A 141628-nucleotide genomic window follows, 5' to 3' on the forward strand; every position below is an offset into this window, starting at 1 on the left:
GGGAAGATTAGCAGAATAGAGTGTAAATATCACTTACTACTTTCTGCTGCTTCAAAAGATGACTTTACAGGAAGGAGAGGTAGGGGCAGACTCTTGTCAAAACTGAGACATCAACCAGTTTTTGTTCCCACTATAAAAACACAAAGCTTCTTCTGTGCTTCTTTTTCCAAGGTGAGATGTGTTTTGAAGCATTAGAAATCCGTTAGGTGTGTGTTCAAGCGCTGAGCTGAACATCAGCAGTGATTCTATGATTATACTGTAAGATATGTAGGGTTACAACATATTAATGTTGTATTATTAGCTAAATGTAGTGTAGTTTACACTGTTTCACACTACTAGAATTGTACAGTCAAGAACAGCAAAACATTGCAGCGTATTACACCTGAGAATCTGCACGTACAGCCCAGGTTGTGTTATTATAATATAGTTATGGCTGCAGCTAAGCTTTTAAGTGAGCATTAGGCTTAGTTCAGTGTATTTCCACTGTATTCAGAGCTGTCCATTGCTGTCCCTCCAGAGCAAGACACTGTAATGGACTGTAGGATTGGAATCCATGAGTATGGCTGTCTGAGGCATAGGGTAATGAGGGCATAGACACCCAAATGGCCAGTCAGTTTGACACGCACACGCTGGAATGCACGCCGCCATTTGTTAGTCTCTAGGTTGAGGTGTGGCCCTTGCTTTCTTCAGGCCACTAATAAGCTGTTAGCATGACAGATTGATACTAAAGCAGACACGGTGTGTGTCAGCGCTTGAATTATCACACACTTAGTGAAGCAGGGCTTAAGACACCCCCGCCTCCTCCTCCCCTCACACTTTAAAGCGCCTATGCTGCACAGAGATACTTCGCTAGTAGATTTTCGAACGGCTACATTTAGTGAATAACGGTGGAATGGAATAAATTGGATAGTCAGATACGAGATTGACATGTTGAACTTGGGAGAGAGTGTTATGCCTGGCTCGGTAGCAAAGGAGAGAGAGCCACATAGTAACACAGTAAATTTATTAAAGATGAGTCAAAATAAGCCAAACAGAACATGATTAGGTGTAAAGCTAAAACTACATGTTTATTAAACATAGGATGAACTGAACATAATGAAACCAAACCAAAGAAAACCAAGCTGGGTGACTTACAGGCACCAGCCTTCTAAGTGAAAGAAAGACATCTTGGGAGAAAACTAGCTTACATAAAGGAAGGTGTGCACAGCCTCCAAATGGTTTAGGGAGGAAGAGGGAAACAGAAAGCAGGCCTAAACTGTCTTCAGCCCAAAACTATCACAGGAGAAAAATGTAGTTAATTTTACATGTCTAATATATAGTATTTCTTTATTATTTATTCATATAATATTAACAAATGTACATAACTATTTATATCCAGTAATTACCAGTTAGGTATATTTTATTTTACTGGAGAATCTGCCCTAATGTCCAGAAAGTCACTCAGTCTGCTGCTCTATTCTTTCTAATGTGCAAATAGTAGTGATGTTTTACTATGAACTGAACTGTGGCAACTGAATCATGGGAGTTTGATACTAAAGTGTAGTGGTAACAACACCACTGTTGTTAGTGCTGCCTGATAAACCTGATATATTGAACTAATTATTCAAATAATTAGTTTTTTGGGATGGGAAAATTGCAAAATCAAAATATGTGCTTCCTCTACCGTCTGTTAAATAATCACTATTATCAATGAGAAATAGTTCTCTGAAATCAAGACAGTGATGGTAAGCTGACACTGTTTTCTTGGAGATGCCTGAACATCTATGTTTTGCCAGTGAAACACACCTTTCATAGTAATGACTGCGGCAATGACTGAAAATTGCCAAAGAAAGGTCATATTACTGTTGTGAGATGGGATTGGATTGGACCAAATATAGGACTGATTATAGGTTAATCCCACATTTATAATATCTGTTATGAAGAAAGAGACTTTAAAATAGGATACAGTTGACACCTGTCCAGCTGGAAAAGTGTCCCTGAGATCCCATTAATCCAAAAAGAATCACAGAAGCTCTTTATTCTCCTACACGTTAATCATTAAATATATGAAATTCTAAAACCCCCATTTGTCTCACTTGTCTCAGTGTTGTATCAGCCGCAGACTCACACTCTCTCCTGTCAGGTTCTTGAAGCAATCACAGCCATTTCCTCTGAAAATTTTCTTTTTCAGACTCTCTTTTTTAGCTCGTCATCTGTGACAGCCGTAATTCTTGGCTGACAAATTATCTCCATGGTTTATTTGTGCAGTAAAAACACTGAGATATGGTATAAACCCATTTTTAGATATCCTGAATTTACTTCCTCAGTGGCAGCTAAACGTCTCACAGAAGTCTACAGAAAATGGGCAAGACAAATTGAATTAGAAAGAGGTAAATGGTAGTTCCTAAGACTTGTCATGCCACATGATCAACCAGCATGCAAGTCATGATACACAGCGGTCCCCATTCACATTGCACTGGTTGAGATTCTGACATTTGTATCTGCAAAGAATGTGACGAATTGATCCAAATAATTAAAGATAATAATAACTTGATGTGCATTTGTAAGTTTAACACAAATGACCACTAGGTTTTAGCTAAAACGTTAATAATGTCATTGATAATTTACAATAATAAGGATGAGTATGTACACTACCAGTCAAAAGTTTGGACACGCCTTCTCATTCAATACTTCTTATGTATTTCTATTATGTTCTACACTGTAGATTAATACTGAAGATTAACACTTGTTTGTTTGCAGCATAATTCCATATGTGTTCTTTTATAGTTTTGATGTCTTCAGTATTAATCTACAATGTCGATAATAATTAAGTAAAAACCATTGAATGAAAAGGTGTGTCTAAACTTTTGATTGGTAATGTATATTCATTCCCTCTCCACTATATTATGCTGCAGTACTAGGATTTTATGATACTTCGTACCTCTACTCATCTACACTTCAGAGAGAATTTTCATAGATTATACTCACTACTTTTAAGGGAAAGATTTTACCATTAAATGTCTATTATTGTACATTAAAGAAACATTAACGCTTAAAATCAATTTTTCAGTTCCTGAAAAACTGATTTTTTTTCAGGACTTTTTCATCTTCTTTTCTCTCTCATTACCTGAAGCTATCTGGTACAAGTTTATAAGCCACTCATATTGGTTGGCAGCTTTTATTGTCCTATGTAGTCTTTGTAAAGAGTATAATATTACGTTTTAGGTAGTTAATTAAGCTGTTTATGTTGTCATATTTGTGTTTATTTCTGCAATATTAACTTGGTTGGTAATTGTATCTTTTGAGATCATTATAATAATCAAATAATGAGTCTATATTTTACATTTGTATGTTATTTACATAAAAAATGGTAAGGCGAAACTTTTTTTTTAACTATCAGCCTTTTAAAAGTTATTTTTACACTGAGAACACTTATACTCTGTAATTATACAGTGATTAAAGAGAGTTCACAATGTAAATATATTAAAATTGCTTTAAATTTGAATTTGCACCAAATATAGATAAGATAAAATTGTGGGAGGAAGGACAACAGAACCAAGGCTAATGAAGAATCCTTGTATAATTAGATGTTGGTAGTTTACGTAACTATATTAATATCAAATCCCACACAGTCAGACAGCGATGTAACATTAACAGTCTCGTATCACCAGTGGTCAGCAAACTCTGGTAACACAACCAAAAGAGCAAGAACAAGTAGCAATCATGCAGACAGTATGTGTAGCCATGACATAAGCAATGGTTGATCATATGAAATGACATCATTGTACCTCACTAGTGGTGCATTTCTGTCATTATACTTCCTCTAATGACTCGAGAAAGGTGAAAATCTTTTTTTTAAACATTGAGTTTCTGTAGAAATCATGCTGCTGTTTCAGCGCCTCCGTTTTTCTTTCTGTGTTTTGAAGCTATACGACGTACACTTAGGAGTAGTGGCAGATGTTGGTTGGGATACAACATGAAGACGAAGAGATAGGAGCTGTCATGGTCATTTGTCCTGGTTGTTCTTGCACTGTCTTAATGTGTACATGATCTGTCTCCCACCAGGGAAGAAAATGCACTGAGAACACTTTTTTGTGGCCCTTTTGTCCATTAACTATCCTGTAGTCATGCTTCTCTGCTCAGGCGTATTGAACTGCAGCACAGTCTGCTCCAAGCTATGCTGCTCTCTCTGTGTCTCTCTCTCTTTCTGTCTATATCTCTCTCTCTCTCTCTCTCTCTCTCCCGTTCCCTCCCTCAGCCTGTATGCAGTGGCTGCAAGAATGACTTGTCAAGCTTTTTCTTGGCTTTCTCCCTAAACTGTGTTTGCTTGTTTGATTTACTTGTCCTCTTCTCTCCCTCTTTCTTCCACACACTCACTTTCCATCTCACTCTCCCTTCCTCTGTTTTTTCCTTCTTGCTAACTTCCACTCTGCAATGGCTACATGCTCTCTCCTTCAACCTCTGTCTCCCCTCTGTCTTTTTTTTGCTCTTGAGTGCTTCGCTCTTTTTCTCTCTTGACTTGGCTGTTGCTTTTCCTCACTCTTCCTCTCTCGACTTGGCTGTTGCTCTTCCTCTCTCTTTCTCTATCTGCCTGTACCAGGAGCCATGGCTAATCATCTTATAACTAATGCTCTCCTTCGTCCCCATGGTACTAACAATCCTTATAACACTCTCCTGGGGGACTCGGCAGTCTATAACAACCCAGCCGTGGGCATGTACAACACCCAAGGTGTGCCTGATGTTCCTACTATGAACATACGACATTTAAAAAGTTAGCTTAGAGTTATTTCTTTGCCACATTAATTTTCTCTGCATGGTTATGTCTTTTTAAAATGTTTATGCAGCCTTATTATGGTTCCCAAGTGAGCAGATCAATCATATTAATATATGCATATACTATATACAGCACATACATACATATGTGTTTGTCTGTGTGTGTGTTACTGGTTGCAGATTCACTGATTTATAAGCTACTTGGGAGCCGTGAAATTTTTCTTTTTTTCTGTGTGAATGGTGTGTGTTATACAGTCTGTGATCCATTTTGAATGTCACTTTGCATGTATGCATGTATTGCTTGTGACGCTGCACGTGAACCATATATGTGCTATACTTTAAGTGTAATTTGTATGGTGTGTTGTAACGTTTTCTCTATTCAGTCGTAAAACACAAGACAGCAGACAGTTAATTGTAGAGCAGATTCAGATTTTGAGAATCTGACAGGTTTTTCTCAGTTTCTGTCATGCTTTTAGTTACTGCGCAAATGTTGATTTTGTAGTTGTTGAAATGTTATTCTCTGTGTATGAACTCACATCTCTGTCTCTTTTTCTCTCCTCTCCCTCATGCTGTCCATTAGCACCTTACCGAGACACAAGTATGTGCTCAATTAATGTTCAGCTACTTCTAAAACATGAAATTTATTTTTCTTTCTTTACATTTTACTCCATTCAATGCTAAAGTTTTTGCCCAGATTATCAGTCAGTTCATGTAATGGATTTTTTAAAAATTCTTTATCAAGGAACGCTATTTAAAAATTCTTTCCTGATGGCAATATATCTATTATAGTTAAAAACAAGAACCACCACTCATTTATTTGAAACATTGTGGATCAAATGTGTAAAATGACATTTGAGTTGACCTTAAAATGACTTGCAGTGTATTTACATTAAGTGCCACTTCAAAATATATTTTTCAAATTATTTTGCAGTGAAACTTTTCTTTTTTTTAATGTTGTAGTGCAGTAATTGAGGACAGACAGTACTTGTGAAGCTTCTCATAAATGAATTATTGTCACTTGAAGCATTTTTCCTTCCAAAAAAACCCCCAAAACATTGCTTTTTTTAAAATCCTCAATTCACAGCACACACAGTGATAGGAAATAATAATTAAAATCTTTCAAATGAAAAATCCACTTGAAATTTATTTAAGAATGCTAATAATTAGTACTTTTTATTATTTGTTCCTCAGAGGGCATCCTGAACAACGCAAGAGACTCCAGTGTTATGGATACGCTCCCTCTTAATGGTAACCATGCCAACAACTACAGCATGGCCAGCAGCGAGTACTTGAGCGACTGTGTCCAAATTCTGGATCGCAGCGGCGGCTACGGCACCCACAGCAACCACAAGGAGACCACCCTGGAGAAGAAGATCCTCAAGGAGCTCACCTCCAACTACATCCCGTCGTACCTCAACAATCATGAGAGAGCCACCACCGAGCGCAATCACAACCTGATGAACAAGCTGGTCAACAGCAGCATGGCCAACGGAGGTGACAGTGGTTACTTTTGCATCATTTAAGGTTTTCACAGGCGCATGTAAAGGCTCTTGGTTAACTTAGATAAGGACAAAAACTTAACAACAAACACAAGCTGTTGCCACGAATCTTCAAATTACCTACTCTCTCAGTGGCTAAGGCTATGCAAGCGGCTAGGGTAGAAGGCAGCCACAGACTTCCACGAATCAGAGTCTGGAACACAATAATTAATAATGCTTTACAAGATGGACCTTTGTGGGCAATAAAGGTGATAAAACAGTGAAAATGAAGTAAATGGAGATGTAACTGCAGAAGACAGACTGATAAATCTCAGTTGATCCCACATAAAGAGAGGAGAGTGTCTTAATTTAATCACTCCTATTTGTATTTTACATATTCAGTTATAGTAATCCTTATTAGTGAAGAAGCCTAGTTATGAATGACAGGTTACGTACTATCACATAATGGTAAAACAATTCCATTTAATGTATATTGGTTCCAAATATCGGCTGTCGTGTTTCTGGATAACCAATAATCGATATTACCCCCTTTAAATAGAAAATCAGTCGATCCCTAGGACTAAACTAACTAGAACTGAAAATTCTTGGCCCCGGACATCCTTGTAAAAAATAAACAGTGGATATAAACCTTTCTATTTGTTTTTGTGACTAGAGCAATTCTGTACAAGTAAAGGGGACACATTTGTAATGAAGGAATGTGTTAAATCTGCTGTAATACAATTTTTGGGACACCTGAAAGTAGCTTAAACAACATTTGTCAAAACAACAGTGGCATATTTCCACCTTCGATATGTAAAAATGACAAACGTGTCAGTGAACTGCCTCCTGTGTACACGTTCAGCACATACCTAGAAATAGCAGCATTTACTCGCCCATGTCTTTCCACTATTTTCACTAGCTTGTTGCTAACTTAGCATGCCTGCCATTAGGTGCTGGTCAGGTGTAGCATATGTGTAGCTTTTCTCCTGCAAACAGCCATCTGCTGACACTGGTGAGAGCGGTGAAGCAAAACGGTAATTTTGAGAAAACCCAAACGATTAGATCAAAGATGGCGACACATTTTGTAAAACTAGGGTGACCAGCGTCCAACAGAGTCAGGTGATAATGCTCTTTTGGCTCATCTCTTCAAGCTGTGCTTTTCTCCTTTCACATAGTAATTTGATTCACCGTTAATCTCCCAGTTTTTAAGCAAACCCCCTGTGGAAAATGAAATAACTTTTTCGACTAGATAACACTGAAGTCTCCGCTCACTACAGGGTGCTAAAACCCTCACCTTGTCGGCGCACTATCAGCAGCACCACTCCTTGTTCAAAATTACCTATCAGCAATTTGCCCCCACATGCTATATAATATGCTGTGTAATATTATTCCTGTCTGGTCCTTTCAGGGAGCCTGGCAGGTGGCAGCAGCAGCAGCAGCAGCAGTGGAGTCGGTGGGTGTGTGGGCAGCAGTAAAGAGGACAACAGTCCCATGGTGCTGGACAACCCTGCAGCCTTCCCCCATGAGGAAAACCTGGGCTTGGAGATTATTCGAGAGGAGTCCAACGCGCCTCTCCTGCCCCCGCGACCTCCTCCGCCAGACAGCCACCCACCGCCGCCGCCTCCTCCTCACAGCTTCTCCCGGCCGCGTCGCATACCCCAGGAGACGAGCGAGAGCTTCTTTCCCCTGCTGACTAATGAGCACACTGACGAGCACACGCATTCACCCAACCACAGAGACTCACTCTACACCAGCATGCCAGTGCTGACGGACCTCCCAGATGCGCAGATGAACGGTTTAACAGACGGAGAGGAAGACAGCTCCGGGGAGCTGCAGCCCTGTAAGAGTGCCACCGCTCCAGAGCTGGATGACGTCTATTATAAGAGCATGCCAAACTTGGGCTCCAGGAATCACCTTCACGAGCTGCAGAGCTACTACCACATGGGCCGTGGTGGCAGCGATGGATACATGGTGTCCGGGAGCAAGGAGGAGTCTGATTCGTCGCCCGAGGAGCCGCCTGTAGACCCTTCTCACCTTGTCACCAGTCTATAGAGCCAATCGAGACTTCTATCCCTCCCCGGCCCACTTTCACACATTCAACCTTCCAGTGAAGACATTCTGTGTTGTTGACTGACAGACCGAGCTGGCCCGCCCCTGGATTGATGTACTGTGTGTGACATTAACTTTGGTTCACAGGTGAAATGAAAGCAGGGACTGAATGTATTGGCGTAAACGGTGCAGACTGAGAGGGCGGTACCGAAAGACACTTTGTGAACATCGCACATGAGTGGAACGTGAAACCTGGAATGAAAACAAAGGGGAGGGATTCTGTAATTTTACTGTACCTGTTACTTTAATTTGGAAACTTGGAGTGACCGTAGCCCTACAAGTTTCCCAATATGGACCTCTAGCAGATCATAGCATATAGTCTCCACTACCACCCCTACAGGGGCACAGTGGCCCCCAGCCCTGGTTAACGGAGCTGCCTGTCTGTTTGTCTGTATGTCTGTCTCTCTGTCTAACTCTTAAAGACACGTACTGGGATGATGTTTCCACCTTTCCAAAGGGTACAGCAGGATAATGAACTCTGGTGTTCACAACAAAAACTGGCCCCAAAGAGGCACCACTACCTGCCAATCAAGTGAAGGATGTATGATATATACCCTCACTACCGATCATCCAAAAAACTGTTTTATTTGGAAAACTGAACTGTAACCATATCACGCTGATGTTCTCAATTCTCTACCTGTTCGTATCTGCTAAACTGGAGTTGTGTCTGGGCTGGTGTAACATTCCTGCAAGTTGTAGTGACTGCGGCTACTGTGTATTTCACTGAAAACAAAGAAGGAAGATCATATTACAACAGACTGAAATGAAAAAAAAAATCAAAAAAACGAATGGGTTCCGTTTCTTCTTCTTTCTTCTGTAAAAGTTTTCAGTTATCAAAGGATTATGAAGAAATCACAAACTGTTTCTATGTATTGTACAGAATACAGATACAGATAAAAATGTTGCATATGACCAAGTCTTTTATTTTTTAATTTTGAGTTGCAAACCTTTGTCTGTGGAACTGTTCTGAAATGTCATGACATGTTCTGGTCACTTGTAGGCCACAGAATGAGCAAGGAACAATCTTTCATGTCACTCTTTCGTAAATACAGAGACAGTTAAGCACTCCTTAATTCATATACCGTACTCACACTTCATCCTGGTCCTTTTATAGCAACACCACTGTCACTTACATTTTACAAATCAGTTCTTACTATATACTTTACCACAGTGTAGATTTCAAAATAAAAGGAAAATGAAGTGGTTAAGTGATGAAGGAGATAATTACTGTGGAAATACTTTGTTTTACTGTTTGCTGGAAGTGGGTCTTATATCATTTGGACCCAAGGGTGAAAAAAAAAAGATAATAGATTTATGGAGAAACACAAGAATGGTTTATGAATCATGTCCTCTCTATTGCCAAATATTCTGTCTATTGACGTTACCTTGCTGTGCTGGTTGAGATCTTATTGTACAGAAAAAGAAGGATGAGAATAATAAATGTCACTCTCTGAAGTGAAAAGAAGAGGAAATGTCCTCTGTTTGAAAAAAAGGGTGTCTCTCACCTGCCATGATCCCACCATATATGTGTACTGAAGATGTGAAAACTCTGCACACAACAGCACTGTCCAATTGTGGAAAGCCAATGTTTACTTATTTAGGAGGGAAAATTCATAAGTGTATGACGTGTAGCTTGCACATGTAACCCACAAACCACCCCTCCATGTCCCCAAGAGAGAAATTATTTATTTATCTGTTTATTGGTTTAAAGACAGCAAAACAAGCTTAGAGGAAAGAAAGCTGGCTTTAGGCAGGAGTAAATAGTGGCACTGGGTTTGTTTTTTTTGTTTCTTTTTTTAAATTATTATGATCATGATTATTATTACAATATTACTGCTAATTATTTATTCTTTTTGTATGGGTTCCAAGTTGAATGATCTCATAACTAATATTTGTTGTAACAGTGAAAGTTGTTTGCCAACAAATAAATTACTGACATAGCTTTGTGGTTTTCTGCCTCTTGAGTGTTTTCGGTTGTTATATTGAAATTAAATACAAACACACAGTTAAGCCTGCCAGTGTTTTCACCTCAAACATGTTTTTCTGGTCATTTTGGGAGACTATAGTGAGGCTATAGACCAGGGGTAGCCAATATGGTGCCCGTGGGTGCCTGGTTGCCCGCAGAGACCATGTGAGTTGCCCACACGTTCTAAAAATAACACTAGTACCTTTCCTTATAAAAAATTATAGTTGCTGTTCTTTTTAAATCAAAAATACTTACATTAATGCAGATTTTAAATTACAATATTTATTAGATATATTTTTTTTTTTTTTTTAAAACAAAAATGTCTTCGGTGTAAATGAACTTTGACATTGTCCGAGTCGGAGTTCACTGCGCATGTCAAACCATCACGTCACTCTGCTGAAGCTTCTGGACGCAGACACTTTGGGAAGCTAGATGTGGTTTTTACCCCCAAAACATGACAGAGAAGTGAAAGAGAAAACACTGTTTTCACGATGACTGGGAGAAAGAGTTCTTTTTCACGACAGTGAAAGATAAATGTGTGTGTCCTATTTGCGGTGCGACTATTGTGACGGCAAAGGGGCACAATGTGGAGAGACGCTACTTTACCCGCAGCAAAGCTTCCATGCTAACTAGCCACCTGGTAGCGCACATAGACTGTATGCGCACTACGGACAGAAAAAGCCGGGACTTAAAGGCAGCTTTGACATGTACTACGGGGCGAAAAGTTTCTTTGTGGAGAAAAATGTACCATTAGAAAAGCTTGTTTCAGTGATGACAGATGGGGCTCCTCCATGACGGGTCGCCATGCAGGCTTCACTGTACGATGCAGAGGTGATCCAGACTTCCCAACATTCCTACATTACCACTGCAGCATTCACCAGCAGGACATATGTATGTACAAAAGTGGCCGGATTTGATCATGTGATGACTCCTGTCATAAAGATCATAAATGGCTCCAAAGCCAAACAACCAGGACATTGAAGGTGCTGCTGGAGGAGCTGTCAGCTGAACATGGTGACCTGTTACTACACACAGAAACCCCATGGATCAGCAGGGGAACAGTTTTGCAGCGTTTTTTGTCACTGTTGGCTGAAATCAAAGAGTTCATGCAATCCAAAGGGGAAGACACCTTGCTGCTTGAGGACACTGAGTGGATTCTTGCCTTTGCATTTTTAACGGACATCACTGGGAAACTGAACCATCTGACCTGTGAGCTGCAAGGTAAAGGTAAGACATGATAAGCTCTGCAATGCCAGGCTTCCCACTAACACACATTTACAGACAAAGAAAGAGGTAACATGTTGTCATTCAGAACACTGTGCCATTACACAAAAATGTGAAAAATAATTAGTTGAAAACATGTAATGATTTGTTGTTATGATCTGTTAAAAATGTTGCAATGCTGGTGAAAAATGCTGGTGATTAGTACTAATGTGATAGGATTCATTTCAAAATGTGAAAGAGTTGATTTTTTTCTTACATAACTGATAATTTGTACAAACATGGGACAGAGTTCATGAATTGTTCATGTTACAAAGGTGGTAGTTTGCACAAGTGAAGCATGATTTGATGACAGTTAATGATTTCCTAAAAATGTTAGAAGTGATAATTTGCACAGAAATTTAACTGGTGTGATTTTGAACAAAATGCTGCAAATATGCTGATTCATACAAAACTGCCAAGAAAGATATTTACCAAAGTTTCAGAGATGGGATACCTCTGACTTTTAAATATTGGAACAGATTTCCATATATGTGTGTGTGTGTGTGTGTGTGTGTGTGTGTGTGTGTGTGTGTGTGTGTGTGTGTGTGTGTGTGTGTGTGTGTGTGTGTGTGTGTGTGTGTGTGTGTGTGTGTGTGTTTCCTACCATCATTGTTGTGGAAATCATTGTTAATAATTATTGCAAGGAATAATTAACATAAATGTGATCAGACAGTCTTTTTACATATTATTTTCATTATTATTATTGTTTAAAGATGATGGAGCAAGTTTGCTATTGAGGAAGTTTGTATCAAAGAAGTTGCCCTTCGTACTACTCAGTACCCTTGAAGTTGCTCTCAGGTTCAAAGAGGTTGGTGACTCCTGCTATAGACATTTTTGCTACAGGGATTTGTGTTTGGTTCTGCGCTCAATTCCTGTCTTTTTTCGGAGAATATGTCAAAACAGCTTCTGTGTTTTGAGTGTCTTAGCAGAATGTGTGGGAAGGCAAAAAGTCAATAGAGTTATGTTAAGACATTATTTTTGGAAGGATTTTGACTGACAGATATACAGCATAGGAATGCATCAGTTCCCCTTTGTATTAAGAGTAACTTTTGATCTTCTAACATCCATTCACCTATAAAGGTCTTCAAAGGTCAGGGGGTGAGAAAAATTGGCTTCACTGAGCTCAGTCACTGGTTTGGTGGGTGTGGAAAAGATGTGTGTTAGCGTAAGCAAACAGTTTTTAATCCTTGGATATGTGCTTTAAGATCCTTCAACTAAAACGATGTCATATTTGCAGATGTAATATCCACTTGAATGACACAACAGAAGGATACTAGAAAGGAACACGCATGCATTTGGTCTCAAATTATGTGATGCTGTTTGTTTACCTGCACACCTGTCTGTCACAAGATCTGGTTTTTAAGTATGACCAGTCCCTTTTCTCAAATCACCTAAAGGAACGTGAGGATATTGGTTTGTATTGCTGGTTCGGCAAACAATAGACAGTATTCATAGATGGGAGGCTGGTGTTGAGTTTATCTTTGCACTTGCAAGTTAAGATAGCTGGTGTGTTAAGCACATGGCCAAGAGTGGGAGTTGGGATCAGCAAGAATTGAGGAAATTTGGAAGCAAATAAATGAACAGCACTGGTCAAAAAGCTATATTATCAATATGTGGTTTATCCTTTACAGGGATGTTTATCCCAGCTGACACTGAACGAGAGGCAGGTTACACACCAGACAGGTCACCAAGGTGCATGGTAAGATCATGACCTTACAATATTATGGTAAGAAACCCTACACTACCCATCAGTAGGAAACAAAAATTGTATTTTAACCAGAAGAGACTTCCAACAGAACCAGATGTGGGAGGCAGTTTAGCTGGACCCACTGGGGTTAGTGAGAAAAGATGAGCAAAGGATCCATTCAGATCACTTGGAGATCATGATTGTCCTTGATGTAGAAGCTTCAGCTGATCAGTGTCCTCAAGAAGAAGACAATACAGGTATCTTTCTGTGTCTGAAGGAGTTACACAGCATGTTCAGACTGGACGATGTGGTTCCAGCATCTAACATCAACATTTTACTCGGAATCCACACTGACAGTGAAGCGTTACTCAAACAATCTGTTCAATCCGCTCCAACTTATACTTGGCATCACTGTTCTCAGTTGCCTGTCAGCATCACAGAGCAGCAAAAAGGGGAATGGGTGCAAAAAGTCACTTCAGCGGGGTGACTAAAAGCACCAATTTACTGAAAAAAGATTCCTGTAGGCTCAGTAGAAGAATAAATCAGCGATGCTTTTATGTGTGGTTTGATTGATTTTCTTCTTAGCCTCTACAGGAGGTAGGGGAAAGTGTAACCAGAACACCCACGGTGACACCAGGAGGCTGGCCAATCATTATAGATGTCATTAAAAAGTTTATGGAGGTTTGTGTATTTTAAAAAGCTGCATGTGAAAGCTCTCTGTGTGAAATAGACTTTTAGGGTGGTCCGTGTTCTGAAGACAGTACCTGTCCAATTAAGGCCCAGAGGAGCTGAGGGACAGACATGAGATGAGACCACCTGGACTCTCCTACCTTGTTAAGACTTTAGGCGAGACACAGCAGAAGATGATCTGTAGATTTTTATCTAGCTGTTGGCTAAGATGGTCAACACCTGCTTCCAAAATTGCAGCAGCTGGTCTGCCTACCAAAACTCTGCCCAAAGGTGCAGTGTATGGTGCTGCTAACAACAGTTAAGCAGTCAGTCTTTTCTGCACTCTGAAAGCATATTTCTACACATAAAAGACAACCCAATCAGAAAACACTTGCTTATCTTTTTCCAACCACTGTACCCTGGCTTATCATCCAGGCCTGAGTAATAGATTTAGAGTGTCACACAGTCTATGTCTCTACCAACAGCTCTTGCTTATCATTCTTAATGAGCCATGTTTCTCTTCCATGTGGTGTTTTCCTTCTACATTTACACAGTTATGCTTGTTGTAGTGTACATGCTGACACCTCCTTATCTGTGCTGAGTGTTGCCCAGCGATAGCAATTTTTAATGATTCCTCTGGTCGGTTGTGTTAAGCCCGACATGAGCGGCGACTAGTCACCTTTTCCAGTCAGTTTTGTCTCTGGAGGACAAGGTTGTGAAGCTTTTACATCCTCCAGTTTGGCAAGAAGTGTCTTCCAAGATGGCTGATATTTTAGAAGAATCTTGATTTAACTAGCACTACCCATAAACAGCAGTCTTTGTGGACCGAAAAGTGTGCATATAGGGTATAATTATGAATAGCCCAGTTTTCAGTGACCTAAAGGCCCACTTCTCTACATAAATCTTTTTTTTTAGAAGCACACACAAGTTTCTCTCTTTTGGAACAAGATCTCTCAGTCTGAAGCTTCTAAACCTAAATATATATCTAAGTAAGGTGGAGACCAGTAGTGGACTGTCAGGACCAGCAAGGCCTTCTCTTCAGAATCACTGACTTACTTTTAAATATTTTCCCATTAATATTTTCATTATTCCCAGTAGTCTATTTTCTGGGATGTGGTGCTTCCACCAGTGTATGTTTATAGTACAGCTTTTACCCAGTCATATTTCAGCCATTGTGTTGCCAGGATCAAAGAAATCTGCCTGAAGCCTTCAGAACCAAAAGTTCAGCCACCTGTAGCTTAAAATACATTGCAATAAAACTGTTGCTTTAACCAATCAGATTTCGAGTTGGTGACCTTAGGGCCACCTAGCAGGTGTACAATAACATCTGCCTTTTCATATCTTCTGATTGGATGGTCAGAGAGCTTAGCCAAAGCGAGCGATTCCTACCTGTAGCTACCTACACAAGCCAAAACTTTATCATGAAATTATTACGTTTACGGAAAAGGTTTAGGTTTTTATATATATATATATATATATATATATATATATATATATACATATACATATACATATACATATATATATATATATATATATATATATATATATATATATATATATATATATATATATATATATATATATATGGTAATGAAATGGCATTCATCTTGCTATTACCATACATCATCTCATGTGTCATCAGTCAGAGTAAAAGTCGTTAAACCTTTATCCATTGGGAAATAGCACAGTTGTGCTTCCTGACACAAGGTTTGTAAATTGGGAGATTTCTTCGGCTTTATGCCAGATGGTTCGTCTGCTACCCAAACCCTACATACCTTTTAACTACATGGAGAACATCAGATAATTTACATGACACTAATGATGTTCAAAGTTCTTTCCATCCACTAGTATCCCTTTTTATTTATTAATATAACAATTAAGACTCCAGTCTAAACTGTCGACACGGGTTTAGCTGTGTCTAGAGTACTAATAAGGAAGGTGTTCATGAGTCAGTATTTTTAAATACATTTTGTGAAACTGTGGCAAGGCTGCCACATTACAAGAACAACAAACAAGAAGAACCATAGCAACATTGCAACCTACAGCCAGTATATCACTTCAGCTTGCTTTTCATAGCTGTACAGTATATTTTGGGATCTGAATTAAACTGAATACTGATAATGAAAAAGAGACAATTTATGTGCAGATTTTTTTGATCATAACACAAGCCAGACAGTTAATATCAGTGGTTGACCTACGATGAATTTCCATTATGTGTGGTGAAAAGAAAATGAAAAATGTGTTTGGCCTAGGATCAATATCAAAAGCTTAATGAAATGGCCATACGCCCTTTTATTTGCAGCAGTACCACCACAAATGTTTCTTGTCACTCAGTTGTGTATAATCTCTGCACAGAATCTGTGTATTATTGAAGACTTTCGCCATGTTTTATCTACCTTGATCTTAGATTCGGTTTATGGAAAGAGAATAAAAGAAAATAATAGAGCAACATGAGAAAATAATAAGAAAAAGGCAGGGAGACAGATGAGAATGGACTAAAAATGAATAATGGTGTGAGGAAAGGTGTTAAAAGAAGCAAGGAAAGAAGTAGATTTTTTTATGAATGTATTTTAGTTTTCTTTAAAACTAACTGGAGCCACCTAACACTCGCATTCCTCCTGTTCTTCCCCCCTGTTCCTCCCCCTGCTCCTTCTTTCCTTTGCCAGCAGCAGGCTGATTAAACGAGCGTTGGGCTATGTGGGTCATATCTCTGCTGGAGTGCTCTGATCGGTTAGTGCTGCCTGGCTGTGTTATCTTCCTGCGCTCTCTGTTTCCCTCCTTCAAGGGAAGGTATTCAGTATGTCTTACAAGGTGACATGTCTCTCAGACTCAGCTCACAGACCAAAGGCAGACGACTGCGAGGATGAGCAGTATAAATTAAAGGCAATCAGTCTCTTTATTGTGTTTGTTTATGATTAATTAATGATTTTACCAAGTTGCAGGAATCTAAATATGGCAACTGTAACGCACGGATTACTAAAACCTAAACAGAACAGTGATGAATTATTCCTTGAAAGATACTCATCGCTTAAAATAGTGCTGAAAAAGCACAGATTTGGAAATATTCTTTCATTCTTTCAGACTATGCTCAGACGTAGCAATATGAAAATTCAAATTAAGCAAGCCAGGATGTCAAAGAACGCAATTAGTGGCTCACAGACTATTTAAGACAATTCATCAGTTACTGAGGGATAATTTTGGCTATAGGATTTTTACAAATAACTCAACATCCAATTTCTTGTTGCTTGAGTTGAGATTTAATCACATCTCACAGTCCTCATCAGTGGATTCATATCATATGACGCTTAAATTAGGCCTGCTTTGGAGCAAAGGTTGATTGATTGGTTTGGTTTTATAGCTGATCAGTGTGCTCTTTTCTCCCAGTGAGTCTCCAAATACTTTGTGACGGATGTAACCCGGTATCCCCGCGTTAGCCGTGAATGTGAATGAATGGCATGGCAACAAGCCGCCCCCATTGTGAAACTGGTAGTACATTGTGGTGTCTGTTAATTAAGGCAACTATGACATTTAAAGCGGAATCTGGATTTGATTAAATGCGGAAAATCAGCCCATCCATATACAGTATGACATTTCAATATTTCCATCCCATTTCCTTCTTCTGCACTGCTAAGCGCTATAAAGCTCAGGAGGCATATTTCCAAGCCGTCCTGGAATCTAGTGTAGGTTCTGATGGAACACATGATCTGGTGTTGAGGAATTCCTGGGATGTCGCTGGAATTTCCTCTATTAAACTACACAATTTTCATTGTATCTTCCGGAGATCCCATCGATCATTATGTGGCCATTTCTTAGTTTATTAGGGGTTTGCTGTGAGAGAAAGCTAATTAGTCCATCTCTGAGGCACATCATGCTAGCTTCTGAATCACTAGCCTTGCCTTGACCTCTGGAAACACATCAAAACGCACAGGGCTCAGTCTACTGACCCGTGCTAGCGTGTCTACACATCGCGATGCCTATGCCAACTGTTCTGCTACCGCTGTTCAGCCCTCATGTAGCAGCGTATGCACCCTTGATCACCGTCTCCTCACCTCAATTTTCCGTGAGAGTGCTCAGTGGGAGAAAAACACTTAACAGGTACACACAGGCCACCCTGAATAATTCACTTTAATTGGCAAAAAGGGAAAACGACAAGCCTTAGCTGAAGAGTGACAGAGGGTGAGCTACAGAGTGGGAAGAATGGGGGAGAGTGGCCATCCATCCACCGGCTTTTCGAGGTCACATACACCCCCATGCATGTTTAATTGGCTTTGGGATGACATGGTGTTTCTGCTGCCTCTGCTGTGAGTCAGACTCACTATGCCGTTTTCTGGAGCGCGCCTTTTCACAGAGGCTCAGCAATGGAGGGACTATTTTGGGAACACATTAGGAGTCCAGAAAACAGTGACATTTAGACTATCTCTGGGACGGCTGGGAAAAGGGAGAGGGCTAGTCACTAGTGTATATGACAGATAGACATTGGGTTGCTGCCAGCATGTTTTTGTGGAGAGCCAGTACAGTAGGCCAGAGCCATGTCAAATTACTTGCTCAAAAGGGATTCATTTGCTTCTTTTTAAATTCACATTTCACAGGCAAAAGGGCTGATTGAAGTGATAGAATGTCCCGAATGTGCAAATCGCACATAATTCTAACTGTGCAAAAGAGAAAAAAGAAGCTGAAATAAGGAAACACTTTCAATTAATAATACAGTATGGTCGCACAGGAGGGAAAGGCAGTGCAAATGAAATGATGCACTGTCAACCCTCATGACACTCATGAACACTTTCCTGTAGCAAGGTATTGTAGTGCATTTTAAATTTAGACTGTGCACTTTCTGTTCTCATAATGACACGCTGCCTTTCTCTCTGACAAACTATATCTCACTATATCTTTGTGATCAAAGATAAAACCAAAGAATAAAAAAAAAAAAAACTTGTGATAAGAGTGAAGCCTTGCAGCTTCCTGTGACTCATTTGTACCTCGTTTTCTTGGTGAGGAGTTGAATGAAAAGTGCTGCTGCTGGTCTCAGCCATCTCACAGAACTGCATGGAGAGCAGTTTGTCATGCATCGCAGAGTAACTCTATCAATAGATTATGAATTTTATAGTAATTAATTAAAAATACTGCTGTTTTAAGGAAAATTAAAAGCACGTCCTTGAGCACTATTGCTATTTAGTTTAGCATTTAAACTCCTTCGTGGACATATGGTGCTAATTTAGGAAAATTAACTTATTGAAAGCAATGCACTGAGTTAGTAATTTACTGACCAGTTCCACTAGATTTGCAGGCTAGAAACCAGCCTCTTCCCTGCCTCATCATATTACCGTGACCTAAACGAGAAACCTGAGTGTTGTTTCCTTTCTCAATTTATTTCCTCTGGATGCTAAATGGAATTATTCTGCCTGGCTATGGTGCCTTTTTCACCTCGCTCTTGAGCTCATAATAAAATTAAATTACAGACAATACAGTATGTATCAATTAAACTGCAATCCTAGGTAATTGCATGTGTTACCAAGTTACAAGTGTTAGGTCTAGTGTAGTTCATTAAAACTGTAAATGAAATTTTCCACGAGACAGAAAAGTAGCCCCGCTGTTACCATGAAAACATAATGGGACAAGCTGTGCACAAACAAATAATTATAAAAGGTTATTTGTGTTGCAAAATAGAAGGGAGAAACAAAGCAAGAGGAAGCATGTTTCTGTCCTTCCGTTCTCTATTGTAGTGCGAAGAAACAGCATGCGCAGGAGTCTCACACTGTTACCAAGATAACCTCATCTTTTACGTTTATTTTCTCCCCTCAGTTTGCTTTATCTTTCACTGTCTGAATGTGGAAATCTTTGAAATTGAATTTGCTGTCTTTAGTGTTCGATAGTCAGTGTATTTCATTGCAAAACTCCACCTTTACCTCTTCTTCTTTAATTTACATTTGGTTTGTTTGTTGCTATTGTTATTTCTTATCAAGCTCATGAGGGACTCATCTTTGACTCTTACTATTAGTAAATTGCAGACACACACACACACACACACACACACACACACACACACAGAGAGAGAGAGAGTCGCTTCTGTCACTCCAAAGACATTACATTCATTTAAACTGATTTCCTGGAGACTTTCCCTAACCTCGCCCTTAAACGCTGCTTACCTAACCTTAATCCATGAACCACATTTTCACTGTCAAATTTCATGATCTACATTCCTATGTCTTGCTTTTTGTCGCCAAGTCAAATCCTCACAATGTTGAATACATCAACAGATTTATGTCGTCACAGATCTACAATGCATGCACACGATTACGCAAATACACGCCAACTGTTGTGAAGTAAATTCAGATTTTGTTCATTTTATTGCAGCAGCTTGAGAAGTGGACATTCAAAGACCATAAGCCTCTCTGTCAAACTTAACTTTCTTCACAGCATTGTTGCAAAGCTCAGAAAGAAATATAAAAGAATAATCAGAGCAAGAAACAAATATATGCTATAAAACTGATGTTGGAAGCATTTGACAAATGATAATTCAATGTTTTCAACAACTCATTTTTATGACATGAGTCATAAAAATTCACCCACCGCTGGTTTTTATTTTAACCACTAGGAACCTGATTGTGAATCCTGTTTGTGTATCCTCAGCGCTGTTTTCCCATCACGTTCACTAAGGTATACCACATTAAGCAAAGTAGCAGCATGACTCTCTGACTTGTTAGCGCGTTTTTGAAAATAATTGGAATGTAGGGCATATCTCCAATAGAGCAGGCACAAGTAGCTTCTGACTGCAGCAAATACATTTTTCAGTTCAGACTTTTCATGGGCTACAACAGTGATGAAGAAAAGGAGAAAAAAAAATCAATTGCTGATGTTTTCTTTTGCAAAATCTGCAGAAATACAGATAGAAACAAAGAAATAACGAGATGAAACAAAGCTACCTAGCATGAAGAAGAGAAAGACAACGTGTGACTGACATGCAGGTGCAGAAAGCTCGAGACGAACGGGAGGGAAGAAGAGTTTCCTCTTTGCTTTAACTCCACAGAAAAGCACAACGAAGCCGGGTGTATCCCAGGGGCCCTGTCTCCCCTTTTCTTCTGATTGGTAATGAGGCACAGCTGCCTTGCAGTGGGCCCAGCAGGCCGGGCCTTGATTGCTGCTGCTCACTTAAGCAGTCAAAATGTGGCAAAGGCTACTGGATTGCGATTCTAGTTGAAGAATGGCTGACTTTTGGAAGTGAGGAGATCCCAATCTTAGCTATTATGATTCAAAACAGTGTTCTCAGCTCTGCTAAATATGGTCCACAAGCAGTTCTGGCTTGCTTATTATGTTTTCATTGGCAGTGTGAGTGGTGTTTTTTTTGTTTGTTTGTTTTGTGTTTTTTTTGCAAGTGCTGTAAATGGGCCTGTGCTGTCTGCATAATGTTTTTTGGATCAAAAATAGAAAGTTGCACTGATGCAAGCCTGAAAATTGAGCAAAGCACTTGTAATTGCATGTTAGATTTGCACCTGATTTGTACATGAATATGAAACAACGGATCATGCTTTTGCTCAGAGTGGCTCTTCTAAGGTGGTATGCATGCCATTATCTTTGAATGATATGAAGCTCCTCATCATATCCTCTTAATTTGCTCACCACAACAAGTGAAATTCAAAATCCTTTGGTGTGTGGTGGCAGAAGCTGACTCACTACCAAAGCTGCCTGTCTTACTTTTTTCCATCCTTCTGGCATGAAAAACTTATTACTTCTTATCATCATGCACAAGTCAACATGGCTAAGATCGTAAGAGGCGAACAGAAAACAATGACCACCAGTCATGTGGTTGGGATGGAGCGAACGGAGGATGAATGTGATTGTTTTTATTTGTTTTCTACTTGGCCCCTCCTCCTCACATCTGTCAGCTTGACTGTCTGGGGGTGGCAGTTTACCTCAGTATATTTGGATTCTCAGGCTGTTGTTGTTTGGATATGAATCATGAATCCTTTTCTCATTCCCTTCAGGAGATGCTGGGTGCCAGTTGCTATGGCTACAGTACATCGCGGCTCAGAGAGACACCTTGTGAGATAAATTTGACCAAGGAGACTTATTTCTTTTGTCCGTCTTTCACTCTTATACTGACGCTGTTGTAGTTCTATAGCCATTTGTGAATAAAACCTCTTTTAATTATGCTGAAGATAAGACATAAGAGGTTTTATTGTCATCGTACAACTGTTGCCACATGTTGATGGTTCAAGTGCAAGATAAAGTACGTTGTATTTTTAAGCTTTTTTTCCCCCTATTTCTGTGTCCTATTAAAATCTGTGGTAGAAGTTTGGTTAAACATTTAAGAAAGTATTTTACAAAATGAGAGCATGTCAGTATGTATTTTTACACTGAATGAGAGAGAACTCTCTTTATAAATGCAGCACCATGGCTGAATCTCATACCACGGTCATATTTCACGTGATTTATGTGAGGTATAGTTAGCTCACATAAATCGGCAGATGCAGGAATCTTGAGCACCTACACGAAACTCCTGAAAACAAAAGGTTTGGCTCAGTAGTTTCGGCACAGTTGACGCTTGTGCAGTGTGTGGGTTGAATATTGGGTGCAAACATTTACAGGCTCATATCTCCATCCTGCATGTACCTGCCTGTCATTATTTGCATACATCATAGATATTTGCATAGAGTCAGTGGGTGAGCCGAGTTGGTACAGTAGATTATTGACAATAACCAATATGTATTTTGTGTGAGAAGGGGCTCAGTAAATGCTGGAGTTTACTTAAGAAATTGCAGAAGCATCATCAAACATTCAGTTTGATTAAATTTCAGCTAGCATGATTATCTACTTTAATGGATGTGCCTGATTGAAAGACTGTTAATTAATTTTCACGGAGGCTATGTGCAAAAAAAAACAACTTACAACACAAATAACACAAGCAGCACATGTACCCACACACATGTGGGCACTATACATCTCTCGCTGCTCCAAAAAGGGTTTCCGATTAGCAAAAACCTGGCATGGTGTGCAAAAAAATTGAAGTAAAGTGCATTTTGATTGGCTGCTTGTTGCTTTCTGAAATGCCTCTGTCAGAACTAAATGCCCTGAGCCCTCCCTCAGCGAACAGGACAACACATTTGTCAGTGAACTGAAACAGCTCATCTAAATTTAAAATGTAATTTAAGAACCATTCAAATGTATAAGCCGCAATGCACCTTGCAATATTAACAATTTACCAACACGCTCACAGCGTGAATGCCGGTCACCTGGGAAGATGTGTGTGTCTGCGGTGGGGGGGTTATATTGTGTACGGCAATACATCCATATTTGTGTGTGTTTTGATGAACTGAAGCCCTTTATTCTGCACTTGTTTAACATCCTCCAAAAAGAGTGGCCAAAATCAAACACCCAGATACTACTTGACTGATATTCAACCTTCACAGACAGAGAAAGGATTAAAAACCGGGCTGTTTGCTGTATCTGCTGCCTCTTTTCAAATCACTGACGCAAGAAGTACGCTCTCATATGACAGAGAGGGTGGAGGAGGAGGGGGGGGGGCATATATATGTGTTGTGTGCAGGAATGGAGGTCCTTGTACTGTTATGTTCAAACAGAGGTTTCCACGGCAACCACATGCACCATTACTCCCCTTATCAAAACTCAGGGATGAAGCGCCTCAATTACTCCTTATTCTGCTGCACACACACAGACGTACGCGCACACTTGCGTACTTGAGCCTCACATCTGCAAGGGTATCTCAACCTTTGATTGAGGATCCCTTTGTACAAATGGTGCCATTGTATGTCGAGAGACAACATGGGTGAGTTGCTCTCTTGACTCTTTGAAAAGAGGCTCTCGAGGAAGGATGGCAATGGTGGATTTATTAGAAAACAATGTTGCAAGAAGCAAAGAGAGAGAGCCTTTCTAGAAGAGGGCAAGAGCTCAACCTTTCAATACAAGCATCAACCTTATCACATTAGTATTAAATATGCATTCATATCAGCTAAGAACTGAGACTATGACTTGAGATCGGCTCCAAATGAGCTTGGCAAATTAACAATGCTTTATTTGAATTTTCATTTCCAGTTTGGAAATTGTTGGTGGAAGGCATGTAAAACAAAGCTGTATTGATAGAAGATTTGACCTAAAAACAGGAAAGAATATAGAAGAGAATATGCTTTAGTTACTTCTGGGCTGAAAAATTTCAATTCTTTATTATCAGGGTGTCCCACTAACTCCAATAAAAGCCTCCAGTTACAGGACTAGGAAGTAGCAAAAGACACCATATTTCTCCTGTGTTCTCTTCATCGACTCCCAGTCAAACTGAGAATAGACTTAAAAATTCTTCTTTTTACTCACAAAGCCCTTAATGACTAAACTCCATCATATTCTGAAGACCTCTTTGTACCATATCATCCCAGTAGTAGTAAATGTAGCATGAAGGCTTGAGCTTCTCTCCTGGGGAACCAGCTCACAGTCGGGTTTTTTTAGGCAGACTCCTTACTCGTATTAAGATTAGGCTTCAGACTTTCCTTTTTGTCAAACCTTTTAGTTTACCAACCAGATCAAGATGTTCTTGTGCTGCAAATACATGAGCCAGACGTGGCCGTTGAACAGGCCGAAGGCGTCTGACACCATGTATTCCCTTAGAGCACCTTCTCTTTTTGCATTCTTCATATGGGACGGAAAAAAAAGTAACGTTGGTTTAGCACCGTTGGTCAGAGGTCTGTAGGTGTAAAGCAGGAAGCCCTCCACAATAAGGATGTGAATCTCCTCCTCCTTGTGGTCAGACTTCGGAACAATCTCTGTATCCAGGGTATTATTAAAGTCAAGAGACTTCTCAAACTTCACCAGGTTCTCCAGCCATGCATAGATCGTGCTCATCATGGCGTCCATGTCCAGAGCACTAATGACATCGTACTGCTTAAAGCCATCTTCACCAACTTCAATCTGATCTTGGGGCTTGAAGAAGTCATACTGATGGACCACACAGCAGTTGGGCAGGTTCTTGATCAGATGCTACTAATGATTTTTTTCGTTTGTTTTTTATTTTTTTAGTGGATTAATATGACAGTTTTTTTTTCTTGACTAATTTTTTAGTTGTTTGGTCTATAAAATGTCAGATAATGGTAAGAAAATATATGTAAATCAGTGTTTACCAAAGCCCAAGATGATCCTCAGATGTTTTGTTTTGTCCACAACCCAAAGATATTCAGTTTACTGCCCTGGAGCAGGAAAGAAGCCAGAAAATATTCTACTTTAGAAGCTGGAATCAGAGGATGTAGACTTTTTTTCATTAGTTATTTTCTTAGTTTTGTAGTTGCCAACTAATTAATTACTCATTGAAGCGCCGTTATAGTTCTGGCTAGATCAGGTTACACTGAACCATCCCTTAGTATGATGCTGTTGGCCCAAACCTGCTGTGGGACAATGATGGACTAAAAGCATCTTTCCTCTTCTTTCTTTCACTCTTCATTCATTTATATGCCAGAATTCCATGTCATTAATTTAGTGCCCTCTCTCTTTCTGTACCTTTCTCTTAAACTGGATGTTTCAAATCTTTGACTACTGCCCTCACCAACCCACCAAATTGCTGTCTGTTGTTGCTCATCTCGTATGAGTCTTGTTCTACTGCAGACTTTTTCATGTGAAAAGGGAGTTTTTCCCTTCTCGCTGTCACAAAGTGCTCCAGGGGAAATGATTCTTTTCTCTTGTAAGCCTGAGACGACTTAGGTTATGATTTGGTGCTATATTAAAAATCAATGAAATTTAATTCAGCTGAATATTTACGTTGAGTTTTTTAAAATTACAAGCAAAAATCCTTGATTCTGTCCTTTCTATTTAAGGCTTTCAGAGGCTTACAGCCAGGAAGTACACAAAAGGGAAGTGTAGCATTAGTTTAAGCAGAGTTCTGAGGGTGTCTTTGCATCAGCAGCCTCACATCACTGCTTTATTGACACATCATATGTTTGTAGGCAGTGGACCACATTTACATCATATCATAGTATTCAAATAAATGTCTTAGACAGCTTTTTAAAAATGTCTCTACTACACTATTTCCCTAATACCAACATTTTGATACTCAATGTGCCTGTAAAAGCGGGGTAACTATGTTCAAAGAGTTTTTTATCCTATTCTCTCTAGAAGGCTTGTGCCTTACCTCTGGACTAGATACATCTATAAGATATATCTCTGTAGATTCTAAGTCATCTAGGCCGTGGTTATCATGGGAGCTTCAATAAAAGCAACTGGACTTCTATTTTAGGTTCTTGAAGACGTTTGATCTTCTGTGGAGCTGCCAGGTCGGGGGTGACTCAAGATGCTAATAATGGTGAAATTCTCTGTGGAAAGAACTCAGCACTGCTGCATTCGACTGCATGTACAGTACACATCTGAGTATCAGTCACTAAGAACTGAAGAAGCCTCTCGGATGAGAGGTGAGACATCTTCAAGAACCAAAACGAGAAGTCCAGTTGCTTTCTACTGAAGCTCACGACATCCAGAGGAGACATCCAGCCTGTGTCATGCTTCCATTAAGACAACCTCAAGAAATGGCAGTTTTACAAGATCCTTGACAACTTTTACAATCAGAATATAGTGAGAAGATGTGTGGTGGGAATGCTGTAACATTGGGCTTCAGTTAAAACTCTAAACCACAATAAGCCAATGCAATTTTGCTATTGGATTTAATTCCAAGTTCATTAGAAAAGATGACAGCATTTGAGCAGAGGCACAGCAGAAGTAGCAGCAGGTAGAAAGTCACAGGTCAGTGGAGCTAAAGTTGAACACATATTGTGCAAAGAAATTATATTAAAAACATTGGGGGAAAAAGCCATTTATTGCAACTGTTAGCTAGGTCAGTGATTCTAATCCTAAGCATCCATCCATTATCTATACACCGGTGATTCCTCATTAGAGTCATGGGGAGGCCTATCCCAGCTGACTTAGGGCGAAAGCAGGGGACACCTGGACAGGTTACCAGTCTATCACAGTGCTACATATACAGACAAAAAACAAGCACACATTCACACCTATGGACAATATAGAGTCACCAGTTAACCTGAGCAGGTTTTGGGGCTTTGGGAGGAAGCCAGAAAACCCGGAGAAAACTGGAGAAAACCCACACATGTACAGGGAGAACATGCAAACTCCATGCAGAAAGATCCCAAGAAGGCGAACTGGGGATCTTCTAGCTGCAATGCCAAAGTGCTAACCACCAAGTCACTGTGCGGTCCCACTTATGCTTAGCAGTATTTGTCAAATTCAAACAATATTTCCTTATGATCTGCTGTCTGTTCTGTGTCCACTGGAAAAACAGTCTGGTGCTGTACACAGGCCTGGTGTACATAGGAAACAAATGGCCTTGAATAGATCCACAAAACGCTACTCCTGTATGTCCTCTGAACTCAAGCTCATGCATGTTCATGCTTGTGTGCAGGACAGGGGGGGAAAGAGACGGTAAATCTACACATGGTAACTATATAAATATACTAACTAGCTGCATATCAACGCTCCTTCTCTAGAATTCCAGATTCCACCTTTAACCCTGCCAGCATGGCATGTTTTTCTTCTGCTGCCGGTCATATTTTGGCAAGAAGGTTTCATTTGTGTTGACAGGTATGAACATCTTCCAGTCTGGATTTTATGTTCTACTCTCGCAAGTGCTTTGTAGGAGTCTTGATAAAAAATAAGACACATCCCCAAAGAGAGAAAACATACAGATCTAATGCAACAACAATGCATTTTTTAATGTGTTCAACTATAATTTTAAAAACTGCAGCCTTGGGCAGATACACTGTATCAGTCAGAGTTCTGTGCAAGAGGTAGTTGGGTTGCATTACTTAATACAATAATATCATTATTGCTAGCAATGTATATTTTAGACTTTAGAGTCAGTTCTGATCAAATTATTATATGTGAAGTGCTGCTTTCTCAATTATTACTTAACACTGGACGATATGTAATGATTTTTTAAATTTTTTTTAAAAAGAACCCATGCCCTTTCTGTTAAGGCCAAATGCTTATTTTGATTTTGAATATATTTAAGCCAACAGCTGTCTTTTTTTTTTTTTTTTTTTTTTTTTACATTAGTATGTAAATGCACATAAATGTGAAATCCCAACTGTTTGATCACATACCAGTACTTGTTTCTTTCTCTCCACAGGCCAAATGTTGCCAGAGACAAAGGCTGTGTCTGCATCAAATGAAGGCCATGTGAATCATCTCCCATCAGTCAAAGCAATTCAAGGTGATATACATGCATGCTATCATTGTTGACCCAAGCTGTTCATTTCGCATTCATATGCAAAGCAAAGTCTGACAAAAACATTATTCATGTTCTGATCAGCTTTGTAGAGACTGCATGTCTGAGAGGTGCTTCTAATGAAGATCTTTATATTGTTTTCAGATTTTTCTATGAGGCGCTGGAATGAAAAGATCACAAAATAATCATCTAGAAAACAATTTATGGTAAAGTAAGATATAAGACAAAAAATGAAGTCATATAAAAGATAATAATCAAAATGCAGAAAAAATTGCAGGTTCGAAAAACAACATAAACCTGTTTATGATGTCTTGCACACCACACAAACTATTCACAAAAAGGTAAAAGCTGCACCCTCATTGAAATAAGAGCCCTCTGTTGTCCACGAGGATTTGGAATCACTCAGTCTTGGTCCAGACAGCAGCTTGGTAAGATCATGACTCCTCTTCTGCTGGTCCATCTGCAAGAGGAGCAGCTTTGAGGCTGAATTCTTCATCTGAGCCCAAACTCTCAAAACTCCAACTGTACCAGGAACTTGCACAGCGACACAAATAAATCAGCTGCTAATTAAGCAATTTACCATCTATCTTGGTGTAATAATATACTGAATGTGTTGAATTCAATAGGAAACTAATGTTCCTATATTGTTAGCTCAGCCACTGGGATGTGGTTAGAGTCACAAAGTTAGACTTTTTATTTCTAAATACACTAGTTAAGGAAATAAGGACCAACAATCCAGCTAAAATATAACCAGGAAACAGTGAAACCATCTTTCTAAGAACTCCTGCTGTTACTTTGAGGATGAGAGGATGAGAACGCTATGATGCCACACAGGCTGCTGGCAATGGCCATTAAAATCTAATAAAATACTTTCTCTGCTTTTTGAATCAGAGGAAAAACATCTCGTAGATTGTGAAGAAGTATCAGTGATCCTAAAAGACAGTAATCTCAGACTCACAAACACCTTGACCATGCCTGCATTTAATGCCACTTTCAGTTTTTGTGGAGACACCACATGTAAAGTTCGTCCCAAATGTTGAGCTAAAAATAATAGTTATATCCATCTCAGCTCTGTGCTACAGAGACACACTTCTCTCTTTTTGTCATTTTCTGCACAAGCAACCACGTGCATCCCACAATTCTATGAAAAGACTGGACTGGTCCGTAGTGGCTCTAACCCTCAGCTGTCATTTTACTAGCTTCACTTGTTTTATCTGTGGTTCTTGTCAGCCTGCGTCTCAAAAGACCCTCCTCAGAAGCAGAGGGTTCCAGGATGAACAAGACAATCCTTGTGTGCATTAGCTTTAAAGGAAATATGTGTAAAGTCCAAATTCTCACATTCTTGCCACTATAAAGATTCCAATTCCAGGTCTGTGCAGCCCATTTGGGAAAAAAAATAAATAACTCCTACAGTGCCTCCTGTAATTCCTATACTTTGCAAGGCTTTAAAAAAGCATCCAAATTGGTGCTTTGTAAATTATTTACTTAGCGGTTTAGTTTGAGTTTAGTTTTCTGGCGAGATAGTGTATGCTTCTAAAACTGTTTCATTCCTGAAACATTCCTCAGTCGGCCTTCAAAGGGCCTGACATTGTAGGCAAACTAGAAAAAAGGCTTCATTCCACCCATGCGTTTCCTAAATTTAGATTAAGTCTTGGGTCATTGTCTCTCAGAAGCGTATGATGTCTGACCACGTAGAAAATCAGATGTGTTTATTCCACATGCCACACTGGAAGATGAAATGCAAGCCTAAATGGGAGAGAGCAGTATCATTTAAAAAAAAAAAGGGGGGGGGGGGGGGTTAGTGGTGCACATTTTCAGAAAACCTCTCCAGGGAGAAATTGATTGGGTTGTACACACGAGATTGCCACAAATAGCTGAGTATAACAATGAAAAAAGAGGGCTAGAAAGAGGAATAAAAAAACACAGATCCATCCGGCCCACCGGATGACCCTGACTGGCCCGTATGAGGTCACTGGAAAATATTAAAAGTCAGTGCAAATATATATCATCACAATACATGCAAGCAATACGCCTGCACTGCTTTTATTTTGAAAGATCTGCTAAGTTAACGTTTTTTCGCGCGTTACTTAGCATAAGGTTTATGCTCTGATTGGTTTGTTGGTCAGCTTCAGCTCGGGAAGATGTCAGCTAACGGCAAAAAAAGAAAGATTGATTCCGAATGCAGAGTTTTTAACAAAGCATGGACTTCCAAGTATTTCTTCACTGAAGTCATTGGTAAATCTGTGTGTCTAGTTTGTGGCGAACAGATCGCGGTCCTCAAGGATTATAATCTGAATGGACATTACGAGACCAAACATGCAGAGAAGTACAAACTTTTGACTGATGCAGAGCGGGGAGGATGTCTGAAGGTTTGCTAGCTAAACTGCTAAAGCAGCAATGACTTTGTTTTACCAAAGCTCACATCAAGGGATGCAGCAGTCAAGACGAGTTTTCTAATATCCTACAAAATCGCCAAAAGCAGTAAACCATTCTCTGATGGAGAGTTTATAAAAGAATGGTGGACTCTGCAGCGTTTATATGCCCGGAGAAGAAAGGAGCGTTCGTTAATGTGACCCTTAGGAGGCGAACCGTAACGAGGCGGGTGGAGAGCAGCGCCGAGAATCTGGAGCTTCAGCTGCACAACAAAGTGGACGATTTTGATGTTTTCTCGTTGGCTCTGGATGAGAGCTGTGATGTCCGTGACACAGCCCAGTTACTCATCTTTGTACGTGGACTAACAAAAACCTTTGAGATGACGGAGGAGCTGGCAGCTCTGCAGCCAATGAAGGGAACCATGACGGTTCACTGAGGTAAATACATGCATGAACAAGCTGGGGCTAAAATGGGAGAATTTGGTTGGTGTTACAACTGATGGCTGTCCAAATTTGACAGGGAAAAATGTTGGACTTTTGAAACGGATGCAAGATAAAGTGACTGAAATAAACCCAGAACAGAAACTGATATTTTTGCATTGTATTATACATCAGGAGGTGTTGTGTAAGTCAGTGCTAAAAATCAACCATGTGACTGATGTTGTAACTAAAGTAGTTAACTTCATCAGGGCAAGAGCATTGAATTACAGACAGCTTGTTGTCTTTTTGGAGGAGATGATAGTGAACATGGTGACCTTGGTTACCAGACAGCTGTCAGGTGGATCAGCCTGGACAAGGTGCTTAAACGAGTTTGGGATCTGAGAGCAGAGATTCAAGAGTTGGGCATTGTACATCATTGTGTTGTGTAATTTACTGTTTTTATTGAGATATATTGAACATTGCTGTAAGAGTAGTGGGTAGCTGTTGTCTTTCTTTATGCTTCACAGTCATCTTAATGTAGATTTAGAAAAACTGACAACACCTCATAGCGTTCATGATGAGCAAAAACTGACATGATAAGGCAAGTTTCAAATCTTTGCCAGCTGATGGTCACATTGTTGTAGAATAAATTCTGAGTGATGGCTTACTTACTTTGTAAAAACAGTGACTGCTGAAAAGTAATTAAAGCACTTGGAAAATCTGTTTCACATTTTAAGTATGTCTTTATGATAGTAAATATCTACAACTCAATACGCAGCAGTCATAGTTTAAATGAAAAAACAAAGTCTTTCATTAAATAGTTGTGTTCTGTGTTCCACATTTTCATTATATCATTGTATTGTTTCATTTACTGTTTTTATTGAGATATATATTGAGCAGAGCTTTTAAGTGTACTGGTCCGGCCCTTAACAACCGTCAAAGTTTCTCATGTGGCCCCGTATGAAAATTAATTGCCCACCCCTGGTCTAAACGGTGGGTCACTGGGACACCATCTATCCAACGTATGAAAGGTTTTGGATGCTATCCTTCTATTCGACGTGCAGAACTCCGGGTAGAACACATGTCAAACTTAAGCCCCATCGGTCTTGCAACATACAGACACTCCGGCAATGATTAACTATAGATCTTTCAGCTTTGGTGTGCAAACATGGAATGAAATGAGGGGTACTTTTACAGTAATTACTTAGACTCAACTGTTGCTGTCACTATTGGCTTAAAAACTCAGCAGCCAGTCGAAATTTCAGCTCTGCCCTCAAACACTCTTATCTACATTGATCAAGAAAGCAGGTAACAGTTTACTGTGATAACCAAGTTGCTGTCAGTATGACTAATAAAGTTAACTCCTCAATGTTTTCCATCAGTAAGCTAATGAAATGTCTCATTTGACATTGCATCACAAGGAATTTCAATGCCACATTCAAGTAGTTCTCGTAGAATAGATAAAAAGAGCTGCAACATGCTCATTGCTTCACATTGTTGAGCATATTTATATGCAGAATATCTTCCTCACATCAGGATACAACTAGGATCTTCACATATCTTTCCTAGTTCATCGAAAACAGGAATGGAATTACCAAACAGCAGCACGCTTCTTACCTAAATATGGGATGGTGGATCACAGTGGCTCTGTTGTTTCTCGGAGGGGTTTAATACGCTCCTGCTAATTCTTACTAAGCAGGGAGCAGTCATTTTGTTTTGGGGGATTAACTCACTCAGCAGAATTATTGTCGCTGCTCAGATTAATTGAGAGCTCCTTCAAACAGTAGAGGCTTTTCTGTCCAATCTATCTCTAAAACCATTTGCAAAATATTATTTGACATAAGAATCTCTGACTGAAATATGGTGTAGCTCAGTTTAAATAGTGCACTGAAGTCATGCTCACGTCAGCAGATCAACTTCAGTCGACGCACATCATTGGCTCGCTAATGCGTCCACCTGGTCGACTTTGATTGGATGAGATCATATCATCCAAACAAGTGTCTTAAGCAGCCTTTATAAACTCTTCTGTTGCTGTGCTGATTCTCTAATGTCAGCACTGATTGCTATGCAAGTCCCCCCACAACCCCAAGTCCTCGTCATGTCATTAAAGCTCTTGTATTATCTTGCTAAGCTCATGTTTGTGTATACGTTATGGTGCATTCTAAATGTTTGGGGGATTAGCTCTCTCAGCAGAATTCAGATTTATTGAGAGCTCACTTAAACCGCTGTCTTTTCCTTCTAACCTGACTGGATAACCATTTACAATAACTTTAGTGTCTCTGACTGAAACCTAAAGATACAGCTTATTAACTGCAATTGAATCTATATACTGTTCATTTATCTAGCGTGGGTGAATTAATAAAGAATTTTTCCCCTTTGAAATTAATTTCCTTAATCAGTGAATATGATAATGAAGCACATGGTAGTTGTTATATTTTGCACAGATATATATGTATAACTTTTTCTTATAATGTTATAATTAAAAAAGATTAGATCTAAATTAGAACTAAAAAAAACTTGCAAACTTCTGTACTTTATTCTATTCTATTCTATTTCCATCTAAACTCATGTTTGGGAAAATACAAGAATGAAAACAAGCTGTTAAAGACACAAAAATAAGAAAAAACAAGCTGACACAGTAGGGAAAATACAAGGGTCAAAGTGTTTACTTTCAGGTCATATGAACTCAAACAGGCACACTGGAGGAGACACAAACCACAGTTCAAGTCCACTCAGGCGTTATACAAACAAAATGTGTAGAATATCAAGATTTTTACAGCATTATTACATATAAATATCAGGTTGTATGGGGTTCTACCTGCAGATATCAGATAGAAAGAAATAAAACTACATAACTCTAAAACTGACTAGACTTTTCTTGGCTGTTTCTCATCAGAACAGTTCCAATAGTTCACTCTCTCTTTAAAATCCTTCTATCAGTGATGCAGAACTAATGTCAGTACTACAGTCCTGCTTTTTTATTCCACACCAACACAACAGAACAATTTCATTAAACAGATGAACTTAATTCAGATGTTTATTATCATCTCAGTTCAAATGAAATTTTAAAAAAATGCTTGTCTTCTGCCTTCCTCTTCCTCAGTGACCCAGATGTGTGGCATAGCATAGAAGAATCTGAATTTGATGATTCGGGAAACCTGAATGTAAAGAGCTAAATTTTCAGGGAGGATCAAATATGGTTTCAGATCGACCTACTAACCAGACACACTTGTTCTCATGTTTGTTGGACAGGGAGGTGAGATACTTTGTTGTATTTTGGTTTGCTGTTCTGTTAGGTTTTGTGGGATTATGTATCTTCACTCAACTCCTCAGATCTGGAAATCTGTTATAAACCAATCTAGCTAATATCAGACCTATCAATCTGTTCCTGAGACCTTCTGGGACCTCAAGAAGATGTTTCACGTTCATGATGAGCCTCAGCCGCGCATAGAGGAAGCACAACACATACAAATAAAGAACACACCGGACTGTGGTTATTTGTTTCTACAGAACACGTTCTAGAAAGATTCTTCACAGTTCGCCTTTCAACATACATGAAAGTGGAGATCTTCACTTCTTCATGGTTTGAGAAACTGATTCCTGTGGACAACAATGTTCTGGTGAACTTTAAAACATTTTTCTCACACAAGTGCATGCTTCCATAAAATGGAAAGTTGTTCCTATAGATTTTACATTTGATCAAACTAGAGCAGATGCTTTGATTGTGGAATCATGTTTTTGCCATCTCAGGAATATTTTTTAACCCTGAAGTATGTGAATTTGCATCATACCACTTTCATTCAGACTGCAGCCCAGATAGCATATGCATTCCCCCAATGGCAGTTTGTGCATATTCAGTAAGTACCTCGGAACCTTTTGCAAGCACTGGTGTCTCATAGGACCAGTCAGACTGGGAACTAAACTATTCTATTATATATCTGTTATTGTTATTATATATCTGTTCTATGTGTAATAGACAAATTAACAATCTCCACTTAATTAAGCGTCAGCTGGAAAGCAAAAACACAAATCATTGTAAATAAGTTCAGGCGTCAAGGAGTTAAAACACGGCGTAATTTAACTTTTAAAGACACTGAGGTCATTTTACCTGTTTTTATTTCTTCTTGCTTTTATTACTGTAACAGTTTTTTTTTTTTTTTTTAAAAACTTCGTGACATTTTAGAATTCAACTGCCAGACTTTTAACAAGAACCAAGAAGCCTCGTTACACTGGCTCCCAGTATGTTCAGGGAAAGAGTTGAAGAATTACTGGTCTCTTTAAAAGCACTTAATGGCCTCTTTCCTCATTATAATTCTAACCTTTGAGTATCATATGTCTCTTCTTAAGATATATGTTTGCTAGTGTCCTTTACTGACTACATTTGAGTTTATTTTCTTTGAACTGTCTTCTATGTTGGTCAATAATGATTTTATCTATTGTTTTTTTTAAGCACCATGTTGTTTGTATTTGTCTTTTAATTTCTGATGATTTTATGACTTGTCTGTTTTATTTTGCTCCCTTGTGAAGCACTTTGCAACCTGGATTTGAAAAATTCCCCATAAATGTTTAGTACCTGAACACAGGTGGCACTAGTACTGGAAAATGAAAGTATATTATTAAGGAATACAAACTATTTATTGTTCATTCTCATTATTTTAGATGCTCTGTGTAGCAGATAGCAGATTAGAACGAACATTTGTGGGGTGACTGTGCATCAGTCTAAATACACTAAAGGCAAATGCTGAATATAATTCCTGTCAAGTCTGACTTTTTTATGAACAAAACCATCTGTTGTATTTGAGAAAATGAAACATTAATTAATAAAGCTGTTCCCATTAAATAAACCCGTTGAGGAGTTCATCGGGCTGCAACCAGATGTGAAATATCTGGACAGGTGAGTCCACCACTTCAGTTTATTCAAACTGTTCACCACCCTAATGAGGATTAAGAGGTGTATAGATGATGGATGGATATTTGTGTTCTTTTTAGGAGTCTCCCAGCTGGAGCCCAGACCTGGAGGAAGCTGTAACATCATCTCTTCTCCTACTCCCTCTCCCTCTAAAACCTCTCTCTCCTTCTCTCTACCTCTTCTGTCCCTTTCAACCCGGCCGGCCAGCAGCAGATGGGTCCCCCCATATGAGCCGGGTTCTGCTCATGGTTTCTTCCTGTTAAAAAGGAGTTTTTACCTTGCCACTGTCGCCTTAAGGCTTGCTCTGGGGGTTCAGGCCATATGGGTTCTGTAAAGCATTGGAGACAATCTGAATTGTAATTGGCACTATATAAATAAAACTGGACTGAATTGAGATAAATCTACTTATTATTGTTTCTTGAATAAATGTATAAAAATCTGACATCAAGATGTGTTAATGTATCCATGAAACCAGCCTGATAACCTCTATTCTGTGTCACTGACAAACAAGAACAGCTGAAATACAGGAGTGTGTAGTTTGTGATATAGACAGCTACCTGGGGACTGAACTATGAAGAGAGTTTAACAAACCCAGGAACTGTGTCATTATCTGGCTTCACTGTCTGGATATTTTACAAGAAAACAGGTTGTTCAGTTCTTGATGTTTATATATGTGTTGATCTGTTATCTGGAACAAAACCTTCCCCGGAGCAGGTGAGGAGTTTAGCATCAGTTGCCATGGTGATGTACCTGGTTAGTCCTCTAGTAAGACTGTTTGTCTGAGTGTTTGTCTATTTTTCAGCAGCCAGATGATGGATCTTTGTGATTGGTCATCTACTGACAACTCTGTTTCACCTGCACAGCGAGCAGATGAAGCAGCACGAGTCACGTTGAAAACTAGAATAAATGGTTACACTTGATTTCGTTGTTGTTTCTACTTCATGTCATGTCTCTGCTTCAAGCATATTAATAAACAATTTTAAATGAGAAGGAAATAACCTGTAAAAATGTGCAGAATTACACAGAAAACAGAGTGACTCAGTAAGATGATCAGCGGAGAGTCGCTGACTTCCAGGTTTCTTACTACAGAACAGCTTCAGTGCTTCGACCACAAATCAACACTGTCCATCCACTCACTGCTTCAAGGACCTACAAACGTGATACACACCTGCTTACATATTATTTTATTATTTGAACCTGATAATCACACAACTTTAAAGTTAACTGTGAAATGTGAGACTGTGTCCTCAGCAAAGTAAGGTGATCATCCCACTTTCAATTCAGATCAGTTCACTTCATTTAATATACACCCACTGGCCACTTTATTAGGTCCACCTTGCTAGTGAAAGGTTGGACCCCCTTTTGCCTTCAGAACTGTCTTAGTTCTTCCTGGCATACTTTCAACAAGGTGTTGGAAATGTTCCTCAGAGATTTTGGTCCATATTAACATGATAGCATCACACAGTTGCTGCAGATTTGTGGGCTGCACATCCATGATGCTAATCTCCCGTTCCACCACATCCCAAAGGTTATATTGGATTGAGATCTGGTGACTGCAGAGGCCATTGGAGTACAGTGAACTCAGTCATGTTGAAGAAACCAGTTTGAGATGATCTGAGCTTTGTGACATGGTGCATTATCCTGCTGGAAGTAGCCATCAGAAGACGGTCCACAGTAGTTATAAAGTGATGGAGATGGTTAGCAACAATACTCAGGTAGGCTGTGGTATTTAAATGATGCTCATTTGGTACTAAGGGGTCCAAAGTGTGCCAAGAAAATATCCTCCACACCATTACACCACAAGCAGCCTTAACCCTTGATACAATGCAGGATGGATCCATGCATGTTTACACCAAATTCTGACCCTACATCTACACGTCGAAGCTGAAATGGAGACTCATCTGACCAGGCAACATTTTTCCAATCTTCTTGTGTCAAATATTGGTGAGCCTGTGTGAATTCTAGCCTGAGTTTCCTGTTCTTAGCTGACAGGAGTGGCACCTGGTGTGGTCTTCTGCTGCTGTAGCCCATCTTCTTTAAGGCTGGCCGTGTTGTGTGTTCAGAGATGGCATTCTGCATTAACAGATTGTAACCAGTGGTTATTTAAGTTACTGTTGCCTTTTGATCATCTCCAACCAGTCTGCCCATTCTCCTCTGACCTCTCACATCAACAAGGCATTTTCAACCACACAACTGCCGCTTATTGGATATTTTCTCTTTTTTGGACCATTCTCTGTAAACCCTAGAGATGGTTGTGTGTGAAAATCCCAGTAGATCAATGGTTTGTGAAATACCCAGACCAGCCCGTCTGACACCAACAACTATTCCACATGCAAAGTCACTTAAATCCCCTTTCTTCCGCATTCTGATGCTTGGTTTGAACTTCAGCAAGCTGTCTTGACCACGTCTACATGCCTAAACGCATTGAGTTGTGGCCATGTGATTGGCTGATTAGCTATTTGTGTTAACGACCAATTGAACACGTGTACCTAATGAAGTGGCCGGTGAGTGTATGTACACACACACACACGCACACGCACGCACGCGCGCAAGACCCTCATCCATACCTGCTGATCCAATCATAGGCCCTGGTGGATAGACAGCCATCTCAGCTCATCAGGTCAGGGGGAGCAGACTGCTGGGTTCAGAACCGACGTCCTGATTTCAGACTGCTGAACTGAATACCAATAGTCATCCTATTAGAGCTCCTGTCACTACTGTTCCTGTCCTCTTACTTGGGCTGAATAACAAGAAGGAAACAAGTACTCTGACATAACCGTGGTCTATTTATGGTTTCAGTAGATGTGAGTGAGAGTAAATTCATCCACAATATAATTCTGTCGAATATGCAGCACTGCTGGGTTCTTTATGCTCTCACTGTCAGATCTGTTTTTGACTTTTAGGTTGATAGATAGATGAACATAAATGCTGCCTCTGTGATCTCTCCGTGTTCTTCTATTGTTACAACTTCATGTTTTGTCTAATTTCCTTTTTACAACTTGTGATTCTGCTGTTGTTTGGTAGATGATCAGGTGGGTCTCTCTTTTAATTACCTACTCTCCTGTGGATTCTTCCATTTTTAGTCATCCTGGGCACAGAAGTGTAAGTATATCAATAAACTTGACTGTTGCTTAGTCAGTTAACCACTTTTGTGCAGCATGAAGTATCTAAACTAGCATTTCATTAAAATCCCACATAAACTTGCACAAATCATCCATGGTGTCCAGATGATGAAGCGTACTGACTTGGGTGACCCACTGACTTTTCCACCAGTGCCAATATGATGCTGACATTTCTCAGTATTAGTAAAATGTCTTGTCTGTTAGCTGGACTTCATGAACTCAGTTGCACCCAGAGGGCTGATTTCCTCGAGTTCAACCAGCACGGTCACATTTTCACTTCTATTTTGAGAATATTACATAGACGATGCACGATGCACAGACATTCACATCCCTGGAAGGAAGAACTGTAATCACAATGGTGGTCATACTGTCAAAAGTTCTATTCTACCACTTTAAGACTAAATGAATGCAAAATTGATATTCCCACCAAACTCTTTGTGATACTTTGTGAATCATGTTTTTTGCAGATGTTAGCATTATAACGAGCTAAATCACAATAGTAAACATAGCTCAAATTAGCTCATTTGCCTCAAAGTACTGCTTGGCTAATTAAAGCCTCGCAGAACCACTAGTACAGTAGACTCTGTAGGAACCACAATATTTCATCTGAAGTGCCTTTCAGATGGTCGAATAGCTTTGGAAAATCCTCCTTGTAAACGTGTGTGCAGAAGGCGAGCTTCAGACTTGTTTTTCTTTCTTTACACAGCTATTTCTGTCTCTTCTCGTGACCGACTCAGCGCCACTCTGTGAATGTCTTTTATGAGGATATGAGAGCAGATGATATGTCCAAACAACATGTCTCCAACCTCTTCATAATGGTGAGTTTTTCTCGCTTCCCTCCTTTGGACACATTTGATTTACAATGTCAGATAAAAAATAATGAACCCCTTCTTACAAGTATTTCCTGGCCCTCGTCTTGTTGGTCTACCAAACATTACTTATAACACTGTATGTAGCCCTTTCACTTGGTATTACGCCATATTTCTCCTCATGTGCGATATCTTATTTCTGGGGAGGTTTTTCTTGTCTTCATAGAAAGCAGAACTTCACTAGTGTGGGTGTGAGAAGCCTGTTGAGGTATCATAGATCATATAAGGATATACGAATAAACCTGACTGGATTGTAGAAGTCAATGGACAACAACAATGACTGCAAACAAAGCTCACTGTTGAAGTGTGTGTGTAGTAGAACTATCGGTCCATCCGTGATTGTCGATCACCTTCCTGCTTTTGTGTTTAATGAGCTGGCGTAGGAGGACAGTTGCCTTGAGGGAAGGTCTAACAAAAACAATCAATAAAGCACAGTGATCGAACTGTGTGACCTGCTGACCCAATGGCATCGTTGACCTACCTTTGAAGATCGACAATTCTACAAAGTGGCCCTTTTTCCACACAAGGATCATTTAGGTAGAATAGCAACACTCAAGGATGTCTTCAGTGTGTTTCTGTTCAGACCTTCAAAAAGAAGTGAAGCACCAATGAATTACATTTACAGTAGTATAGTAGCAAATATTACAGTAATGCACTGTATGAAGAAACATACATTTAGAAACCGTCTCTATCACATACAAACGCTCACTTGAGCACAGTCGCATATACGCACCCACAACACAAACACACCCACAAAAACTAGTGTCACCACGTAATCTACAGATTGACTGATGGCTCACAGATCTGCTGTGCTCAGCTTAAAATATTTATCATGCATTCTTGTGGTCTCTCATCTTCTGCCACATGTTCATCGACCCAATACCCCCACTGATATTTGTGTGTGTGTGTGTGTGTGTGTGTGTGTGTGTGTGTGTGTGTGTGTGTGTGTGTGTGTGTCTCAGTCTCACCTTTTGTCATCGTGCTCTAATGGTTACTAAAGTCCAGGTAAAGCAGTAAAATCACATAAAACTGTTAATGAAGCACCCAGCCAACTCTGCATTATTAAAAAAGTTTTTTTTTAATGTGATAATAATAAGCAGCAGCACTGGTTGCAAGGTTTGTATTTTAGGCAGAAGATGAGATGACTCTTGAATCTATATCAATTCCTACTTTAAGTCTCTGGCATCTTTTTTGTTTATGTCTGACTCACTGCATTTTGTGGGTAAATATGTGTGTCACACTCAGTTGTAAATGTAAACATTTGGATAAAAGCTCTGTGGGTATATTTCGTGTGAGATCATGAGTCAAATATAGACTTTTTGCTAAATGAGGTCTCATCTCCCCGGTGGGACAGTTTTATGTGGCCTGCAGCCAGAGCTCACTTTCAGTCTGGCCGAATTGAGTGAAGGAAACAAACTGCTGCTGGCTGTTTCAGAATTTTTCCAGTTGTTTACAGATCAGTAAAAAAGATCAGAAACGTGCCCCAAAATCTTCTGTTTGTTTTGCATGCGATAGTTTAAAGTTGTCATTCTGTTAGAGCTGAAGCAGTGCGGTCGATCTCAGACCACCCAATGTGCTGTCAGTGTTCCTGTGTATTTTTAGTCAGTAATCGCATATTTTTGGGGGTCGTTGTGCAGGTTATTTGACAAATGTTTATTGGTAAACACTGTTAAAATGTATATTCAGTTAAGGAAGTTAGTTTTAAACCAGTTTACAGTTTTGGCAAGGGGATTTTCCTTTCTGCTGATATTATTTGACAAGTTTAGTAGCTCATGAGTCAAAGTAATCACTAACATCGTTGTATTTACTCGTACGGCTCTTGATGTGTAAAAACACACTGGCAATATATATTTTCTTCTTTTATCTTAGAAATGCACGGAACGTGATTGTGGAGGTCATTTATACTGCAATGCTGAATTTGTGACTGGAAGATACACATTTAAAAAGCACATTCTACATTTGTGACAAAAGTCTGGACAAAGCGAAGGAAGCAAACAAAAACTGTTTCCCATCTCACTTGTCTGTTACTGACCAGAGAAAAGAGAAAGACAGGACTATTTTTACATTGAGAATTGAGTAGGCAGTCAAGACAAAGGTGACTCATGAGATCGAGGTGAAACTCATGAGGCCAATCAAAAAAGAAGGGAAACAGACAGGGAGGAAATGAGAACACAAGCAACACAGGATGAAAGGGAATTTCAATTTGAGGGAATTTGAGCAGATTTGTAAGTGAACTGGTGTGATTGGTGCATAGAGAAAGATACAGGAGCTTCACAAATCTGCACATTCTGAAAGGAAGAAAATGTGTAGAGTTGCATCTAGGTCATTTTAAGGTAGGAATTTTAAAAAGCTTGTAAATATTAACATTTGATACACAGAGTTGAGTTAGCGGTTTAATCAATGACTCAAGGAGACATGAATTATTTCTTAATTTTGTTGCTGTTAATTCATTTTGCTTTCCCTGAACATATCCTGTCTGTGTACGCACAGGTGAAGAATGAAAAGTTATATATCAATAAAGAAACACTTGCAGAAAAAATAAGCAAAATGAATGTATCAAAGCCAAAGGAGGAAAAATGCACACTTTAACATGGGAGTGTTTTTCATAGACAGAATAATAATAAACATGTCACCTTCAACCCAAAACCTGCTGTGTATGAGCGAACGTGTTTGGTGTATTTGAAACTGTTTTCATCTCCCCGCACGGCGAATGTGTAGTTCTCCGACTTACATAAGTTCTGCGACATACAGAAGTGCACGTGTGTGTATGTGCATGTCGTATGCACACAGCATGTGGGTGTTTCGGTGGGTTTGCTTCAGTGCCAGCTTTAGGGGCTCCATGCTGATGGAGGCCTGTGGGTCCAACATCTGCTCACTGCTGGTGGGAGACGGGCAGAAAAACCCTCGGTCTTAAGCCCATTTCTCTCATCTTCTACCCACTCACACCATGGCACTTCCTATCTTTTTATCCCCTGTATTTCCAGATCCCTTCTTCAATGCTTCATCCAGCACTGTCCCGTATGTTCTCGTCTCTTCTTTATCTCCCCGTCAACCGTGAGCTCATATGCAGAGAACTGTTCAGACATATTTTCTACCAAAGCTATAGAAAAAAGGAGATTGGAACATGGCATTAAAAAAAAAAAAAACTACACTGCTTCAGGAATTACAGAGAGCAGGTGACCTAACAAATTGAAAATAAGAAGCTGCGGATTTGCTTTAATAGCTCCAAATTCTCTATGAATATTAAATAGATTCCTTGGAGTGTACATTGAAAGAGCTATTTCAGTGTAAATTGTGCCAAAGTAGTTTTCGAGATTCTTCAGTCAAAAGAAACTCCAGTAATATTACTACAGGAAATTCCAGGATTCCTTAGCAATGGCACATATGGGACAAGCTGAAAGCCGATGAAGAGAACTGCTTGCACATGTATCACTCGAACATTGTCAGGAGGCCCCAGGTAGTTATGAAGTGATAAGTATGCGGTGACTAAATGCTTGATATTGTAAGAGATCCTTCACACCACCTTTTGCACTTTCTGTCTGGGAGACACAGCACAGTAATAAGTGCCATTTGCACTTCAGAGGAAGTAAAAAGCAGCAAAAACAGTGACTTTACACAACCAAAAAGTTTCTGAGGGAGAATATTTACTGTTGATGGTCATTATAAATGTGAGATTTAAAGTTTCCTGAAGGATTATCTTAAACACAACATGTTTGGAAAGTCATTTGAAAATCAATTCACAGTTTGGAAATCACATGGAGTTTGGCAGTAGCTTTGAGCCTCTTTGAGCTCTGAGTGCTCCAGTGTCCATCTGGCCACTCATCAGCTGGCCGAGACTTTCCTTATTTAAAAAAAAAAACTTGACCAATCCTACCACATGTAGTATATTTAATGTCAATTACTTATTTTATCTGCATTTCCTGGCAGTGTGTTGTCTCCGAATCACGCCTCCACTGATCTCAACTCCTTGTAATGATATGTTCCACTTCATATTTTGTTATTTTCGCTTAAATGATATGACCTTGGATGACAGAGCCTCTTATCAAAGACATGCCAAGTTAAAACTGGCAAGCTTGATTTGTCACTGGTACCACATGCCTAAAGGGATATTTTTCTAAAATAACCAGTCTGCTCTGACCACTTATTCAATCTTAACCTCTTATGCAGTGAGTGGAAATAGCTATCATTTTAACAATATGTATATGCTGTTAAAAAGTTAGGGGCATTAATTAGCTCTTGGATTATTTTTGTAGCTATTGATTTTTAGGAAAATTATACCCAAGCAGCAGCTCAAACACAACAGACCTATAGCTCATTGCTCTGCCTTTTTCACATATAGGATGAGTAGGCTAACTGTCCAGGTGGCCATTACATTATAAATCCCTCCTGAATTCAGATTTTTGGCAACAACAGACCTGCCCACATATTCATTTTATGTCACACTTTAAGTTGGAAAGTCCACTAACAAACACAAAACAACACTTCATGTTTGAAAAAGTCGCACCTACAGATGCCAATGATCCCAGCAGGAACACATGCGTTTTAATAGATTAACATTTGATGTCTACTGATAAAGAAATAAAACTAAGATTCACTTCTGCCACCTGCTGTTCTCATCAGAAGTACCAGGAATTGCGTTCAGTATTACCGGCACCAAAAGTATGCCAACGTCCTCCAAATTTATGAACAAAGTACTAGCAGTGTATGTCAATTTGTCAGTGCTCTCTAGAAGGACACAGAGAAAAGGCCCTTGAAAGTCATACAAATGACTGTAAAATCAGTGGTACACTTCAGGTTTGGTAAAGTTTAAGCACAGAAACAAGATTATATTTATGCACAGCTGGGTGATATTGTTAAAAAGTTTCTAATGATAAAACTTTTTATATTGGTGGAAATCGATCATTATTGATCATTATCTAAAGACTAGGAGAAAAAAAATCTTTAATTTGAATTTCACCCATTTTCATTGAACTTACCCATTTTACCCTGCATAAATAAATTCATGTATACATATTAAAAGAAATAAAGAAAAAGGAATGAAGTCACAGAGAGAACAATGGATGATGAAGAGGCTCCATTATCAGGGAATATGATAGTCTGTTTATGAGCAGGGAGGAAGCAAGCCTGGGGTTTGTTCCTGCAATTAAACTCCCATTTTCATTATGTGCTTTCATGTTATCTGATGCATTTAGGTGAAACCTGAACAATTTTCTCATTGCTATTGATGAAGTATCTATTGCTTTCATTTCATCTCCCAGGCCAAGGTCTAGAACAATATCACAACAGTAATTCTGAGTATAAATTTCTGCGCAGTTTTGGTTAGGGAACTTTTGTTGCTATGGTTGCAATATTGATTATAATAAAGTGTAAATGTTGGTAGGAAACTGGAAACAGTGATCTCCTATAATAAAGTCAAGCATCTTCCTCCATTGCCGGAGATGAATAACATCAATGATTCCTACGATCATTAGAGGACTTTGTCACAACATGTTGTGTTTATAGATCCACTGAAACACCTCATATTGTGTTTCTGTGGAGGATAGTTCCAAATTTAACATTTTTGTCATAGACTCTGACAAGAGGTCTTTAGCTCTGATTTCCAGCATTGATTATGGATGCGGTTACAGGTGAAGTGAAGCAATGCTTTTCCTGGATATGAAGTTCTACTATGGAGTTTAAGGCCCGGTCACATCAGCATTTAATAAAGTCTAACTAAATTTTTCCAGCAGTGTTATGTCATTTCAGTAGAATCACCACGATCAGTGGATTCACTCAGAAGGTTGACGTGAGGTGAACTTTAATTTTAAAATGCACACTATTTACCAAGAGAAACCTGACAGTGTTGGCTTCTAAAGGAATAAACAGTCCGAGAGTGAAAAATAGAAAAAACATAGATGTAGAGTCGAAACAAAAGAAGCTAATGAAGCTTAACTACAAATAAGGAAAACAATCATAGTTTATTTAGTCTCTGCATTGAATTAAGGTGCATGGTTGGTGTTAATGAGAACATACTTCTCCTAATTAAGCATTCTTACTTATTGTCATGGATGGATGTGTATATATATATACATATGTGTGTGTGTGTGTGTGTGTGTGTGTGTGTGTGTGTGTGTGTGAATCCATTCAATTTAGAAACTATCGCAGCTTCTGTATTTTTTTTTTTTTTTACCTACAGAGCATATACAGTATACTAGAGACTCCCTTTGTTATGTTGGCTGACTTCCTGCTGGCTTTGTACCATAGTTTATTAGTAATTTATGAGTATATTTAAAACAAATTTTAAATATACACTGCCATTCAGAAGTTTTGGGTCACTTATGTCCCCCCCCTTTTTTTTTTTAACAGAAAAGCATTTTTTTCAATGAAGTTAACATTAAATTAATCAGAAATACAGTCTAGACATTGTTAATGTGGTAAATGACTATTCTAGCTGGAAACAGCTGATTTTTAATGGAATATCTCCATAGGGAAACAGAGGAACATTTCCAGCAACCATCACTCCTATGTTCTAATGCTACATTGTGTTAGCTAATGGTGTTGAAAGGCTAATTGATGATTAGAAAACCTTTGTGCAATTATGTTAGAACATGAATAAAAATGTGAGTTTTCATGGAAAACATGAAATTGCTTGGGTGACCCCAAACTTTTGAACAGTAGTGTAATTATGATGTTAATAATTTCAAAATAATAACTAAAATTATTTTTAGAATAACAATGGGAATTTTGTTCTTTTAAATAACAGCAATCTGTAAAATAATGACTTAGGAGCATTTAATTATGCTAAAATGATGAGATTTCATGGTCAAGAAATGTAAAAATGCATATTGTGTATTACCATATGGATGTTTTCTGTGGATATAATTTCCAGTATTATTCTTTTTTAACGTACTTAACATATTACTCGAAAATCAGTAAAAAAAAAAAAAAATCTAAATAAATAAACCAAAAACAAAATGCTACTTAGAATCAAAACACGCTAAATAGTATTTATAGTGTCTTATTAATGGAACAACACAATTTATAGATTGTGCTCCAGCTGACTTAAATTTTACTGAAGCTAATGCATCAAATTTGGATCATATAAAGAGTCATTCAGGGCTGTTTATGTAAAATCAAGAATGATATTCACCTTTTGCAGTCATTGTGTATGAGAACGCCTTCCCGGTCACGACGTCAACAGGCCACGAGCGCCACATATTTTGCATGAGCATGGAATGAAAATGGAATACAAATATGCCTCACTCGAATTTACATGATAATGTGAAAACGGGGGTCATGAAATAATACCACACATCATCATACCATTGTTTTAAGACACTATGTTATTAATGTCTAAATGTACGTCTAATGAAGCATAAACTCTGTAGCATTATAAACACACTCAGAAAATTCCGTATAACATACACAGATGGCTTTGTGCAAATGTGTCTCTCGTGCTTTCCATCCCTCCTGCCTCTGTTTCTCACTCAAGCTCTACCTCCTCTTTTCCTCTTGCTCCATCTTTTCTATCCATCCCTCTTAGACACCCACATAGTGCCACACTCTCCCTCCCACCGTGAGCTATCTGTACTACAGCACATAAATTTACTGCATAGTTAAAGAGAGAAGGAGGGATGACACAACCCAGAGAGAGACAGAGAGAGAGAGAGAATGCAGGTAAGGAGGACTGAACGCCTACAGTACATGCACACAGAAAAGCTCCAGCACAGGCTGAGATATTGACACCCACATCCCATCTGTCACATGAGAACCTTACACCGAAAATGACATTTTTCTCTTGATATGACACTTCTCCTAATCCTTTGGAGGGAAAGTTTTGTTACACCGTGACCGCATGCAACCAACAGCTACCTGTATGCTCCACAAAGACTACAACCAAATTCATGCTGCAGCCTCGGGGGTCACAGGTTGGTATATTTTTAGTACAGGAGAAAAAACAACAACATGCGAAACCTATAATTTCCCTTGTATAGAGTACTATAGTTTAAATGTAAATTCAAATACGACCACATGAGGAACCCTTACAGATGGCCTCAAGTGTTTCATTAAACTTAAATCCGCTGGTCTGATTCGGCTGCCTGAGAAATCCTCAAGTTCAGACAGCTGGTCTAAAAGAGGATGAAATGAATCTTAATATGCATGTAAATTTGTCACCATTACGTAACCTGGTCTTCTTTTCCTCTCTGCTTTTTTTTCTTTCTTTCTTGTTTGTGTGCTGAGGCTAATCTTGTGTTGTAGTACACCACCTCCAGAATCATAAAAAAAAACAAAAAACATGCACAACATGGATCACATCCCAGTGAGCAGGTAGGTGACAAATAAAATGTCAACAACCACTAAAAATGACTCTTCAACAGCAATCGTCTTAATAGTGCTAATCAGCCAACAAAAATTGACAAAATATTACAATAACAAGACCACTTAAAACACAAACACAGAATTGGAAAGAAAGAATTTTAAAACACCTAACCAAAGGAAACATGATGATACCACCAGCATTCAGAAAACTTGAATTCCAGGCTTAATCTGTTTGGAAGTTCATGTCAATTAAACAGCTTTTTTTTTTTTTTTTTTTTTTTTTTTTTAATAAAAAAACAAAAAACAACCCAAACCTTATTCTTAAGTATTTGTTAGGAGTGCCACAAGTCAGCCAGAGTGGTGAAGAAGCAGATGGTAATAATATGTGATTTTCCATTTCAAAAAAGAGCTTTTGCTGCTGCCACACACCACCCCCCATTAGAAAACCCTGGTGCAGTTATGTTAGCATGTGAATAAAAGCGTGAGTTTTCATGGAAAACATGAAATTGACTGGGTGAGCCCAAACTTTTGAACGGTCGTACATATAAAGGTAGATCTTTAAACTGTGGGGAATTTAACTTTCATTTGGGAAATTTTGTAGGACGAAGCTATTTTTAGGTTTGGATTAGCAACTTCCACTTCGAAAAACATCCTGAAATTCAGTCTATCTATGCACAACTGAACAACCTTTTAGCTCTATAGATAAGAGACACTTGAGGATGAGGAGATGTATTGCATTTCAGAATTCCTTAACCACCATGCCAGAGTGAGATTTGACTAAAAAACAAACAAACAAACAAAGAAAAAAGCACTACACAACTGTTCAAAAGTTTGGGGTCACTCAGGCAATTTCATGTTTTCCATGAAAACTCACACTTTTATTCATGTGCTAACATAACTGCACAAGAGTTTTCTAATCATGAATTAGCTTTTCAACACCATTAGCTAACACAATGTAGCATTGGAACACAGGAGTGATGGTTGCTGGAAATGTTCCTCTGTACCTCTATGGAGATATTCCATTAAAAATCAACAGTTTCCAGCTAGAATAGTCATTTACCACATTAACAATGTCTAGACTGGATTTCTGTTTAATTTAATGTTATCTTCATTGAAAAAAAAAAAGCTTTCAAAATGAGAACATTTCAAAGTGACCCCAGACTTTTGAATGGTAGTGTACATTTTTACTGTAACCAAATCAAAACCGTGAATTAGAAAGTAAATAACAGCCTCATAATGATGAGTCCATAGACACTGATGTTACTGAAACTCTTAAAAATTCTCAACACCTCCAAATTAGATGCAACCGAACTGAAGCAAAAAACAAAAATTACTACACTGATTTTAGTCACAGTCAAGTCAAACTTATTTCTAAAAGGCCAATTCACTGACTGTGCCACAGTCGGCGACCTTCTAAAAATAGTGTTAGAGTGCGTTTTAATAACATTGAAGCAGCAGAGGAGCCTTCAGGAGGGAAAGTTTCAAGTTAGGGTGAAAGTAAAGGTCTGGCAAATGGCACACATGATTAATGTAAATCTCCAGGAAATAACTAAGTCTATGATGGGAACACAACTAGATCACTGCAATTTTCTCTGCCTCACTCATGCTGCTCGAAATCACTTGAAATGCAACAATCAGAACTAGCTACATTTCAAAGGACTTCAAGCTGCCCAAAATGACTTCAAATGGAGCAAACAGAACTGGCTGCTGGTGCCATGCTATGCCTGTCCATGCATCTCTCCACTATAACAGCTTCCCATAACAGTTCAGTACATGTAGGACAATGCATTACATTCCCCCAGTTTCATTTTTTGCCACAACATCTGGAATCATCTTCCCAAATCTAACAAATTTACTAAATCTTTTGATTTCTTTTAAAGCAGCTTCTAAAACCCATCTTTACAGGCAAGTTCTTACAGACCTCTATCTCTGTCTTATACTTTGGTTTGTTTTGGTCCATTTCTCACTGTGGTGAGTTTCATATTATAATTTATTCTTACTTCACTTGTTTATCCATTTATGTGTTTTTGTGTGAAACTTGGTGTTTGAAAAAGTGATAAAACTTTGCTTACAGTACTTACTTGTTTACAACTTCAGTCCCCCATGTAGAAAGTGGAGGGAGTTTAACTAGACTTGGGGGTGTTTGATACAAAGAGGAGTAGTGGGAGTGGAGGGAGCTGTGAAGAATGATGGAGGGAAAAAGAGAAGCAGAAGCATCCACGCCACACCTCATTAGAGTTCTGGAGGAGAGGAAGGGAAAGACAGTAAAAACACAATAAGGCATATTAGAGTTTTGACAAATTATGTATCTGCATACATATATGTGAGTGTGTTATTTGACAAAGAAACCATTTTGGCAAAAATGGCTTCTTTGCAAGTAGATGGAGCGCTTTCCAGCTATTACTTGTGGCTCAAGTCCTTCCATGACAACAGAACTGAATAATATTGTTGACTCACTTGCGCTCAGCTTATTGAATTTGGATATGTTTTGCATATTGTAACACACACACACACACACACACACACACACACACACACACACACACACACACACACACACACACACACACACACACACACACACACACACACACACACACACACACACACACACACACACACACACACATTGTGTTCTGCACAAGGAATGACTGTCATGATGTTGTATTGTTATGTCATTTTACTGCCCCTGTACACTTTGTGCTCATGCATATCATGTGTGTTCATGTGAACCACATCCCACTTTGTGACGGCTGATGTTCAAAGTATAACAACGCAGCTTTGGAAGCCTTTCTGTTTGTCAAGAGCCACTTCTTCACCTCAAACCAAGACACAATGAGAGGCATATTTGCATCACTGAGTGCCTTCTGGAATGTACAAAAATCAACATAATCCAGTTCCGTGTTTGTGCAAGTGTGCATGAGTCTATCTGAATGAATGTGTGTATTCGCTTGCACATTAAGTGGGATTCACCGAGTGTTGTTTCCCCTGACAAATCCCCTCAGTCGACACTTTTATTTCACTCCTTCCTTGGTCTCGCATGCACACACACACACACACACACACACACACACACACACACACACACACACACACACACACACTCAATTGCATGCGCTCACAAATGAGCTCAAACACACACAGCGTGGCGATAGTTGACTCACTGATCGTCCCTGCTCTTTTGTTCCTGATACACCTGCTCAGTTTACCACCTCCCACACTCATGCATGCACCGACATACACTCACACACACAACCTGGTAAACAGTCATAGCACCTCCAAACAGCTCGAGCAACCCAGAACTTCGCTCCCTTGACAGCAGCAGTGGGGGAGCGAAATAGAAAGAGAGACTGAATGAAAGTGAGAAAGAAGTGAGACCACAAAAAGCTTTGCTGTTCCTCTTTTCTTCCCTTTTCCGCCTCCTCTCCCCTCCTTTCCTCCTCACTATTCCCACCTACTTTTATTTCTTCCTGCCTTCACATCTCGTCTTCTTTATTCCTGAACATCCTATTTTCAGCTCTTCTTATGGCCTTTTTTCAGCTTTACCTTTTTCCCGCTCATTCTCCATACATCGGGTTTCTATTTGTCTTCAGGTAGTAACACATTCCCTCATGACAGAGCTTCTGTTTGCCTCTGGATCTTGAGAGCTCATGCCAAATTTAGCTATTTCTCCCTCCATTTCTCAGGATAATAGGACCAACATGAACACACAGAGAGAACCTTGCAACAGTGAGGTGTCATCCATTCTGCATTTGCTGCTGTGGCCTTCTACTTGATAATACGCACGTGTGTGTGTGTGTGTGTGTGTGTGTGTGTGTGTGTGTGTGTGTGTGTGTGTGTGTGTGTGTGTGTGCGTAGCCACTCCAGTGCACATGCTAGCCCGTCCGTTCGCTTCGTTGGTTGCCAAACATTTAGATTTGCTCTCTGAGCACAGACGTTTTCCCCTGCCAGAACAGTTTGTCCCAGTTTCCTACTGACGAACTCTTTCAGAATTTGGGAAATGTGTTTGTGTGTGTTCTGTGTGTTATGTGTTGTGTGTGTGTGTGTGTGTGTGTGTGTGTGTGTGAGTGTTTTCTTTTTCTTTTTTACATTATATAATCACATTATATATCACAAAATCAAATTTTTAATATAAAAATAATTACTATATTCGCTACAGTATCATAAGAAAGCAAAGAAAATAACTTAATAAATACACTGAATAATTTAAGACCAATTCAAGAAGTTAAGTGAAGGATACATGGAAGTCAAAAAAAATCACTATGTCCAGGAATTACAATTTTTCATTGTGGGTTTTCCTTTGCCCAGACAACTTGGTACAATTTCCCAGAAAGGAAGAAATTGAAGTAATAATTCAGAGGATAGACTAAATCCTCTATGATTTTGTCTGTCATTTGTGCAACTTCTTTGTCACTGTAACTTGATAATGGAAGTTGTTTACGGCCTGATATTGTCTGACTATTCTGCAGAGTTTGGTCATCTCTTTAGCAGTAGGTCTCAGAATATTGCTTGTAAGAACACTTTCTCCCTATGTGTAGATGGATGTACAATGAAATGATTGTGTGATTCAGGTCCTCTGCCCACAGGGGATCAGAAGTATGAGGCTCCACTCGCCTATAGATTAAAAAAAAAGAGCCAAACTCTCAAAACTACTCAACATAAGAGCTTCTCAGCGACCGTGGTTTCAGGGCTGTCTGCAAGGCTTGTGATTATGATAGGCTTCAGTCCATACAAATCCCATCTTCTGACACTCCATCTCTTTATCTCACTCTCACACACTTCTCCACCTCACAGGATTGCGTTGGTTTACTCTCAACATCTGTCTGTTTCAAGTCATCTGCACAGGAGACGCCTCTAACCAGTGATGGACATTAATGCAATCACGCTATTTTTTTCTTCTCAGTTAAACAACAGGATAACAAATTAATATTTTCACTCCCACTGAACTAAAACCTGTCTGGATGTAATGCATCAAGAAGAATATCACCGATAAATATTACAGAAATCCAGTCTAGACCATGCTGGAGCCCTTGAGGTTGAAAATGCTTAGCATTTAATTGCAACATACACAGTTCAAATCCCTTTTGTTTTTCGACTCATTCAAGACAACACACTTAAGAAAAGCAAACAAGCAATTTGTTGACTCACCGCATGAGAAAACGATTCAGATCCCAAGCGGTGGCAAAGTGTGTAATGATTTTATGGAATGGCAGTGAGAATTCCTCGACCCCATGAGAAACAGGTTAAGATCAGCTCTCAAAAGGTAGAGCAGCATCAACAGAGAGAAGATCGATGTCTTGTGCCAGGCTGCACAGTGGAATGAGTGCTGCTCATGTCTACGCTGGCTGGTGGCAGGTGGCTGGTACGACTTTTAGAGTTCAGGATAAGACAAAGCAACATTGGGACACAGTAAAGGCAAAGTAGTCTATTGAAGCTGTATATCTATTTAATACTTGTTGCTCACCAATTGCAAACAACTCAGAAATTCTCAATACCTTTTTCAGTAAGCATTGATTGCTTTTTCATTTTTGCCTTCAAACATTCGTTTGATGTTGTAACAAGCCTCCCTTGAAGTCCCGGCAGCAATAACTAATGCACTCTCAGCCACTTCATACTGACTGGTCACAAGAAGTCCGCCCACAGAATCGCAGCAATGCAATGACTGTCCCTGAACTGCTAGATGTGCACATAGTTGCCTTTATATCTGCTTTGATCAGGTGTCCATCTGCCGTCTCATTTGTGCAGCAACGGCAATTAAGGAAACATAAATAGTGTGTAAATGATTACACTTGTGTACTTTCGATATTCATTTTTCACCTTCCATTGCTGCTTACAACAACTCAGGGTCACAGAAGGTCTGGTTGTATGCCTTCAGACAGAAAAAAATGAATTTCCCCTTGTGAAACAACAAAGTATTTCTATTGTTTTCTAGACTGTGGGAGGTCACCAGAACATGAAAGCTGAGTGTGATGTCTACACTTGCAGCCATCCAACCGTACATTTCTGTAACCCCATTAACCACTTTAGTTCAAATTCTGACACTCATATTGTACACACAAAACCACATAAATAACACATAATTTATCATTTCAAATACCACACTCACATTTTATTTAGCTTTTCTTGAAGTACTTAACTTCTATTTGTAGTGTGCATGTTTAGTTAACATTTGTAAATTCAACATGTTTTTTTTTTTTTTCCAAGTTGTACTTTCTTAATCTTTTTAATACTGGTGCTGGGGCATCCAGTCCTCAGCTGCTGTACTCATCTGTATGGCTGTGGACAAGAGAAGGCTTCAGAGGAGTACCAGGCTTTTATACTAGAGCTGCCAATCAGGCCACGCCAAGTGCTTATTTGACTTAAATATTACATTATTCATTTGACTTGTGGTGGGTATTTAGAGATATTTTTATATATATAAAAACAAATAGTACAAATAAATAAGAAGCACTTTCCTTTCAAAAGTTTGGGGTCACTTAGAAATGTCCTTATTTCTGAAAGAAAAGCAGTTTTGTTTTCAATGAAGATAACAAAATTAAAATAGAGAAAACAGAAGTTGGAAAAAAAATGTAGCGCTGGAATGCAGCTCGATGAGGAACTCACAATTCTGAAGTGCTTGAGATATATTATTGAAGGCTAACTGAAGGAGTGAAAGTGTTGTATAGAAAACATACTTATATTACTGATGGAGATGTGAAAGCACGTCAGTAATACTACTGATGATGTCACACCTTACTGGCAGTGCCATGCTGGGTCAGAGACCTGACCACCAGTCCTCCCTTTGAATCATCCTCCACCAGGCAAAGGCCAAGACCTACATGATCCTGGAGGGAGAAAGAAGGGACAATGTGAGCAGACAACAAATTGAAACTTCAAACTCTTACTTAGTGATGCCAACTGAGTTGAGTTATATACTCTGTAATACACACTACCATTCAAAGGTTTGGGGTCACTTAAAAATGTCCTTATTTTTAAAAGGAAAGCATTTTTTTTCAATGAAGTTAACATTAAATTAATCAGAAATCCAGTCTAGACATTGTTAATGTGGTAAATGACTATTCTAGCTGGAAACAGCTGATTTTTTAATGGAATATCAACATAGGGGTACAGAGGCCCATTTCCAGCAACCATCACTCCTGTTTTCTAGTGCTACATTGTTTTAGCCAATTGTGTTGTCATCAATATCTTCACAATATTTTTTATTGCCACCCTCAGCAGGACAATGCACCCCGACACACTGCAAAAACTGCTCAGGAGTGACCCGGGGAACACCACAGAGCTAAGCTGTTCACCACTCCCCAGATCCATGTAATGTGCCAGGATAAGCCTGATCTAGGTAGGTCTCACCCTGCAACCCACAGAATTCACTGCCACCATCCCAGTGCCTCAGGACATCCCCAGAGGTCCTGTGTCCATGCCCCACTGGGTCAGAGGAGTTTTAGCAGCATAAAGGGGACCAACACAATATTAGGCAGGTGGTCAGAATGTTATGCCTGATTGGTGTATAATTCACCTTTGTTCATTGTTTGTCAGGCCAGTTATGAGTTTTGTTTAATCAGTGCAGTTGGTTAGTTGGTTGTTTGCATTATTTTGTTAATATAGCCTAAGTTCTGTTGATTTGATCTCTTTTATGGGCCGAGAATTTAGTATTTGCTTTGCAGCTGGTTCCCTCACACTGGATATTTAGCTTGTGCCATGACATCAAATCAGATGTATTTAGAAGTATACAGTGAGTTTCACAGTGTTAACAATTTTCAAACATTTACTCAAAATAAAAATGAACAATCAGACAGCGCTCTATCAGTTGTCTCCTGCATCGACTGCACTTATCTTGGCTGGCAACCTCTTAACACAGCACAAACTGTTGTTATTGGAGCAGACGATTTCATGGAAAACACTCACTCTTGACTATAATTTCTGCATCTGTAACACAACACATAAACACTGTATCTGAACCCTCATTATATACTGATTACATCTATATGTCTTTAGCTCTTGAAAGCTTTCAAAGCAGATCACTTTGTTGTATATTATTTACCCTTTTACACATTGAGGAAAAGTTCAGTAACAGTGAGTCAGCCTGGCAAGAAAGATCAGACAAGGACAAATATTTGACTCTTGCTTCAGGCACTTAACCAGTCTGGTTTAGAAATGCATTTTAGAGCATAATGTTAGTCCCCCCCTGAGTGTTTTCATAGGTATTTATAGCTATTTTTGATAATGTCATGACCGCATTGCCATTACATATGTGTTATCGAAAAGCAACAAGCAAAATTCGCTGAAAGTAGAGGCAAGGCAAAACAAAACAAACAGCAACAACAAAAAAAAAAACTTTTCTTTGCAGCTGCAGGAAGCACCAAAATGTAAAGTGGCAATGACTGTAAGAGGGAGATGCTTCATTAAAACTATCCTAATACCAGAAACCTTGTAAACAACCTGACACTTCTCGATAAAGAAGCAGCGCTCCGAAGAAGTTTCTCTCACCTTTACTGTGTGATGTACTTTCTCAAACTCAAAAAAACTAGGTTTGATTTAGTCGGAAATGAGACGATGAAAATGTCACAAAGTGACACAAAATACACACCGTACGCACACAGACGTGATAAAAACTCAATTGGCTGATATTCTTATTAGGCGGACTATGTGTGCCTCTCTCTGTTGGATTCTTTTGTTCAATATCCAGCCTCACTTAGCGCAACTGAACCATCTTGTGGGTGTCGGATTGTAACCATGGGGACGAACTTGATTGACCCCATCAAAAGGAGCCCTTACCTTAGTCAGCTGAGTCCAGCTGGCAAAGGATAACAACATCAGCTGTCCCAATCCCCTCAACACACATCCAAATCCATGTGCCCTCAAAAACACACAATGATAAATTGCGTATGAGGAAAAATGGGAGGGGGGGAGAAGACGGCTATGTGTGTGTATTCGTCCTCCATAGCTCCCAACATCCCTGCACCTGACCTTCAGTGTTATTAAGGAGCCTCCTTTATTCCTGACACTCTCACAGCTCTTCCCTGAAGAAAGCAATTCATCCATTTTCCAATAACTTACCACCCAAGGCAATTATGTCTGTTTTTCTGCCACCTCCCTGCTTCTCAATAAAGTGCTCATAAATGGGGAGGGCAAAGATGTGAATCAAGGAAGTGATTTTGAAAAGATTGCCGAGTGTGTGAGGAAATGAGACGCTGAGTGTGTGTGTGTGTGTGTGTGTGTGTGTGTGTGTGTGTGTGTGTGTGTGTGTGTGCAAGGGAGAGAGGGTAGGAGATGGTTGCGTTAAGAGATGCATGAAGATAGCAAAAGTGAAAGTGATATTAAAAAGCCTGAGTTCTAAGGAGAGAATGAGTGCAGGCGGGATGGCAGAAGTTTTGAATTTGACATATCTGAAGCAGAGAGGCTATGTTCAGCTCAGATGGGTTCATACATTGCACAGGCACAGAGAAAGAGGAAAATGGGAGAGAAAAAATCATACCGACCATTAGATCACCTACATGATACTGGTGGTGGTTTACCAATTAATTAAAGTGTATTTGTTTTTTATTTAATTAGTCATTGTAACAATAATTTGAGCATGTTTAGAGAATTAACTATGAAATAATGTGCTGTAGACCGACACTTTATTGACAGTTGATTAAATTTTTACTGGCCACAAATGATTGAATCCATTGCTAGCTGGATTAGCATTTCTGAGAATATATGATGTGTAGAATTTCCATGATTCCATACACCGGATATATATAAACATGATGCAAGCTGTCTACATTTAAAATTCTTATCTGAGGCATATTTGGAGGATGTGTCTCAGCAGACATCCATCCATCCATTATTTATACACCGCTTGATCTTCATTAGGGTCATGAGGGGCTGGAGTCTATCTCAGCTGATTTAGGGTGAAGGTAGGGGACATCCTGGACAGGTCACCAGTCAATCACATAACTACACATAGAGACACTCACATTCACACCTACGGACATGAATGAACAATTAACCTCAGCATATTTCTTTTTGGACTGTGTGTCCGGAGTACCTGGAGAAAACCCACACATACACAGGGAGAACATACAAACTCAATGCAGGAAGATCCCAGCCTTCCCGGGATGCGAACCGGGGCTCTTCTAGCTGCAAGGCGACAGCAGACATTATTTGTAAAAGTAACTACTCATCATTTTATTCATTTATTCTTAAACAGTGCATCATTAAGAGCTACAAATGCAATACATCAATTAAGTAGTCAAGAAAAAGGCTCATTTGGCCCTCATTGCATTGCCTCACAGTAATGAGCTGCAGAGGCTGAATGGTAGTAAATGAGTAAACTATGAGACCCTCGCTCAGGTGCCGGCACAAACACAGAGATACACATCCACAGGTTGTTTGTCAGTGTTTCAGACATTCTGTGTTCTCTCAGTTACCAGAAAAACTGGGAAATCCTGCTCAGCGCCCCGTCTGATAACAGCATGTTGTGACAAAGACACAATAAGAGGCCTGTCAGCTGTGTGTCAGATAGCCAAGGTTGATTCCATTCAATGCAATTTAATATATCTTTAATGTCCCTCGGGCACAATTTGTATGATGGTTTAATTGTGTGGGTGAAATAATTATAGACTTTTTCAGTGCTTAGTTATACTTGATTAATGAATTGATACAAGTTAATAAGTGATTAATTATATTTGCATTTAAATTGTGCAATTAAAATCAATTTGTAGAAATAAAAAAAAACATTTTAGGCTTTTAAATCTTATATTCATTGGTTCAGTTTATCAATGTATTTACACAATACCCAACAAGTCATTCATATCATGCTTTTCCATTTTATCAGCACTTTAATATATGAAGACAAAGTGATAAATGATATCCGAAAAATGGGACGAAAAAGATATTACTATACTCCATCTGCAATGAGCATTTAAAAGCTGAACACAAATACTTAATTAAAGACTTATGCACATTGTAATGTGGCTCTAAGCTGGTATAAATGTTTATTTGTCAACAACTGCATGTCCTTCTCTGTACACTGAAAATCACTGAATTGAAAGCTGATACAGTTTGGGTCAATATCACAGACCTAATACCAGATTAGTTTAAATAATTCATTATTTTGACACAGTCATAAAGATTTGTTTTGTTTTGAGTTTTTCTGATATATATTCCTCCAAGCAATATTTGGTTGGGAAATGTTCTTCAAATATTGCATGTAGGGAAGTGGTTGTGTTTGTTTTTGGGAAAAAAGGCAGATCAATTTTTACCAAACTAAAGAAAAAAACCAAACTATTTTTGTGGGTAGGGGACATTCCCTGCAGGTTTTCCTGAAGGTTACAATTTAATAGATAGAACAGTTGGGTTGTTTACGCAAACTAAAATATTTATGTTAAACACAGAATAAACTCATCACGTTCATGTTTGACCTTAAAACTGTCAGAAATTGTTCAGCTGTACAAAATAATGTGCACATGACATTTAAGACTCCAACATATTATTAATAACCTTTATTAAATGATGACATTTCTACTTTAAAGCTAAAAAGCTTTTTTAAGAGATGAAGTAGATTGTAACAGTATATATGGCAGCAATACAAGATTTTAGTTTCAGATCAAAAACATCAGTCATAGCTGGTTTTCCTCTCATGGACAGCCTTGGCCTTGACTAACATTAACTTGGTATCATTAAACAATCTTTAGGGGTTGAAAAACTTTGCAGAGACTGAAGGATCCAAACGGTATCAACTCATCAGCACACATGTCTATTTAGTTGCACTCTTTACATCTCTTTTTTAAAATAATGTAAATATACTAATCAGTAACACCATCATGTCCCTCACTGCTACCACCAATGAATGAGCATCAGAATAGTGCTAAAACTGAGCTGCCCATGTCTCACAGCTGGTTTCACCTCCTTTGCTGACAGTTGTGCGGCTTGTTTTGCACTCTGGAAAGGCTAATAAGAATAATAATAATAATACCGACAACTGAGATGTGACTCCTGCCTACACCACACACTCAGGGAAAATGACATGTAGAGAACAAGAGAGGGAAAATTATTTGTGGTGTTAATTTCGGAACAGCAGTGAGGAAGGATTTTTGAGCGGATGAGTGCAGTGTGAGGCACACAAGGACTGATTTTAGTTCCGCCAGTTGTTTTATTAGCATCTCGTATGCAACAGCAACACACTTCAACTAAAGACATCTTAGCATAAAGCAGATTCTCGTTAGTTGCCGATGCACTGGATGCAGAGTATCACATTTGGAGCTTCATACACATGTAGCATTCGGCTGCACAAACATTCATGCACATTTTGGAAGTGAAGAGACTCACAGTCAAAGAAATTCTCAAACAAGTAGTTTGATGCAACTTTCTTTTTCCTTTTTTTCCTGTCTGCTTCTCTCTCTCTCACACACACACACACACACACACACACACACACACACACACACACACACACACACACACCACTTTCATGTTCCCTCCATGGTCTCATCCGCCGACACCAAAGTGACTGGTGATTGCAGGGACTTGGCTGGATTGATATTTTAGATCCTCTGTGTAACCACATGTGTGTGTATATGTGTGTCTTTCTTGTCTGTGTGCTGATGTGGCTTCACAGAAAAAAAGCTGTCTGTCTGTCTGTCTGTCTGTCTGTCTGTCTGTCTGTCTGTCTGTCTATCTATCTATCTATCTATCTATCTATCTATCTATCTATCTATCCCCAGATCAAATACTCAGCAGTGAATGAGTAGTTATTGCAGTGTCTTCTCAAGGCTCTTTGGCTGCATGTGCTTAACGTGCTGCTGCAGCTTCAATAAAAAGGGATGAAGGGGAGAGTGGGAGGAGGGAGAACACTGGACAAAGGCAATCATCTCCTCATAATAACTATTAAATCTCACCCAAAATGGAGTTTGATCCTCCACATTCAGCCTCCAAGGCCGAGAGCACCGACTTTATGATGATTGTCTTCATTATGCAACAGCATGCGCTGTGCTCTCATCACCTTCCTCCTGGTAATCTAAATACTGCAGGCTTTAGTCATCTCTCTCCACCCCTGATGCAATTAACATATTTACATCACATACATAACTTAAAGTTCCACTAAATCAATACCTTTTTAGCAATTCTAGCTGTCTCCACTGGTGAGGAGACTGTTTCTACTTTTCTCGCAGTGGACCAAATGAGGCTTGTTTGTAATGTTAAGGCTGCCACTCATGGGGACACACATAATTTTTACCTCTTCCTTTATTTAGCCTCCCTAAAGCTAAATGTTTAAGGTTTCCAGCCCACAAACTCTTGCCACCCTTGCTTCTTGCAGCAGCTGTTGCATACTACGTGCCCAACAGCAAATAACAAAGTTAGCAACCTGTTATGAGAGCACCGAGCAAGCTACAGAAGCATATAGTATATTTTTTCTCAGAAGTAGTAGATGGGAACAGCTAATAGGATACTGAATATCAGACTTCACATTTGTCAGGCGGACAGAAAAATGGCTCCAAATGAGCGCTAATGCTGCTCGCATGCCATAACAACTTTATAAGGTAATAATGTCAAATTGTGTTTATAGCTTGTTCTGCTACCCCCATTTGGCTGAGAAAATCAATCAGTGCGGCCATAAAAAGACAACAAGTAATCTATGATGAATGTATAACGAAAAAAGAGCAGACAACACAACAAACAAGAGGGCATGAGACAATACCAACATAAAGAGTCCAATAAAAGACATCCAGAAAGTGTACTATTGGCCTTGACAGAAGTATTTGTTTTTCCCTTTTTGTAAGATATATATCCAATAATATAATATTGTCCCTTTAGAAGGAATACCTCAGTTGTAGAGGACTGAGCACTGTACCATCCAGATCTACTATATTCAGATCATAAGGTAATCAAACCCTCCTGATTGCTATTTGACAAAGCTTGTGATGATCTGCAACTGATGATAGAAATGTGTGCACAGCAAACCAAAAGGGGGATTTCAGTGGCAGTAAATTACTAAATATATTTTCTGTGACTCAGAACGAAAAAAACCCCAAAGAATGCAAACAAATGTGTTACACTTGGTGGTTGGTAAAAGGACTTGCAGCATGCACAAAAAAAAATAAAAAATAAAAAAAAATATATAAAAAATCTCCTGGGCCACCCATGAGTGTTTATTCCAAAATAAGAATATGGGCTGCAATGTGAATTTTGGACATAGATGTTTGTCTTTTTGTGCCATGAGTAAAATTGTTTCCCATTACACTCTTAAACAGAGAGACACTGGGAGGAATATGAATCTGTCTCTTCTACAGTTTTCTAAAAGGATGGTCTTTTTAACATAACATCAGGCTAGCCTGTTTAGCTGCCCTGTTTGCCTCATTAGTGGAGATGATAAGAGGGGAAATATGTGAAGTATTGTATCAAATTATACTTCATTATTCAATTGATTTTCCATTTTGGTCCTGGGAAATACTTATGAAACGGGAAGAGGCACACACACACAGACACACACGCACACAGATATACATATACACATGCAAGAACGTACACAATCACTCTTAGTGTTCCCACGACATCTGTTACAACACAGTCCACTTGGTTGAGTAGAAAAGCCACAATGATCCACCCTAGAACATAAGAGGAATTCACAAAAACATGGTGGAGATTTTGGCTCACAACAGGAATAGATGAAGTGGATACGAGTGGCTTTAGTGAAACTGTGCCATTTTTGTTGTTTTATTAAAAGGTGATGAGCAGCACTATTAATGTAGTAACACCATGGTAGATTCACTCAGCTTACTTAATACCTAATTCTGTCACCCATGAGTAAACTCCTATATTTTCCCTTATAGTCAGCAAACCCAGCAGCCAATTTCTATACACAGTTTGTATCATCCAGTTCCAAGCCCATTAATTCCTATATCGGACACATACATCTGTAAAAACTGCAATACATTGCCTCATTTTAAAAAATGAACAAGAAAACAAGAGTAAAAACACACAGTGTTCAATATGCTGTACCACTGTAATGATGGAACATGTCACCAGATGCAAAGATGTTTCCAGAAGGTTCGGACAACAGCGAAGCAGCCAGCTGGATTAAGAAGCGTCCAGTTTATTGTTTTTCCCCATTTACTCCTTTTCTTTTGTGACATGTCAAATCATCTGTGGCACAGAAGTGTAACATACAGTGTGTCCGGTTTTGATTACACGAGTTTTATTTGCTACCACACTCAGTTCATTGTTGGTCTTTTCATTAATTTCTTGACAAGAAGTAAAATATCAAAACACCAGCCTTTCTCGAAAGAATAAGGGCGACGCATTTACATGATTTCTTCAGTTGAGCTGATTTGCTTTTAATCTGCACATATAAACTGTTAGCACCTAAACTGTTTCTTTGGTTATGTAGCAACATAACTCCAAAGGCACTTTATTCCCCTGCTAAACCTAGAAGTTGTGGTGTCTCTCATACTACTCTAATCTCTGATACTCCCACTGTGGTGGGAGTTTTGTTGCTGTAATAATGACAGTATTTTGCAGTTTGTGAGAATTCAAACACCATCATTATGGGTTCAGCCCATGAGTAATACAACCCACCGTGTTCTGATTGTCATAGAAACTGCTTTGTAAACTGCACATTGGCTTTATTTGTGCGACCCCCTACTATCTGTACTACCACCACTCCCAGTCCCCCACAGAGTTTGACTCTAAAAGCTGTAAATATGCACCTTTTTTATCAGGATGTACCGATAAAATATACTGCAGAGGCTTTGGAAGCATTTGAATTGTTTTTTCATAATGCGTTGTAAATTATACCTTAAAAACAGACCTCGGGTGCTTCTCAGTTTGAGACAGAGTTTGATCTGCTGCATGACTAAAATCATTCTATTATTCAGGCGAAAATTTTGTGAAAGCTGTATTTTAGTGTGCTGGCTAAAGGGAAAATCAATCCTGTATTGTACCTGTAATTCTGGACAGCTTAATGAGAGTAACACAAACAACTCTCTCTCTCTCTCAGACAGATACTGACAAGAAAGTCAGAGGAAGAAACAAAAATGAGAAAAGAAGGGAAGAGCAGAGAAGTAATACATCAAGCAAGCAGCATCATGAAGCAATGCTTGACACATGCAATACGTTTTCCTGTTTCTCATTGGCAATGATGGTCAACAATTCTCCGGCAAGGGATGTGGCTCTGCTAATTGTGTGTGTGTGTGTGTGTTCCTGTGTTTGTTAATGCCATAAGGAATAAAATAGGACCGACTGGTGACAGACTGTAGGCGGACAATGCTTGCCTCGATCCAGCACCATGGAACACTCATTTTTGTTTTCACCCACATTAGTCACATGGGTAAGGAATAAATTTGACTCCAGACATAAATGGGAATTTATGAAGCTTAGCCGGGCTTGTCAATTGTTGATGAGTTTGACAATGTTTAATATAAGTGCCAACTAATTATTTCATAGCAGAGTCACTTCTTCTTCACAAAACCTTGAAAAATCTAGACATGGTAGCGCAACACTATAAGAAAAACTGGGGATGAATTCATTTAACAAAGCAACACTTGACAGCCTGACAGAATACTGTTGTGACTTTCTTATTTATAACTTGAGGAGCTGTTTATGAATCTAAATCAAGACTTAACTGTAAACCACTTGGGGAAAATATATGAAAGTCTATTTTGAAATTTTGTGGTAAGCGGATGTTGTTTTGAAGATGTTGTTTGTGAACCGCACTGTACTGCGGACGACGGTATTAAAGATGCAATAAGAGAATAGAGAATGGCGTGCAGAAGAGAGAGCCGCACGCAAACACAAAGCAGACATGTGCACGCCACTTTCCTGTCCGCACACGTGCACAAACATCAGTGGAGATGATACGTTTGAAGGGCTTAATAGTGCAGATTATCATGGCACACACACACAGACGCACATAACGTGGGCACACATTGCGGGCCGCTCCTCAGGAGTTGGCCCTTCTGTGACATTTGGAAAGGGCATGAGGAGCATCACTCACACACACACACACATATATCCACAGCTTTGACCTCCACGCCGTCAGGTGTCAGCATGGCCCCCCCACACAGAGGCTCAATACTCAGATTAACATCAGGAATCAGGATTAGCTGGCCCCTGCAGGGTTTGGACAGCACACACTCGTTTCACCTGGCTGTCCTATAGCCCCTGGGCGCCACCCACACAACCACACAGCACACTAACACAGACGTGCATCTGGTGGCAGGCAGCACATGCAGACGTACGGTACACGCTCATGCTTGGACAGAGGAAGAGTTATTGTTTGGCATTTGCTGATGAAGGTTAATATAAAAACTGCCTCAGCAAAAAAAAGGTAATGTAGTCGCTGAAGGTTCTCACGAGTGTAATAACAGAGACGTGTGTGTTTTACAGAGGAAACATTGAAAAGGGGAGTCTTTAACCCCTTGGTGTATATTCATTAAACCCACCCCCCTCCTTTCCATTTAATATAAACAGCAGAATAACGCAATAATGCTGTTCATTATGTAGCTTTCATAAGACTATAACCCCATTCTGGGGCAATATTTCTGCTACAAGGTACAGAATAGTTGAAAAACTGCCTCGGCAACAAAACTCAGCCCCATCCTTGTGTGTCTGTGCAGTCTTACATAACGATGCCTCACCAGCCACCTCACAGCAAGTGAGCTTGTTCAAAATCGTTATGAGGCATCTCTGCAGTCTTTCAAATTGTCAGATTTAGCAAAGGATTACCTGGCATGACCGGTGCACTTCTCAGCAGTCCGTCAAAATCAGCCTATTGATTTCTCTGATGCAAGGTTTGAGGAAAGGGCAAGCTAAAAAGTGTCTGAACAAAGCCACACACTACTGGCCTGGTTTAGAGCATGACAGCATGTCAGACCTCTATGTCTCCTCTATTAGAGATGCTTTGTCCCATGATCTTCTCTATTTATATTTAACAAGGAAATGTGGATGCCTCTGCGGCCACAGTGAGCTTTTCATTCGGAGAGGTTAGCAGATGAGCTGCAGCTCTGAAACAGGGGTCAATACAGGAGGTTTGGCTGTTTTTATCTCTGCTGTCTGTCTGAGAGGCTGCAGCTCTTCTGCTTCGATGAGTCACTCACTGGGCTGCAGCAGAAAATAGTGCTGTTCTACTGCCACCTTGTGGGTGCTGTAATTGTAGCGTTGGAGTCCAACACACCCCCCTTTTTTTTCTGAGAAATTTATCTGATGACAGTGACACAGCACTTGACACTTGCACTTTTTCCAAGGGTAAGATGTTCTCTAACAGCTACCAGTTTAAAATGAGCTGACAGTCATCTATTAGGACATGAAATCTGATCATTTGTTCACAAAATGAACACACAGCATCCCACTGCATCAAATTTCATCCATTTTAATATAAATACGAACGAGCTTTTTTGCTTTATTTACCATTTCGTAAGATTCAAATTATATGTTTATTGTAATACAATGTAACTTACAGTATGTGGTAAGAAAAATCTTGGCACATACATTTCTGTTCTTTCGTTTGTCTGGAGCTGTTTTTCCTGGTTAGATTTTTAGTTCCAGTTAAGGTAAATCTGTGCCTTCAGTTTTTTGTACAGTGTGGGGGAGACTCCCTCCTGTTTTACTGTGACAAAGCCACTGTAAGCACAGCACCATCCGTACAGATATGATTTTCAGGGTTCAGAGGGGAAGAAGTTGACTACGAGCCAGGCCTTATCTACCGGCATCAATGTAAGACCTCACTAATGCCTTTGCAGCTTAATGGGAGCAAATCCCTGCAGTCGCATAGTGGAAAACCTTCACAGCAGAGCAGAGGCTTTTGGAGCAACACTTTTATACTCATGGCTTTGGAAGATGTTGAAGAATGTGGGTTTATTGTTTGTATGTCCACATATTTTGTTCAGGTGTCCATGTGTGTTTATTTTACAGCAAGATACTGGTCTGGTTGGTATTTGTATTTTGGTCATGACTTCGTCCATCACTGTAATTTGAATTACACAGCAAGCCAAGAACAAGCGCTGCAAATTAGCGCCACCTACATGACTAATACTGCATATGAATTGAATTTCTTCCTTTCTTTCCTAAGCAGTATTTGTTTGTCTGTATTGTCACTATTAAAGCAACAAATACGCAAATATGCCATAACCCTTGCTTCAGTTCAGTTCAATTTATCCATTATCTATACACCGCTTAATCTTTCCTCATTAGGGGTTGTGGGGGGCTGGAGTCTATCCCAGCTGACTTAGGACGAAGGCAGGGGACAGGGCTCCATATACAGACAAACAATCACACTCGCATTCACACCTACGGACAATTCAGAGTCACCAGTTAACCTCAGCATGTTTTGGACTGTGGGAGGAAGCCGGAGAACCTGGAGAAAACCCACACATGCACAGGGAGAACATGCAGACTCCATGCAGAAAGATCCCGGGAAGGCCGGGACGCGAACCAGGGATCTTCTAGCTGCAAGTGCTAACCACCAAGCCACTGTGCAGCCAACGGTTCAATTCAGTTTAATTTAATTCAACCTCATTCAATTTAGTTCAATTCAGTTCAGTTTATTTCAGTTCAAGATCAGTTCAGTTAAATTAAATCCAGTTCAGCTTTATCTATACGTGCCAGTTCACAGCATGTGTCATCTCAAGGCACTTCAAATAGTCAGTGAAGAATTTAAAAAATATATACAGAGAAGCCCACCAAATCCAAATTTTCCTGCAAATTTCCTTTGAGCAAACACTTGTCAATAGTAGGAAGGAAAAAAACGACAATTAAAAACAAAAAAAACACTCTGGCAGAACACGGTTCAGGGAGTGCGACCATCTGCCTCGACCTGTTGGGGTGAATGTAAGGAAGACTTCCTTCCTAGTTCCTTCCTCACTGCTGAAAAAAAACAACACCTACTTCCCATGTTCTTTACATGATATTCTCTCACACTCATGGGTACAGATTACATACATCTACAGTCATTTTACAGTGGTGCAGAGTTCCTGTGTGCTGCATTTCCCTCTTTTTATCGCTGGATTTTTCAGGGTCCAACAACAGTTCGACCCAGACACCTGAGAATGCAGAGCTGACAAATGTGAGAACGACACATAGAGAAAGAAAATGAAAGAAACAGTGTGTATGCGTGAGTGTGTGTGTGTGTGTGTGTGTGTGTGTGTGTGTGTGTGTGTGTGTGTGTGTGCGCGCGCGTGCATGTGTGTGTGTCAGAGAGCTTCCTTGTGTGTACATGAGGTACTTTCAATTCAGAGGCTGTGACATCGAACTGTCAGTGAAGCCCAGAAGTGCTGACAGGTAGAACACACGCACACACATAATTCAAGTACACATACACACACACATGCAAACACACACACACAATTCAGGTACACACACACACACACACACACACAGACACACGCACTGACTTTCTCATAGTGTTGTAATTGAAAGCTGTCACTTTGAGATTTTCTCCTCCACAGGGATTTGCACTTGGCTACGGTTCCAGGACTTCACTCGTCTCGTCTCTTTGATATTACTCCTCACCTCCCGACTCTCTCTCTCTCTGTCTCTCTTTCTGCTACTGTAACACATAATACACGTCCCCCCTCCCCTCTCTGCTACCCTCACCTGTGCACACACACACACACACACACACACCACACACACCTCCCTATAAATCTTGAACAATTTCAGCTTTGAAAAACAGCTAAATACAGAACCTCTTAATAAAGACAGCATGGCGAGTCCTGAAATGATTCTAATTCAGTCTCCAGTTCGGTTCACTCTAGATTGACTGCATCAGTGTAATTGGTCATCATTTCCTTGATTCGCCCAAGTAGTTGTGGCTTAAAAGTGACTGCAGCTGAAGTAATGTGTGGTCAACTCAGAGCAATTGATGTTTGTGACTCACTGTGCTCGAACATCTAAATCCCATCCCTCACTCTTCCATTCTCCCTCTGCTATGACAAAACAGTGTAATCCATTAATTATGGATTAGGGCTTAAATTAGGTTAGCACATATTTAATCATTCATGTGGACTCACTTCTTTGACTAGCCTACTAAATCATTAATTAGGAGTTTTGGAGATGCTAATTTGTTCTATGATCTGCACGAACGTCTGAAAGTTGAGTGAACTGATGTACCTTCACATAAATACGCTTTTTTCCATTGTTAGTAGTCAAGGACTGAAAATCCTTTTTGGAATAATAAAACCTCAACCAAGGACATCCACTCTCCCACATACATAAACACACCCAAGATCATACTGAGATTTTTTTTAATATCGCCATCTCAGGCTTTTGATATTAAGGGACAGGAGCAGATGGAGGATAAGATATAAGCCAAAAGCTTTGGCTGGAAATGCCCAGCTAATGTACACAAACTTCCACACACACCTCAAATTTCATATCCATTTATAGGATTACATACTTTACACAGCAATGTGTTGTGCAGAGTATGAAAAATTCTGAGTTTAAAAGGAAAACAATGGGGTAAACATCAAAAAATCATTCTGATGAGTGGGTCAGAGCTGCTGCTCATTTTACATACATCCTTATAATAATAATAATAATAATAATAATAATAATAATAATAATAATAATAATAATAATAATAATAATAATAATAATAATAATAATAATAATAATAAAAAAGTTAAGATAATAAAGCACACATATGGACAATAAAGTCAATCTGAGTTTCAGTATTGGACATTTAGTTTTACTGTGTGGTGTAACAAGCAGCACAAGTACAGTATCTGCATATGAATGGATAATTCACCACAAACTAGAAAATTGTTCATTTTTCACTATTTTTATTCCATTTATTGTTTTATTTTGATCATGTGCTGTCATGAAAAGAACCACATGAAAACATTTTGCCCATCACAGGTCTTCAAGTCCAATTATCAACTTTTAGTATAAGTGGTAACATTCACAGCAGTGTTGCTTATTTCACATCAGAAATTTCTCTATTTCCTTCTTTTATCTGTGTTTTTATTTCAAAGCGTGTTTCAATCAAATCTGATCAAACTACCCACGCAGTGCTGATGCAGCAGATACACTTTTTTAGAGCAATAAAATGCTGTCAACAAATACTTAAGATCTGAAACCAAGTTTTAATCTGACAGACCACCAAACATGACGCACACACACTGAAATACTGCAGTTTGATGTGTTTTGCCTCTCAAAGCAAATGAATGCACAAAGAAAAACACTTTGACAGTATGTTCAAGCCAATCAAAAATGAAAGGAAAGTTATAAAACACTTTTCATTAACATCTAAGAAGCTAGAAGATTGAAACAAGTCTCTGCCTAATTCCTGAATAAAACAAGGAATCATCCTTTACTTTATATCCTGAGCCTGAGTCTTTGTGCAAAAGCATATGCATGTGAAGCAACTGAGTATCAATTTGGGGGGGAAAAGGCATCTTCTATTCCCCTCCCTGAGCTCTTGCTGAGCGCAATGGTCTGGCTCTATTTTGTGGCTTATAATCCACACTCTGCTGCTCCTGAGTGCTTAGCTCTCTTATTTTCTTTGGTGACCTGGTTATACTGCAGCCTTATCTCACCTCTTCTCTCAACTGATTACCCAGTGGTGGAGTCCCATTCCCTGCTCAGTCAGCAAAGTCTGGCTTCAGTTGGATGAACTGATGTACTCAGTTTTAAAAAAATAAAAAAATAAATAAAAAATATATATAAAATATATGTATATATATATATATATATATATATATATATATATATATATATATATATATATATATATATATATATATATATATATATATATATATATATATATCTGTAGTGTGGCCTTTAGAAACTTAAACCAACTGCAGCCTCTCATACAGCTCATCTCCAGATGCAATGAGCAGTGACAAGTAAGGCTAAATCGTGTTTATTGATCAATGTGTAAGACATATTGTAGCTCCAAAGGTGCACTGTAGGCACATAATAATAATTGGTAGTTTTCTTTGAAAGGATACCAGAGGACATCAGTGGGATTAAAATGCTGCAATGGTCTCTTCAGCACCAAAAACTGCTGTATGATTTGCTTTCATGCATTAATCCCTGGGGCATTACAAGGCCACAGCGGCTGTTGTAGAACAGTGCAATCACTGCAATCTGCAACTTTCCACACAATCACACATCAGATATCCTGTTGGAAGTTCATCTGAAACACATCTTTTATAGCTTTTGATACACACTTATGCACTTGAAATGTCTTTGTCTTGATGGTTTTGCACTTTTTCAGTATTGCAGCTTGGTCCAGAAGAAGCTCTAATATTAATAGACAGAAAATAAACAACTTCAAAATGGGAATTTGTAAATATCTATCACGCAGAAATAGTGAAACACTAATCAGTGTAGCAGCACATTAACATTTTTTGTTTGTTTTGTTCATCACCTTCACGTTTTCTGTCTATCTTGTCCCTGAACTGATGAAAAGCTGCACACAATTTTATTAGTACAAGAAGCAAGAGATGATTTACTACAATAATAAACCTTAAAAGCCTTTAAGCCTTTTAAGCCTTTAAAAAAAGTTCCATCAGATCTTTTCAGGAAAATTTGCAAGAGGGGGAAACATTAGAGAAATGTATATATGTGCAGTAGCTTAAGAAAGCCACTAATTGGCAATGTCGTGCCATTTACTTTCTGGAGATAATCCTAATGTTAACTATTTTTTATGGACAGAAAGTGTAATAATCAGAGGTGCAGTAATTTAAGAACTATATTCAGCGCTACAGTGAAGAAAACGTATTCTTAATAAATGCTCTCAAAATAGAAAAAAAAATAAAAGGTCTGGATTTCTTGCATTTTCTGTATAACCCCAAGCTAAAGCGCATTTTAATATTCTGAATGGAGTATCCTTGAACATAATATCTTTATAATTTAGGCTGGCATTTACATGTTTTGTAAAAATAACATTCATCATTTGTATTCATTTGCTTTGTTTATTCAGTGTGTGTCACCGATTGTATTTTTTGGGGAACAAACATAAAAAAAATTTTAAAAAGCCACTAAATGAATGCACTAACATAGTTCTAAATCTGCCTCCTCATTCATTATGCTTTCTTCGGTGGTTGTTAACTTTATACTTACACTCACTGGGTAAATTAACCCACTTTTCCTTGCAGATCACTTGAAGTTGTGGGATATTTTTAGGCTGTCTTCCAGGCACAGCGGGTTCATACTCTACTCACAGATTTTCAATGAGGTTCAAGTCAGGGACTGTGGGGTTCTTTGTGGAAGCTCCAGATTGTGTTTATTCAAGTAGTTCATGGTGGACCATGAGGTTTGCTTTGGATCATTATCAGAAGTCAGCCTTTATGCTGCTGCAGTGTCTTGACAGACTGCATTTGCATCCAGAATTCTCTGATATTTAAGTGAATCCTATGGTTTTCTTTTTATCCATGCAATATTTCCTGTGCCACTCGTTCCAGAAGCAAAATATAGATTACACTCCATGGTTTTTTCTCCAAATATAGCTTGGCAGTTGTGACCAAAGAGCTGAAACGCTTGTTTAAAAATTACTCTGGCTTATCCAGGTTTTGCTTCATATCTTTCGCAGTTTTTTGTGATGATTTCCATATGGCAAATCTTTTGTGCAGACCCTGTCACTGAAGCAACGCTGCATCACTGTCTGTGTGCTTGTGTCAACTAAACCTATGTGGTCTTGGTCTTCCATATTTTAATCTTAACTGCTATTTTTAGGACATTTCACAAGGCAAAAAACTGTTAACTGGAAGAACTTTGATATCTTTCTATATCCTTACCCTGCTTTGTATGTACAAGAGTAGTCTTTATTTATTGAGTGCTTTTCAAAATCCAAATACAACGTGCTTCACAAGACAGCAAAAATAAAACCAACTTGAATTAAAACACGTTAAAACACAACATAGTGTAGAAACCAACATAATGTTAGAAAAGGCAAACATTTTATATTGATTACTGAAAGGTATAAAAGACAGTTAAAAGGAAATTTAAACCAGGAAAGGCTCTCTGATAAAAATATAATCTAAAAAGATCCCTCAAAGAGAACACTGACTTACCCAACCTTATTTCCTTGGGGGGCCCAGAGTACAAAAAGCTCTGTTAGCTCCTTTAATTTTCAATCAGATACCTGGAATGGACTAAAGGCCTCTGTCTGAGGATCTCACAGTGCATACTGGTACACACAGTCTTAAAAGATCAGAAATATAGGCAAGCATCATCTATTTTGTTTTTCAGATGCTCCGTCAGTTGCTCAGAGGGATCCGTGGTTGTTAAATGTTACCACAACATTTGAATAGTCAGAAAATGCATCCAGCTCTTCCAATTTTCAGTTACAATTTTTGAAATCTGTTTTACGTGTCCTAAAGAAGCAATTGAGGGACTGACAAGAAGGTGGCTCGAACTTTCCTCAAGCCACAATTACTGTTATTGTTTTCTTTTTTCTTGTCCATTAAATACAAATTAAATTAAGCAACATTTGAACAAAGACACATCTTTTCACTCAAAAAGCACACATATTCTTTTATGTATTTTCTAATATTTAGAGTGCCATAAACGCTTTTCCTTTAAAATGTATCGCTGGTATAATGCGCATGCTCAGTGTTGTCTGTGATTATTGGTTTACGTGATGACGTCTTCCAAGGATTCGCTGTCGTACCAGAAAAATCGAACAAGAAACGGAAGCGCAGCATGAGAAAAAAATGATATGAAGTTAGTTAGCTAACGTTAACTTATATTGTCATTTAAGTAACAAGGCAAAAACTGAGGCTTGCTGAAGTACGCATTCTGTTTTGCATCCGTCGTACTTAGTTAGTCCTCTTGGACTAACCTGTCACTTTCTCCGAGACAGAACAGGAACCAAGTGTCAGGTAACGTTCACTAAGATAACGTTAATGCTAAGGCTAGGTTAACTACTAAGTGTCAGACTGGGTCGTTTCGTTTCTTTATTCATTTTGTTGTCCAGAGTAGCACTGAATTCAGTAAATTACATCGGTTGTCGCTATCTCTGGACTGATATTATCACAACCGAGCCACAATGCTAGGCTAACTTAGAACCATACAGACTAACTAGCGCTAGCTATTTATAACGTGACTGGAAAACTGGCTAATGCTAGCCTTCAGGTACCTTTTACATTTTTGTGAGTGTAGCTCGTTACCTTTTCCTCTGTAGTGCTAGTCCACTGTACATTGGTACAGGGGCTCTGTTCTGCTCAGTCGTGTGTCTTTCCAGCTTATTTGTTAGATTTTGCTGGGATCGGTACAACTACTGTGAAGTGGTACACAGAGAGAGAAGCCCTCATTCGTAATTTAAATAGATTGTTTTCTGGGCAAGCCTTGAATACCAAACGCAAAGCAGGTAACTACCCCGGAACCCTTGGCCCCCAAGGGCCCCCAGGGGCCCCCGAAAGGCACATGGAGTGCCAGTGGACCCTGCTGTGTAAATGAACCCTTTGTTAAAGTCGATGCCTTTTATTATTTTAGTTGACATTTTGCTGGTGCTGATACATGTACTGGTTGGCCTTTGGCTGTGTATGTCAACTGTAGAGCTGCCTTATCCACTGTGTTCAATATACTTGATTTAAATAGACAATAGAAAATAAAAACAAAAAACGTAGGTGGTTTCAATAAGGATTCAGCTGCACAGTTTTTTGTCCACTGCCCCCAAACTAGTTAATTCAAACGTGCAACAGTGCAATGTGTCTGTAAAGATATATTAACAGTCTGATTCTTTCCAATCTGCTCGATGCAGAATGAAAAGTATTGTGTTAGGGTGAAATGTCTGCCTTTGAAACAAGATTTAGTTTAGAAAGGTACAGCAACCTCCAGTGAATTATTTGAACAATTAAAATCACAAATATTTAAATCCAAAAGGAACTGTGTTGAATTTTCTTTTCTATAGACTTATTCTGATTGTTCCTGATTTGTGGTACATTTTGGACCCAGGATGGATCCAGCTCTGCTGAGGGAGAGGGAGCTGTTCAAGAAAAGGGCTCTTTCCACTCCAGCTGTCGAGAAAAGACAGGCTGCATCAGACTCTGGATCACACAAGAAGAAGAAGCCCAAAGTAGACAAAGAGAGCTCTTCGGGGTCCAAACACAGCACCGGTAGGTGAAGCATATTTTCTTAGTATAAATTATCTTTGGTGGGTTATGTATGGCACCCATCACTGCTGGACTTTTCGGTCTTAACAGCGATGTGTCTATTCAAGTATATTGACAACAAATAATTCGAGAGAGTACAGAACTAATTCTGCAGCTACTCAGTCTGCAGTTTAATAGAGTGCATGGGCATGGATTGGCAAGAGCAGAATCTGGTATGAGTGAGCAATCCTGAGCCTGTGCATTCTTGTTTCTAAGTCTTCTCTCTCAATTTTCCCCAGCTATTTTGGCAGCTAATGAGAAACCTGAGATCACAAGACTGCTTACCAACCATTTTTAATTAGCAAGCTGCAACAGGATTATTAAAGTTAATCTACCTGGTTAGAAATTCTAAAAATAGCATGTATACCTTCTCCCTTATTGAAGAATGTCTAATCTGTGAATATGGAAATATTTTCCTTTTGAAGGCTTGAACTAGTGGATACAAGATGTCTCCTGCATCAGTGTATGACAAATCTCACTGTTTGTGCAATACAAATGTGGGTTGCTTATTGAGCTAGGATTACTTCCACAATTCTTGTGATTTCACAAATCTGGCTTTAAACTACATGTGTTAAACTGAGATTTTAGGTGAGTTCAGGGAAACTTTCCACTTTCAGCTCAAGAATTTAGAAATAGTGTTTCAGGGCCAAACTCTGAACAACACCACTGATTAGCCAAAACATTAGGACCATCCCTGACTAATACTGTATACTTTAGGTACTTGATGTGCCACCAAACCTAACCCTAACCCTCTAACATGACAGATCATGGGCTCTATTAGACCTCTGGTGTGCCATGTGGTGTCTGGCACCAAGATGTTAGCAGAGCACATCCATTTGTCTTTCCTTGGAAGTAAATGCTCATCAGTGCTGGAAACACCCCACAGGCGTTACCATGCCGAATGTTTTAGCCTAGTTGTGTGTCCATAATAATTTTGGCTTTGTCAAAGTCACTAAGGTCTTCATATCTGTCAATTTCTTTTGGATCTTAAGTGTTCATGATTTTTCACTGTAAAGGTCAAACGTCCAAGAGACCTTTTGAGTGTAGAGGGGCTTTAAATATAGTTGACAATCAACATTACTCTGCTATATATGTTTAAAAAAACTAGGGTAAAAACTACTGTCCCAGCCTTTATTTTGTAAGTAGAAGGGAGTATCCCATGGGATGACCCTTCACTTCCAGGTCAAATTGAACATATGATGCTCTGCCTCCAAAAATGAGTGCTAGCATCTGTCATCATTACAAGCTTTTTAATCCTCACTGCTCACTCAAATGCAGTCACACTGCTCCTCATGCATTTTCAAATGATCTGTTAGACTCCTAAATTTGTTTTCCCTCATGAACAAATCTAATTCTGTGCTCACAAAGCCGTGCCTTGACTTGCCGAATGAATGGTGCTTAGGATTTGTTTTCTCAAAACATGTTTCTGTGAATATTAATAGGGCTGCTACAGATCATTTTGTTACGACAATGTGCCGGCTCAGGTAATACCACTCACTGATAATTACAGTTTTTCGAGATTGCACAAATATTGTTAGGAAAATATGACTAGGCTCTTTCAAATGAGATTTACTTCTGATATCACACACAACTATGTTTTATTTTGATATATGTTATTTTTGTATGTAAACTGTCCTGTCTTTTAGCAGAAAAAAACATACATAATTCAGTGACAATTTATTAGGCATTTTGTGGTAAGGCATATGAAATTATACATTGTGCTCAACATGACATAAATTACATCACTGTGCAGCAACCAAACTTGTCAGAAGATAATGTTGCAATGCTAAACATGTTGACAACAATGGCATACAGTTTACTGAAGAACAGGGAAACACAGTCTTGGTTCAAAGCAATGATGATATCCACCTAAGATTGATCAGTTTAAACCAGCATATTCAAGTCCTTAGATTTAGACAGTATTTTCATATATACAGCATGTCTAATAAAAGCTTGTTTGACTCTAGTAGGGCAAACGTATGTGTTGTACTCACAGGACAGTTGTCATTGAACAAGAATGCTTGTTTTTTAATTTGCTGATATTGGTCAGAATTGTGTTTTTGTTTTTTGTTTTTTTTTGTCATGTTGCCATGTTCTGGCCATGCAACGTCATATAACAAAACAAAGCAAGAAATGCCCGCTTAGTGTGGCACATTCTTTCACAGCTTTCATTTTAAAGCATTGAAAATGTGAGTTTTCCAGCCACACAGTTTGTCGTATTTCTACTCGGCTGCTCTTTTTTTCTTCTAGCGGTATTTCTGGTGTAAACTATTACTTTTAGGGTGAGCTGTAGATGTGTGAAGATTCCCTCTTAACTGAAATGAAAAGCTAATTAGACTCACTCCAAGCCAGTGTCCTTTTCCTTTTTCACATCGTTCTCTTACCATAATGTCTCTTCTCTCAACATCCTCCTAACTGTGAGCAATTGAACCACTTTTAGTCATTTTCTTGAGGTCTTTTTTCTTTTTTTTAAGGGAATCAGGGGCAGCATTGTAGCATTGCGGATTCAGCAATGAACCCCGAATTCCTGATTTGCAACTTCTTCATCCCTTGCTGCCCCTATACCACCTCAGTGTGGGATTCTGGCTCCTTGCAAATGCTGGTCATAATGAGCTTGCTGCAGCTTCCTGGCCCTTCTTCCTGTAGCTGGTGGTGCGTCTTCCCTTTGGCACAGCAGCCACAGTCGAGCAGTTCATATAGCACGGCCAAGGCTGCCAGGGACAGGACAGTGAGGATGAAAAGCAGAAGGATGACAAAACACGCCACATTCCAGCCATCATGGAAGGGGTAGGCTTCCCGAACCTGCAGGGAGACACGGGACAGAGGGACGGCCTCAGGGTGCCCTGGGAGACTGCTTGGGTGTATAGTGGTCGTGATGTTGGCCATGATTTCTGGAATAAACAGGAAGAAAGACAACATTTTTAATGGCTATGATTGTGTTCGGTTCTGAGATTCACTGCAGATCACATTAGAAAGTGAAATGGATGGTTTAAAAAATGTGTGGTCATGGTGAGAGACTGAGTAAAAACTTAACGTAATGAATCAAATGCTCTTTAGGACATCATTTGCTTCCAGTACTTGTAAATAATTAAAACAAAACCAGAAAGCACACAACCAACTAACAGCTGTTAGGAAAAGGCATAGCCTCTCCAAAGAGCACAGACGCAGAGGGAAACCCATTTCCTCTCATAAAAGCATCAGCACTTCTCATCGGTAATTTGCTGTAATGTGATTATTGTTATACTACATGATTACCAGTCAAAGAGTTTGACATGAAGGTAAAGATGAATTGCAGTGTCAGTATATACACAAAACAGACCCGAGCCTGCATCTGTCATTACAGAAAGCATTCTTACTTAAATGAGACGACAAAGTGCTGTTGGAGCAAAAGGTTATATTACAAAAGAGCAGAAACCCTACTGAGACCATCTGCTCAGAACAAAAATAGATTGAAAAGCCTGGTAATAAAAAAAGGGACAGATACACAGTGAAATGTAGTGTCTACACTTGCTTTGCGACACTGGCCATAACACTTTACACAAATGTTTCATCTAAGGAAGTGCAGCGTAATAAGAAAGTTAAAGATGTTCTTCTATGCGCACATTGTCGGACCACTTGTCTCTCCTTGGCTTTCCTTTCACATTGTCAGCCAACGCCTACCATTGCAAGTCCTCAGGGAACAGTACACCAATATCTCTGCCCACACACACATACACACATGTGCACATACATGCTTTAAAAGCCCACTTGTATGCGCACACATTTATGTACCACATACTGAGATCCAGGGAGCTGACCCAGTTTACTTGAGTGGACACCAGAAACAAGTTGAGGAAGAGGAGCACACTTAACCAATCCTGTTAGGTTATTTTTTCTGTTTATTTCTCCAAAGATTTTTACATGATAACTGGGCTTATTGTGTGAAAAACAAATGCTTCTATATATGTAGGATAGATTTGTGTCATCTTAGTATGACCTGTATGTGTGAGTGTGTGTTTTAGCATGCTTAGAGATAGGTGAGTGCTTCTTTTGTCAATCTTAGTTTTCTGTGTTGCCTGAAACTGCAGTGTGAAAAGTTGTAGTGATTTCAGTTGACTTGTCTTCAGTTGTTGGTATTCTAAGTTGTCCTAATAAGCTGAAACCTACATCAATTAAGAATGCAAGTATAAATGGTATTTCTGTGTGGTTAAATTTATAGATGCATTTACTGGACATAGACTTTCTAGGCATGGTTACCTTTTCTTCCTCAGTTTCTTTTAGACAAAGTATGAAATGCTTTTTTTCACATTGCACTCACTTGGATGAATTTTTTATGAAAGTGTATGGGTGTGTAGCAACAGTCTGTCAAAAAAAATATTTATGTTCAAATTTTCCTGCACTGACTACATATTTGCGCGATGATGGTATGATTTAACAGTTGAGATAAGACACAAAAATATTGACTGTCAAGGGGTCTCACACAATTGGTTCTATTTTTTACTGTGAGCTAGGTATTGATTTGGTAGCAGACTGAAACACATCAGTTTACAGTATTTTTTGGTGGATTTGCTTTACTTTTGTCAGTTGAAGCAACTTGACATCCTCTTATCACAGACCCAGCTCATAATATCAATTTCACTTCAACTCATTGCCATGACAACAACCTCTTTTGCTAATTTGTCTCGCCTCCTCGCCCCGAGGTCTCTCTTTGTTTTGGAAGAGCAGTCACACACAGGGACAGATTGGCTCCCTGCAGCATCTGTTATCTCACCCCAAATGAGCCCCACCCCAGCAGGGTGTTGAAGGTGTTGTAGGGCTACGTATTGCTCTCTGCACAGTGGATATATTTCTCTCTCTCTCTCTCTCTCTCTCTCTCTCTCACACACACACACACACACACACACACACACACACACACACACACCAAAGACACACTCCTAATGCCTCTGGCCGGCTCCTCACAGCTGTCTGTCCCTCATTGATTTGTCTTCAGAGCTGCAGTTTGAGCCGAACCACACATTTGCACAAACCCAGACATGATGCTCTTAGAGTTTCTGTTGCTTGGTATTCAAGTGGGAAGTGTGCAGACAGACAGACCCATATTTATTTAATCCACTGCGTGCTTGCACATCCTTGGCCTTGATATTACAGCTGCCGCCTAATGATCTTAGCTTAGTCATTGGTATAGTTCAAATTACATTTTCCATAGATACTTGCTAGACATGGTGATTTGTAATTTCACATTTCTGTAAAGCAGATGGAATTGTATTTCTGAATAGATGCTGCATTTAAGATGTGTAATTTACCCCGTATATGCTGGAGCACTGTCAACATCCCCTCATAGTCACAGCTTCACAGTGAAACCAAAAGTAGCCTGTAGCTGAGATTCATACTGTGGATTGTTATGATCTGTTGATGTTAAACACGTCATTATTCAGATAATCCTTTTCTAAAAGTAAATGTGCAGACTCACCTGTATGTCAGGCTCAGTGTGTAGAAGATGCACTCTATTTTTTTTTTTTTTTTGGTGCTCCACCTATCTCCCGGTCTTCCACTCTCTTCCCTCCTCCACGTTCACTCCTCGACCTGTTTTCCTCCTGAGCACTCTCATGCACGTTCAGCCGCCGCTCGTGCACTCGCCGTCTTCATCCGCCACTCCTTGCAGCTCTTCATGTCTCAGCTGAGCGGCGGCAGGCTTCTCTCCGTCATTGGCTCTCCTCCTTTAGTCCTGCCTCTGCACCATTCGTTAACCGGCCTGTCACAGTTTCAGCGTCCTGCCCACTTTGCAGCTCACAGCAACAGAAGCTCCCACCCACACCATGAATCATTCATGAATCAGTGTCCATTTTCAGCTTCGATTGGTGAGTGCTGAGTCCAGACCTCAGACCGTTTCCAGGCGGGAGCAGCATTTTTGGATTCCGCCAGAGAATAGGATACATTTGTTCCTGTACTGTAGTATGTTCACTATTCAAAAAATATTCTTGTGCCACATTGTTGCACAGAATGACATGTCCTGTCATTACCATAACCACATCAACATAGCCACTGTAGAAGATTTTGAGTCAAACCCCCCCCACACACACGTCCTGCTGCTGTAAATACCCACTGGTTTAGCAAATGTGTCTTAATTTGCAACTGGAAGCAGTCCCTCCAAAATATCTTATTTATCTGAGTCAAAGTTGCTTAAAAACAACAACAAAAGGACACACTAATTTAGTAAAATATGTACCTTTCATTTTAAAAGCCATCTTCAGTAGAAACAAATGAGATGTACAAGGAAATATAGAATGATCAACAAATGCATAGTTTGTTTTGGTCTTTTTACTAGATATAATAATACATCCGGTAATTTCTTTTGCCCAATTAAGTAAAGACAAGTGAACTTACAAAGCAATAAGTGATTTGAAAGATTTACACAAGCTGGCATTAAAATCACAGGGATGATTTTACAGCCATTTTAAATGAAGGCTTTTGTAAACCTGCAGCTTAGTCCCCTGGTGTCAGTCTTTACAATAAATACTGTGGCATTAAATCATTTTCTTATACTTTCTCTCTCCACAGAATCCAGCAATGGAAACTTCAACATCAAGGCAAGCTCTGGGTACAAGTTTGGCTGCCTGGCCAAGATAGTCAATTACATGAAGGTAACTGTCTGAAGATATTTTGTGTTTTAAGATGGGAACTTTCTCTAGAAATGTAGAGGTGATTGTACTAATGTTTAAAGGTTTTGCATCTGCAAACAGAAACTGGTTTAGAAAATGGTGTGTTTAAGTCTATAGGGTACTTTTCCCTCTTTATTTTAAATTGGTTTAATCTTTTAAAATGGCATCCAGTCACTTATTAGATTTTAAGCTTGTCATCATCATGTCCATTGTAGCTCTTTAAGACTTGACTTGCTCTCTGTTGTATCAGCCAAGTTGAGTCACTTGTGTCCGCAGTGTAACATTTGGTCCTCAGTTTTTCTTTTGCTATGTAAACAGCTTCTTTCTAACGCTGTGGCTCTACTAAGAGCTTGCCAGGTCCTGTCACACTAGCTTTCTGACTCATCCCTTTCAGCAGAGTTCATACTCACCTCGACAGATTTTCTTTGAATGTGTGGATTTTCTGCGCCATCTGTTGAACGCACCCTTTCAAACTGTACAAAATTCCCTGGCAGTTGCATGTCGAGCACTAAATTGCTGTAGACATTTGGCTTAAACCCTGTCAGTGGTGTTGGACAAACAGTTGCTTCCATGATAAAATAAGCACGATGAAAACTTTTTATGCTTTTGTTGACTATGTTTTTTTTTTCTTTTATGTAAATCTGTGTGCTTTTTTGTTCTTAACAATCAGACAAGGCATCAGAACGGTGACACACACTTCCTGACCTTAGATGAAATTCTGGATGAGACCAAACTACTTGACATCAGCATGAAACAGAAGCAGTGGCTCATGACTGAGGTGTGTCCATGATTTTTTTAGCACCATATATTTATTGTGTGTTGTCGGTACTACACTTTCTCTTGTCCTCTGTCATTTCAGAGAACTCTCTCACCTAATATCCACTATTTGTTTTGTCCTCACTGCCATCCATCAGCTGATGACTTGCAACAGTAATTGTTATCCACATACACATCCTGTATGTCGCAAAAGAATGAAACCGCTGAGTAGCAACTGAGTGATTATGCTGATATCACACATCATATAACATTAAATACCTTGTTGAAGATGTTATTTAAGTCAAAAACTACATTACTAGAAGAAAAATTAGAGCAGCTGTAGCTGAATAATGGGTTGATTGTATGTGATAGTATATTATTTCTTCAAATTTTACAGATAATTTCAAAACAAAATATACATTTTCATCCTATGTAGTTTTTTTTTTTTAAATAGGTGGAATGTATGAAATAAAGTGAATACTTTTGCACATCTCCCACTATTAATCTAATCTACTGTTTTACCTCTACGTGACAATCTCAGGCCTTAGTCAGCAACCCAAAAATTGAGGTCCGTGATGGGACATACGGCTTCAAACCTAAGTACAACCTCAAGGACAAGAAAGCCTTACTGAGGCTGCTGGACAAACACGACCAGCTGGGTCTGGGAGGTGTGCTGCTAGATGATGTAGAGGAGGGCCTGCCCAACTCAGCCAAGGCTATCAAGGTAACATGAATATAGATTATGCCAAAGCATATGCATGTCTGCAGAAAAGATCCACCCTTGTGATGAGCGTACTCTGCTATGGTTAAACAGTGACAACATCAAAATGGCTTCTTGTATCACCATTTACAGGCTTTGGGAGATCAGATCATCTTTGTAACTAGGCCAGACAAGAAAAAGATCCTATTCTATAATGACAAGCACTGCCAGTTTGCGGTAGACGAAGGTGAGTATTAGTCAGTCTTGCCTGTCATTTGGGATATGGCTCATTGTTTCTGTCTATGTGCTGGTGTCTGTCTTGGCTGTCTTTTCATCCTTAACAGTCTCTTTGTATTCTATACATTCAGCCGCTTTGATTTTGACGTCAAATAGTTGTCATAAAAACAATACAAATCACCAAACTTTAACAAAGCTTTGGTTATGTAGTTGTATATGTTTTAACAGATGTTCTGAAAAAAACAAGCGTTCTAAATCTGGAGGTGGGGTGATTGGACACAGACATGTCTTGCCACGTGTCACATAGAAATAATGGAAAGCCAATTTTGGTCTGAGTGCATCATAGGACTTGTGTCACAATGAAAAGGAAGGTCAGACTGATTTTCAATAAGTACAGTCTTTGCACACCCACTGAGACTCCAGTACCGACTTTTAAGTTCCATTCATGACAACATCCCAGTTGCGGCTGCAACAGAAAAACTGATATATCTGAGTTCATCTAGCATAAAATTAGCACATTTATGGTGACCTTGATTTCTCTTTCCGTGCATTCATTAGTGTTCATTTAGTTCATTTATTGCTGCTGATAGAATATCAGTGTGTTCTACTTTAAAATGCTTTTGATTTTAGCAATTACATCCAGGCCTTGGCTTTGTTTCGTTTGTTATTTTATACGTTTGGTGCCACTCGAGTACCTGCCTCTTTAATCAGTGTACTTTTTCAATTGCAGAATTTCAGAAGCTGTGGAGGAGTGTTCCAGTTGACTCCATAGATGAAGAGAAGATTGAGGAGTATCTGAAAAAGCAAGGCATCTCCTCCATGCAAGAAACGGGACCAAAAAAAGTGGTCAGTGTCTCTTTTTGTATATCATTTCCTTGATTTTTGTCTGTCAAATTCAAATAAACCTGATTCATTTCACTAGAAATAAAAGCTTAAGCACTCAGTAATGGCATTTGTACTTAATCAAGCTTCTTAATCAGTGCTGATTTTGTTTCTGTGTTCCCCGCAGTTACCAGTTCAAAAGAGAAAGAAGCAAGGCGGGCAGAGGAAGAGACACTTCAAGACCCACAACAACCATTTGGCTGGAGTACTGGAGGACTATTCCGATGGGGTTCCTGTAAAGAAGTGAAATCTTTCCTCTCACTTGATTCTGTAATCTGTAAATGGCTAGAGATGGAGACCTTGGCCTCACTACAAAACAGACTTTTCATGGTTGTCTGTAATGTCAAACAAACTAGCTTATTTTCCTTACTTTATGCTCCTTGCAGTGATCAGTGGTCTTGCATTACAGTGACTCAATAGCTACTGTGTTTTGGAATCCTTTTCAGTTTATTGATCGGTTGTAATTGAAGGACACTGGAAGAAAAGAGTACCGATATCATTAAGGACAAAGAATGCCCTTACCAAAACTGCAACTTTCAAAGGTAGCACCATGACCTGTTAAAATGTCAGAGGCTGAAATGTGTAAATACTTTTTTCATTATTTTATTTAGTGTAACATAAAAGTGTGTGGATGGTTTTATTTGAATGGGTAGCAGTTCTCATCTGATGGTAACCTTCCATCCTTTGAATAGGAAGTACAAAAAAAACAGCCTTGTGTTGTGCAGTGCATCACACTGAAGTCTCATCCAGCATGAAAAATTTTCAACTTTATTACTTGTGGAATTTCAAAAATATTTAAATGCTTCTACTTTGCAGAACCCTGGTATAGTGGTTTAAAATACTAGAATTTTTTGAACTTATTTTAATAAATTGCATTGTTACACAATACTGCCTCAATTCTATTTGGTCATTTTACCCGTCAACATTTAGCATTTCTATGTAGTGTATAAAATTTACACTTAGAATCAGTGTAAATACTTAAAATGTTTTAATTAACGTTCAGTTTTTATAATGTGGCTATTGGTATTATTATTATTATTATTATTATTAATAATAATAATAATAATAATAATAATAATAATAATAAAATTTAAAGTCTCGTGATGAAAGTACTGGTAACTGCTGTGGTTAGAAGTTAGTACATCAAATACACTTGCAGCACTTTAATGTATTTAATCATAGAAAACAGTACTTCAGCACAGCAAAATAAAGATGAAGTGCTTAATCTGCTGTTGTAGTTTAGAGTATAAAATATCAGTAAGTGAATAAAACATTTACTGATTGGTTAGACTCATATAATTATATATATTCATGCTTTCTTCCAGCAAAATCTATTGAAACACAGCTTTGCTAGCCATTTACAATTCAACTTAAAAAGTCTGTAGTTAAGTTTTAGCTAGCAGCATGGCCTGCTTTAACAGTTTTCTTCAAATGGTGGTAGTTTGGCAAAATCTTCATCAGAAAGTCGAGCTGAAGAGTCTGGGGCTGGAATGATAACAAACAGACACATAAACAAAATGCATAAAAGGGATGTATTTCACAATGCTTTCAATATTAAAGACCTCATTTTGACACCAAAAGCAAAATCACATTCAAGGTTCACTAAAACGTGTGACTACAATGTTTATTTTCCCTTTTCTTTCCAGGACAGGTCGTCTTTAGCCAGTGTAAATGCACTAGTCACATATAGTACTATATTTATCAGAATGAGAGTTTTGGCACCTGTTGAAATTATTATGAAATGAACAGTATGTTTCGATTTAGATCCCATATAGAAGAGGTGAATGCATTAGCTCTAAAACCTGTACAATCACTTTGCAGTCTACTAAAACATCACCATCAACTTCAGTCTCTAGTTACCAGAGATAAATCGAAACCTCTCTGAAATAGTTGGATGTCAAATTTTCAATGCTAATCACAAGCCTGGGGTGCTTGTTACACCCCAAATGATGCCCAGTTATGTATCAATACCTGTGGCCTCTCTGTCTGAACCCGCCTCATACATCCAGAGCCATAGATGACTGTGTTCTCAGGTATGACCTCACAGGTGTTGACCTGACAGAAGGCTCCAATAATACAGCCACTGGTGAGGATCACATTTCTGCCAACGTCGGCTAGACAGCAAAGAAGAGGATATTAAATACAGTGAATGACGTCACATAAATTATATATTTGTTCATCTCTGCAGGTCCCATCGCTACATGATCGCACACTAAACACCGAACAATGATGCAAACGTCTCACCTTTAGATTCTATCACATTGTTGTCACCAATTTTGAGTGCCTGTGATACTGTTTGTCATCTGTTAAGGCAACACCATTGTAGTAGCTTTGATTATTAAAAAAAAATGACTACAATTCAAAGTCACTTGTGGACAAAGATTTGACAGGCTGGTCAAAAGGATACCACAGCCAACTTCAAATACATTGTTGATACCAATGGTCATCGTCTTTGGTTCCACTTCAGAATCTGGTGTGATATTTTCCGGGTAACTGTGGGGCAGAACAAATAAACCTGCGGGCATTGATTCAAGTAAAGCTGGTTCCAAAACACAGGCAGGCAACATGCAAAGATGGGTAAAACTGTGAAATGCAGGTTACATTTAAGCACCAGGAATCTTGACTGACCTGTTAATGATGAGGGCTTGCTCCTCGATCAGATTGCCCTCTCCAATCACAATGGGTCCTGCCTCTGCAATGATACGAGCTTTTGGATGGACCACTGTCCTGGGGCCTGAGTAAACAAAATACAGGACGTATCACGCCTACAGTAAATCTATCACAGCTATGATCCGCTTTGAGAAACATAAAAGCAGGACTTCTTAACTCCGGGGCGCTTACTAGTCATTGAATAAATGCAAAAACATCTTACCAATTGTAACATCTCCTCTGATTTCACTTTCAACACAAACTACTGCTCCAGTGGCTATTTTGACGCTATGAAAAAACAGAAAAGGCGAGGATAAAGTGTTAGAAAATGCTAGCTAACGCCGCTAGCTACTTTGCTAAGCCTTTTTAAGTTAGTACATTACTACTTCTATTTTTATTTTATTATTCTTCTGTCTATTTCGTCACAAGTTTTATGCTATCACTATTTAAGTAAGCAACCAATCGTTAAATAGAAGAAAGTATTATATTACCTTTTCTGGGCATTTTGTTTGTCTGCCATTGTGAGAGATGAAGTCCGACGGGAGTCGCCGTTGATTTAATCGGTCATCGATTTAGAATCCTTGTTGTTTTATGCATATGCGCATGCGCCATTTGAACAAAAAAACCCGTGCCGAATTATCTGTTAGGAAACAGGAGTGAGAGTTATGAATACATTAATTTTGAAAAGGTTCTGTACTATGAGAAATTATGAGGGACGCCTTTAAGCAATAAACAAGTCTGAATTCTCTGATTCTAGCTTGTTATATTTTTATATTTTGTGTTTTCTTTACTCATCTGTGTCATTAAACTGAATATCTTTGGGTGGCGGACAACGCAAGCTATTTAAGAAGAGCATTTTGTTGATTTTCTGGCATTTTAAAGTCCAAACAACCAGCTGAATAATCCAGAAAATAAGTGACACATTATTCCACAATGAAAATAATAATAATAATAATAATAATAATAATAATAATAATAATAATAATAATAATAATAATAATAATAATAATAATATTATTATATATATATTATTATTAATAATAATAATAATAATAATAATAATAATAATAATATTATTATTATTATTATTATTATTATTATTATTATTATTATTATTATTATTATTATTATTATTATTATTATTATTATTATTATTGAATTGCCCCTCAGGGATAAATAAAGTTCTTGTATTGTAAAATATTGGTTACGGACTAGATAAGTTATATTGTGTATAACTGTGTTTGTGACAAATAAAGGTTTTGAATCCTGAAGATAATATTACCGTACTGTTTTGTTATGTTTAGGTTGTTTGTGTTTGAGTAGTATTCTTGTTAAGAAAGATGGATTCCATTTAAAAAAATAAAGAAAATGATCTATTTTGCAGTTATCCCTTAAATGGTCCTTTGAAGCTATGTCAACCTCTATAAACAACTGGATTTGTTGCAATCCAGCACACTAAACACGTAATATAACACACATAAGACACAAGGGCAACAGTGGGAAACAGTTTTTGGTAGACAATCCCTTTTTGGCACCGCACCTGACCACATAACTGAGACCTACACTAACTTTCAAAAGTTTGGGGTCACCCAGGCAATTTCATGTTTTCCATGAAAACTCATACTTTTATTCATGTGCTAACATAATTGCATAAGGGTTTTCAAATCATCAATTAGCCTTTCAACACCATTAGCTAACACAATGTAGCATTAGAACACAGGAGTGATGGTTGCTGGAAATGTTCCTCTGTACCCCTATGTAGATATTCCTTTCAAAATCAGCCGTTTCCAGCTAGAACAGTCATTTACCATATTAACAATGTCTAGATTGTATTTCTGATTAATTTATTATTATCTGCATTGGAAAAAATGATTCTCTTTCCAAAATAAGGACATTTCTAAGTGACCCCAAACTTTTGAATGGTGGTGTATATTACATGTGCAACACAAAGTGTAGACAACTTAAAAATAAGTTTAAGGATACAAAGGCCGTTTTCAGACATGCATCTCTTTGGTTATTAAACTGAACGAGGAACATGAACTAAATAGTGACTTATGTCTGAATGACAGAAAGCCATCACTTTAACTGATAAAGGAAGCCACTCATGTTCCATAAGCCATGCCTGAAAAGGGATAAAGACCTAGGATGTGTGTCTCAGTCAAAATAAACTGGATTTTTACAAAGGAATCTACTAATTTAACTCATGTCTCGCACATGGTAGCTGGAACTACTCTAATGGTCCTTTTATCTCACAAGTGGTGGCGATCCACACAGGTAGCGTTCATAGTACAGGTACTTTGTCCCTTCTCGCTCCCACTACAATGTCAAAACAAGCCAGGGTCGGAAGTTGGACCGACTATGGCAAAAAGGAAACCAAAGAAAAACATAGAACACACAACTTCAGATGGAGGGCTGAATAAGTTGACAAGTCAGGAAGAAACTACACAACAAGAGGAAAATAATATGGTTCCCCTCGCTGCTGCTGCTTTGGTCGTCGCCGTTTTTGTGGTGCCTCTGACAGCCGAAGTATCCGCATGTAAGTGCACAGGATCTGAAGTTAAAAGAGCAGGACATTGATTTGTGGCTTGGCTAGCAACCCAGCTAGTTAGCTAGCTAAAGTAGCAGGTTTTACACGAGTCTCTTCATTTGTTTAAATTACATTTCTGCGATGATACCGACTTTCGACAGTCAACTAATTTTTCTTTTACTTCGGCTAACGTTGTTTCAAATAATTAACTATTAAGGTCTCAAATCTGTTAGCTCACGGCTAACTATACATTAACACCAGCTGAAGGAAAATTGTCCAAGAGTGAGCTCCAGTCGTTTGAACTTCCCTCCTGGGGGTATTTTACGGATTAATTGGGCATGTGACCACTTGGCTCTGCAGCCATAACTTCAGCCATCTCACATGCTTTCCCCCTCCAGACGGTAGCGTTAGCTTGCTGGATGTAGCTTGCAGTTAAAGTGGGCTTGTAGCCACCACACACTGGTATGGATTACGCTCCGTGTTCGTAGCGATAGCAGTAAAAACGTAGACTCAAGGTAAGCTAAAAGCTGGTAGCCTCTTTCTGCAAGTTTTAAAAATGCTAACCCTTCACGGTATGATTATCTTCGCCTTATATAACATGCTAACATGCAGTCAGGAAAGGTGGGAGTTTTATGCGCATGTGCACTTTATTAAAATTATAACTAGTCTAATAGCAAACACAGTGTTCTGATGATTTAAATTAAGTTTTTAAAAAAATGTCTCTTCAGTGAACAGTGGCTTTACAGCTGGGTGGGGTCAGCTGCAGTAAGCTGTAGGCTGCAACTTTACCACCGTTTTGCCTTTTTTGCAGAAAAAAAATGCTTGTTAATGAATTTAATCTGATCTGCACAATATCTACTGTTATTTCTTGCTCCAGCTGTCTTCAGTCATCATAAGCACTTAGCTCTGAAGATGGATGAAGCACTTCTGACAGTCAAGAATGACCTGGACACTGAGGTGGTGGTGTCCTGGATGTCACAGCGCTGCTATCAGGTAGCCTCACGCTTACCAATTATTCTCCTCCACTTGATTCTGTGGCTGTTTGACTCGCTTCAGACAAGAATGATGATAATGTTCTGATCTGGGCCTTTGTTTCTTTGTGATAGTGTTTGTACCAGCAGCTAGGGGTGGTACCTGCAGGACCCAGTCCTGGCCAGCCCAGTTCAGTGGACTTTATTGTAGGTACACAGCATGAAATTACACTACAGCTCAACAGCACTCTCGTCAGCATGGAGCTCTGCAAGTAAGTTAAGAATACAGTCATATTTCACAGTACATCAGGAGTGAGTATTTGCTAACTTAATGTAAACGTCTTATTGACATTTTGCAGATTGAATGTAAATGAGATTTAGGTGTGTGACAGCTTAGCTAATCTCACCTATGCTTTTTTTTATGCCCCTAAACGAAAGTTCATGTAGTGGGATTGGCAAGAAGTGGATTTGAAAACATGAACAACCATTTAAGAGCCGTGATTCCTTTTTTTGTCACTTTTCTCAAAATAACATTATATTTCTTCACCACATTGCTCATACATATATTTTTAAAAAGGTCTATGAAGTTCTTTAGGTCAGCACGTATTCCTGAATATGATATACAGCACACAAATTACTTAACGCAGCCTGTGAAGGTCTTTATAATCCCACACAGTTTAACTTCACAGTTGAGATGGTGTGAGGTATCTTTAAAGGTTATTTGAAGATATTTAGCGTATGAGTTTGCAAAATCATAGAAGACATAAACATCACATGTCATCACTGAATGAAAATTAGCTCATGTCCAAATAAAGATCAATGGAATGACTATGGGTACTTTGGCTCATTAGCTGCTGGCTTGTTGTTTTTATTATCCAGGGTTCCATTCCACTTTGGGGAGCATGGGAACTACTCTCTGTGGATGCAAAACCTGAACAACTCCTCAGAAGTCAAATGCTCTGTTTCGACAGATGCAGACCCCGTGAACAGCTACATACGTGAGTCTCACACACACAAACACACCCATGAGCTTCTGCGATGTGAACACGTCAAGTGGTTCAATGCTATACTCGATCTGCATGCTACGTATGAGTAATATCCTACTCTCCCCACACAGCGATCTTGGTTGCTTTTCTTATCTTTGCTGGACTGGGGTTGGTATTTGCAGCTGGTAGGAAAATATTAGGGTAAGCTCATTTAATTGCTTTCTTCTTCTGTGTTCAGTAAATTCTTAAGAAGAAAAATGATTATCCTGATACTGATTAGAAAATCTGCACTGTCTTATCTGCACATACAACCAATGCCACGTTTACATATGATAGATTAAATTATTGGCAGCCTGACCTTATTAGACTAAAAGCATTTTGGTAAAGCATTTTTGAAAAGTTGTGGCATTAACTTGTGTAAATCTCTGCCAAGCTCTATTCATCCTAAACTGTTTGATTATTGCTTGTCTAGACTTGGAGCAGTGAGGAGTCTCGTCCTCCGAATTGGTGGATCCATGGAGACAGAGAGACTCATCAACTCTGTGAGTTTTTCTACGTCAGGAGTTCTTACATTCACACTGTTATTGCAGGAACTTGTTAAGTCATGATAGTATTTTAATGACAGCAAAATTAGAAAACAAACAGTGTATTTTTTTCAGTTTCACTAATATATGTTGTGGAGCTGTTCGGAAATTTGATTTTAGAAATGTGACACAGGTGTTATTAGAATATATGAAACGGTGGTTATATGCTTTCAATTGAATAATGTTCATGTGTAGCCGTATTTTCACCATCCAGGAACTGGGCTCTCCTCGGATGGTGCCACCAGTTACAGACAACATCCTCCCTCCGCCACCCAGCCCCAGCAAGAGGCTTCGATCTCTGGACACGTTTAGAGGGTAGGCTCTATCCCCTCCCTTACCTCTGCAGCTCGACTTGCTCAGTAAGAGATATGAACTTATTTACCACATGGTCTTATTTGTCATCATGCTGTATTGTGAGACTGTCATTACAGTATTGTAGTGGGACATTTTAGTAGTTGACATTAGAATTATCTCTTATTAGTGAGTTCCCGCTGACAATATTAACATGGATCCAGCATCTTCACACTGTGGTGTCATTTTTCTTCAAGTGCACCCTTTTTGTTATGTAATGTTTTCCATTGTGTGTGTGTGTGTGTATATATATATATATATATATATATACACACACACACACACACACACTCATTTGTCTGCAGTTCAAATGTAAATGTTGCATTTTCTCTCTTCCTGTCAGCATCTCCTTAGTCATTATGGTGTTTGTGAATTATGGAGGAGGGCGTTACTGGTTCTTCAAACACGAAAGCTGGAATGGTAAGTCCCACCTGGTTCCACTAACAGTTTTTTGAACCATGTCACAGCTTAGCTAGAATTCACAGTCCTTTGTAACTTGTCTTGGTGTCAGCATTGATATTGTTGTTGATTTTGAAGGCTGCATTTTCCATTTGTCACCTTACAGGGCTCACTGTTGCAGATCTGGTCTTCCCTTGGTAAGGCCAATTTCAGTATTCTCCTACAGCACTTTTGTAACATGTCTTAAAACTGCAGTTGAGTGCACTCTTGAATTAGACAAGTGTTGGAATGCTCATTACTTCCCCTCACACGTGGAAGTGAAAATGCATCAACAGTTTTGTTTTAATGTAATAATATTAATACAGAATGTATGTACTGGAGTAGCAGGACTGATTCCTCCAGTTACACTACAATTTGCACATAAAATAATACATGTTGCAATATGTTTTCCCCACAAGCCACCATACTCCTAAAAGGCAGTAAAGGAGCAACTTTCTTCCATTATAAAACAGACTCCAGGATAAAATCTCACCTGTCACAAAAGAAATGGAATGAGCCAAACCAAAATAATGAACCTTATTGGTATAGCTTTTTAGCTAATGCTCCTGTTAAATGAACCTGATCTCATCTTCACCTTGCTCCTTTTTTTTGTCCATTTTCTCACACTTCCTATTCCCACCAGGTTTGTGTTTATAATGGGGACATCCATTGCACTTTCCATCAACTCCATGCTGCGTGCAGGCACAACCCGACGCTCGCTGCTCAGGAAAGTTGTGTGGCGGAGTATGCAGCTCTTCATCATTGGTGTCTTCGTCATTAACCCCAACTATTGCCAGGGGGCATGTACGTATAAACTCACTTGTTTTGATATTGTCTATAATGTCCCAATATTGTATTTTGATCATTAATAGACCATGTACTTTCATAGTATTCCAAACTGTGGACTTTCAAACGACATTTCTTCTTTTTTTTAATATGCTTTCGTGTTTCTACCTTCATCTGTACTGATTCTTCACGTTCATCTGCTGCACAGTGTCTTGGAACAACTTGCGGATCCCAGGCGTGTTGCAGCGCCTTGCCTGGTCATACCTGCTTGTAGCCTGCCTGGATTTATTAGTGGCAAGGGGCCATGTTGACATCCTTACGACGGTCAGTTGACAGCTCAATCTTACCTTCATTCTGTAACTTTCCAGCTTAAAAAAAAATTGCCATATCTGCTGTGTGGATACAAAAAAGCAAAAATTCAATCTTTGTGTTTTGACTGTCATTTCCTGTTTACCTATTAATGGTAAATGTATTTTGAAGGAAGAAAAGTGTTTGATTGAGGAGCGTCTATGTTTTCCAGGATGCTTGGTGGGCTCCTGGCCTCGATATCCTGCTGTACTGGCCAGCATGGCTGTGTGTGCTTCTTTTAGAAGTCGTCTGGCTATGCCTCACTTTCCTACTTCCTGTACCAGATTGCCCAACGTAAGTCAAACAGGGCATTTTTGTATATACTGTAAATATTTGTCTGTTTCAGCTTAGCAAGCAACAAAGATTTTTGCCACATTCGAAAAATATGTTTATCACACAGTTTCGGGCATTTGTGTCTGAGTGTTTTTTCATGAAGTGAAACTTTAAGTCTGATGCTAAATTGCTATGCTAAAGTAGTGCTACTTGTAGTTTTATAGCAGTAATGACAAATTTTCAGCTTTCACAAGTATTTACTTTTGTGTTAAATTTGTTTTTTGTTTACAGTATTTACTGCAATAAATTATTTGCAGTGCACTTACTTAGCAGAAATTAAACAGTAGAACTTTAATTAACAAGAAAACAAATACACAGATTACAATTAGAGCTGACAGAATTTGTTCCAAATCCTCATCTGCCTCCTGTGTTTGTTTTTAAACCCTAACCTTCCCTTTGATACAGTCTGTCTTGCGTTAATAACACTGATTTCACTCTGCTTTTTGGAAACAGAGGCTATCTGGGTCCAGGTGGGATTGGGGACATGGGTCTGTATGCTAACTGTACCGGGGGAGCGGCTGGTTTCATTGACCGCTGGCTTCTGGGAGAAAACCACATTTACCAGACTCCCACATCACGGGTTAGTGTCCACTACAGCACCCCAAACATACCAAGAGTCCATACATCTAGTCTCTATATTCCTTGAAACGTCAAGTTTGAGTTTATACGTCCAATTTCTCTGTGATCAATCAATACACACTTGTTAAAATCAACCATTGTGATGTTAGAGGTGCAGCGAGGGTAGATTGTACATTTACTAAAACCCATTTCTGCTTTTATTCTAATTCAGGTGATTTATGGAACACACATGCCATATGACCCAGAGGGTGTTCTTGGTAGCATCAACTCTGTTCTCATGGCTTTTCTTGGATTACAGGTTTGTAATGTGTATTTGTCTGGAGTGTTTCTTTTATCAATTTTTCCAATATCTAATATTAAGTAAATGAAACGGACCATTTGAACAATAAAGGTTACAAAGTTATTGGATTGAATTGTTGTATTTTAATTGTCCTCAGGCAGGAAAAATAATCTTGCACTACAGAGATCTCCCCACAAGTATTATGTCAAGGTTCCTCATATGGGGCTTATTTCTGGTAAGCAAATTGACTTAATTTATGCTTCTGCTGACAGTATCTGTATTAATTAGTTATTGTTGAGTACATTAAATGACCTTTTTCATTGCAAAACAAGTGTCTTAGTTACAGTGTTTTTGACTTTTCCTGAACACATTTATTTTCAGGACACTTGGTCCTTCCTGACTGACCAGTTACATTTTTTGTATCACACAGGGAATCATCTCAGCAGCTCTGACCAAGTGTTCCACAGAGCAGGGCTTCATTCCTGTCAACAAGAACCTGTGGTAAGGTTTGCTTTCGTGGCTAATTCATTCTTTCCTCGTCCGTGTGCACAAATACGCAGCCTGCTCATGTCAAACACAGAAAAACATACAAGGAAACAGTGGCTTGTTGACAGTGATTATTTGACCTACAAGAGAAGTCCAGTTGATTTTTACTAAAGCTCCTGCGAATACTATGACCTGGATGACTGAGAATCTTCAAAGTCGGTTGACTATGTTGGTGTTCCAAGCATGGTGATGGGAATAACACAGGATTTCTGGAGCAATGAGGGCTTCCTACTGTGTCTGGGCTCCGCTGATTGAAACCATGTAGAAATCAAAGATGTGGAAAGCATGAATTGGCGTTAACTCATCTTCAGATGGAAGATTTCCTCAGCTGTTACTTTTTTGTGCTCTGTTGACTAAATGTTTGGGGAAGTTTCTGCATAGGATAGGAATCCGCAGCTTTGTGGACAATATGCACTGTATTCTGTTCTTTCCTCACTTACATTTTGGACATTAACACATAGATAACATGACATATGAAGTCACTTCCCAATTTCACACTCATTTTAAATGATTCATAAAATTCCACTATACTCTGTGTTTTCTATATTTACAGTTCTTTTCTAGCCAGCCACCTTCCAAATCAAAAGTAGCCAATGTACACATATTTCTTCAAAGCAACACATGGTGATTTTGACAACTCCTATTTGTGCTGATGCATTGCTGATGCATTGCTCAATGCAGCTTGTTAATAATGTGCATTAAACTGCAACTATAGGGATGAACTTACTTTTTTGAAGGTAGCATTGAGAAATAAGACAAGAGAGAATTTGTAGGGCAACTCCAGACAAAGGAAAGTTACAGGGATACCGCTGACAAATATTTACAATAGAATGCTTTAAACATTGTTGCTGTGTGTGTTTATTTCCCCTTTAGGTCTCTGTCCTACGTGACAACACTGGCCTGCTTTGCCTTTGTGCTGCTAGTGCTGGTCTACTACACCGTAGATGTGAAGAAATGGTGGTCTGGGGCACCTTTCTTCTACCCTGGTGAGCACTAAAACCAGACAAAAGGAGTTGGATTAGTATTTTTTGACATTTTAAACCAAATGCTTTTAACCAAGATAGCATTTGAAAGTTTAAATAAAGTTAAAGTTGCAGTTTTTAATTGAGTTTGATGCAAACTTAGAGTGCAGGGTTTGATCTGGTAGGGTCTGAGAAATGAGCACTGTGTAATAAAATTGATCAAATTCAGCTGTATCTCTCTGGTCATTGTGATCTTTGTTTTCCAGGAATGAACTCCATCCTCATTTATGTGGGCCATGAAGTGTTTGAGGACTACTTTCCTTTCCGTTGGCGCATGGCCAACAGCCAATCCCATACTGAACACCTCATTCAGAATCTTGTGGCCACTTCATGTTGGGTCTTGATTTCCTACGTACTCTACAGAAAGAAGATTTTCTGGAAAATTTAGAAGTACAAGCCCTGAAACAAAGGAACAACAAAAGCAAAGAACATTGTTTACATCAAAATTGCTGGAGATATGATCTGAAAAACATTTGGAAAGTGGGGAAACAGTACACTGACTTATAATGTTGAAACTATAATGAAGCTCTGTGTCTGAATGTGTGTGAGTTTCTTCTTTGACAGCAACTCTTTTTTGCTACTTCATTTAGTTTAGAAAAAAAAATCACTCACTGCTTTTTAGAACCTTAAACATTTTTTCTAAAATCCTCAGTTATGAAACAGCGGAGCACTGCCAAATATCCACACTAACTCAGGAAGAACTTGTCTAAGAAAAATTTTCTGAAAACTGACATAGTTAAATTTATATTTCACTATATGCTACAGACCCAAGTTTTCATGCCTCACCTTGACAACAAACAGGGTGTTGTCAGAGATGTTTAGGAAGGCTTTGCTCACTTCCTCTTCGGAGAATGCCTGCTGCCTTTTCACAAACTGTTGTGTTGCTATGAAAGCTGAAGTGGGGATTTTGTGAGTCTTTGACAGAAGGAGACAGTCCATTATGCACACTTCTGAAGAAAATGTTTCGAAGAATGCATTGTGAGCTGTCATCATTTCCACTTCCCAATGGCAGATGGATGTGACGCTTGACCTCTTTACAGCCACCAGGTCTCTTTACAGTAGTTTCAGCTGCATTATAAACAAGCATATTTTCACAAACTTAAAGAAGCTCACTTTCAGACTATGTCTCATACATGCATTCTGGCATTGCAGCTCTCCCTTTCCAAGCTTTTCCATTTAGATATGTTACAATTGCAAAAATTCCATAGAAAGGGGTTAAGAAGTTTTTACACAATGGGATACAGTATGTAGAGATTTTGAAATCTGAAAATCAAACGTCTGCAGCATTTTGTTCCTGAGCTTCCTATGTGGATTTAAACATCATCTATTGCCAGCTGGTCGTCCTGCTCAAGTGCCAGTGTTTTTGGTTTGCAATCCCCTCCTCCCCTCAGACCAATGCTCCGTCTCCCAGCAAGTGGTGAGACATGCGATGCTGCGTGTTACCAAGTGTTGAGGGGAAGTAAAGGAGGGCACATCAGACGACTATTGAAACCTGCTGAGGGTTGCTTCTTTGGTGTTTTGGTTAATGCTGAAACAGCGAGTGGGTTTAGTTTTTTTCAGGTTTTCAAAAAAAACAAAACAGTTTTTTATGTTAAATGTGTAATAAACTTTACAGAATGCAATTGTACTGTATCATGTCCATCTACAGGAGTCTCATTGTGAGATTGTAAAGATAAAGTATATGTTTGATGGTGTCATAAAACTCTGTTGCCATTTACTTCACCATACTATGTGTGCCCCCTCTTATAACTGTCAGGTTGTATAAATATCACTTTAACACATTTTTGAAGAAGCATGTAGTCTGTAAAATATCCAAATGCTGTCAGAGATTTTGGAACCATTGCTCGTGTAGCACTATCTCAATTGATTCCTTTTTCTTTTGAATTTTTATACTTTTTTTTAATATTCACTGTTTGAAAAATAAAAATAAATTTATTTAATAAAATATATCCCAAAAATGACATTGCAGTTGTTTGAGGTTAAGGATGATTTGATTTATTTTATTGTTATTTTCTCTGAGAAGAATAATTATTAGCCTTATAAATGCCATGGGGATGATTCATTGTCTGTAACAACATGTATTTCCAGTGCTGCAGTTTATCTAACACTTTTTTTGTTATCTTCTCGCTGTGTTTTCAGCTTCTCGGTGTAGAAAGGTGTAGTCTGCTTTATTGCTCAATAAGGCGTGGGAATCGAGTTACATCGTGAGTGCCCTGTGGAGAAAAAAAGCAAGTTGTGAGAGTGCCTCTTAATCTCGCGATATATTTGCTCCTTCTCCATTCATGTCTATTGTGAGAGTTTTTCCGTTCTCGCGTGACTTTGTAACTTTCCCACGCCTGTTGTTTTGGCGTCTGCCCTCAGCCTGTCGCCCCTCCCTCCCCCATTTCTCACCCCTTTGCCCCGTCACACATTCCCCCCTCTCTCCCCCCTCTCTCCTTTTCTCTCTCTCTCTCTCTCTCCCTTCTTTCGCTTCCAGTCTGGTTCTTCTGTTGTGCTGTTGGCTGTGGTGAGGGGCTGGGGGAGGGATCTCGCGATTGTTGGACTTTTTTTTCGAGGGAGGGGGGAAGAGTTATTCGGAAGATGGCGCCCGTTGTTACGGGGTAAGTGCAGAAATTCAAAGCATAATGTTTCTGAAATTGTTGTGTTTTCTTTGCGGCGGAGCAGTTTCCAGTTCGTGGTGTTTTCGTGTGATGTTGTGGGTGTTTGTACCCCCGCGTTGGTCTCAGTTAGTTCACCCCCCTCAGTTGTACCTTGTGGCTCGATGCGGGGTCAGTGGTGCAAATCCATTCTTCGTGGTTCCTCTGTCGTTTTGTTGAACTTACTCACGATATTGGACAAGTTTCAGACTACTGGAGAAACTTTTTGTCAGTTTGCAGTTTTCCATTTATTTTCTTCCTCTTCTGCGGCTGTTTAATTTCTGTTTTAGCAAGTTGGGCACAGTAAAAGTGTCATTATTAATTTCTCAAACATTGTTGCCACAAGTAGCACTTTGAGTGGTTACAACTAATTTTTGCTAGTTTGGTCAAATGGTTTCTCTCTTAAACATGCGTTTAGTATTTAACTTAACTTTCCTCTCAATTAAAAGTAGCTAAAAAAAGTGAGTTTTCACTTCATGTTGCTTTAACACTGTCGAGCTTTACATTTGTGTTGTTAAATTGCTGTACACTCTGTAGTGGCTTCATTCATAGTTGGAAACACCGTGAAACAGATGCAGACTCTTTACCATGTGAGGATGTTTTAAGCAGAGCCTGACTAATGTCTTTGTTGGCCGATTTTAGCTTGTCACACACGTCGTTATCGGCATATATGTTGTTCGATATGACAACTTGAAAAAGATGCCTACCATAGTTTAGAAATAGTGCCATCACTCAGTTTGTCCAACAGAGCATGCTCCATCTTCTGTCTTTACAGTACTTTCAGCAATGTCTGCAGCACATGTAGCTGAGCAGACAGTGGTGCGGAGTCAAATGGTGTATCACATTGAGTTGCTAATTAGTTTGCAGGAACATTTGTAAACAGTTGTCCCATTACTCTAAGATACCATAACATATACAGTACATGTTTATAAATAATATTAGCAAATATGTAAATTGTGGATTTTTTTTACTCGCTAAACTTCAGTGTCAGTCGGGCTTTAGTTCTGAACACTTTGAAATACAAGCATACTTCCATTGCAAATGTCACGAACGTTGTGTATTACCCTGCTCAGTTTGGGTTTTTTTGACCACTTTCAGCCAAGCTTGTTTTCATGTCTGCTTCAGTAGCCCAGCAGTGAAACCACATGTAAACACCTTGCACCATGATGTTTTTGATTTGCAGGAAGTTTGGTGAGCGACCTCAACCTCAGCGTTTGACAAGGTAAAGAGAAACAGACCGAGCCCTTCACAGTGAAAACAATTCTGAACTTTTTAAATCGGTACAGAAAGCTAAAAAGTAACTTGAAAAGCATAGTAGATGTTAGAACAATTTGTACACTGGTGTTAACTTGAGTTTCCCCCCATTTCAGGGAGGCTATGAGGAATTACTTGAAGGAGAAAGACGATCAAACAGTGCTCATTCTACATGCAAAAGTTGCACAAAAGTCATATGGCAATGAAAAAAGGTTTGTCTGGGGCTGTTTAAAGTAGCTTACTTTAATTTTGCGTGTTCAGTTTGTGTTTAAAGAGAAATATCTCTGGAATGGCAAGGCATGTTTTTTGACTTCTGCTTGTGTCATTTAGGTTTTTCTGTCCTCCACCATGTGTGTATCTGTTGGGCACTGGCTGGCAGAAGAAGTTAGAGAATATGGAGAAGGAGGGTTGTACAGAGCAGGAGGCCCAACCATGTGCTTTCATTGGTATAGGCAACAGTGAGCAGGAGATGCAGCAACTAAATCTGGAGGGGAAGGTGGGTCCTTTACAATTACACAGTTTGCATATTTCCTTGTGATAGTATAAATAATCTTCACTGTGGGCGATTAAAATCCTCTCTGTTTACATACTCTTCTGATTATTCACCTATTCTAGCAGTAATAAGATGTTTTGTTTTGTCTGTTCCACTGCTGATCAACCATGCAAAGTAACCACAGCTGCTTTGCTTTGTAGTTTGATCATATCCTCTGCTTGTTTCTGCAAAATCTTGTAAACTATGCTCACTCTGTAACTGATATTCTCGCATACCATACTCATGTTTTCTTTTTGCACCAGTGTCCCTATGAAACTTCTTCTCTAACGGAGAGAAGAGGAAAGTGAAAGGGGGACAAACAACAAGAGACACTCTTACGCAAAATCTTGTAATCTTTTATTTCTTTTCCTTGTGGTAGCACTTCTGCACAGCTAAGACGCTGTATATCAGTGACTCAGACAAAAGGAAACACTTCATGCTGTCTGTGAAGATGTTATACGGAAACAGCTCCAACATAGGAGTCTTCCTCAGCAAGAGAATCAAGGTCATCTCCAAGCCCTCCAAGAAGAAACAGTCCTTGAAAAATGCAGATTGTGAGTTACAGGATTTGTAAACACACACATACACACACTGAAGCCCTTTTCAGACATGGGGCATGGAGCTTTGCTGGCTTCATTAATCCAGTAAAGTGCTGGCACTCTAGTCCTTCAGACACTGGTCACTTTTCAGTTAGTGTTTCTCTCTGCTTCACCTGATGCATCGACCCTTTCACCATGTCGAGAATAATCCAGGATTAAAACTATTGAAGTTGCTGCTGTTGCTCCGTGCGTGAATGCACACAGCTTTCTCTCTTTAAAGATACTTGTGGATCCTACAACTTTCTGATGTCCCCAGGTATGTAATGTAAATTAAAATTGTCTTTAACAGTTGGAAACTTAACTATGATTCTGTGTGTGAGAGCTCATCTGCATGAGGTGAAGACAAGTACACCTACACAGAGTGTGACTTGCCTCTGGGTCTTTGTCCAGAATGATGTTCTCTCTGGGAAAATGTATAATTATAAGAATTTAAAGAGGTTGCCATCGCTGTTGTTCCACTTGCGCGAATGTGTAATTCTTTACATTTGGAGATGCTAATATGGATTTTAACACTGTCTGATGCTGCAGGTATTTAAAAAAAAAGGAATAGTTCTAAACATCAGAATCAGCTTTATTGGCCAAGACATGCACACAACATGCTAGGAACTTGGTTTCAGCTGTTGGTGTCACTCTAGGAACAAGGCAAGAGAATAATAAAATAACTATAGAAAGAAGAAGAGAAAAAAAATCTAATTAAAGTAATAGTAGTAATAAAAATAAAAAATATTTACACATCTAGAAAGACTATATAAACACAGTAGTCCAAATGATAATTGCTAGAGTGATAATACAGTGCAGAAAGTAGAGTACTGTTCTTAGTGCAGAAGTAATGTACATATACATTGGTATATTGTGTATTGTACAGGTGTGGACGAATGGCTCAGCCTTTTATTAGGGTTAGAGCAGTAGGGAAGAAGCTGTTTTTCTCTCTGGTGGTTTTTGTGTGCAGGGCGAGTCGAAAGAAACAAGCTTTATCTAATCTTGGGGGAGGGGGACAAAAAGTCGGATTACATTTATTTTTGGTGAGTGTCATTATAAGCTGTTTGTGGTTTATTTTTATGGACATTAAATCTTGTAGTCTAATAAATTTGAATTTGTAAAGTAAATGAGAAAGGTGTGTTGTGATTTTGACACACTGGGTATTAATCATCTCTGTCATGTTTTTGGATGAATATTGGTGCTCCTGTTGACTTCACACAGCTGGAAGTACCGTTGCCTGTGCACGCCTCTCCATTAATGTGACGGTGCAGTTCAGACTTGTGCTGTGTTGAAAGCCATACTGAAATGTTGCCAGCGTGACTCTGACAGAGACGTGACCAGGGTGTGCGTTCAGATTTGTATGTTAAACTGCCATCTGATTACTGGAACAGGGTGCATGTCTGAAAGGGGCTTAAGTGAGGCCGTATAATTTGACCACATTCTCACAATTAATTCTGATTTGTACAAGTTTTTAGTTTTTTTCTTTCCCTTTTTTCTTCCTAGTGTGTATAGCATCTGGGACTAAGGTGGCCTTGTTCAATCGCCTGCGTTCCCAGACAGTCAGTACCAGGTATCTTCATGTGGAGGGAGGAAACTTTCACGCCAGCTCCCAGCAGTGGGGTGCCTTCCACATCCATCTCTGTGAGTCACACCTTATTTTAATTTGCCTTCTTTTTCTCTCATATTATTTTTGAAAATATAATGACAATTGAAATATGTTTGTGTCCGATCTTTCTGTTTAGTGGATGATGATGAGTCTGAAGGGGAGGAGTTTGCTGTAAGAGACGGCTACATTCACTATGGCCAGACAGTCAAATTGGTCTGTTCTGTTAGTGGAATGGCTCTGCCGAGACTCGTATGTATCAGTTCTAATGTTAGTTGTTTGTGAGAAAATGATTTGTCATAAATGTACATGTACGGATGTTTGTGTAACTGCAGTGTCACCAGATGTGCTGAGCAGTGAGCAGTGCTTGTTTCTGTCTATTCATAGTGGGTGTGTTTGCCCCATTTCCTCAGATCATTCGCAAAGTAGACAAGCAAACAGCATTATTGGATGCAGATGACCCAGTGTCCCAGCTTCACAAGTGTGCCTTCTACCTGAAAGATACAGACAGGATGTATCTCTGTCTTTCACAGGAGAGGATCATCCAGTTCCAGGTGCACAGTGACACACACTCAGATCTGAGCAGTTTAATTAATTCAACTGCAATTTTAGCACTTTCTGAAGAAAACTTAGAGATGTGAGACAGTAGGTGGCTCTTTAGCACAAGTGTGATAAATGAAAGACTTTTTGGAAACCTTGAAGCTTCACAAACTTAATGGTACAATTAAATTCCGTTTTTTATTTTTTTTTTAAATGACACAATAAATCAGCTCATAGATAGATTAAAAAAATACAGATGCTTATTTCCAAGACTTTATTTTCCAAAAAATGTTTTATTATGTACTCCATAGTACTCCAGCAATTCTCAATCAAATATTTTTTAGTTTATTCTCCAAGAGAAATTGACAATAGAATACTTTTATTTTGCATTTGTAAAATACAGCAAAGGGTTGATGATGGATTGTTGTAGACATACTGCACATTTTAATTTAATGTAACAAATTCAAACACTGATTGTAGAAAGCCCTTTTTGATGTTTCTTTCAGTCACAACACAATATTAAGTCATCTGATGAGAGCATTGCACACAGCTGTTGTGTTTTGTGAGATTAGTACCCACACTGGAGTTCAAGGCTTTTGTTTTAATGATCATTCCAGGGCAAAAGATGAGAATCCAGTGTTTCATTATGTCATTGAAAGTGTGTATTTTCACCTGCTTAGATATAAAAGTGGGATGTTAGATTTGTTTCTAAGGATTTTTTTTTTCCTCAGGCAACACAATGCTCCAAAGAGGCTAACAAGGAGATTATTAATGATGGGGCTTCCTGGACTATCATTAGCACTGACAAGGCAGAGTACACCTTTTATGAGGGTATGGGCCCCGTCCCCACACCAGTCACACCTGTCCCTGTGGTGGAGAGTTTGCAGGTATGGTACACATGGCACACATACTGACTCTTTTATTGAAAAAGTGCTTATTATCCACTTTACCAGCAAACATGAGTGCCATCCTTACCAATAATTACTCCCTCATGTAGGTTTTTACTCAGACTAGAGGAGTCTTTAAAGACAGTTTTCGTTTGTCCTGGTCTAGTTAAATGGTGGCGGAGATGTGGCCATGTTGGAACTGACTGGACAGAATTTCACTCCTAACCTCAGAGTTTGGTTCGGGGATGTGGAGGCGGACACCATGTACAGGTACAAGTGTGTTGTTTAAGGGTTTATATCTGTGGGTGTGTATTTTTGTTTAATGATACAAGCCTTTCCTCATCCATTTTCTCCTCTAGGTGTGGAGAGAGCGTCTTGTGTGTAGTGCCAGATATCTCTGCCTTCAGAGAGGGGTGGCGCTGGGTGAGACAGCCGGTCCAGGTTCCCGTCACGCTGGTCCGCAATGATGGAATCATCTATGCCACCGCCTTGACCTTCACGTACACCCCTGAACCAGGACCCCGACCCCACTGCAGTGCAGCCGGGGCCATTCTGCGGTCACATAGCACCTCCTCATCATCACCAGCATCTTCGTCTTCACCTTCATCTTCGTTGGGCGGGCTTGGAGATGGCCATGGGGCTTACAGCAGTAGTGACTCAGGCATGTCGTCGGCGGCGTCGACCATGTCGGTGCTGTCGTAGTGATACTTGTTTCGTGTGTGTGCTATGAATGACTGAGAGAGAAGATGTGGACATGTACTCCAAAGAGGCTCATGGACCTGTGAAGAATTGCACACAAGCTAAGAGGCTAATCGTTACAGCGACTGTGAAATCATGAGAGCTGCCTGAGACTTGGAAAAAAAGGACAAGTTCAAAGAGAATACCTGTGATAACTGACTCTGTACTTTAGCGCCCTCTTCTGGATTGCTGTGGAGACGTTATAAGCACCACATGGAGGACCTTGATATCCAAGATGTTTGCCTAAAAGGAGGTGAATGTAACTTCTAACTCTCACAGCAATGGGATTTGTAAAATAATCATTTTGTTTTTGTACACCAGTGGGTTTGGAAGCGGCTTTTATTATGCTTTCTTACTACCAAGGTCGTATTTTTACTGAAAAACTTGTTGATTTAACTGTTATGAGCAAGGGAAAATTTTAACTTAGTTTCTATGGACCAAGGAATATTATAATATTATTTTATTCATATTATATTTTATAAGCTTTTGCTGAGGTACATTTTGACAGTTTTGTATAGTACTGCATAGTACATAAGTTCACTTTTGTTACCAAATAGTTTGTCACAGTGTTGGCACCTATTTCTATTTTGTCTCAGTGGAGTGGTCAAAGCAGAAATGGCTTTTAGGATGTCTCTAACAGTCTGACTGCAGATTTTCAACTTATCTCCTCACTTGTTTGTTTTTTTTTTAATGCATACTTACTTAGTTGTCATTTCCAAAATTGTATTAGTTCTCTGAGCTGTGCCAGAATGAGAAAGAATCAATCAGGCTTTGTTTTTAAGGAGGCACTTTAGAGAATGAAGACATGCCCATGTTGGCCTGCAGTTATTGGCTTAGTATACTTTATATTTTCTAGGCCAGTTTGTTGTTGCTCTTTATATCAAAGATGACCTTTTTGATGAATGTAGTGTGTGTATTTGATCAGATGTAATACACCATCACTATGTTCTGTTTTCTAATCCATACGCTCTTTTTGTACCTTGGTACCTTGTACTTAAACTCAAATCTAAACAATCAGTCCCTCTTGTTGGCAGAGACACCACAGTGCTGCTTTTTTTTTTTTAAGAGTGAAGATTTTTAACAAAAAAAACCACACTTGGGCTTCTGATCTCTTGCGTATTTTAAGAGACGGCCACAGAACAAAGAAGAAATTTCCAAAATGTCTGGTCATTTAAAAGATTTGAGCTTTCGTGTTAGTATAATACTCATATTGCAGAGCTGATCTTTAATATTTCCTGACATCTGGAGGGCCTTTAAGTTTTGTTTTGAGTTTGTGCGTATGTGTTGGAAGAAGAGTTTTAATACCGTCTTTGCCTTGTAGCTTCACAGCTACCCTAGCAGTTCACAGATTTCCCTATAACGTCACGCTGATATTGACCCTTGTTGATTTAGTTTTGTCAAATATGTCTTCTGACTGCAAATACACTAGAACTAATTTTGATACAAGAAGCTGTGACTGTTCTTTGGTTCTTATGCAATGAGGCTTCTACTTTTGACTAAACATAATAGTGCAACTGGATTATGAAGATACCAAGTGCTGCACTTAACCACAACTACCTGCAGTATCAGTCTTTGTTCAGATTTCTTACAAGTTATCCTGATTTCAATCATGCTTTTTCTGTTGTACTGCATGTCATGTTTTAAGATCGACAAGAAAGTAGCAGGTAAGTAATTGCGTTTGTGAGTCACTCCATTTTTACATGTGTTTTTGGCTTTTCTCAGAGGTAGATTTAGAATTGTGTAACTATATATTTCCACTGTAATAGTCCAGTGATGGCTCTCTGCCCCTTGCTGCCAACATACAACTGAACTGATGCAGGGTACACAATGTAGGTGCATCATCTCTTAATTTGATCAGAAATGTCTTTCTAAAGACTTATGTTAACAGCTGTTGGTGCGTCTTTCATTTTCCAACAACACTTTAGTCTTCGACCCCATCTTGTTCCACACTTACTTATTTGCAAACCTGATAAATCTAATATTTAAATTGTCTGGCAACTGTACCTGTCTTTGACATTTTAAGTCAACCATGCACACACATTGTCTACAAGCCAGACGCTGTGTAAATTAGGAGGAGCATAAAGTGCTAAAACACCTCATTGTGTCAGCATATCGGCAGCTTCAGTGTTCTTGTGTTTGGGGAATAAGTTTCCTAACTGTTATGTCCTGCATTTAGCCTTCCACACCTATTCCCCCATATAGCCATCATCCATCTTTTCTGTTTGTTTTACTCTAATCAATCTAGAAAAGGTTCATCATCAAAGGGATTTTATTAAAAACAAGCTGGAGCTTATTGTGACATGTTTTGTTGGCTGTTTTATGTCAGTACAGAGAGTATTTCCATCATCCCATTTCCTCTTTCTGTCTCATAGTGCAAAACCAGATGCAGTCATGTAAAATTCGTCTATACTGTAAACTCACTGAGATCCTGCTGAGGCCCTCTTGGACTCCTGCCGCTTGGGCATGTTCCACAGGGTAGAGGTCATAGCTGGCGCACTATTTTTAAACCGAGAGCCGGATTGCTGGAAAGTAACCTGACACTTTGTTGCTGGTAAAGTTTTTGTGTGTGTGTGTGTGTGTGTGTGTGTGTGTGTGTGCAGTTGTGTGGTCTGCTTGTGTCTATCGCTCTCTTTTTGTTTCCACCAATAATTTTGAGGTAGACCGTGTGTGTCTTGAGTGTTTTATGATCTAGTGTGTCCAAAAAATGGCAGCAGCAGCATGCCGACATCAATAGAAACCCAGTGACAGGTGTACAAACATTTGCTAAGCCCCTGAAGAACCGCAAACAAGGATACAATTGTCTGACCCAGACAGTCGGTCTATGGTTTCATGCAGGATGCTATTAGTGGCTTCTTGATTCTAAGCTCTACTTCCCAGAGTGAGGTTAAAGGAGTTTTACTTGATCATTTCTGGAAACCAGCGTTAAGTCGAAGCAGTTTGGATAGTAAGTGATCCAGTAGGAGTGGCTGTTGAATGGTACATCAGCAAACTGGGATTGATGGCCTCCATGCATGTGTATATGTTGGTCTGGAATTAGGTTAGGAAACATAAGATGTTGCAAGAGAGAGCGAGAGAGAGAGAGAGAGAGAGACGGGGAAGAGACCGTCAGTGCTGCGTAAAGACGTTACATTTCGACGTCTCTGTTGGGGAAGGGGCTAAAGAAGAGAAAGAAAATTAAGAGGGAACAGGGAATTCCGTAAGACTGACTAGTTTATGAAAAGACGCACAGCAGACACAGACTGGACACGAGAAACAGTGACAGCGCCAGGTTTCCCATTAATTCATCTTCTGCTTTACTTTTAAACGGCTTGTCTGTAACATTGGATTTTATTCATGATGAATCAGGACCATTTATTTAACAGTTTTATCAAACCCAGTATGGATTTATCATAGAAGAATCTATCCCTTTTCTGGAATATCCACTTTTGGAGAGCTTTTACGCACCGCTTTCTTGTGTTTGGATGGCACTTCAGAATGTTCCTGCAAGCATTCTGAAGAGTTAAAAACGTTTTTTGTGCGCTATTATATATTTCAAATTGCACACTAGTCCTGCTCGCCTGATTTCTCAAGTGAACATCAGTATCACATCTCGCCTCTGCCTGTACCAGTAATAGCAACACAGATCGCTTAACAGCTTTACACAGACTGACACCGGTGCCTCCTAAACGGCTGTTGGTTCTGTGTATGTTCTTTATTCCTTCTGTTTGGAGGAGTTTCTCAACTCTGGACGACAATATTATCGAGAAATGCTTCCTCTGTCCCCTCTGCTCCTCCTTTTCCCCGCTGCGCTTTTCGTGGCCGCGCAAAGTGCCGGAGACCTCCAAGGCTTCACCTTCCCCGGTGGGAGCGCCGGTTTCGACCCGACAGGTATGTAGCTCCTGAATCATATAGGAACGCTTGACAATGTTGAGAAAGTCTTTGCGTTGTGTTCAAATCTGCCCTGTCATCGCCAACAATTAGCAGGAGAGTCAGTCGTGCCTCTGTTGTGAAACTTTTCATGACTGATTTTCATTCTAGCTCATTCCACTTCCACGTTGATATGAATTAGAAACTCTCTTTTTAAAATCCCACTTTAAGAAATGATCTTGTTTTAAAGCCCCTTTAGTTAATTTCGATCACACTAAAAGAAAGAATGAGAGCTGCCTCATCTTAAAGCCCCATTTACCCACTGAGACTACCATTATTACTGTTTTTGTTTGTTATTGTTTTATTCTGCATTACATTTTTAACATGTGATCCCACTTTTGAAGGTGGGGTATGGGGCTTTATGGACACTGTCTTCACTGACATTTAAACCACCTGCTCAACTGTGGAAAGAGGTTAAAATCAGGTCATATGTGGAGGTCCTGCAGGGACACCAACAATACACATGCACAAGCACACACAGACACACACTAACACACACACACGCAGTTGTTTCCCATCACTTGAGAAGACATTACATACATCACACCGTCCCTGAAGACTTAGCCTTGAGACTGCCGTTTGCCAAGCCATGAACTTGAACTAAAACTAAATTCACCTTAAACCAAGTCTTCACCCTAAAATAAAATGATTGAACTTGCTTTTGTCATTGAAAGAAAGGTGAGTCCCCATAATGTGTCTGCCTTTACAGATTTATGTCCTCACAACATGAGTAATATACACACACACACTCTTCTGAGGGCCTTTGCATACACCACTGACATTTAATACCCCGTCCAGCTGAGAAATCCCCTCCCTCCTGAGAAATGCAAATTTCATCAACAACCAAGAGATCAGTGGCTTCACTCTGCACATTGATATGTGTCACCTGGTTGTGAGAACACAGAAAAAACACGCATCATTTAGATAATTACTCTCACAGATCTCCTTTTTTTCAGAGTATTGACAACATCAAGTGAAATTAGATTGTTGAGACATTTACAGTGTCATTTTAAATGAATAGTTGCTAATAATTATCTTGAAAATACACGATGTAAAAAATGCAAACATTAAACAAAGAAACAATCATTGTTAAGTCATTTCACTCAATATATTCAGTTTCTGCTGTGCTTTATGCATTTAAAAACCTTCTTGTCCACTTATCTAGCTGTGTCTTGGTTCTTTTCACAGGATTATCTTGCACTAACATACTCTTAGGGTCAGCACTTTTATTAAACACATGGGAGCTGCAAAAGTATTTGCTCCACATGGAAAGGAAAAATATTAGTTCTGAGATTATGCCAATATTTTTGCAAAACATTCTAAGAATCATGGCAGGATACTAAGAAATGAGAATTGACTTTTTTTCCCTTAGACGTCACTGTTTCCCTCGGCTGAATTCTTCTTTACATTGTTGGCAGGGAGCAGCTGGTGTTACTGGAGCTGGCTAATTGTGGGTTTAGCTAGCTCACCTTTGACCCCTCCGCCCATTGCCCCTCGGAGCACCCAAACGCTAGAGTCACAGAGACAAAAATGGGCTCTGACTCAGTAGACGGACAGATGACGGAAAGCGGTGCATCATCTTCCCGTCCATCAATGTTCTTTCCCTCTAACGCCGGGAACATACCATCACTTAAAGCCTAATTACACTAGTTAATTAGGCCATGATTACTCTAGAGAGTCTTCACTGGCTCAGCATTACGTACATTCTGTACACATTTTCTTATAGCATGCTGGAGCAAAGGACTGAGCCTTTAACTCATTGGCCAGACTAGTTTGGGCTGTTACTGTTTTGCCTTGCAGCTAGAAGATCCCTGGTTTGGGTCCCGGCCTTCCTGGAGTCTTTCTGCATGGAGTTGGCATGTTCTCCCTGTGCATGCATGGGTTTCCTCCTATAGTCCAAAAATATGCTGAGGTTAATTGATCATTCTAAATCTGCCTGTAGGTGTGAATGTGACTGTTTGTCCTGTTTTAAGAAACTGTATTGTTTTTAAGTTATTTTCTTGTTTTTTACTGTGAAGCACTTTGGTCACCCTTTGGGCTGTTGTAAAGGGCTATACACATAAACTTGGATTGATTGATTGATTGATTGATTTACTGATTGATTGATTGATTGATTGATTGATTGATTGATTGATATAAACATTTTCTGTCTTGACAATCTGGACCAGTCTTGGGGAGACATATGGGAAACGATATGTTTGTCTACAAGTATTTGACAGTGGCTGTTAAAGTTTGCTATTGCGTTCCAGGTTTTAGTTCCCAGTTTCTTTAATACAAACAGTAACTTGACTTCTTTCCAGTTTCTTGTTTCAGATATGCCTGCCTCCTTTAATTAATTATTCAAATAATTCATTTAGGAACTACATGAGAGCTCTGGTGTAGACTGCATAGACACTGGGTTTTGATGGGATGCTAACTTTATATAGAAAAAGTTATAACTACAACCCTCTCATCGATATAGGCTTAGAAATACTGTAAACGATTGATGTGACAAAAGATCAAGTGATACAAACATTTTTTAAAAGCAAATTTTCTTCTTGACCCTGAAAACAGCCAGTGACAAAACACCTTCACCCAAAGGTCCATTTAGCTAATAAATAGATTTTGGGTTGAGATTGTTAATTGTCTCAACAATCTGATTGCACTGATTGTGCCACTGATTTATTATCTATGCCCTATTAGTTCAATTTAAGTGGATAGAAATGTATTTTCACAAATACAGTTAACTAGTTCATTAAATCTGGGTGTTTTATTTTACACTTTATTGAGAGTAAACAGTAGAGATACACTAAAAACACAGGGGAAGGATGTGAAAATGTAAGACATGTCAATCTCCAGAATCAAACAGAGGATACTGAAATTAAATGTGTCCTACTGATTGTATCATTAATTGCAACTAATACTTGGTGACTTGAGTGCAGATTTTAAGGTCCTTCTGGTCCATACTGGTGCAGAGTTTCTCCTGCTTCTCTTCTATTTGTGGTGACTCTGATCGGTCTTTGTGAAACCTGGTGCTGAGGTTTTCCAGTTTCTCTTAAACCTGTAGAGGTTAAAGAAACTGTGGTCTCTGACTCATGCACAGAAGATAGAATACAAAATATGCATGCTCTGAGATATTCTTACAGGCATTATTAATTGTGCACTTTCTGTATTGGCCAAAAGAAAGTCTTGTGACTGAGATGCTGAGCTTGTTGCTCCTTAAATCCGCATATGGTGAAATGTTTTCTAAAAGGAGAAGTAAACACACTAACAAAAATGTTTAATCTATACATCTACTGAACCAACTGGTTAAGCTGGTTTCATGAATAAATGACAGGTATTTTGTGGATAAACTGAATGAAATAAGGATTGATCTCTTGTTATTGCCTTCCCCATGTAGACCCCTGCGTGGTGGTGTCTCCACCATGTATGAGCGAGGCTGATCGCTATAGCCTGGACGCCCTGCGGAGCATCCATCAGATGATGGACGATGACCAAGACGGTGGGATTGAGGTGGAAGAGAGCGTGGAGGTACAAATCTCACTCTTTGTGAATTTTTAATTGTAGTGAATCGCTGTTTGTGGTCTTGTGTGAAAGAGACAGAAAGGGCAAAGCAGCGCAACAACAGGTGTCCTGGCTGGTGGTAGAGTCAAATGCTCCTTCAAGGATAGCAACAGTATAACTTTGCTTTTGGCTCAGTGACAAAATTGGCTTGCACTAATAGAATACTGTAACACTGATGACCTTCATGGTCATACTTAAGAGTATAACTCCTCTTAATGTGTCCTGACTCCAGTTTCCCTTATTCTCTGCCCAGTTTGTTGTAGTTGCCACAAACAACTTGACAAGATATGTTGGCCTCAGTGAAATTATTCTGCTGTACAGCAAAGCAGAGAAAAAGCAGAAAAGAAATACTTATTAAACTTATTTGCTGTTAAATATGGTAAAACTAAGTTATTAACGGGTTTTATACCTTATCAATTGAGCATTTTTTCTTCTCCAGAGAAAAACATTTTGTTAATTAGCCCAAAACAAGAGTAAATGGTGAGGTAAAAACTGATGGAAGTGCATTTATTGCTGCATATGGTCGTCTATATGTATGTAAAGACATTTACTGCATGTAACCATATTTGTGCACATGCACAGTTGTGCATTTATGATTTTTGTCTTCTTTTGCACATTTGTTAAATTCATTTTAGAATTTCAGAGTAAATAGTCTGTAAAGTGTCTTGTGCAGAGAGTCTGTTAGTGTCTTGTTGTATGTGACTTTGGTAGTAAACTCAGAATTGTAGAGAGCCTTTGCCTTTCAGAATGCAGTTCAGGGATACAGTATCCAGGGGCTCAGGTTGCGGTTGCCATAGAGATGTCAGGGAAGGGGTCTGGGCTCATCAAAGTCCCAAGGTTCCACTAGTCATCATATGAAGCCTCCGTTTACAGCCAAGAACACATTCCAACACTGCACTGACACACACATGCAATCACTGAAGTTTGCAATACACACCAATGCTTATGCATCCGTTCTAAATAAACGCAATCTCAAAACGCCCACTGCTTTTTCCTATGTTGAAATCCAAGTGCATGATACATTGCAACATCCACCAAATTGATTTTGGACAGAGATAATGTTCGGATTATGTCATGTACTTGTGACCCCTGCCCTCGCTTTTCAAAGATGTATCTGAAGAAAAAGCTCTTTATTTTCACTTCTGTGCTTTGCTGTTCTTTACTGTTGCAGTTCATTATTGAGGACATGAAGCAGCAGCAAACAAACAAACACAACAACCTGCACAGAGAAGACCAGCACATCACAGTGGAGGAGCTCTGGAGGGGATGGAAGTCATCTGAAGGTATGTGTGTATGTGAGGGAATGTATGTGTTTGTGTCCAGAGGTATCGAGTTTTACTTTAACTTTTTGTATCACTTTTCAGTACATAATTGGACTCAAGAGGAGGTGGTCCGCTGGCTGAAAGACTTTGTTGAGCTGCCACAGTATGAGAGGAACTTTAAAGACTTTAAGGTCAATGGAAACACACTCCCTAGGTGAGAATATTAAGAGTGGATGTGTGACCAGTTCTCAGTGAAAACAAGTCCCTTGTTGTTGTGTGCCGCACTTACACCGAACTTATTCTGTCAATGGCATCTGTTTACAGGATTGCAGCTAATGAACCTTCATTTCTGAGTATCCAGCTGAGAGTTCAGGACCAGAGAGATAAACAGAAGCTCAACATTAAAGCTCTGGATGTGGTTCTGTTTGGACCACCTACACGTGAGAACAAACCACCCTATTTGCTCTCCTCCTCTGCTCACATCTCTCTGCCTATTTACCTCTTTAACACTCAGTCCTACCAAATCGTCATTGTTTTTCACCCAAACTCCTATAAATTCCTAACCCTTTCATTTAAAATCACCATTTAAGGGTTGATCAGACAACAGATTTGCTAAATTTGGTCACATTTTTGTTCTGTGTTTTTGGCTTACTTCATGCAGAACAACATCATGTCTTCATACTCACTGGTCAGTTTATTAGATACACTTGAGATATCAGAGATTATTTAAATATAATGCAGTAGACCACCACCCACTATGACCTCAATAATAACCATGCAGTAGAATTATCAGCTTTTGACAACATCAGGAAAATCTGAAACGATAGAAGCCTCATAAAGGTGGAATCTATGGCCGAACAATTCTATTAGATTGGATTAGATTTCACAGGTGTATGAAATAAAATGGTTTGTGAGTGTATTTAAATCTTCCATCAATGATAATTACTTTTCATTCAATTAAAGGCCCCCCTCATAACTACATGAAGGACCTGCTGCTCATTGTGTCAGTGGTGATGGGAGTCGGAGGCTGTTGGTTTGCTCAGGCCCAGAACAAAGCCAGCAAAATCCACATTGCCAAGATGATGAAGGATTTAGAAAGTCTGCAGAGGGCTGAACAGAGCCTCATAGACCTACAGGAACAGTAAGTGTCCAGTAGTTTTCCTTCGTGAGTCTCTTACCTCCGATACATTACTGAATCGACTTTGATTTGTATGGCTAAACTAACTATATTTTCATTTACTCAGACTGGAGCAAGCCCAGGAAGAAAAGCGGAATGTGGCGGAAGAGAAGCAGAACCTGGAGGAGAAGATGAGAGATGAGATCATGGGTGCACAGGAAGAAGCTTACCGTCTGCACGAGCTGAGGCAGGGAGCCGTCAGTGAGCTCAGTCGCCTGCGATATGCAGAAGAGGAGCTAGAACAGGTGGACACACCGTCATCTTTGGAACGGTTTAAAGATGTAACGTTAAGGATTTAAGCTGAACTCTAACTACTGATTTCTAACATTTGTCTCATTCCACTCCTTCAGGTCCTTGGAGCACTGAAGCAGGCTGAGAAGGATATGCAGGCTAGCTGGACTGCCTCAGAGGCTCTTCAGCAGTGGCTGCAGCTGACACATGAGGTAGAAGTTCAGTACTACAATGTCAAAAAACAAAGTGCTGAACTTCAGCTCGCTACTGCCAAGGAAGAGGTAATGCCTACAAACAGTCTGTATATCTGAATGAAAACATTTACATCTGTAAACAAGTGACTGATCAACTGATCAGCTTCCCTGCTTTCTTGCAGGCAGAGAGGATTAAGAAGAAGAGGAGTTCTGTGTTGGGGACCCTCCATGTCGCCCACAGCTCCTCTTTGGACCAGGTTGACCACAAAATCCTGGAGGCAAAGTGAGTCACAAAATTACCTGTGCACATTTTTTTTTTTTTTGTGCCTGTCACAGAAAATATGTAACATTTTTTCACAAAGGTCTTTGTATCATCCAAAGGAATGCCTTGTCTGAAGTAACAGCCTGCCTGCGGGAGCGCCTCCATCGCTGGCAGCAGATTGAGCTCCTCTGTGGCTTCCCCATCATCAGGAATCCAGGCCTTGCAAACCTTACTGCTCAGCTCTACTCAGACTCACTTGCCCTGGGGTTGCCTCGAGTGCCACAGTCATCTTGTTCGTGTCACAGCTCCATGCATGGATCTATAGAGGATCTCTTAGAGGAGTCTCCAATCCTACCACAGATGCCAGGTAAGAGACAGTAATAATGATTCTCTTTCTTGTCAAGATTGCAGTGTTCAGTCAGTTTGGAACCTGGTGATGGAGGTGGTAGCATGTGATTTGTGTCATTTTTGTAATTGCCTCATCAGTGATTGACCACAACTTCACTTTTACTCCACTCTTTGAATGTCTTTTTTTCTTAATTTTTAATATATAAACTGCATGTAGCCAAAGCATGTATGGTATCCTTAAAACACTACATTTAAAATGAATGCCCGAAAGTAGAAACTCATTGCAACAACAACAACAAAAAATTATCTGAGAACACTAGAACTTTCCCAGCTTGTAACCTACTGACCATGAGTGCCACATTCAAGGCACAGTCCTGATAGTGAAGAACGGAGGTGTGTCTGTCTGCACCGTGACTCCACACTGAAGAGGATTGATGAGGATTTTAATTATGAGACTTCACAAAGATGAAAAATGATAAAGCATTATCTACATTATACATCTACAGCAGTAATCACTGCAGCACATAGTGCACTATTTTCATGATTAGGCTCTGAATAACAGATGGATGAGTGCTTCAGACATGGCTCAGGGTTTATCAGTGGAAATCTGAGTTTAAGACATGGTATAACAAAAGCTTCCAAGCATCTAAGAAAAACCTCCTTCCCTGCTCTTTGGCACAAAACTGTAAGAATTAACTTTCCTGTAGAACATGAAAAGAGGCTTGATGAATATTAGGAGCACATTCTTTGAGATTAGACAAGACTGAGATATATTTGCTCAGCTCAGATGGACTGTTTGGCATAAGCTTGACCAGGACGACCACTTTCAATGCATAGTCCTCATTGTGGAGCATGGAGGTGGGAGTGTGATGATATGTTACTGCATGATAGCAAAAAGCATTGGGTAGATGAGATTTATGAAATGGTGCGATAGTGATTACTGAAGCAAACTGACAATATCATGCAAAAAATTCTACAAAAGAGAAAAGTAAATATTTGATGTGGCCACCAAGTATTTTGTCTGACTTGAATCCTATACAGCACATCTGCGTTTTTTAAAATAAAAATAAGCAACACAACCCGAGTAATATTGTAAGTCTAATCTGATAGTTTTGAATTTCACATAAGAGCAAACAGACTACTTAGAATTAATGTAACTGCTTTAAGGTGACCGTTTTGAATCATTTAACATTTAAGTGATGTTGCACTTACTTCTGTTGCATACTGTAAAAGGAGACGAGTCAGAGACAAATTTTGTTGTGCCACTTTATGATGTTGCCAGGCCTTTAGGCATGAAAACAAAGGGTAGCATTGCTGCCGCTACACAACTGTCTGTTACATTTGGACTGATCAGTATTGCTCTTTGTTTAATCTTTCGCCACCCCACAGTTCCAGTTCCAGTTAAGCGCTCTCCTCGAACACAGGGATCCACCATATGTCGATCACGTCGTCCCGGTGTCATCACTCAGCCACCAGCTGCCGTGATCTCATCAGACCCCGACCTTCTCATCCCCATCCGAGCCCCTTACTCTTGCCATGATGATGAAGAGGGGCTCTTCCGGAAACCTGTGAAAAAACAGTATGTCTCCCTACCTGCAGCTTTTACAAGTCACTTTGGGTTTACACATTGCTCATTTTAAACAACTTTAAGCAACATCTTCTTCTTCCTTTTATTTCCTTTCCTTCTTTTATTCTTCCTTTCTCTCACAAATAGAGACTCCCAAGAGAGGTTCTCAGACTCAGACTATATGCCCTCAGGTCCTCTCAGCAAAATGTTCCCTAGTTCCACTGTTGACGCTTCCTCTCGAAAGCCCTATCATGATGAAACTGAGCTGTTTGCAGACAGCTCAAGTACAAAGCCACTGAATAAAGAAGTAGAAGTTGTTGTTGAATCTCCAGTTCGCAAAGTTTCTGTGGAAGAGCTTGAAGCTTCTGTAGATGTTACCTACCGGACGATGGCAAAAGACAAACCCTTGGATACTTCTTTGGAAACCTCTTCTTTGATGATGTCTGCAGAAGAGTCTCTCCTAGATGCTACATCAAGGAAGATACTGCGAGACAGGAGTGAAGTTCCCATAGATGTTGCACTAAGAAAAGGGATTTCAAATGAGTTAGATACAGAGTTTTCACACAGGAAATTAGACAAAGATACAATAGGGGATTTGATGGAAATTCCTTCAAGGAATACATATAGAGAAAGAAACAATTCACCACTGGATGTGAGAAAGATTTTTTGGAATGAATATGAAGCTTCAATAGATGCGACACCAAGGAAGATATCAAGAGATATGATGGGAGTTTCAATGGACAGCGCCTCAAGAAAGGTGGCAAGAGATGATGCTGAACGCCTGTTTGACTCCAGAAGGATTACAAGAGATACGGTGGGAATGTCTCAAGACACAGGTTCTCGGAAGCTTCCTTGGAATAAAGGAGAATGCCAGCCTGATTCCTCTGTTAGGGCATTAGCAAAGGACATGATTCCTGAGATTTCTAGAACACCACCAAGAAAGATATCTCGAGATGAACTGGAGTACTGTGCAGATACTGCTTCCTTAAAGCTACTACCCAGAGAGAAACTAGAAGCACTTTTGGATCCCTCATCCTGTTCAGACAAGCAAGAGTTTGGTTTGGATCCCTCAACAAGTAGAAGGATACTGAGAAATGAATTTGAGATGTCTGCTGGGTCTCTCAGAAGGAGAATACCAAGAATGGTAAGAGAGGACATTGACAGTTCCATAGACACTCCCACGGGCAAAATCTCTTGGGACAGAGTTGATGTTCCATTTGAAATGCCCAAACAAGTAATACTACGGGAAGAGTTGGGAGCATTTGGACAGCCAGATATAATGGTAACTTCCCAGGTTCCATGGAAGTCCTCATCGGACCTTTACACAGTTGGCCCGCTGAGCCAGCTTGTGTATGATGGAATCCTTGAAAAGTCATGCAGCTCCACTGCTTCACCCTCAACCAGTCTCTCTGCCTCGACGCCTAACCTGCCTCAGAGCAGACTGCTGGCAGAGGTGGAGCCACCACTGCAACCAGTAAGGGCTTCTGTCCCAACTCCAGCATCGTCCTCCTTGACTGGACAGGAGAAGAACAAGGAAAAAGAGAAGAGCAAGAAATCCTTAAAGCTCAAAAATCTTTTTAAAAAGAAAAATGAGTCACCTCCAGAGAAGCTTCAGAGTGGTCTTCAGAAACTCTGACAATCAGCAGCAAATGTTTAGTTTTTCTTTTTGACTTTTTAAAAAACAAGAAATCAGAAAGTGGAGCTTTAGAACTCTTTTAACGACATCTGATGGTGAAAAGACAGAGTTTTAGAAAGCACAACCTTACCTACAACTGGACATGTTCGGAGACAAAATGAAATTAAATCAGAGAAACAGAATCATGATACATTTATGTCTGACATTACCTCTAAGAAAATGCAATCCAGTTGAACACATAAATTTATTACATTATTTATTTTACATTTGAAGCTGATTTTACTGTCTGTTCTTAAGTCTTATAGACACGTGGTTGATACCGTATTTTATTTTAGAAGCAGCTTTTTATGCGTTTTGTGATGTTTGAAAGATTAAATGATGTATTAAGTGACACTGCTCCTCTGTTTAACAGAGGCAATGCTTGAATTCAATTTAAACCTCAAATGAAGACGTTTACTGCAGTAGACCATTAATGCATTCTGAGAGAAATATAGGTAAAATCCCATTTCCCATTTCCCAATCACATTTCCATCCCAATCCTGATCTCAGTTCTGTTAAGAATGAAACCTTTCTGACATTTTGGTAGTTTTTTGTTTTATTTTATTTATGTATTTTAATGCACCAATGAGGATTTAGAATCAGAATCTGATTAAAGTTGTGGGCCTGTTTGATGATCAAATTATTACACCACAATCATATAGTCCCAATGAAGTAGACAAGAGTATTTTTCTAGGTTTAGATCTTTCGACTTGTTTTTTTCTTTTGCTTTTATTTTGCAATTGCTTCACAATGTCTGAGTTTAGGCTTGAAAATTTATTGTTACTCAGGATTTATGTAGGATTTGAAATCAAATTTTTAAGGTCCTTAAATATGTTTCACTGCTGAACAGGTCTGCGCTACGAAAGCATGTCCTGCAGCAAAGTATATAATATTTTATAAAAAAGAAAAGTTTTTTAAGGTTTCATGCTATTTTTTTGTATCGCTTATCCAATAATATTTTGTATATTTGTGGGAAGTGTTTGCAGTAGGAACCTTTGAATGGGGCTTAGACAGCCTCATTTTATCTCTGGAGTGATTAAAAGCCATTTACAGTAAACATTAACACTTTTAAGGTGGGGTTCACCTGCAAAATGTTGCTGAAATATAAAAGAAATAGACAAAAACATTCAGAATTACATCGCTCAGTGGTGCACATACTGTCATAATTGAAACTGCTGATGTTCGCTTGCACACATTTGTTGTTCTTGGGCATTTTTGACTTCTTGTGTACCAGGAAGAAACAAGCAACCTAAAAGCTTTAAAGTAGACTTATCCTGGTGAATATTAACCTATTTAACAAAAGGAGTGATCCTGTTTGGTTCAGGACAACCTACATTTTATTAAAAAATGTTCTGCTTTGATTTGTCAAATGCTCATGATTGTTTGCTTGCTAAAATGGCAAATTTGAACATGGTTTAGCTATATTTGTTTTAAAAAAATGTGTTTGCCCATTTGAATACACACTTTGAATGCCTGAATGACTTAAATGATTGGAGGATTTATGTTTATTTTATCGTTTACAGGCATTACGTCAGTGTCTTAGTTTTCTGAATTTCAATAATTTGGAAAATAAGTTTTTAATTGAATTAGAATGTTTTTCATTTATTTATTGATTTTTCATTTGCTATTAGGTTCTTTGTTTTATTTTCAAATGATATTAAAGTGTAAATGAAATGTTATCCTTTGTCTTAGAAAAGAACAACTGCTGAATTTTAGTATGAAAGTAAGACTCAATAGGCTGATATTTGTTGACTTATTAGCAACGGATGATAATGGAGGAAATAGAGATGATTTTAAAAAAAGAAAAGGTTGTGCATTGTTCTGCAATAAATGCTTTCTCAAAACCAGCATGTTTATCCTGTCATTTGCAAAACATACAAAGTGACTTTTAAATTGCAGCTGAATGGTGATCAGCTTTGATTTTACAAAGCAAAGTCTGTTTACTGGTCTTAGAGTGCATTCCATAAGTGAGAGGAAGTTGTACAAAGTCCTAAGTATGAGTTTAAAAATGAAAAAGTCTGTGCTCTGGAGTAAAAAATAGGTATAGCTGTCTCACTTAGAGCCATATGCTTCTCTTTTATGCTTCGTCCTACATCTCCCTAGCTATCTGGCGTAGACTGTCTCCCTAAAGCCTCAGATCTGTGAGCAGGGATGCTGTTGAATCATCCACAAATCTGCTGGTTCCCACCTCAGTTGGGCTGAACCTCATGCTCCATCCACCTTCTCCGTCCTCCCAGACCATTTCTACACTTACACAGGCTGCTTACAATCTTGTTTTCTGCTGAAGGCAGGGTGAGTGAAGCCTATGGCAGCTTGTAAATGTTTGTTGCATTGATTGCTTGGCTTGCAACCGTCTCGTTGTCCAGGGTATTTCAGAAATGACAAGCTCATCTCTTCCCTTCTTTCAAGTTCCAAACCATAAGCTGATTGGACTTGGCTTTGTCATCTGTTCTGCTCATGGCTAAAGAGTTGACTTAAGACAGCTTTACAAACAGCATAACTCTTAGAAACAGGGCACACATTGTCTTCCTGGGCTTCAGATGCGCTGCCCGACAACACATGGCCTCGTTTTCCACAATTCAAATCTTGCTGCTGTGTGAAGCTACAGCTGTTCAATAAAGTCAAAGTAAAGCAGGCAACATTCTGCATTTGTTTAAGCAGTGCGAGACAGAGTTCGAGGTTGTGTGTGATTCGGCAATGCTTTGCTACTGAAGGAGATGGAGCAGCATGGCATGATTTAAATATCCAGAGGCAGAACTCAGTCAGGTGGGCATCAGTCCAATTTAATCCCTGACTGTAGCTGTTAGGGACCAAGCAGCAAAGCAGGGTCACAAGAGAAACTTTCAAACTTCAAGGCTTTATTTTGCCAAAGAAAATTGTCCATAGAAAAAAACAGGATTGCAAAAGATTAAAATACATCAGCAAAGAAAAAGTATCAACAGAAATTCTAACTCTGGGTCCTTTGAATAAACTGAGGTCAACAAAACAATAATTGCAACACAATTGTGAAATGAACAAAGCTGACCTCCTAAATGACATAAAAGAAGGGGTATATATACACATAGGCTAGCCTACAGAAACGCAAGAAGGGGAAGGACCTATTCCCACACCATTAACACCCCAAAATATACCCAACTGCCACTTAAAGACATAATACAAATAATACTTATAAATACTAAATACCAATATCACCCTAAAACTCAAATTCAGAACTTCCCTTCATAGCACTGGGAGTAGGCACCTTCCAATTCCTGTCTGCCAGCATAAAAGGCTGCCTTAAACGCCGCCTCTCCCTTTTGCCAGGAACTTAGCAGCATGTGGAACAACACAAAGACAGATAGATACAATATATTTGCAGTTCAAACCAGTCTGACAAACTTATGATCACTAAATGTTAACCAAAATGTGTGTAATCAAATTGGTAACAGTATCATAATGTAAATCAAAGAAGTTAAATAAACATCTTTAACCAGAAATTTTGTTGGTGATTATTTGTTTGAAATAAAAAGAAACATTACTAACGCTGCATGGTGCCAATCGTTGATGGGTCTATCACAATAGCATAGCTGAAGTTATTTATGGAGTTAGTTATTTTTTTCTCAGTTTGACTCATATCAAACTGCTGCTGCACCTTGACATATTGTAATACTTCAATATGTGAAACCTTTTCAAGTTGTTTTTGAGATAAAAAATCTCTATAATTTGTTTTGAATAATTTTTGAATTGAAACTCTCTGTGAATAAAATGTGGCTCCACTTCCAGGAAATTATACATCTATAAAACCATTTCTGAGTAATGAACTGACTAAAACTGAACATTACTCTTCACTTTTAGAATCTTATCACTAATTTACATATTATCTAACATGCAAAATGAATTTGAGTAGCATTAGATGTACCTGTTGTCACGATTTTACTTTGGTTTCTTGTTCTGACCCTAAACATTGCCAGCACATATGTTTTAACTGAGGAGGCAAAAAATTGAATGTGTTTGTTTCGTCTGCTATACATATTATATTTTCATTAATAAGTTATGATGTAACGTTCCTGTATCTATTCAGAAGTGGCACAAGTTAGTTTAGACTGTTTGGCTAATTACAGTTGTGCTCATAAGTTTACATACCCTGGCAGAATTTATGATTTCTTGGCCATTTTTCAGAGAATATGAATGATAACACAAAAACCTTTCTTTCACTCATGGTTAGTGTTGTGCTATAGTTTTTCATTATCAAACAACTGTGTTTATTCTTTTTAAATTATAATGACAATAGAAAGTACCCAAATGGCCCTGATCAAAAGTTTACATACCCTGGAGGTTTGGCCTGATAACAGGCACACAAGTTGACACAAACGGGTTTGAATGGCTACTAAAGGTAACCATCCTCACCTGTGATCTATTTGCTTATAATCAATGTGTGTGTATAAAAGGTCAGTGAGTTTCTGGGCTCTTGACAGGCCCTTCATCTTTCATCCAGTGCTGCACTGATGTTTCTGGCTTCTAAATCATGGGGTAAGCAAAAGAATTGTCAAAGGATCTGCGAGAAAAGGTAATTTTTCATTCAAATATTTTTCTTTTTTTGTATGTGTATTTATGTTGTATTTGTTTTTGGTGAATGAATGAAATAAGCAAAAAAAAAACAAAAAAAAATGAACTGTATAAAACAGGAAAGGGATATAAAAAGATATCCAAGGATCTGAAAATGCTTATCAGCAGTGTTCAAACATTAATTAAGAAGTGGAAACTGAAGGGTTCTGTTGAAACCAAACCACGGTCAGGTAGACCAACAAAAATTTCAGCCACAGTTGCCAGAAAAATTGCTTGGGATGCAAAAAAAAACCCCCACAAATAACTTCAGCTGAAATTCAGGAGTCTGGCTGTTTCAAGATGCACAATAAGGAGGCACTTGAACAAAAATGGTCTCCACGGTCGAGTTGCCAGAAGAAAGCCGTTACTACGCAAATGCCACAAAGCATCCCGCTTACAATATGCCAAACAGCACAGAGACAAGCCTCAAAACTTCTGGAACAAAGTCATTTGGAGTGATGAGACCAAAATTGAACTTTTTGGCCACAACCATAAACGCTACATTTGGAGAGCAGTAAACAAGGCCTATAATGAGAAGTACACAATCCCTACTGTGAAACACGGAGGTGGATCGCTGATGTTTTGGGGATGTGTGAGCTACAGAGGCACAGGAAACAAGATGAATGCAGCATGTTATCAGAAAATACTGGAGGAAAACTTGCACTCATCAGCCTGGAAGCTGCACATGGGACATACTTGGACGTTCCAACATGACAACGATCCAAAGCACAAGGCCAAGTCTACCTGTCAGTGGCTACAACAGAATAAAGTAAAGGTTCTGGAGTGACCATCTCAGTCTCCTGACCTCAATATCATTGAGCCACTCTGGGGAGATCTCAAATGTGCAGTTCATGCAAGGCAGCCCAAGAATTTACAGGAGCTGGAGGCTTTTTGCCAAGAAGAATGGGCAGCTTTACCATCTGACAAAATAAAGACCCTCATCTACAACTATCACAAAAGACTTCAAGCTGTCATTGATGTTAAAGGGAAGAATACACAGTATTAAGAACTGGGGTATGTAAACTTTTGATCAGGGTCATTTGAGTAGTTTCTGTTGTCAATATGATTTAAAAAGAGTAAATACAGTTGTTTGATAATAAATGGCTTCACCCAACCACTTACCATGCGTGAAAGGAAAGTTTTTGTGTTATCATTCATATTCTGTGAAAAATGACCAAGAAATCATAAATTCTGCCAGGGTATGTAAACTTATGAGCACAACTGTATGATCAGTATCATTTGGCATTTGGTCCTTTTGATTTATGGCTCACTTTCTCCACTAGAGGACAGGAAAGTTTCACTTGGATCCGCTGATGTCTGAGATTGCACAATCGCTTAGAAGCCTCTGGTTTGCTGCAGCAAACCGTGTCAAGTACTCTCAAACATGCTAATTCTAGTGTCTATGAAAGGTTTTCTCTACGTCTGATGTGTGATTATATTTTCACTCCATCTGGAAGATTTAAGGATTATTTTGCTCATTTGAAACAGACTCATCTGGTTTACACCAATCAAAATGGACAAAAAGAAATGTGTATCTATAGTATGTATGTGCCAACAACATATCATCAGCGTGCTCTCACTGACTTGCCATCTGTCTATGAAACCTCCACATCTTTCTGCAAACAAAGCACACACACATTTATAAATAGAGCAGATAGGGTCAGAAAACTAAATGAACTCAGATATAAAGAACTGATTACATGCAGTAAAGAAGTCATCTGTGGCTGTAGTATCTGCAGAGCTGTCAGCACTCAATTCTCGACTTGTATTGCCTTGTTATTTAAGACATGATCTATCCAAGAATGGCTGACAAATTCTCCAAGTGTGTAGCCAAATTAGGGCTACAATGACAATTTTAGCTGACAATCCCCGACACTGCGATGCTACATGTATAAAACGGGTTCAGAACTTGCTGTCTGTGGTTTGATATGGAGCTTGTTAACTGTGAACATGATGCAGCCACGGGCCAACACCTTCAACATCATCTGCAACTTCAGTCAGGGGCTTTTTGTCACTGTGGGTTTCCTGGGGGCCCGACAACATGGGTAACATCACTTCATTAAGGTAAACTTTCTCGCCACTCTGTATTGTGTTGTAACTATTTAGAGAAAATGTTGCAAAGAAAGAAGCTCTGATAAAGACAAAGGATTTATTTGCAACTTTTCAAACACACATTTGATTTAAAAGATTAGAAAATGAAAGCTTTGACAGTTTTTTTCATACATATTCCCCTCCTGTATCAAAATATTATTTATTGCTCTACTGGTTTACAAAAAACTTAAATTCCAGAAATATAATAAATTCCTTTTGCGTTTTTTGCTTTAGTGTAAATTGTTTGACACTTTATGTTCTACAGGTTTTGATTGCAAAATATGAGCTGAACTCAGAACTCTGTATCTTCTTCCTCTTTAGTTTTTGTGATGCCAGTCATATGTGCAATCCTGCATTTCAGACATCTGTATCCTAAGATTGAACATAATTTGACCTAATTATTCTGACACATGAATTGATTCATGTTTCCTCTGTTGAACCCATTCAGCCACCACTACTGCACTCACTATGGTTTCTTTATAATATCTGACCTGATCTGGGTGAAAACACATGATTGAAAGTCTCCTGTTGTGGGTTACATTCTCAAAAAGTCTGAAAATGGAGCCAGAAGAAGGTGCAGATATTTAGTTAACTCTCAGAGTATTTGATTAACAACATGCTGAAAGGTTAGGATGAGAATTGTTGCCCAGTGACTATCTCGACTTTAATGCACAAATAGGAGCCTCTTGTCCTACTGGGAAGTGACTCACTACATTTAAGCCAATACACAAAGTTAAATGGAGATTCAACAGTTTTGGCTGAGATGCGTTTTTCATGGCTAGAAAGAAACACAAAGAACACAGTGAAACAGGATACAAACACCTTCAACAGGCCACCAACCATCAGCTGCAGTCCATCTACATGTTGAGTTCTGCTTGTTGCTGTGGGTTTCCGGTGAGTCTCTGATACTCTGACGTGGTTTTTCTAACTGCTACAGAGGCCTGACTGATGGAAGATTATCCCATCTCTGTAGCTCTGTGACCACCAACAGGATGAATACATACTGTAGATGTAGAAATAATGTAAAATTAACAGGGGAAACTCAGAACTAACAGTTATATCATGGTGTTACGTTTGTGTGTGTGTGTGTATGTCAAAGCTAATGAGGCGAATGAAATGCAAAGGAGCCATTTCTGTGTTCAGCTTTCATTGGCGTTACATACAATTTGAAAAATATTGTCATGGTATATGTAGAAATGTAAATATACAAATGCAATCAGTTAAAAGAGGATTAATACGCAAATCAGAAAAATGCAGGGAGTCTTAAAGTCTTGCCTTCTACATATCACTTCTTATCACTTCACTTTATTATTTCTGATATTACATTTTTAGGTCCGTCGTCCCCTCAAAGTTCTGACGGCAGAGAAGGTGCAGAATGTTAACTCCGAGCTAAAGTTTGTCTTCCTCTTTGGTCGCTGTGTTGCCTGATGGATTTCCAGCGCAGCATAATACACGTCTTCATCCTAAAATGTCATGATTTTAAAGAATCATAATTAGACGTGTTTGAATAGGTTTAGCAAAACATTATTGATAAATTAATTAGTTTTAATTCTGAAGCAAAATATTGATGGCTCAGTTATATTAGGCTGTGCCTGTAAGCCTTGGCAGTGAGTCTGCATGCATGTTGTCAATGTTACTGTTTAATATATATGTCAGAGAAATTGTTTCTACCTGAATCTGAGTCATGTTTGTCATTATCGTTAAAGAATTGATAAAAGATCTAATGCAAAATACCAGAATGTGTTGTATTTGACCTTCGGTGTTGGAGCTTTTGTCATCATCTTGAGGATCTTTAGCTGCAGATAAATTACAGGATCATTATTCAAACACATACATTCGATCAATAAAAGTGGAGCACTTATGTGAGGCCAGATTTATTTGTCAGTTTTGAAATTAGCTTTGTGGATTGACGTTAATGACAATAAAAAATTTCTTTCAACTAGAGTGAAAATACAAAATCATCTAATTATAAGGATTAACTTTGAAAAGAAAAGATATGTAAATACATAACAGGTACCTGTTGTCTGACATGTACAACAAACCAAAAGAGAGGAGAGGATGATGAAAGCTGAAGACAAAGACAACAGCAGCGTCCAACACACATTGCAGAGTTCTGGCCTCTCATGGTGACAAGAATCAGTGGAGTCTAGATTAAAGAGAATATTCTGTTTAGCATAATGAGGCATACTTACAGCAAAAACTGCATTTCCATACAATGCCAAACAACTCAACTTTGGGAAGAAGTTGAAAGACAAAAGAACAGGGTCAGAACACTGGCTTTGGTATTATTGCTGGAATTATTCATTTGAGATTCTGCTCAGTACTGATTGCATCACATACAGTCTGCAGCTTTTTCAGCAACAGATTCATGCTGTGTCACTGAGTTTAGGGAATTAGATTTTCCACTGGAATCAAAGGTTTTTTATTTACCACTTACTTAATGACTGGCAGCATAAACACAAGTGTTTAAATCAGGTTGTCTCACGTATTAAAGTCAAGCAGATAAAGAAAGAAACATGACATCCTGACTTCAATAAGAAGATAAGTTCAAAATAATTTCACAGTTATCTCAACTTGAATTTAGTTTTCAGTCAATTCATGCACAAATTTTAGTTTAAATTACATACAGTATTAAGATGGTGTAATAATTAATACCATTATGTCAACTCAGACCATTAAAATAATGCTTGTAACTAAAAAGGATTACCTTAATCATTAAATTAGTTTTTTTTTTGCCATGTATCTAAATAAATGTTGCAAATAGCTCTCTCGCAATAATTTTTACAGCATTAATTTAGATTTTAGAGACCCAACACATGCCAAAAAACATTTTTCACAATGTACTACTGTTTGATGATCATTTACTCAAATAACTGAATTTTGCTGTGAACACAATCACATTGACAAACAGATAATTCAGATCAAAACACTTACTGAGTATGATCCTTGTTGTCATGCTGCTATATCTGTAAACAAATGTGGAAGTGATGTATCTGTTGTTCTCCACCTTCAGCTCCTCAGTTCCACAGTAGTAGAGACCCTCATCAGCATTACTGACGTTCTTGATCAGCAGGTCATAGGAATCAGAAGAATCGTTCTTCACAAATTCAAAATGAAGGGAATACAACCGATAAACATCACTTCCTCTGAGAACAAGGGAAGGTTGGTTTTCATGGGAACAGTTCCTGATCCACACTATGTATACTCCACTTGACACTTTGCAGTCACAGTAGAGAGCGATGTTGTCTCCAGGTCTGGCTGTCACCTCCAACACTGATCCAGAAACCAAATTATGACTGCAGGAAACAATTCCTAGAGTACAAGTAAAATTTGAAAACCACCAATGTTACAGGATTTCAAATTTCAGCAGGTTAATGTTCAGCAGAACATCAGTGAAGATGGAAGAAAGAAACTATTTTCAAAATGGAACCAGAAAATTACCATTTTAATTGATTAAAAGAAAACAAACTCTAAAATTACCTGAGAAAACAACCAGAAGAACGTAGAGTCCGTCCATGTGTGATGATGTCCTGGAGCTGAAAGACAACTTCACAGGTCTCACTCACAGGTGTCATGATCTACACACAATTTTCCATTAAAGGAAATGTCGCTGGTGATTGGCTCGTTGAATGGAACATTTTCTTCTGTGGTTGTTATTTTGTGGGCAGTGACAAAAGAGCATTTTGTTTTTGCATTGATGTAACGATTGAACCAGGTTTCATCAGACGAAACTGTGTGATGAACCCAACCAAGTTATTTGGGATAGGATGCAATAAATTTTTCCTTTGGATGGACAATAAATGACACATTGATATTTCAATTCAGTAAACGTATGCAATATAAACATGTGGAAAAGCACCTTGTGAAACATAAAGGACACCACAAATATATAGTTAATCTTAAAATACCTGTATAATGTTGTTATAATGTAACTTTGAAAATCATTTTTCAAGAATTTTGACATTTTAAATCATAAAACATCACTAATTCAGTAACTTTGTTTCAAACCAAGACAAAAGCAAATCTCTATCTTGTAATCAGTGGTAATCATATAGACAGTAATAACAAACACATGAAATAAACAGTAAAACAAGTTTATGTAAAATTACAACTTGTCTATTAGAATTGTCTTAAAGTCTATGCATTGAATGTATCATATTTAGGATAAAGTCAGGCATTGTAAAATATGTGTATCTGTGTTACAGCAGATGTAAACCACTGATGTTAATGTCTAAATTACATTCAACATTGTTCCTTGATAAACCTTTATAAACACAGTGGGCTGGAAACTAAGACTGTTTGTATTATGATTGTACATGTGATGTTGTCTAAAGACCGTCATAATCATAAAAGGATTGTACTCATGTCTTCATCTTAACTCTTTTGATAACAGTAACCTACACCTTTGGTTTATGCACAACTGTGACGAGTATATTCATCCCTGGATAGTGATGCTGTGTTGTTTATTAAAAGACTAACTGTGAGATAAAAGTTTAGCTCTGAATGAGAACAAGATATAACTTTATTAATAAACCAAAATAGATTATTGCTTGTTTTCCTCATCAGTTTAGATTTTCCCAGCATGGCATGCTGGTCAAAACTAAAACAATATGATAATTCTTTATTGTATTTTATATGCAGCAGCTGTAGTGAATTTAGAATACAGATCATACAGATCATGCAGATCTGCGTAACTGATCTCAGTCATGTTTTGTTGTGGTCACTGATAAAACATAAACTCAGAAATACACTGTTCATCCACTGTTCATTCAGAGCAGCTGATTGCTGGCTTTGTTGTTTCTGCTTTAACATCAGTCAAGACTTACAGTATAAAAGATGAACAACAGCTGATTCAAAGCTTTATGGAGTTACACTGTAATGATCCAAAGATGAGAAAGAACCATTTAAGAGGAGATTTCTGTTTCCATCAGACGTGTGGAGAAGATGGACAGTAAAACTGAGCATTAATCTGCAGGTTCAGTCTGTCTGCATGTTAAACTGTGCAGTTGTTGGAGGGGCTGTTTGTGGTTTTCCTGAGTTTCACTCATCACATGGCCAAGGTTGGTTTTACTGTTCACTTTATATTTTCTCATAACTTCTTGGCAAAAGTGTGGCTTAAATAAACAAGCTAATGAAGAAAACTACTGTATGTTGTCTTCAGGCACATTTAGCGTTTAAAGTTTTATTCTGTGAAGAATCAGCTCCAACATAAATACTTTGACGTGTATCAAACTCTACTGGGGAAGGTTGGTGGCTGACTGGAGACAAAAACAAGAAATTGCTTGAACACAACTATCATGTGTTGTTATAAACAACCAGCCATCAAAACCATGATGGAATGTTACAGAATGTCTTTTACCAAAAACACGGGAATCTGGAGAAAAATGTTCTCAGCTACAACAAACGGGGTTTCTATCTCTCTTCACATTTTATGACATTTTCATGATTTGTTCCAACCCTTCAGTTTTTATTTATTCATTTCAGTGGTGTAAGAAAGTAAAAATCACAAGGTGCATCTATTCTCCAACTAATGAATGACTTTATGTGCACTATTGTTGATGCAGTGTAGCTATTTCAACACAATTTTTTTGTAATGAAAAATAAAGTGGAAGTTGACTGAACATCAACATAAATACTGCATGAGAAGTAATCAGTCCTACTGAGGATCTGTTCTGAGGCCTTTCATGGTTGCAGTGGTGATAGAACGACTGACAGATGAGGAAGCCTGGAGAGGAATAAGACAGAATACATGTGTGAATGAAGGACAGTGAAATGGTGAAGCTATAAGGGTTATGAGGTGAAAATAAACAGGGTGCAGAAGCTTATTGTTGTCTGTGGTTTGACATGAAGCTTGTTAATGTGAGTGTTGTGTGACTTGTGCTTTCATCATGGGATAATTTTCAAGAAAGGAACTGTGAACGTGAAGCCATGTGCCAACACCTTACAAACCTTTGATCTGCAACACCAGTTAGCCTGCATGAGGGGCGTTTTGTCACTGTGGGTTTCCTGGTTGCCTGACAACATGGACACACAATGTGATGGTGGTGAACTTCATTCTCAGTTTGTATTGTGTCGTTACTATTTGGAGAAAGTATTGCAAAGAGAACAACTCTGACACTGAAAACAAATTCATTATCAGCTTTTCAAACGCAGTATTTCTTTTAAACATAAGAAAACTAAAACCACTAACAGTATTCCATTCATATTCTCCTACTTTATCAAAAAAGTTATTTAGTGCTGTATTGGTTTAAGTTGAAAATGAAATGACAGAAATATAGTGAAGCCATTTTACAGTTTATTGTTTCACTGAAATTGTTTCATTCTTTATGTTCTATAAGTTTTGATTGCAGAATTTGAGCTGAACTCAGAACTCTGGGTTTTATTCTTATTTGCTTTTTGTGATGCCATTGAGTTTCCAATGATTCCTGTAACTGTTAATTTTCTTTGACAAAATCATTAAAAGGCATGCACCAAAAGAAAAGAATCATGCATTTTGGTTCTCTCATGAATGTATTATGAGGAAGTTTAACTAAATTGTTGGCTTTCTGACACAGACGTGTTTCTTCAGGACAGTTCACAGGTTCTCAGTGGGGTTTACATCAGGACTTTGGAAAGGTTTGTACAAACCCATAATTCTCACTTGATTTTAGCATTTCTTTATGACTTTTGATTCATGCTTGAGGTTATTGTCTTGTTGGTACAGCCACTGCATCCAAAGACTCAACATTTTGGCTGATCACTTCGGGTTTTTCTGAAGAATGTGGAGGTAATCCTCCTTCTTTATTATTCCATTTGCTTTGTGTAAAGCACCAGTTCCACTGGAAGAAAAACAACCCAAGGACATAATGCTGCCACCACCACGCTTGATGGCAGGTTTGGTGTTATTAGAGTTGAAGGCCTCACTGTTACTCCTCCACACATATTTCTGGTCATTGTGGCCATAAAGCTTATTTTTATTTATTTGTCTGACAGCAGAACTTTCCTCCAGATGGACTTTTCTTTACAAGAAATTCAGCCACAATCCAACAGAGTAGTTTGGGACTGGAATGCACTTTTTCTTTGGACTGGACAATTACAGACATGAATACTGTGATTCATTGAAAGCACAAGATTAAAACGTGTCAATTAAGTAAAACTATGAATTATAAGCACGTTTGAAACCTGCTTTGTACAACATATATTGGGGATCGAAAGTTTGGGCACCCCAGGTAAAAATTTGTATTAATGTGCATAAAGAAGCCAAGGAAAGATGGAAAAATCTCCAAAAGGCATCAAATTACAGATAAGACATTCTTATAATATGTCAAAAAAAAATTAGACTTTATTTCCATCATTTACACTTTCAAAATAACAGAAAACACAATAATGGCGTCTGCAAAAGTTTGGGCACCCTGCAGAGTTTATAGCATCACTGCCCCCTTTGGAAAGCTGAGACCTGACAGAGTCATGGATTGTTCACAATCATCATCTGGAAAGACCAGATGATGTCAATCTCAAAGGTTTTATGCATACAAATTTTTACATGGGGTGCCCAAACTTTCGATCCCCACTGTAGATGAAACCACCGATATATAGTCCACCTTACACTGCATTCTAATACTGTTTAACTGTAAATATATTGTCATTTCCCAGAACTCTGGCATTTTGAATCATGGAACAGAACTAGTTTAGCAGCTTGGTTTAGAGAACAGTATAGCCTGTAGCACGAGTCTATGCACATCTGTGTCCAGCATATTCAAGCCTGGCAAGCGACACTGTGTTGTTTACAAAACCGCTAACCATAAGTTAAAACTTTACATCTGAATTTAGAATAAGATAGAACTCAAATGAATAAAATGTGGATTATTATTTTTTGGTTTTTGTTGATGATCTCATTTGTGCTGGTTAGAACAGCTTGGGGTCAAATCTCTCCCAGTGTTTGTGGTTTGGAATTGAAATAACTGAGAGCAAAATGATTAGACCATCAGCACTGGCCCACACCATGATGTTTAAAATTCTCAAATGTTCTCAAAATGTACTAAATCAAAGAACTTTGAATGTATGAAGTGTAGTGGCAAAACCCATCAAATGTTATGATGAAACTGGCTCTGATGAGGACTGCTCCAGGAAAGGAAGACCAAAAGTTACCTCTGCTGCAGAGCATAAGTTCATTGGTTAGCAGCCTCAGAAACTTCAAATTAACAGCACCTCAGGTTAGAGCCTAGATAAATGCCACACCGAGTTCAAGCAGCAGATAAATTTCAACATCAACTGTTCAGAGAAGACTGTGTGAATCAAGCCTTTATGGTCAAATAGCTGCTAAGAAACCACTACTAAGGAAAAGTAACAAGCAGAAGAGATTTGTCAATTATTCAAAATTCAAGGCACACTTCACCAGCATAGTTACAAGACAACGAGACAATTACCCCAAACACACCTCCAAGCTATGTAAGGACCATTTTACCAAGATGGAAAGTGATGGAGTACAACCAAAACCCAACTGAGATGGTTTGGGATGAGTTGGACCACAGAGTGAAGGAAAAACAGCCAACAAGTGCTCAGCCGCTCTGGGAAGTCCTTCTAGACTGTTGGAAAACCATTCCAGGAGACTACCTCATGAAGCTGAATGAGAGAATGCCAAGAGTGTGCAAAGCTGTCATCAAAGCAAAAGCAGGCTACCTTGAAGATTCTGAAATATAAAACAGATTTTGATTTGCTTAACACTTTTTTGTTTACTACATAATTCCATGTGTTGTTTCATAATTTTTAATGTCTTCAGTATTAATCTATGATAACAATTAAATAAACATTGAATGAGAATATGTGCCCAAACGTTTGACTGGTACAATATTCTTGGGAATTATGGTGAAAATGCTAACTTTTATGTGTTTCATCTGACCACAGAGCTTTCCTCCAGAAGGACTTTTCTTTGTCCATGTGATCAGCAGCAAACTTCAGTCGAGCCTTAAGGTGTTATTTCTACTAGAATGTCTTCCTTCTTGCATGGCAACCTCTCAGCCCATGGTGATGTAAAACACACTTGACTATGAACGCTGACACCTGTGTTCCAGTAGCTTCTAATTAATTACAGACTTATCCAGTGGTGATAAAGAAATATATCAGTGAGTTGGCCTGTCCTCTACGCCAAACTTTGATATTATAATCAATGTATATTGAAAAATTTTCATATAAATCTTCTCAAACCTCCTGACAACATTAACCCTTTAGAACCCAGCGTAGGGCCAGCGCTACGTTTTGCATATTGATTTTTGATTGGCTGTAGATTTTAAACCAGATAAGATAGATCGATAATTCTTTTTGCATATAAAATCTGGGGAGTTACACTAACATTTCACACATTCACCAGGTCTCAGAGTGCTTTTTCGTTGCAGTGATGGGTTTGTAAAAATACACAATAAAGCGCATGTGGCGTTAGCTGTTTTATTGTGAAAGGCCCAACAGGAAGTGCCCGTTGTTATGTGCAGGAGCTTGTGTTGTAATGTGAATGGCTTTGAACCAGACGCATAAAAAAAAGTGTTCTGAAGCTCTACAAATGTGTCGCTTGATTACCTATGCCTAACAACACGACATGGTGTCAGAAGCGGAGCGGCAGTAAGAGCGCCAGTGTGAGAAAAGGAGCAGTTCTCGGAGCGAAAAAGTGACTTTTCTTTTCGGGACTGAAAGATGTCGCAAGGAGAAGCGGGAGCTAGCGCGGAAGCGGTGCGGCCTCGCTCGCCCCAGCAACAGGTAAACAGCAGAGATAATTCCAATCCACCCCCGAACGCCACATTCACCATTCGCCTCCCGAGCCGTTTGATTTCGCTAAGCCACAACAATGGGAAAAGTGGATACGGAGATTTGAACGATTCAGACAAGCTAGCAACTTGCATCTTAGCTCAGAGGCTAACCAAGTAAACACGCTCATCTACTGTATGGGGGATGAAGCGGACAACATTCTTCGAGGTCAAGCTTTATCAGAAGTGCAGAGACATCAGTACCAAGCAGTAAGAGACACCTTAGACACATACTTTGTGCCAAGGAAAAACATAATCTATGAGAGAGCCCGGTTTAACCAGAGAGTGCAGCAAGTTGATGAAACTGTTGACTCCTTTGTCACCGCGCTTTATGCTTTGGCTGTAAACTGCAACTATGGAGCTCTGCACGATGAACTGATAAGAGATCGTCTCGTCGTAGGACTCAGGGACGCCATCTTAGCTGAGAGACTGCAAATGGACAAGGATTTGACGCTGGAGAAAGCAATAAATCAAGCCCGGCAGTCAGAAGTCATAAAAAGACAACAAACCGACATCAGAGGGGAAAATAAAGTGGGAATTGATGCTGTAACGATGAAATTCAAGAAAAAGCCAGCATTCAAGTCCCCAGGTCAACCCAAACAAGTAACAAAGACCAAAACAACAAACGAGAAATCCTGCTACAGATGTGGAAAAACCCCTGCGCATGGAAAAGGACAGTGCCCATCAAAGGATGTGACTTGTCGTTCATGTGGAAAAAGAGGACATTACAGTGAAGTGTGTAAATCTGTAAAGTCAGTGCATGTGATTGAAACTGAGAAATGTGTCACTCCTATGTTTTTAGGTTCTGTAGATGCAGGTTCAGATCCTTGGTATGCAGACCTTATGATCAGAAACTACAAAGTCAGATTTAAGATAGACACAGGAGTGGATGTTTCTGTTATCCCCGCCCAGATGTACTACTGTATAAACCAAAATGAGACAGGGTTATGTAAACCAAATAGACCATTGTTTGGACCAGGTGGTACTCCACTCAATGTGTTGGGCATGAGCAAGGAAACATTGTGCAAAGGTGAACAAGAAGTACAAGAGGATATGTATGTGATCAAAGATTTGCACATTGCGCTGTTAAGCAGACCAGCTAGTGTCAAGCTAAATCTTGTGTCTAGAGCAGATAGCATAGACATGAAAATGCTAAATGAGAGTTACCCAAAGTTGTGTCAGGGATTGGGTTTAATGCAACAACCTTACACTATTAAGTTGAAGCCTAATGCTGTGCCTTTTTCCCTGGCCACTCCAAGGCGGGTCCCCATTCCTTTACTAGGAAAAGTGAAAAAGGAACTGGAAAGAATGGAATCCATGGGAGTAATCAGCAGAGTTGAAGAGCCAACTGAATGGTGCTCAGGGATGGTTCCAGTGCCAACCAAAAATGACTGTGCGTATTTGTGTTGACCTAACTCACCTCAACGAAGCAGTGTGCAGAGAAAAGTACATCCTGCCCTCAGTTGAACAGACACTTGGATCCCTGTTTGGTGCAAAAGTCTTTAGTAAGTTGGATGCAAACAGAGGCTTTTGGCAGGTTCCATTGTCACCAGAGTCAGCACACTACACAACATTCATTACCCCTTTCGGACGCTACCACTTCAATAGACTTCCTTTTGGAATAGCATCAGCCCCAGAGCATTTTCAGCGGAAAATGTCAGTGATTCTAAACGGGTTGCCAGGCGTGGTTTGTCATATGGATGACATCCTCATTTGGGGACAGGACCAGCAAGAGCACAACACGAGACTTCACACTGTGCTAAACAAACTACAAGAGGCCGGTGTCACATTAAACATGGAAAAATGTGAACTGAGCAAGCAAGAGGTAAAGTTCCTCGGACAGGTTTTGTCTGCGGAGGGAGTCCAACCTGACCCCGACAAAATCAGAGCTGTCAAAGAAATGAAAGAGCCGTCAAACGTCAGTGAAGTACGCAGCTTTTTAGGGATGGTCAACCAGTTAGGTAAATTCATTCCCAGACTGGCTGAAAAAGACAAGCCCATAAGAGACTTGCTGTCGAAGAAGAATCAGTGGGTTTGGAGTTGGGCGCAACAAAAAGCATTTGATCAGCTGAAAAGTGAGCTGACTTCAACACCTGTTCTCACACTCTATGACCCAAACAAAGAACTGAAACTGTCAGCAGATGCCTCATCCTTTGGACTTGGAGCAGTCCTTTTTCAAAAAGAGGGTGAGCAGTGGAGACCGGTAGCATATGCGTCATGCTCTTTGACAGAGCAGAGGTATGCACAGGTGGAGAAAGAGTTGCTTTGACTAACGTGGGGATGTGAAAGATTCAAAGACTTTCTCATCGGGAGACACTTCTCGTTAGAGACTGACCACAAGCCACTTGTCAGCCTGCTAGGACATCAAGCCCTGACTGAGCTTCCACCCAGGATCCAGCGGTTCAGACTCAGGCTCATGAGGTACAGTTACTCAATCTCACACATTCCAGGCAGAGCACTCTTCAAAGCGGACACACTGTCACGCGCACCGGTCAGTCAAGAGTCGGATTCTCAGGCTACAGCAGAACTACTGGCCTACACAAACATTTATATGGATGAAATAATCAAAAGTCTGCCTGCAAGCTCGATGTACATCACACAACTGAAAGAGCAGCTAAAAACAGATAGCATATGTTCAGAAGTCATGTCATTTTGTCAAAGAGGCTGGCCAGATTACAGCCAACTCACAGGCCCTATCAAAGTATTTTGGCCATACAGAGACAATCTAACCGTACATGATGGACTGCTACTGAAAGACACCAGACTAGTTATCCCTGCCACTATGCGCGACTCTGTCCTCGTAGCATTGCATGAGGGACACCAGAGAATGTCTAGATGCAGAGAGAGAGCTAGAGAAACAGTGTGGTGGCCTGGTCTGAGTGGACAAATCAATGATCTTGTGAAAAATTGCACTATATGCATTAAAGAACGTGCCAACACAGTGGAGCTGTTAATGCCCAGTGAGTTTCCAGAGAGGCCATGGCAAAAAGTTGGAGCAGATCTTTTTACATTGAACAACAGCAACTATGTTCTTCTTGTGGACGACTACTCAAGATTCGTGGAGATAGCAAAACTGACTCCCACAAGATCAGAGGACGTTATAGTACACCTAAAGTCAATCTTTTCCAGACACGGCATTCCTGAGATTTTCTACAGCGACAATGGACCTCAGTTCTCAAGCCAGCATTTTAAAGATTTTGCCGCAACCTACGGATTCACACACATAACCAGCAGTCCAAGGTTTGCACGGAGCAATGGTGAGGCTGAGCGTCATGTCCAAACTGAAAAGAGTTTTGAAGAAAGCAAAAGGCCCATATCTCGCACTTTTAGCGTACAGAGCGACCCCATTGGCTAATGGCTATAGCCCAGCTCAGTTACTAATGGGACGGAGAATTCGCATGCCAATACCGGAGCTTCCTTCATTGCTCGATCCCAGACTCCCAGTCCGAACAAGACTTCAGTGGAGACAAGAGAGAGAGAGGAGGATGAAGGACAGTACAGCATTCAACAGGAGACATCGCGTGAGAGACCTTCCTCAACTTTCACCAGGACAACCAGTGTGGATCACGGATACAAAGTGTGAAGGGACTGTCATCTAATCTCACTCCACACCACGTTCATATGTAGTGGAGAGCCCTTCAGGAGCTATCAGGAGAAACAGGCATCACCTCCAACCCACACCCAAAAGTTCTGAGACTACATCTCAGACCCCAAAGACAGCAACACCAGGTGCTGTCAAAACAAGGTTTGGCCGAGTTGTTGTGAAACCTCAAAGACTGAACTTGTAACAAAAGAAAGATTAACTAAAAGGGAAAAGCTCGGAAAATGTTTTTCAGATATGCAGCAAAATGTTTATTTTTAGTCTGCATTGTTTTCAAGAAAGGGGGATGTGGTGTTAGTTGTTTTATTGTGAAAGGCCCAACAGGAAGTGCCCGTTGTTATGTGCCGGAGCTTGTGTTGTAATGTGAATGGCTTTGAACCAGACGCATAAAAAAAGTGTTCTGAAGCTCTACAAATGTGTCGCTTGATTACCTATGCCTAACAACACGACAGCGCACACAACAAAACTCTTTATAAACCAGACCACCGGTATTTGGTGGACTTCTTACGTTGAAATAAGCGTGATCACGTTGTGGGCATGACCTGTCACATGATTCTTATGTGTCCATACCCGAGAGGCTCCCGTCCCCATCAACAGGAAGTGGCGTTGTTGATGGGAGTTGTAGTTTTTCAGCCGACAACTACAACTGTAGTTTTCAGCTGTAGCCTGCACAGATATGAGCTCTCACTCGTTTCAGTCCCGCTTTTCTTTTCTTTTCTTTTTTTTACAAAAACATTCAGACACACAGCCCACACACACACCAGACATCCACCACCGTCCGTGTACGGATCTGGCAATTGGATTTTCCGTTCTGAAACGGGTATTGAAAAGCAAAAAACGAGTGGTTATTTGAATTTCGTTTTAAAATACAAAAATTAAAATTGAAATACAAGGCGTTTTTCCTTTTCATGATCAAAAGGGATATACGATTTTTTAAAATGCTTTGATTTTCGTTTTATATTTAGAATAACAAGAAAGTAAAATCGGTAAGAGACAAACGAAAAAAGGTCCGTTTTTTCATTTTCTGAGACCGGAAGTGGTCATCAGCAAGTGTGGAGCCAAACAGAGTACGGTGCATAGACTGTACATACATTTTTTTCGTGAGTTTTCATGGTCAAAATAAGAGATCAGGTGGCCGATCTTAAAATAAATCAATATTGAATTTTTTTTTGGAGCGTTAAAGTTTTGCGAAGCCAGGGGGCGGGACTACTTGATTGACAGTCCGGTCTGGAATGATTGACAGGTCCTATGGAGGAGGCAGCAGAGACTCTGCTCTCCTCGTTTGGATTAATTCTGATATAATAACTGTTGGTTTATTTATCAGTGGAGCAGCAGAACATTTTCCACAGACAGTTTTCCTGCCCGTTGGCTTGTTTTAACCAGTTTTCTACCTTCGGCTGATTCTACCAGCAGACACTGAAAGGACTCTGATAGTTCGGTAAGTAAATGTTTATTTTCGTATCGGTGCCGCTTTTAATGCACTTTATATGCAGCTTTACTGTCAGATGTAATGTGTGCCATGCACTCCAGATGTTGGTGGAGTTTGTTTCAGTGTGTGTTGACCAGAGAAGAAAGTTAGCATAGTAAATATTAGCTTTAATGTTAGCGATGCTAACCGAGCTAGCTGCTCAGTCTTAGCCTGATTAAAGCTAACGTAGCATCAAGCTAATGCGTTGAGTTTCATGTAAACAGCTGAAGTGTGTTGTGTTCCTGTCATGTGGTTCATTAAGTTCATAAAACTGTGGCTGGCTGACATTAATGTAACGTTCAGGAAACTTAAACGTGATTAAAACAGTAACGTTAATGTTCTAG

The 141628-nt window shown here is 39.1% G+C and overlaps 9 protein-coding genes across 21 annotated transcripts in view; 5 read left to right on the forward strand and 4 right to left on the reverse strand.

Moving 5' to 3' along the window:
* adgrl3.1 (adhesion G protein-coupled receptor L3.1) overlaps positions 1–10280 on the forward strand; it is a 117057-nt gene extending 106777 nt beyond the window's left edge. For 4 of the 11 annotated variants that reach the window (XM_035952584.2, XM_035952586.2, XM_035952585.2 and 1 more), the window contains 4 exons: positions 4580–4708; positions 5333–5350; positions 5944–6246; positions 7639–10280. In XM_035952584.2, coding sequence (XP_035808477.1) covers positions 4580–4708; positions 5333–5350; positions 5944–6246; positions 7639–8282 — 1094 coding nt within the window. In that variant the 3' untranslated portion in view covers positions 8283–10280. The remainder of the gene's footprint in view (positions 1–4579; positions 4709–5332; positions 5351–5943; positions 6247–7638) is intronic. The other 7 variants (XM_023279702.3, XM_023279705.3, XM_023279704.3 and 4 more) reach the window with 3 other exon arrangements.
* Positions 10281–24436: 14156 nt separating this feature from the next.
* On the reverse strand, positions 24437–57180 carry LOC111574873 (nicotinamide riboside kinase 2-like). Its single transcript, XM_055009551.1, has 3 exons — positions 57106–57180; positions 54873–54965; positions 24437–24907 (listed from the first exon to the last, which is right to left on the reverse strand). Exons 1-3 carry the CDS (start codon positions 57178–57180, stop codon positions 24437–24439), a joined length of 639 nt encoding a protein of 212 aa, XP_054865526.1.
* A 16544-nt stretch (positions 57181–73724) lies between these two features.
* gtf2e2 (general transcription factor IIE, polypeptide 2, beta) lies at positions 73725–85320 on the forward strand. The gene is made up of 8 exons (XM_023279707.3): positions 73725–73946; positions 75022–75182; positions 81759–81841; positions 82530–82637; positions 83157–83339; positions 83469–83562; positions 84283–84398; positions 84562–85320. Exons 2-8 carry the CDS (start codon positions 75023–75025, stop codon positions 84679–84681), a joined length of 864 nt encoding a protein of 287 aa, XP_023135475.1. The 5' UTR covers positions 73725–73946; position 75022; the 3' UTR covers positions 84682–85320.
* On the reverse strand, positions 76881–80896 carry smim18 (small integral membrane protein 18). The gene is made up of 2 exons (XM_023279709.3): positions 80671–80896; positions 76881–78109 (listed from the first exon to the last, which is right to left on the reverse strand). The coding sequence occupies exon 2, from the start codon at positions 78102–78104 to the stop codon at positions 77778–77780; it is 327 nt and encodes a 108-aa protein (XP_023135477.1). The 5' UTR covers positions 78105–78109; positions 80671–80896; the 3' UTR covers positions 76881–77777.
* A 262-nt stretch (positions 85321–85582) lies between the features above and the next one.
* LOC111574887 (dynactin subunit 6) lies at positions 85583–87668 on the reverse strand. The gene is made up of 7 exons (XM_023279708.3): positions 87575–87668; positions 87307–87371; positions 87063–87168; positions 86842–86927; positions 86679–86726; positions 86406–86548; positions 85583–85919 (listed from the first exon to the last, which is right to left on the reverse strand). Exons 1-7 carry the CDS (start codon positions 87601–87603, stop codon positions 85827–85829), a joined length of 570 nt encoding a protein of 189 aa, XP_023135476.1. The 5' UTR covers positions 87604–87668; the 3' UTR covers positions 85583–85826.
* Positions 87669–89406: 1738 nt separating this feature from the next.
* On the forward strand, positions 89407–98795 carry hgsnat (heparan-alpha-glucosaminide N-acetyltransferase). Of its 2 annotated transcripts, none has more exons than XM_023279684.3 (18): positions 89407–89619; positions 90488–90603; positions 90717–90853; positions 91461–91579; positions 91699–91768; positions 92040–92109; positions 92366–92466; positions 92846–92922; positions 93068–93098; positions 93584–93744; positions 93935–94050; positions 94247–94368; positions 94861–94987; positions 95198–95284; positions 95424–95501; positions 95697–95767; positions 96686–96798; positions 97041–98795. In XM_023279684.3, exons 1-18 carry the CDS (start codon positions 89442–89444, stop codon positions 97220–97222), a joined length of 1956 nt encoding a protein of 651 aa, XP_023135452.2. In that variant the 5' UTR covers positions 89407–89441; the 3' UTR covers positions 97223–98795. The 2 variants fall into 2 exon arrangements, with proteins under 2 accessions (XP_023135452.2, XP_023135453.2); XM_023279685.3 differs by lacking the exon at positions 89407–89619 and adding an exon at positions 89957–90125.
* Positions 98796–99252: 457 nt separating this feature from the next.
* On the forward strand, positions 99253–107901 carry rbpja (recombination signal binding protein for immunoglobulin kappa J region a). Its single transcript, XM_023279683.3, has 11 exons — positions 99253–99434; positions 100654–100692; positions 100841–100936; positions 101055–101220; positions 101636–101810; positions 103338–103475; positions 103577–103689; positions 103851–103991; positions 104709–104864; positions 105031–105134; positions 105224–107901. The coding sequence occupies exons 1-11, from the start codon at positions 99415–99417 to the stop codon at positions 105564–105566; spliced, it is 1491 nt and encodes a 496-aa protein (XP_023135451.2). The 5' UTR covers positions 99253–99414; the 3' UTR covers positions 105567–107901.
* A 773-nt stretch (positions 107902–108674) lies between these two features.
* Positions 108675–121614, forward strand: stim2a (tromal interaction molecule 2a). The gene is made up of 12 exons (XM_023279686.3): positions 108675–109469; positions 112888–113018; positions 114223–114334; positions 114416–114527; positions 114638–114753; positions 115277–115454; positions 115558–115735; positions 115841–116002; positions 116098–116198; positions 116297–116544; positions 117915–118104; positions 118240–121614. The coding sequence occupies exons 1-12, from the start codon at positions 109349–109351 to the stop codon at positions 119726–119728; spliced, it is 3138 nt and encodes a 1045-aa protein (XP_023135454.2). The 5' UTR covers positions 108675–109348; the 3' UTR covers positions 119729–121614.
* Positions 121615–126481: 4867 nt separating this feature from the next.
* Positions 126482–129989, reverse strand: LOC111574889 (uncharacterized). Of its 2 annotated transcripts, none has more exons than XM_055010156.1 (6): positions 129923–129989; positions 129377–129754; positions 128460–128588; positions 128197–128238; positions 127767–127905; positions 126482–127445 (listed from the first exon to the last, which is right to left on the reverse strand). In XM_055010156.1, exons 1-5 carry the CDS (start codon positions 129957–129959, stop codon positions 127901–127903), a joined length of 591 nt encoding a protein of 196 aa, XP_054866131.1. In that variant the 5' UTR covers positions 129960–129989; the 3' UTR covers positions 126482–127445; positions 127767–127900. The 2 variants fall into 2 exon arrangements, with proteins under 2 accessions (XP_054866131.1, XP_023135478.1); XM_023279710.3 differs by having other exon boundaries at positions 128177–128238.
* Positions 129990–141628: the final 11639 nt, after the last annotated feature.

This window comes from Amphiprion ocellaris, chromosome 4, assembly GCF_022539595.1.
Source record: "Amphiprion ocellaris isolate individual 3 ecotype Okinawa chromosome 4, ASM2253959v1, whole genome shotgun sequence".
NCBI classification, from domain to species: Eukaryota; Metazoa; Chordata; class Actinopteri; family Pomacentridae; genus Amphiprion; species Amphiprion ocellaris.

Bases quoted from the DNA above. Each gene is read 5' to 3' on its own strand.
- rbpja (XM_023279683.3), top strand. From the start codon at position 99,415: ATGGCGCCCGTTGTTACGGG. The intron at 103,992-104,708 runs GTGCACAGTGAC...TTTTTTCCTCAG, and splicing joins AGAGGATCATCCAGTTCCAG to GCAACACAATGCTCCAAAGA. The intron at 105,135-105,223 runs GTACAAGTGTGT...TTTCTCCTCTAG, and splicing joins GAGGCGGACACCATGTACAG to GTGTGGAGAGAGCGTCTTGT.
- LOC111574873 (XM_055009551.1), bottom strand. From the start codon at position 57,180: ATGGATGAATTGCTTTCTTCAGGGAAGAGCTGTGAGAGTGTCAGGAAT. The intron at 54,966-57,105 runs GTCAGGTGCAGG...TTCTCCCTCCAG, and splicing joins GCTCCTTAATAACACTGAAG to GATCATGTAGGTCTTGGCCT. The intron at 24,908-54,872 runs GTGTGACATCAT...AATCATTAGTAG, and splicing joins AGCATGGCACTGCCAGTAAG to CATCTGATCAAGAACCTGCC.
- hgsnat (XM_023279684.3), top strand. From the start codon at position 89,442: ATGGCAAAAAGGAAACCAAAGAAAAACATAGAACACACAACTTCAGAT. The intron at 94,051-94,246 runs GTCAGTTGACAG...TATGTTTTCCAG, and splicing joins ATGTTGACATCCTTACGACG to GATGCTTGGTGGGCTCCTGG. The intron at 96,799-97,040 runs GTGAGCACTAAA...TTTGTTTTCCAG, and splicing joins GGCACCTTTCTTCTACCCTG to GAATGAACTCCATCCTCATT.
- LOC111574889 (XM_023279710.3), bottom strand. From the start codon at position 129,959: ATGGACGGACTCTACGTTCTTCTGGTTGTTTTCTCAG. The intron at 128,239-128,459 runs GTACCTGTTATG...ATTTATCTGCAG, and splicing joins TTGTACATGTCAGACAACAG to CTAAAGATCCTCAAGATGAT. The intron at 127,906-128,176 runs GTATTTTGCATT...ATGACATTTTAG, and splicing joins GTCAAATACAACACATTCTG to GATGAAGACGTGTATTATGC.
- stim2a (XM_023279686.3), top strand. From the start codon at position 109,349: ATGCTTCCTCTGTCCCCTCTGCTCCTCCTTTTCCCCGCTGCGCTTTTC. The intron at 114,335-114,415 runs GTATGTGTGTAT...ATCACTTTTCAG, and splicing joins GGGATGGAAGTCATCTGAAG to TACATAATTGGACTCAAGAG. The intron at 116,199-116,296 runs GTGAGTCACAAA...TATCATCCAAAG, and splicing joins CACAAAATCCTGGAGGCAAA to GAATGCCTTGTCTGAAGTAA.
- gtf2e2 (XM_023279707.3), top strand. From the start codon at position 75,023: ATGGATCCAGCTCTGCTGAGGGAGAGGGAGCTGTTCAAGAAAAGGGCT. The intron at 83,563-84,282 runs GTGAGTATTAGT...TTTCAATTGCAG, and splicing joins CCAGTTTGCGGTAGACGAAG to AATTTCAGAAGCTGTGGAGG. The intron at 84,399-84,561 runs GTCAGTGTCTCT...TGTTCCCCGCAG, and splicing joins AAACGGGACCAAAAAAAGTG to TTACCAGTTCAAAAGAGAAA.
- smim18 (XM_023279709.3), bottom strand. From the start codon at position 78,104: ATGGCCAACATCACGACCACTATACACCCAAGCAGTCTCCCAGGGCAC.
- LOC111574887 (XM_023279708.3), bottom strand. From the start codon at position 87,603: ATGGCAGACAAACAAAATGCCCAGAAAAG. The intron at 87,169-87,306 runs GTAAGATGTTTT...TTGTTTACTCAG, and splicing joins CAGAGGAGATGTTACAATTG to GCCCCAGGACAGTGGTCCAT. The intron at 86,549-86,678 runs GTGAGACGTTTG...TTTGCTGTCTAG, and splicing joins CAATGTGATAGAATCTAAAG to CCGACGTTGGCAGAAATGTG.